Source organism: Schistocerca americana, chromosome 2 (assembly GCF_021461395.2).
Source record: "Schistocerca americana isolate TAMUIC-IGC-003095 chromosome 2, iqSchAmer2.1, whole genome shotgun sequence".
NCBI classification, from domain to species: domain Eukaryota; kingdom Metazoa; phylum Arthropoda; class Insecta; order Orthoptera; family Acrididae; genus Schistocerca; species Schistocerca americana.
This window is the reverse complement of record NC_060120.1, coordinates 412,825,601-412,946,134: the sequence shown is the minus strand read 5'-3', so window position 1 is coordinate 412,946,134 and position 120,534 is coordinate 412,825,601. Positions and strand designations below refer to the sequence as shown.

The 120,534-nt window shown below is 42.4% G+C and overlaps 1 protein-coding gene across 1 annotated transcript; it reads right to left on the bottom strand.

Moving 5' to 3' along the window:
- Positions 1–16,980: 16,980 nt before the first annotated feature.
- On the bottom strand, positions 16,981–84,028 carry LOC124595525 (macrophage mannose receptor 1-like). The gene is made up of 6 exons (XM_047134294.1): positions 83,963–84,028; positions 58,430–58,588; positions 48,029–48,059; positions 39,967–40,218; positions 31,381–31,773; positions 16,981–17,268 (listed from the first exon to the last, which is right to left on the bottom strand). The coding sequence occupies exons 2-6, from the start codon at positions 58,565–58,567 to the stop codon at positions 17,102–17,104; spliced, it is 981 nt and encodes a 326-aa protein (XP_046990250.1). The 5' UTR covers positions 58,568–58,588; positions 83,963–84,028; the 3' UTR covers positions 16,981–17,101.
- Between the last annotated feature and the right edge of the window lie 36,506 nt (positions 84,029–120,534).

Sequence of the window (120,534 nt, the reverse complement as noted above, 5' to 3'; positions counted from 1 at the left end):
ATGTTATGGAAGGTTGTTTTGTCTTTCCTATGTGCTGAGTCAATCCTTTCGACAATCATTTCTTCGATTTCTTCACTTTTTCCTGCACCCATTTCGTCTTAGCTTGCCTGGACTTCCTATTTATTTCATTCCCCAGCGACTTGTATTTCTGTATTCCTGAATTTCCCTGAACATCTTTGTACTTCTTTGTTTCATCGATCAACTGGAGTATATCTTTGGTTACCCATGGTTTCTTCAGTTACCTTCTCTGTACCTGCTTTTCCTTCCAACTTCTGTGACTGCCCGTTTTAGAGATGTCCTTTCCTCTTCAACTGTACCGCCTACTTCGTTTTTTTCTTAGCAGAACAATGGGCTAAGTTCATGAATAAATCTAATTTGTCTCTGAATGTATGTTGGTTCCTGTTGTATGCAACCTGCACTAACAAACTCCCCCTCTCACCCCCCCCCCCCCCCCCCCTACTGGCGCTAACCCCTACTTATTGACAAAGACCGCTGGGTTTCGTGAGCTTCCATCAGTGGCGACTTGACACGCACAAGCTAGCACAAAGCTTTGAATGCCCATGACACACCCACCGCTTTCAGAACAGTCTGCAGGCTTTGCATTTCTCACATATTCACAGATTGTAACTATTAGTCCCTTTACAGAAGACCATAGAAATCTTATAAAATACATTTCTCTGTAATAAATCTAAATAATGAGACTTTAAGTGGGCGTGTCGTTCCTCTCGCCAGTCGTGACAGGGGCAGATAAATTTAGCACCAATAGAGGGAGACAAGGCAGATAGCTTGTAATCTTCAAATGTGTGTGTGATGTTTACTGAAGTAATACAGCCGGCCGGAGTGGCCGTGCGTTTCTAGGCGCTGCAGTCTGGAAACGAGCGACCGCTACGGTCGCAGGTTCGTATCCTGCCTCGGGCATGGATGTTTTTGATGTGCTTAGGTTAGTTAGGTTTAATTAGTTCATAGTTCTAGTTGTCTGATGACCTCAGAAGTTAAGTCGCATAGTGCTCAGAGCCATTTGAACAATTTTTGAAGTAATACAATGAGCAATATCTCTCATTCAAACTGCTAAACGTTGAAACTTTATATCTGTGATCCTTAAGATACGTAAATACCGGAAAGTCAGACTTCGTCCTGAACATGATTGTGCTTGCAGATTTTTAGCGGCGTCTTCCACGGATTTCTTGGAAGAATCTGGGACTTAAATATCACTCAGGACAACCGGAATCGCTAGCCTCAGTAATTGACCTGACCCCAAAAATCTTTGGACATGGTCAGTATTTCCCCGTACTTGACGTTTAAAGCCATATTTAAACTCCGCTTGCACATCTGTAATTGCCACTTCTTTTTACAGCTACACCGTATATGCTAGTTCACATTTCATTAGTTCTATGTCATGTAGCTTTAGTTTTCTTTTTCACGCACGTAGCACCTCAACTGTACAGGAGGAATTTCTTTATAAGAGAGTGGTTTAAGTCTGTTCGACACATTGGTTCCTCTCGTTAATACTTGCAGGAACAAACACTGTTTGCTCTAATTCGGTGATATCTATAGTGGAGAACATTGTCCTGGGTTTGGCGGAAATATATATCACCTGTTTTAATATACACTTGTATATTGTTGTAGTCGGTGTTATGAATCCCAACGTCGTCTACAGTTGGAGAATTAAAACTGAATACAGACAGAGCATAATTTATAATCTTTTCTCGGTCTTGAGTGTCTGGAAGGTTGAAGTTGTATCAAAAAGCTACCAAATCGCATGAATATGTCTATAAAAATACATCCAAACTGCAGTAAACTGTTTCAGTCATCACAACTCTCAGCTCTTCCACCACTACAAGAAACCGCCATACTGAATTGGTTTTTCTCCAGTACAGGTAACAAAACTTAACTCAGCTCTTCGATACATTTACGAAAACGACTTCTGTCACAGACCCATACATGCAGCATGTTAGGTAAAATCCCAAGCAGTTATTCTGTGAGCTGACATGTTCCCTCCCACCACACAGCACCGTTGGGCTACTTTGTGAGTTGGATCCCCAAGCAGGGACCTGCTACACCCTCTCCCTCACTCCACTGACACCTGAGGTGTCTTCATCCTCGTCATCTGCGATGCATGCAGCTCGCAGATGAGTACCGAGATGGATCCACCAGTGTTATGCATGACTCTGGAAATATTTTACCTGGTGGATCCGTGGATCCACTCGGGTGTACTCTAGGGTATCAGTTGAGGTAGGTACATCTGTTCAATGATTCGCAGATAATGTTTAGTATTGGCCCATTCCACATATGATCCGCGGCATTGCCAGAGAAGTGGCTCCACCAGTGTTACGTGTTCGGAAATATATAGCGAGGAAGATCCATCTGCATATACCCCGGGGTGATGATTGGGATGAATCCATCTGCACGATAATTTGCGGATATTGTTTAGTCTGAATCCACCCCATGTATGATTCAAGGTATTGAACGAAAGGTATATGCCTTTACATTTGCTCTGATGACTCAAGAACCATCACCGACAGCCCCAATGATGTCTACACAACAGTAATATGTGCATGTAGTTCTATATTCATCGAATGTGGGATGTTATCAGGTAATCTAATTATTTCTTTGAGCTGCGTAAGTTTTTTAATCTTCTAAACTTTTCGTTTTTATTATGCCCGCTCATGTCATACCTTTACCACTTTTATACCCAGTATTTAATGTACGAGGGTCACTCCAAAATAAATACACACAATTTTCTTTAAAATCCATCTTTTATTCCACATATTTGAAAGTTTTACAATGTGTAGATACATCCTTTAGGAACAATATTTTCATTTCTCTACACAATTTCCATCTGTCTCAACTGCCTTACGCCATCTGGGAACCAGCTCCTGTATACCCGCACGGTAAAATTCTGGACCAACATGTTGGAGCCACTGTTTGGCAGCGTGCACAAGGGAGTCATCATCTACAAACCTTGTGGCACGAAGAGAGTCTTTCAGTTTCCCAAAGAGATGATAGTCACATGGAGCCAGGTCAGTACTGTAAGGCGAGTGTTTCAGTGTTGTCCATCCGAGTTTTGTGATCGCTTCCACGGTTTTTTGACTGACATGTGGCAGTGCATTGTCGTGAACAGAAAAACATCCTGCTTTTGCCGATGTGGTCGAACACGACTCAGTCGAGTTTGAAGTTTCTTCAGTATAAGCACATATCCATCAGAATTTATGGTGGTTACACTTGGCATGTTGTCGACAAGCAAGAGTCCTTCGGAATCGAAAAACACCGTAGCCGTAACTTTTGCAGCAGAAGGAGTGGTTTTGAATTTTGTTTTCCTTGGGTGAATTTGCATGATGCCACTCCATTGATTGCCTCTTGGTCTCTGGTGAAAAATGATGGAGCCATGTTTCATCACCTGTCACAATTCTTCCACCTCCACCATTCTCGTACTATTCCAAAAGGTCGCTGCATGCCATTTTTCTTCTTTCTTTGTGAGCCACTGTGAACATCCTGGGAACCCACCTGGCACAAACCTTTTTTAATGCCAACACTTTCAGTATTCTGCAGACACTTCCTTCCCCTAGTGTAGCGTGACAATACGTTCACTGTGATGCGTCTATCAGCAGCCACCAATTCGTTAACTCTCTGCACATCCCTTAGTGTAGCGTGACAATACGTTCACTGTGATGCGTCTGTCAGCAGTCACCAATTCGTTAACTCTCTGCACATTGTCTGGAGTGTGTGCAGTATGAGGTCTGCCGCTGAGAGGACAATCCACAATATTGCCGTGCCCGCTTTCATCACGTAACCTGCTTGCCCACCGACTAACTGTACTGCGATCGACAGCAGAATCTCCATACACCTTTTTCAACCTCTTGTGGATGTTTCCCACTGTCTCGTTTTCACAGCACAGGAATTCTATGACAGCACGTTGCTTCTGACGAACGTCAAGTGTAGCAGCCATCTTGAAGACATTCTGTGACACCACCACTCACGGGAACAGGTTGAACTAAGTTTTAAAACAAGCGGTAAGGATGTATCTACACACTGTAAAACTTTCACACATGCAGAATGAAAACTTTATTTCTACAAAAATTGTGAGCATTTCTTTTGGAGTGACCCTCGTATGTATTTTCTTACTTACTGTAATATAACATGACATTCGAACTTCCATCAGGCAAATTAATATAAAGGCAAAATAAAAACAAAAAACAAGTTGAAATTGTTGTATTAGAGAACCAGGAAACGCATAAATAATAAATGAATCTTAATAAGGAACATCAATTAGGTACAATTTAAGGAACACAATTTACAAAAACATAGAATCATAAGTGCATTTACATAATATAGAAATAGTTTTCGCTGAGAAAAGGGATTAAGTATGAATTTTCTTTACAGCAGATTCTTTTTCTTTATTTTTTTTATTTTTAATTTTTTTTGTACGCTACAATACACTAAATTTCGTAATATTAAAACAGTGTAGGTCTGAAGAACGGTGTAATGTAACGTAAGACACTATATAAACACAGACACCATAAGAATCAGTGATATTAAAAATTACATTCAATGTATCTTATAAACGTAAAGTTTCACAACACAGAATATGCCACTCGTCTTGAACGACACACCTGACAGTTGCAACGCTGAAGTGTCCCTGTTCTTGAAGCAGCCCTACAGTGAAACTTACACATCTGTCCTGAACTGGACAAACTGCGACACAAAGACGTGGTTTTTCTTGCGCGTTGAGCCACTTAACATTCATTTTTCATGACAAAAATTAAAAACTGCTTGTATTTTCTTGTGTCACTTTTGTTGCAGTGATGCGGTGTCTAAACGTGAATCTTTGTAAGATCGTCTGAATACTTTGCTTTGGACACCTTTTATAAATTGTACCACTCACACTTCTGATTTCAATATGATCGACGAACACAATGAGACACTTGACTGCAGTCCACTCTCCACAACAGCTTAAGCAACTACCTGATCATAGATAGAAAATAGGCGACACAACGCAATTATTCTGAAATGGTTAAGTCCATATTGTGAATTCAAACGAAATAGGGGAAGAAGGTATATATTTTTCATTTTCTAAGAAGGGAAATGGGTGCACAATACTGAGAAGTGTAACGTGGAAGGAAGAGTTCGCAACAGAAATTTATTTTACTTCTTGCAAGAGTGAAAATCTAACCGATATTACTCACTAAAATGCTATCTGTCAGAGAGAAATTCCCATATCTGCGTAAATAATTTAACACATGGCAATTAATATTATTTTTCGTAACAATAATTTATATCTATTTAAGGAAAACCGAATGCACTATCATAAAAATCGTAGTCGTAGTAATGAGAGTGTCAGTGATGTTTGTTGCTGGGTTCTGCCGCTTGTGCCATTCAACCTGCATAGTTGCTAGGTGCGATGTTACGTTTCCTTACAGTGTGCTTGACTGTTACTTGAGTGCATTAGGTCGTGAGTGGACGATGGGACTTAACCAATGCAGAAAAAGCTGACATGCTCAGGGTGCATAGGGAGTGTAGGAAGAATGCAGTTGATTCTCGTACTGTGTATGCCGCGAGATATACCAACAGATTTCAACCATCTAGTGAATGTTATATATCAACCTCTTCAACCACTTACGTTAAAATCGTAATGTAACACCTAGACAAAGTAACAGATGAAAACAAATAACGACGGAAGAGGGGGAAATTCTTACTGTTGTTGCAGTTGATCTGCAGGTTAGCTCCCGCGCGGTCGCACGGTACGAGTCAGGCAAGTGTCTCGCTCATTCTCCATCGACTTAGGTTCCATCCCTATCACGCCGCTGGCCAGAGTGGCCGAGCGGTTCTAGGCACTACAGTCTGGAACCGCGCGACCTCTACGGTCGCAGGTTCGAACCCTGCCTCGGGCATGGATGTGATTGATGTCTTTAGGTTAGTTAGGTTTAACTAGTTCTAAGTTCTAGGGGACTGATGACCTGAGAAGTTGAGTGCCATAGTGCTCAGAGCCATTTGAACGTATCACGCCTCTCTCCATCGACTGCTGCTTGGAAACTATTATGTGGTAAATGCTGTACATCCCCATCAAAGTAGAACACTCCAGACGTATCACGTATCTTGTTTAGTGATGAAGGAGATTTGCCAATCATGGCCAAGTAAACCGCCGAAACATGCACTTTTGGCCTGTTGACATTCCCCTTGGCTTCTTCAGGTGGAACGTCAGCGTCCATAGAGTGTAAGCCTGTGGTATGGGATAGTGAACTATTAGCTCTTGGGCTCCTGCTTCATAGACGGAACACCGTGCGTGCAGAAATACTGCAGCCTCTTAACATACCGACTTCCAAGGATGATAGAAAATGTTCCTACGCAGGCGAGGAGGAACCTACGCTTTCAACGTGATGGCAGCCCAGCCAATACAGCACTAAGTACTACAGCATATCTTCAAGAATTGAAAGAAGAAGACCTTTTCCTTGGCCGGCCCTTTCCCTGATTTGACACCAGTAGACATTTTTGTGGGTCAAGTTGAAGGATGCTTTCTACAAGGACATATTAACTACACGCGATGATACGCAACGTCATATTACTGCAGCCTGCTCGGACATCTCCGTAGAAATGGTAGCACGTGTGCAGCAGTCTTCCTATGCTGGACTAGTAGTCTTTATTGCCGTTGCCGGTGGATAATTTGAACACAAACTGTGATAGCCGATTGTCTCGTTACCAGGGTGTATATTTGTGTTGTACTTTAGTGTGTGCTATCACTGTTCCTGTTAGACCTCGGACCTTAAGTTTCTAAAAATCTTAAATTAGCTGCCTAAAATAGGTTCTATCACTTACAAATATGGGTTATAAAAATCATAAAATATGTGACCAAAATCTGACATCTTATTGCCTATAAAGATAAACAGATTGACAAAAATCCACATTATATTATTGTCCATGTCCATAGTCACAGTAAATAACTACCACTTTCTCCAGTTTTTCCGTTGAGAAATAGCGTCTCTTGTCTGTTAATAGCACCTTATATGCCCAGAATGAGCGTTCCGCGTCAACAGAAGTCACCGTAGCGTATTTAAATGACGATATTAGGCAATATTAGACCGCACATTCCTGTTCTGTTGATTTACCTGATAAGATGTCAGCCACTGTGCAGAGGGTGGTCAGTCCAAATATTTTTTTGTGGCACTGTCTTTAGTTTATCATTAACTTTAATACCAAGTTGATTTTTTTCAGCCGCGCGGGATTAGCCGAGCGGTCTTGGGCGCTGCACTCATGGATTGTGCGGCTGGTCCCGGCGGAGGTTCGCGTCCTCCCTCGGGCATAGGTGTGTATGTTTGTCCTTAGGATAGTTTAGGTTAAGTAGTGTGTAAGCTTAGGGACTGATGACCTTAGCAGTTAAGCCCCATAAGATTTCACACACATTTGAACATTTATTTCTTCTGTCAATATCATTAGCTTGTAGAATGGTTTCCCTGAACACTCTAGAGCTTTAACATTAGGGACTTAAAATGCATAATGAGATTTTATGTATGCAATGTTGCTGGAAATTATTGGGCCCTTTAGAAGATCTTTAGCTGAATTAATGCTCCCTGCTTCCTCCCGCAATTGAAGTACAATGTTCTTAATGTCTTCCAAATCCTTCCTGTAATATTCCACGGCCTCTAGCCACGTTCCCCAGCGATAAGTATGGCTTGTGGCGGAAGTGGTACGTAGGAAGTTCCTCTCGAAATAACTGGATTCTTGTAGGTGCTTTAATAAAAACCTTTCTGATGTTTGAAAGTAGCTTATATACATGCGGAAATTCGAGACGTGTCGTGTCAGCTACACGATTCATGGCACGGGAAAGACATGTGGTATGGAGCAAGGCTGGGTAAAAGACTTTCAACAATTTAACAGCGGCAATCATGTATGCAGCTGCATCAGTGTAGACTGCAAGTACTTTATTTTCATCTAGACTGATGGGGCAAGTAATTTCAGGGCTCTATTAGCAAACTGAGCAATTGTGGAAACAATTAGTCTTTAACTCCTAGCTGCAAATCAGATGAGGCACAAAGCGAGTGTCAGGATCTAACTCTCCAACAAGCAAATCAGCCACATATCGACCTTGTCTCTCAGTTCTCTCATCGACAGAGATCCACATGTATGATTCACCTATATCTTCCCTTATCCTGCTCAATGTATTTTCATATAATGTATCCAAATAGTTCTTTCTCAGTGTGGTTTCTGATGAAATGGCTGGCTCAAATGGCTCTGAGCACTATGGGACTTAACTTCTGAGGTCATCAGTCCCCTAGAACTTAGAACTACTTAAACCTAACTAACCTAAGGACATCACATACATCCATGCCCGAGGCAGGATTCGAACCTGCGACCGTAGCGGTCGCGCGGTTCCAGACTGTAGCGCCTAGAACCGCTCGGCCACCACTGATGGAATGCTGCGGTGAAAGTATTTCTCTAGAAAACTTTTGAACTGACTGTTTTCAACTGCATTGAGTGGCATGTTTGCTGCAACAATGGCTAGACACAGGTCAGGATGAAATTCGTTTTTGTTTGTGGCATTTGGTTCAGTTACAAACTTTTGTTTCAAGTCTGACTTATTAAATTTGCCTGCAACATGCTGACTTAAATGCGACCTCTGTACACAACCTACCTAAAAACAAAAAGAAATGAGAAATACTTTGTGGAAGAACTTACGTACGAGATCTACTTAGCAAAACTAATCTATATTAAATGTTTAGAAACATTTTTAAATTCGCATGCGTCTGGTCCAAGTTAACCCGGGAAAATCAGTGGCATCACTGTTCTCTGAGTGGGCGTAGCAGATAAAAGGTTAACACTTTAGTTACGTCTTTGTTCCACACAGTGCAGTGAATAACTCTTCCTTCTGTAGAGAAATCATAAAATTCTTGTAAACACTGGCGAATCAGAGAATATTCAGAGTTGGCTACCTTCGGCATGCTTGAATTTCCACAAATATACTGTCACCGCGAAATATTTCACCACATCTAAGCAGCACGTTGCCACTGAATAGAGACAGTGCATGTGTTTTAAATAGGCTGTTCCGACAGGAGGGGAAGGCGCCGGAGACAGATCACAAGGCTCGTCAGTGGCCTGCCGGCCCATTTGGCGGTGCACAGTGAGCGACGAGGCTCTGCGCAGCAGGGCGGGCTGGAACAGCCTGGCTTATGCTGTCGTCGTCTGACGCACTATTGGCGTTCAAGCATGCAAACAAACCAGTTACCATTTCATTACTGTTTTCTTAAGTAGCTGGGCCGGCCGGTGTGGCCGAGCGGTTCTAGGCGCTTCAGTCTGGAACCGCACGACCGCTACGGCCGTAGGTTCCAATCCTGCCTCGGGCATGGATGTGTGTGATGTCCTTAGGTTAGTTAGGTTTTCGTTGTTCTAAGTTCTAGGGGACTGATGATCTCAGATGTTAAGTCCCATAGTGCGCAGAGCCATTTGAACCAATCTTAAGTAGCTGGGAAGACCAGAAGAGTAGTTTTAGTCATACAAAATTTTGAAACATCCTGGCAGATTAAAACTGTGTGCCGGACCGAGACTCGAACTCGGGACCTTTGCCTTTCGTGGGCAAGTGCTCTGCCAACTGAGCTACCCAAGCACGATTCAACTTAAGCTAGAAAGACAAGATAACACCACTATGTTCATTATTTGTAATAATCCGCTTAGAAGGTAAATGTTAAGCAATAAAAAAAAACAGTCCTTAGTACAACTTGGGATTCAAGCACCACGAAATGATGCTATCAGTGCGCTAAACTTCGAAATTACAAAGAAGAAAAAGCTACAATGTCAACGAACTACTTCAATACATTGCTCACAACAAACCACTCCTCAATGACAATCAAAGGAAATTTACGTTATCTCGGACGGGATCGACAAGAACATTGGCGGAATTATTTAATTGGACGCACCAAGCGGCACCTGGAAAACGTTTCTACTATTGCTGCCGCAAATATGTGCTAAACATCAAATCACACATGCACTGGGATAATCCGGCACTGTAGCCACACCTATGGAAAGAGGACGAACTGCCCATTCGGCCCTAAAACTACCATTGAATATGTACCAATCCTCGGTATGTAAAATCTCAAGAGCATCTGGGCGGGTTGAATTTGTAAAGCAAGCTAAAATTACTTCTGGGACCAATAGACTACGAACTTTAAAAATCACTCGAAACCATGGACAGAACATTACAAAACTTTGCAGGAAGTGATGGGAGGAGTTCTACTCTTACTGTCAACGGATTTTCGACGCACATTTCCAGTTATCCCTGAGTCAACACCGGCAGACGAGATTAATGCATGCTTTAAAAAATCACATCTCTGGCCACACATAGAAATACTGTGACCAATAAAAAATGTTGGACTACCGAAAGACGAAACATTTACAAACAGGCGAAGGCACTTACCCTACTGACTATATCACCGTCCTCATTAAACTCGAAAGTGATTTCTGCCACTGCTGAAAATGAATTCATCGACCAAATTTATCCAAACATCGCTCATAACTACAGCAATCCCGATAGGCTATTTGAAAGGGAAATTTTTGCAACTAATGATAATGTTGTCGATTATATCATCTTTAATGCTCAAAACAAAATTCCTGTTGTATAGGGAACGTATAAGTCGATCGACACGGTAGCAAATGTTGAAGAAAGTGTGAACTTCCCTATACAATTTCTATACTCTTTGCAAGTACTAGGAATGCCATTATACTGCCTTAGACTTAAAATTGGGTCCACAAATCTAAACTTGCCAAAACTATGTAGTGGGGCAAGGATGATCGTCAAACAGCTATCGGATAACAACATCCAAGCCGAACTGATAATTCGACAGTACAAAGACACACCCTGTTTATCCCCAGAATACCACTGATCTCTACTGAACTTCCATCTCAATTTAAAACCTGTAATTTCCAATTAGAGTAGCCTACAATTAACAAAGCACAAGGACAGACTTTAAAGTATTGCGGCATCAATCCCAGACACTCTCCCTTCTCTCAGGGTCACTATAAGTAGCTTGCTCTCAATTATGAAATAACAATAATTGTAAATAGCTAGAATACGTTTAAAAAAATTTACCTTTCATACTTTAACAAGTATTGTAAGTAGTTGGATTATGTTTTCGGTTAAAATTTTTTACTTTTCACACTTCAAAATTTATCCTTTTATTCCAGCATGAGCGATCTCCATATATATATATATTGTCTGTGCGAAAAAACAGACACCCCGTATACACGTAAGACAAAGACGGCCAATGATCTATTCAGCGTGGATGCAAACCAGGCTCGAACCCTTACGGGAATCGGTGAAACGCCACAACTAATGAGGATAATGCACAAGGGTCACAACATTAGTAGTATATGGATAAGTTGGATAATTTTTGTCTGACGGGAGGTGTGCTTGGGTAGTTCGTGCAGTAGTAATGACCACTGTGCCCGGATGTTCAAATGTGTGTGTGAAATCCTATGCGACTGAACTGCTAAGGTCATCAGTCCCTAAGCTTACACACTACATAACCTAAATTATCCTAAGGACAAACACACACACCCATGCCCGAGGGAGGACTCGAACCTCCGCCGGGACCAGCCGCACAGTCCATGACTGCAGCGCCCTGGACCGCTCGGCTAATCCCGCGAGGCTGTGCCCGGATGGGTTAGTGGTCAATGCATCTGCCTAGTAAGCAGAAGAGCCAAGTTTAAATCGTGGTCCGGCACAAATATTTAACTTTCCCCATCCATTTATATCAACGCCCTCTCGCAGCCACTGTCTGTAGTTTCTTTATGTCTTAATTCAAAGTCGGCACAAAGGGTAATTATGTCAGATGATAATTTGATATGTGAATATATTTAGAAATCAATCTGTAGTACATGCTCCAGTCACATTAATGAGACCACCGCCTACGTTCGACGTGACCATGCAGTAAATTCACACAGCACTAGCAGTAGAGGGTACAATCATATAAAACGTGTCAGAGAACACGGAAAATATAGCAGTCGTTGACGTAATGCAGAAACTGAGAAATTCACCTGACGTCCAAAAGGGCACGGCCAGGGGAAGAAGCATTTCTGATATGGACAAGTTTGTAAACCGTTCGCGTGCTGCGGTGGCTAAAGGTTACCGTCCGTAGGAAAATGGCGCTGTCCAAAAGTGGCGCTTCGTCAACTGTGGTGCACCACGAGCACAGTGCCAGAGATGAACCACGGGTACGGAGATGTGTACGGGCGAAGAGACGTTCAACTGACCGCCAAGATGAACCAACGGGCTATCAAGTGTGTCTCCTCAACGTTCGTTCAGCGAAAGTTGCTGTGTATGAGCTTCATACAGCAAGCGCCTGATTTCTGCGCCAGTGCTGTTTTTCATTAGTGAAGAAGAGTCGAATTTGCACGTCAATACCGCAACTGGACGTCCATCGAGTTGCCACGGCGGCCTTTTCAGATTAACCACGTTTTATGTTCGAACGGCGTGAAACTGTTGAAAGAAAACGCCCTGCAACAGTCGCCGGAAGAGTCCAGGAGAAGGAGAGAGGGTTGTGGTCTGGGGGCTGATTTTGTGGCAATCCCTGTGTGAGCTCGTCACCCAGAAAGGCACAATGGATTAACACAAATAGGGTGCATCTGAACTTAAGGGCCCTCGTCCACCGCCCCCACATGCAGACTGTTATTGATCAGCACGATGACGCCTACCAGCAAAATGTCACACTGCTCGCGGTGTACTCGCGGTTTCTAAGAGCATCAGGATGAGTTTAATTTACTGTGCTGGCGACAAAAAAAATGGCTCTGAGCACTATGGGACTCAACTGCTGTAGTCATAAGTCCCCTAGAACTTAGAACTACTTAAACCTAACTAACCTAAGGACATCACACACATCCATGCCCGAGGCAGGATTCGAACCTGCGACCGTACCGGTCGTGCGGTTCCAGACTGTAGCGCCTTTAACTGCTCGGTCACTCCGGCCGGCTGCTGGCGACAAAACTGCCCGGATTCATACCCAGTCGATAATCTACATGACTACCTCGATCGGGCTGTTCGGGGCAGTGGATCCTCTACAAAGAAGCCTAGCGTATGTGGCCACGGCTCTAGAATCGGCGTGGCTCCACATCGCTATTGGCACCGCTGGAAAGGTGGTTCCTCAGGCTTCCGACAGGTAGTCACACTAACGTGACTGGACGGTGTATTATGTACAGTGTGTATGTGATACGGCCACCCTGGCCACTTCTCCCGACGAGTAGTGTAGCCAATTTTTCCGATCGGACGTCATGTCGGCGTTAATCGTTCACAGATGCAGCTATAAGGCTGAAATAAACAACAACAAACTTAAGTTGTAAGCCAAAATATGTGGTTTAAATACTGATATTGTAGAAAAGTATTACTCTGCGTTTCAATGAAGTAATATGAAAACGCATATGACGTATGATAAGGAGAATTCCAGTGACAGCTGGTAAAATTCTTGTATTGTTGATACACAACAGATTTTGCGGCCAAAGTCCTCATCATGTGCAACAATGTTAGGTCATATGAGTATCCATCGCTCCTGATTGAGTTATATTATTCAGTGAGTATTGTCTACCTTATATTGGCGGACGAATGATGAGATCGTCTTAATCGCTTGTGCAGGCCGTTCCTATCCTCAGCAACGCCAGTTTCTTCGTGACGTTTCTCCGACGCAGGCAAATTTTAAAACAAGGGTCTAAACTCCATGATCCACCCACTAGCAGTTCTTACGAAATTAATGTATTGTGTGTTTGTCAGCCTTCGTTCGCCATTATAAAATAATTGAGCGATAGGAACACCTATCATCTTATAACATTGTTGCACCTGATGATGCGGCTTTACACCGCGAAACCTTGTATATCAATATAACAAAAATTTTGCCAGCTGTCTATGGAATTCTTCTTAATATCAAGCCTTTCAACAGCTACGGATGCCCTGACCTACCTTCCATCAGACAAGTGAACATCAGGAAATCTTTTACTAAAAGATACACGGATCAAGCTTCATGTGTCAGACTCACTCACAACAATGATGTGTATGTTAGTACTAGTTTAACCACTTCTCGGCATGCAGTAGCACTATCCAAGACAAAAAAGTTTCATTGTCATTTTTCCCGTCCTGGGCATTTTGTCACACCTTCCGTTACTTGTCGAGTCTCAAATACTGCAGATAATACAAAGAAGGAGAAAAAATATATATTTAGGTAAAAGTGACCAACTGGTTGTCAGGAGACTGGTAATTTCCATGCTACTTGTTCCTTATTTTGGACTGACAGAATCGTGGAAACTAACGTTGTCCACTATACTACGTTTTTCAGCCATGTTTGTATTGTGATATTCCTTCTGGCAGCACTAGGTCGGATATGAGATGGTTTTGTTGATTCTTTGATTATGTGATTATTATATTTAGACTTCTCTAGTGGAAAACAACGGTTGGCTTCAAAAGTCTGTATTTGTGGCATCCTTTGTTGTACTGGCATAGCCTGTTAATGCGATAATTTACGGAATCGATAGCTGTAGCTTATAATGCGCGGCCCTCAGCTGTGGCCGTTGGCAACAGGGCGCCCGCCACCATTGTTGTCCCCTCTTCTGCTGCGCGTTCTAGCAGTAGAGTGGGGTGCTGAGGAAGCGGGAGATTGGAGAGCGGTATAGTATGGGGGTCCCACTGGGGATCTGAAACATTTCTGGTCAAAGTCAGTAACAAAATCTTTGTTGTAAAGAATGAATAACAGTTACTGTTACCTACATCATAAACAGCGTAAAAGTAGCAACTGAGAAAGAATGAGTGAAAATAATAACAAAGTAACTAAATCTTTCACTTCTTTTAATGTGATTACTCCAGTACTTATGAAGGCAGGTTATACACGTTGCTTAATGCCGAATTGGAAGTTATTGTTCCTATTAAAATTAGCCGCGCTGGATTAGCCGAGCGGTCTTAGGCGTTGCAGTCGTGGACTGTGCGGCTGGTCCCGACGGTAGTTCGAGTCCTCCCTCGGACAGGGGTGTGTGTGTTTGTCCTCAGGATAATTTAGGTTAAGTAGTGTGTAAGCTTAGGGACTGATGACCTTAGCAGTTAAGTCCCATAATATTTCACACAAATTTTAACATTTTTATTAAAATTTAAGTTTTACAGATTTTGTGCAATTTCAGGGCACACCGGAAAGCACTTCGTACAAAAATTTCACAGCAACTAAAGATATCGGGTCCCTGCAGCTAAAGTGTTTGTGCTAAATAGGGAGATACCTGCGATTTGATAGCTCGGTAAAGGTCTCTTGAAGTCTATTCTAGTCAATCGGTATTGTCCTTGTTGTATAGTTTCTTTGTGTTTCTGATGATATGGTGATATGGGCTGTCGATTTCTTGGTTGTTAGGAAGGTTGTGTAATTGGTCGTATTCTAATTACAGTTTCACGCTTGCCTGCTCTGTGCAGCCACCTTGTAACCTGCGGTAGCCCACCGTTAATGTTCGTTCTTCCTGCACTCAGAGAAAGTCGTAGTCCTTGAATCTATCTTAGCCTTCTGTGGTTAAGGGATAATCCTTTTCGCCGTTGTTACCTGGTGAAACTGCTATCTTCCAGTCGGGCTGGACTGGAATATCTCGATTTGTGCACGATAATATCCAAAAGACTTTCTTGACTGGGGAAATCCTTTATCTTAGGTGCGGAGAATTGGTTATTTAGAAATTGAATAATAAGGATTGGAGAAGTGAATGTCTTCTTACAAGAGTTTTCTGAATTGTTTTTAATTATATACATCGATGGTTCCAAGAACCGGTTATTAAATGTTTTCTCAATGTTGAGCGCCGTTGCCGGCTACGAATTACGATTTGTAGCCCTCCCCTATACAGAATTTGTGCATTTAAAGTAAATATTTTCCATTTTGTCACTTATTAAACATTATCAGAAATCGCTGTAGTGCATAACTAAATTTTCAGATTCCCTTATGATAAATGCAGCTCACCAAAATGATGAAATCGACTGAAATAACTAAATAATGGTACTCCCGCACATGCCTTTGTAGGAACAATAAATACACTCTCAGGAATTAATAGTTTGGTAGCACCTCGCACTTTTTTATTATTAAAAAAAAGAGAGAGAAAGCGTCGAGGACTCGTCACATTACCTCAACAACTATCGCCACTGCTGAACAGCGACAAGTGTGGCTCTTAAATGGATAATCTAAATGTCTAAGTAAGTACTTCATCTAATACTTAAGCACTTTTAATTGACACTCAACACAACTGTTAGGCAGCAACGAACAATTGGTTTGGATATGGTCCGGCAAAAAAGTGATAGTAATTTTATGAGATGAGATTAGTAGATCTTCAGAGATGATTAAGACAAGGCTATGATAATTTACGTATCTCCACGTAGTAAATGTTAACATCATTGACAGAAATATGTTTAACATAACATCGGTGGTGACACGCAAGTTTTATAAGGAGGAAACTTAATAATGAAAAGGAAGCTGAAAGTGAATTTATTTAGTAGCCATTGTTTGTGGTAAGCAGAGACTGTATATGGTTCAAACTGCTCTGAGCACTATGGGACTTAACTTCTGAGATCATCAGTCCCCTAGAACGTAGAACTACTTAAACCTAACTAACCTAAAGACATCACACACATCCATGCCCGAGGCAGGATTCGAACCTGCGACCGTAGCGGTCGCGCTGTTCCAGACTGTAACGCCGGCCGGCAGACTGTATGTAAATACGTAAATCATAACTGATATGAGACAGAAAAGTCTGGATAATAGAACGTAGGTTGCATCTGACAGTTTAACATTCGATTTATTCTACGAATTTGTTAAATAAAGGAAAGGAAACAGAAATTAATAACGAAGTTCCATTGCTCATTCAATGAAAAACACTGATGACAATCATCTTGTCAGATGGAAAAAATGAAGGTCAGAAACACTAGGTTAAGAGGAAAATGACAACTACTGCTGTTTACAGCGAAATCTTTATTCACATGTCACATATACGAGTTCCTCTGTGCATCAACCAGTTTAGTTATATCGGAGATTAGGCCCGTGCCTTCCGAGTAACTTTCCTTTATTCGTTGTTTGGAGGGAGGGCGACGCTTGCGCCCTCAGACCTGTGTTCTGGGAACCTGAGCGCATCATATAGGCACTATCTCGCAGATGAAGGGCAGTTCCGAATCACAGCGCACGTCATTTAATGCGCCTATACCTTGCAGAGACAGGCAGTTCTCTGGCCTCCCTTGGTCGTTGTTGTCCGGCTGGTTAACTCCCCACGGCTGGAATTCCATGTCTTTTATGTGCCTGCCTGTAAAAAGTAAACACTACATCACTCTCAGTAGAAACAATTATTAATGCATTGTTAAAGTAAAAACGGGGTAACAACATATGAAGGGGCGGGGGGGGGGGGGGGGGGGGAAATATGTAACGTAAGAATAGAAAACTTATTTGTAGTAGTAGTAAACTCCATGTTGACTTGTATGCGCTTAAGATGTTCTGTGGCCATAATTCGAGCTCATCACTGGCGCTCTTCAAACTGACACTCTTCTCAACGATATCTGCAATAGTGGCAGTCTAGTGTCAACAATGCAGGTACTAAGGTAGTGGCTGGAAATGACTGGACGTGTGATTAAGGAGACTTGGAACGTAAAAATACGAACTCGCCGCCGTGATTATGCTCGAAAGTGGATTTTCATATCCGAAAAGAACATATGGAAGTAGTTATCCCATAACTACATTTAACTTCAGTCACTGAAAAAATTATTTTTTATAATTCTATCTCAATTCATATTCCTAAATAGATTTATGTGTAATAGCAATTTCCTTGCCAATATAGCTCTAGATTTTAATACAGGTGCTAAGTGATGGCATAGAACGTGTGAAGTATTGTGACCACGTACTATTGGGAAAGTTTGTATGCGTAGGTACAAATGCATCCGCTACAAGCAAACATTTGGAATATGTTATATACGTGTTCATAGATCACTTTATATTTGGCTCGCACTTCTACGGATAGTAAGAACTCAAACCGTCATCATGTAACGACGTAGTTAGCTCAAATTAAGCATTTGTACGAAACAGAAAACACTGGAGCAAGTAAAAAACAATATTGCGGACACGGCCGAATTTAAAAGGTAAAATCAACGGCGTCGCAAGAGAATTTCAATGTTAGACGAAATTACATACATATTTAAGGGAAATGATACGCTCCAACCTGAAGTACATCCTCGGTTGTTCATCTTTGGCTGTATTCTAAATAAGAACACAGATGTTGCAGGAGGTTGCAGCGAAAGTCTGTTATGAGAATTAATTCGACATTGTTCGAGAGTAGACAAAATAAAAATTTCAATATGCGTCTGAAAATATATGGGGTATAAATTCAGCATCCCCCCCCTCCCCATGAACCATGGACCTTGCCGTTGGTGGGGAAGCGTGGGTGCCTCAGCGATACAGATGGCCGTACCGTAGGTAAAACCACAACGGAGGGGTATCTGCTGAGAGACCAGACAAACGTGTGGTTCCTGAAGAGGGGCAGCTGCCTTTTCAGTAGTTGCTGGGGCAAGAGTCTGGATGATTGGCTGACCTGGCCATGTAACACTAACCAAAACGGCCTTGCTGTGCTGGTACTGCGAACGGCTGAAAGCAAGGGGAAACTACAGCCGTAATTTTGCCCTAGGGCATGCAGCTTTACTGTATGGTTAAATGATGATGGCGTCCTCTTGGGTAAAATATTCCGGAGGTAAAATAGTCCCCCATTCGGATCTCCGGGCGGGGACTACTCAGGAGGACGTCGTTAACAGGAGAAAGAAAAATGGCGTTCTACGGATCGGAGCATGGAATGTCAGATTCCTTAATCGGGGAGGTAGGTTAGAATATTTAAAATGGAAATGGATAGGTTAAAGTTAGTTATAGAGGGACTAAGTGAAGTTCGGTGGCAGGAGGAACAAGACTTTTGGTCAGGTGATTACAGGGTTATAAATACAAAATCGAATAGGGGTAATGCAGGAGTAGGTATAATAATGAATAAAAAATAGGAGTGCGGGTAAGCTACTACAAACAGCATAGTGAACGCATTGTTGTGGCTAAGATAGACACGAAGCCCATGTCTACCACAGTAGTACAAGTTTATATGCCAACTATCTCTGCAGATGATGAAGAAATTGATGAAATGTATGATGAGATAAAAGAAATTATTCAGGTAGTGAAGGGAGACGAAAGTTTAGTAGTCATGGGTGACTGGAATTCGAAAGTAGGAAAAGGGAGAGAAGGAAACATAGTGGGTGAATATGGATTGGGGGAGAGAAACGAAAGAGGAAGCCGTCTGGTAGAATTTTGCACAGAGCATAACTTAATCATAGCTAGCACTTGGTTCAAGAATCATAAAAGAAGGTTGTATACATGGAAGAATCCTGGAGATACTAAAAGGTATCAGATAGATTATATAATGGTAAGACAGAGATTTAGGAACAAGGTTTTAAGTTGTAAGACATTTCCAGGGGCAGATGTGGACTCTGGCAACAATCTATTGGTTGTGAACTGTAGATTAAAACTGAAGAAACTGCAAAAAGGTGGGAATTTAAGGAGATGGGACCCGGATAAACTGACTAAACCAGAGGGTGTACAGAGTTTCAGGGAGAGCATAAGGGGACAATTGACAGAAATGGGGGAAGGAAACACAGTAGCTCTGAGGGTTGAAGTAGTGAAACCAGCAGAGGATCAAGTAGGTAAAAAGTTAATTGATGAAAGGAGAAAATAAGAAAACGCAGTAAATGAAGCAGGCAAAAAGGAATACAAACATCTCAAAAATGAGGTCGACAGAAAGTGCAAAATGGCTAAGTAGGGATGCCTAGAGGACAAATGTAAGGATGTAGAGGCTTATCTCACTAGGGGTAAGATAGGCACTGCCTACAGAAAAATTAAAGAGATCTTTGGAGAAAAGTCACTTGTATGAATATCAAGAGCTCAGTTGGAAACCCAGTTCTAAGCAAAGAAGGGAAAGCAGAAAGGTGGAAGGAGTATATAGTGGGTCTATACAAGGGCGATGTACTTTAGGACAATATTATGGAAATGGAAGGGGATGTAGATGAAGATGAAATGGGAGATACGATACTGCGTGAAGAGTTTGACGGAGCACTGAAAGACCTGAGTCGAAACAAGGCCCCGGGAGTAGACAACGTTCCACTGGAACTACTGACGGTCTTGGAAGAGCCTGTCCTGACCAAACTCTACCATCTGGTGAGCAAGATATAAGAGACTGGCGAAATACCTTCAGACTTCAAGAAGAATATAATAATTCCAATTCCAAATAAAGCAGGTGTTGACTATGTGAAAATTACCGAACTATCAGTTTGATAAGTCACATCTACAAAATATTAACGCGAATTCTTTACAGACGAATGGAAAAACTAGTAGAAGCCGACCTCGGGGAAGATCAGTTTGGATTCCGTTGAAATATCGGAACACTTGAGGCAATACTGACCCTACGACTTTTCTGAGAAGATAGATTAAGGAAGGGCAAACCTACGTTTCTAGCACTTGTAGACTTAGAGAAATCTTTTGACAATGTTGACTGGAATACTCTCTTTTAAATTCTGAAGGTGGCAGTGGTAAAATACAGGGAGCGAAAGGCTATTAACAGTTTGTACAGAAACCAGATGGCAGTTTTAAGAGTCGAGGGGCATGAAAGGGAAGCAGTGGTTGGGAAAGGAGTGAGACTGGGTTGTAGCCTCTCCCCGATGTTATTCAATCTGTATATTGAGCAAGCAGTAAAGGAAACAAAAGAAAAATTCGGAGTAGGTATTAAAATCCATGGAGAAGAAATAAACACTTTGAGGTTCTGCCGATGACATTGTAATTCTGTCAGAGACAGGAAAGGACTTGGAAGAGCAGTTGAACGGAGTGGACAGTGTCTTGAAAGGAGGATATAAGATGAACATCAACAAAACGAGGATAATGGAATGTAGTCGAATTAAGTCGGGTGATGTTGCGGGAATTAGATTAGGAAATGAGACACTTAAAGTAGTAAAGGAGTTTTGCTATTTGGGGAGCAAAATAACTGATGATGGTCGAATCAGCGAGGATATAAAAAGTAGACTGGCAATGACAAGGAAAGCGTTTCTGAAGAAGAGAAATATGTTAACATCGAGTATAGTTTTAAGTGATAGGAAGTCGTTTCTGAAAGTATTTGTATGGAGTGTATCCATGCATGGAAGTGAAACTTGGACGATAAATAGTTTGGACAAGAAGAGAATAGAAGCTTTCGATATGTGGTGCTACAGAAGAATGCTGAAGATTAGATGGGTAGATCACATAAGCAATGAGGAGGTATTGAACAGAATTGGGGAGAAGAGAAATTTATGGCGCAACTTGACAAGAAGAAGGGACCGGTTGGTAGGACATGTTCTGTGGCATCAAGGGATCACAAATTTGGCATTGGAGGGCAGCGTGGAGGGTAAAAATCGTAGAGGGAGACCAAGAGATGAATACACTAAGCAGATTCAGAAGGATGTAGGTTGCAGTAAGTACTAGGAGATGAAGAAGCTTGCACAGGATAGAGTAGCATGGAGAGCTGCATCAAACCAGTCTCACGACTGAAGACCAGCATGTGACAGTTTTCCAAGACAGAACCAATGTGCTACGATTAAAATTGTCTAACACATTATAACGTAAAACAGGGTATGACTCGAAATACGACTCTGCAAAATGCAGACATTGGATCACACATAATTGGGTGTCAGGAGTTGTCACTAAAACAAATGGCGAATCAACCCGCTCAAAAATTCTGGTTACTCCAGAACGGGAAAGTGCTTACCCCAAGACAGCAATATTTAGCTTGGTAATGCAAAACAAACCACGGGACCACAAAAAATAGCAGCTAACCCTAACTAGTCCACTATAGACCATGGCAAGTTAAAAGAAGACCAGGGACTATACAGACTAGAAAATAAGGACACCTTCCAGACTGTTTAGAGGTTAGTGATTAACACATCCACAAGGGAATAAAATTTGTTGCCCTACATCTGAGCCAGCAGGATGTTACTATGGGCAGTATAACTACATCACATGAGCAGAACTATGTAACTTAATGGGGAACACCTGTAAGAGTCGCTCTGAAGAGCCAGAACTCGACAAAGTGTATAAAGATCTTGTACGTGCACTTGAAAGTTCATTTCTCCCATACCAAGACAACGCCTGACTGCGATGTCTTTACAAAATGACCGTCACGATAAAGAACACTTTATAAAAATCTGAAGAAGTAGGATAATAAGCGTAGAATTAACGGAAGTAGCGGCGGAACTTAATGTGGACGTAATTTCTCTCCAAGAACCGTGACCTTATTCCGGAAATGGTCGATTCCCATGGATTCCTCCAAGAACAATATCAGTTACCGGTGACCAAATCCGAATGACTGCCGTTATACGTATAGTCTAAAAATGTTGTAGTAAGTAAAATGAGACAACACTGTAACAAGCAAATAGTAACAAAATAAAATAGTAACAATGGAACTCTTATGGGGACATACATTTGAGTCATAGCATTATATGTAGAAACGCGGGCACATTACATTAGGAAAGTTTGCACAATCGGTGAGACACAGAAGATTTTAGAGTGCGCGTACATTAACGCAAAAACCGGTGTAATGGCTCTCCCAACACAACCGACGATAGAGGATGAATAGTAAACGATACACTACCTGAACAGAATCTACATACCCTGAAGAATCTACATATTCTGAACAGGGAGGGACGGACAGCCACTAACTTTTCGAGGGAACGCTTGACGGAGACTTAATAGATATCTCTGTCGTAAATAATGAAGCCCTGACACCAATAGGAGATTTAGACCTCCCACAAAGTTTGCACATAAATTGACCACAATTGGATCACAATAAAATCACAGACAGACAACTTAATAGAAGATGTATGCAACGAGAGACTCTTACTCCACGGACCGAGATAGCGAGAAATCGTATCAAATTGTCCTCTGCAAGTCCGCCCCTGGCAGCTGAGAGGTCAGCGCGACGGAATGTCAAACCTAACGGCCCGGGTTCGATTCCCGGCTGGTTCGGAGATTTTCTCCGCTCAGGGACTGGGTGTTGTGTTATCCTTATCGCCGAAGTGGTGCCAACTCGAAAGACTTGCACCATATGAACAGTCTACCCGACGGGGGCAGCGCGGGATTAGCCGAGCGGTCTGAAATGCAACGGTCATGGACTGTGCGGCTGGTCCCGGCAGAGGTTCGAGTCCTCACTCTGGCATGGGTGTGTGTGTTTGTCCTTAGGATAATTTAGGTTAAGTATTGTGTAAGGATAGGGGCTGTTGACCTTACCAGTTAAGTCCCATAAGATTTCACACACTTTTTTTTTTAATCCGACGGGAGGCCCTAGCCAAACGGCATTTCCATGTATCCTCTGCAAAACTTACAGGAAGCGTGGACTACACAATCCGTAAACTGACCGAAATGATACAGCCAGCACAAAGGACAGCAATACCATGAACAATAAATCAAAACTCTCAAAAATCCCGTGGTCACACGAACACTCAAACCTAAGAAAAACAAGAAAAGCTGAAAAATACTACCAACTAGCAAACAATGCCAGAGAATAAGAAGGCAGACTGTATGAAGACAGAGGAATATATGTATAAACAAGTGGAGAGGCACTGTAGAATATTTACTACAAAAACACCTGATGACGCTGAATAAATAGACCATCAGATACATTTCAACCGTGAGCCGGCCGGTGTGGCCGTGCGGTTCTGGGCGCTTCAGTCTAGAACCGCGTGACCGCTACGGTCGCAGGTTCGAATCCTGCCTCGGGCATGGATGTGTGTGATGTCCTTAGGTTAGTTAGGTTTAAGTAGTTCTAAGTTCTAGGGGACTGATGACCACAGATGTTAAGTCCCAGAGTGCTCAGAGCCATTTGAACCATTTTGAAGATTTCAACCTAAGCGCAGTACACTACAGCTTGACTAGTGAATTGAAATAGTCACTTGCGCATTTACGTGAGAGGAGGTCACGCAAGCTATACCAAGACTAAAGAGAAACCGATGGCATCCACGTGGAGTTCCTACAACATCGTAGTGTTGGAACCAGCAAATACAATAATCGTCAAGAAAGTCACGGATTAAGAACCACACTTACTGAATACACTTCCGAAAGTCAAGGAACGCTTTCTTTACGACGGACCACAGTCATCTGTGAGCTAATGGGGCTTAGCCCGCGTCAGACTCAGTTTAGGAAGAAAACAAATCGATTGACGGCGCGACAGAAAAACGTCTCCGCCTAAGGGAAAACAAAGATCAGAAATATGTAACTTATAACGACAGACATCGCAGCAGCATTTGACAACCTCTGACGGCTTCAGAAATTTGCGCTTCTTAGGGAGCTGCTGATAGCGGCCACACTGTACCACAGCCCCCGGGATTACTGTAGGGACGAGATTGCTGAGTGGGCAAAAGAGAAACGGGATGGGGTCAAAAGAATTACAAAGGCACACCCACACCTCAAGTCCATCTTCTGGGGTCTAGCAACGGAACCTCTAGTACATCTCGTGGGGAGCATTGACAGCGGTGACGGAATCCTGGCATATGCCGACCACCTGCTGGCGGAAGTGTTGGCCAACTTCGGAGTACAACTTGTGAAGAAAGCCAGTGACGAACTTCAACGCAAATTAAACTGACGACTGTCCCGGAGAAAACACTTCACACGTTACTTAAAGCTAGACTTGTGACACGGTTCCAGAGAATTGCGATCAACAAAGGTCTTTCCTTCAAGACCCACAATACCAACAGTAGAAGACCAGGCTGAAAAATACTACAGAAACTGGCAACTGCAGGTTACAGACTTTCACTAACACACTACAATAATATACCTCCATGCAACTTCTGATTCCCTTATATGCTTCGCGGTACGCAAATTGACACAGAAATTGCTGCTGGCGACAATCATGACTGCTGTGAGGTGCAGGCCGAGAGGTGTGCTTCTGCAGCTATGAGGAGCCATTGTAACTATCTCTCTTGAGTCCTCTGCGTAGTCTTTGGCGTCTTTCCAGTGGACATCGCCATATTGAATGGTGATTCGTTTCAGGGACAAAATAAGAGCGTTCGCAGAAGAAAGTATCACCGATAAACCATATCTTAAGACAGGGCGGTTTAATATATAGCAAAGGTAGTGTGACACATGCGAAAAGCGCCGGAGAGTGCAGGATTTCGATCCGAACACCAGGGAAAGATAAGGAATAAAACACGCCACCTGAAGCCGTAGAATGATACATTTCTTAACCGCACATGGTACACTTCCGATGCACTAAGGACGGATGAACAACCGCCAGAACTTAGAACGCGCTTGTAGGAAAATTGGCTCCCTGATCATGTAGGAGTACAGAGCACTGCGCATACAAATGCCAGACGACAAAGTATGATACACAACAACTTGTACAACTCTCTCAGGAATCCAGACCAATGGGCAGACCTAGTCAGAACAATGGACTCTATTTCAGTAATAATACAAGAAGAATACGCAATAGACAGGATGTATAGACTGGCACCCAGACCAAACGTAACAATAACACTAAGTGGCAGCGTGATAATAGAGAAAATGGAACATAATATAGTAATACGAAAAGAAAAGATAAACCAGACATGCGCACTAAGACAAGATAATACACAACACAAATGTAGCTAACAAGCTATATAAACACATGAAATAATATTAGGGACTGAAATACATACAATAACAGCTCCAAAGACACTTGAAGATGGAGAAAATTCCGGTCAGATACACATAGCTCCATGACCCCATTCCATAATCTGCGTTCCTGACGTGCTCCACGGAGTACTGACAGTAATAATTTCTATAATAAACTACCACAATAACTGTCTTTGAAGTGTATTTGATGCAGTGACCGGCTACTGTTGTATGAGGAAAAGTGTAATTGTAAGAGATAAACTAAACAAAGACATGATAATTCATTGACCAAGATATAAAGGAATCGTATAAGGGTCACTTCTTTCCATCTTGAAGCCAAACTGCAAGATCTAAAAGAATCTTTGGTGAGTTATTTGTGGATACACATTTATGTGCTCACGCTTTTGAAACGTCTACATCTACTCGCACATCGATACTGCGCAAACCAGCATACTGCGCGTGGTGGACGGTACCGCGTACGGTACTAGTTATTTCCTTTCCTGTTCCACTAGCATATAAAACGAGGGAAAAAGACTGTCTCTGTACCTTCGGATGAAACGGAAATGAACGTTTGGCGTCATTGGCCACGAGGCATATTGCGGGCAAGTCCGGCCGCCTTGGTGCAGGTCTTATTACATTTAACGCCACATTGGGCGACCTGCGCGCCGGGTTGGGATGAAATGATGATGAAGACAACACAACACCCACTCCCTAATCGGAGAAAATTCCCGACCCAGCCGGGAATCGAACCCGGGCACGTAGGACGGCAATCCGTCACGCTGACCACTCAGCTATAGGGGCAGACTATGCCTTCGGGTGAGCTCTAAATACTCGTATGTTATCTTCTTGGTCTTTACGTGCAATGTATGTTGGAGACAGCAGAATCGTTCTGCAGTCAGGTTCGAATGTCGTTTCTCTAAATCTTCTCAGCAGAATCCCTCAAAAAGAATATCGCCTTTTCTCCAGAGATTCCCATTTGAGTTCCCGAAGCCTCTCAGTAACACTTGCTTGATGTTAGAACTTACCAGTAACAAATATATCAACCCATCTCTGAGCTGCTTCGACGTCTTCCTTTGATCCGACCTAGTACGCATCCCAAACACTTGAGCAGAACTTAAGATAGGTTCGCAGTGGCGTCCTACATGCGCTCTGCTTTACAGATAAACCACTATTTCCTAAAATTCTTCCAGTAGAACAAAGTCGACCATTCGCCTTTTCTACCACAGTCCTCACATGCTCGTTCCATTTCATATCGCTTCGCAACGTTACGCCGAGATATTGCAACGAAGTGACTGTACCAAGCAAGACACTAGTAATGCTGTATCCGAACATTACGGGTTTCATTTCCCTACTCACCCGCATTAACTTACATTCTTTTACATTTAGAGCTAGCTGTCATGCATCACACCAACGAGAAACTGCGACACCTTGCCGTGCGCCGCAGCATCATCAGCATACAGCCACAGATTACTGCCCAAGCTGTTCTCCACATTATTTATGTCTGTGATGAACACTCACCATCGAGACCAACATACTGGGCTCTATTATTTAAGAAATCTCTGAGCCACTGTGAAGCTATTCCATAAGTCCGTGCCTTCTTTAACGGCCTGCAATGGGGCACCGTGTCAAACACTTCCCAAAAATCTAGAAATACGGAATCTATCGGTTGCCCTTCATCGACAGTTTGCAGTGTATCATGTGAGAAAAGGGCAAACTGAGTTTAGAAGCAGCGATGCTTTCTAAACCCATGCTAATTCATGGACATAAGCTTCTCTGTCTCAACAAAATGTATTGTATTCGAACTGAAAGGACTCTGCAGCAGACCGATGTTAGAGATGTTGGTCTGTAATTTTGCGGCTCGGTTCTTTTGCCCTTCTTATACACAAGAGTCAATTGCTCTCTTTACCAATCGCTTGGGATATTGCCCTGGGCGACAGATTCCCGATAAATGCAAGCTAAATAAAGAGTCAGTGCCGTAGAGTACTCTTTGAAAATTGATTTGGGATTCCATCCGTATTTGGTTACTTATTTGCTTTCAACTCCTACAGTTGTTTCTCTACGCCAGGGACGCTTATTACCATATCGTCCGCAGCTGAGTCCGTTCGATGGTCGAACGACGGTATATTTTACGATTCTCTTGCATGAACGATTGCTTGAACGTGAAATTTAAAACTTCGGCTTTCGATTTGCTATCTTCAACTGCCACACCAGACTGGTCAACAAGTCACACTTAGCCATTTTGCATAGGACCAGAATTTTCTCGGGCTCTCTGTCACGTCGTTTGCTAAGGTATGATGTATGCTTCACGCATAGATCTGTTCACAGATGCACGAATCTCTACTAACCTTTGCTTGTCGTCATTTGAGCGTTCTCTTTTGAGGCAAGAGTGCAACGGACTCATGTTTCCTCAGCATTTTCCGAAACCCGTAATTAAACCAGGGTGGGAGTTTCTGTCCTTAACCCACTTACTAGGCCCATTATTCTCAAGACCACAATATACAGTCTTCTTAAAATTTTACCTATAATTCTCCTACGTCCATTTTTCTCGAACTAAGTGAACTCATTTCACTGTCCAATTGAGATGACAACAACTGCTTACCTACTTTTTCTAGCAGAAACACTCTCATAGCCTTCTTAACTGATTCATTAACTTCCGCAACAATAGTTGCTATAATGACACATTATCGCTAACCCCCGTTTCTACACTGACGTTGTCGATAAAGTCCGGCCTATTTGTAGCTACAAGGTATGAGATATATACTTACCCGCTGAAAAGCACATAATTGTATTGAAATCAGCAAATATTAAGCAAGTCAGAATTTCTACAGAATCATATACTTTGATTTCATTTCCTGCACAAGTGGGAGAGCGAGACTTTGTAGAGCTCTCAGTTCCATTTAGCCACCCACAGCGTTTCGTAAGTGCGACAGCTATGACTACGTTTGGGAACCTCTTAGAGTTGCAAAAATATCCTGGCAATCAAAGAAAGTACTCTGATTGGCCTTAAGCATTTTTCATTCCAATGCGAAGGATCAGGACGAGCCGCTCCACATCTACCTGTCTTTTTTTTCCAGACCTCAATGAGTTGAGGGTTACGCTACGGGGAAGAGAATGATTATCATGGAACTTGAAATTCCTGCCTTTTGCCTTCAATCAGGAACAAACTCCAAAATAGGTTTTTCTACACCCTATAAAGGAACAGTAACGCAGTTCAACAGCATCCACTATGGATGAAATTCATTTGACCTCCAAAATCCTTGGTAAAATGTCATGTTTGTTCGGCTATATGAAATACAATATTTCGCTACTACTGTACAGAGTTAAAATTTTACACAAATGGTGCTTTTTGTCAGAAAACAAAAAAGGGGAAAAACCGGTTGGACATTTTCTAGTAAAACCACCAAATTAATTTTTCAGATGACACGTAATCTCAAAAATATGAGGATAGCGACGACATTGTAATCAGAAGTGTTCAGCCCGTTAATGGGGTATTATTAAACAGAAAAAGGATAAATCACTGAGGTTGACCATCCACTGCGTATGCGCGTTATCTGACAACAATTAAAAATACTATTAATTATGTATTACAGTGTCAGAAATTCGTATTTCTGTTCAGAAAGTGCGAAATCAACTCGTTAACTATTAACTTACATTGTGTTCATGAAGCCAAGTTTCACCCCATTTTGTTTACTCGAAGATGGATGAAACATTGCTTATCATTAATATTAAGTACTTTTCCTGTTTTAGCTCATTCCATTGACAAGAGAGCATCGTCTTCTGGATAATAAACACAATGTGTAGCTAGATTACTACTTCGATAGTTGTTTAACATTATCGTCTAGTTAATACGGCTTAAAATTAATGACAAGCAGTATTTAGACACCCGATAAGAAAATATTTCAGTTCTTTCCAGAAACAGTATTATCAGTACAGCAAGACTAACAGTGTGCTGTTGAATTAATTGACTTTTCACAAATTCAGCCAGAAATAGGCTTTCTTTATAGTTCCTTCCTGAGCTATGCTGTGATGATTATAGATTTATTTGGTGTCACGTTAATATATATTTCATAATTTTTCTTTCTCAAACTAGTTTATTCCTGTTTACGTCCTGTCAATAAATCAATGTTCCTAAGTTTTCAGAAGTGTACTTACAGCGTACACTGATCAGCCAGAACGTTATGTCCACCTAGCAGTATGTTCACCTTTGGCACGGATAACAGCAGTGAGGCGTCGTGGCGCTGATGCAACGAGGCGTTGGTAGGTCGCTGGAAAGAGATGGCATCGTATCTGCACACACAAGTCACCTAATTTCCGTAAATTCCAGAGAGGGGGTCGTGAGCTCTGACGCCACGTTCCATCACATCCAAGATGTGTTCAATCGAGGTCAAATCTGGCGAGCTGGAAGACCAGCAGATCAATTGTAATTCGCCACTGAATTACTGGAACCATTCCACCACACTCCCGGTCTTGTGATGCTGCGCATTATTTTGTTAAAAAAAGCCACTGTCGCCGGGAAACAAAATTGTCATGAAGGACTGTACCTGGTGTGCAGCCAGTGTACCATACTCCTTGTCCTCCCATGGTGCCACTTGCCCGTTCTCCACAGTATAACGAAGCCGCCGCCAGCTTGTCTCCGCCTCGCAGTACAGGTGTCAAGGAATAGTTCCCCTGGAAGACGACGGATTCGCGCCCTCCCATTGGCGTGATGAAGAGAGTGTCGGGATTCATCAGATCATGCAACGCTCTGCAACTGCGCCAACGTCCAGTGCCGATGGTGGCGTGCCCGTAACAGTCGTAGTTGGCGATGTCGTGGTGTATGCAATGGCATATGCATAGGCCGTCATCTGTGGACGTCCACCGTTACGAATGTTTGACACGCTGTGTGTTCAGACACACTTGTACTCCGCCCAGTATGAAAAATCTGATGTTAGTTTCACCACAGTTCACCGCCTGTCCTGTTTTACCAGTTTCAAATGTTCAAATGTGTGTGAAATCTTATGGGTCTTAACTGCTAAGGTCATCAGTCCCTAAGCTTACACACTACTTAACCTAAATTATCCTAAGGACAAACACACACCCATGCCCGAGGGAGGACTCGAACGTCCGCCGGGATTTTACCAGTTTTGTTGAGCCTACGACGCCCAACATCTGTAATGAGGGGTGGCTGCCCAACACGACGACGCCTGGACGTGGTTTCACATTGGTTTCGCCACGTGTTGAAAATACTCATCACAGCACTCCTCGAACACACGATGAGTGGTGCAGTTTCGGACCATCGCAGTCTGCCTTCCGTCAAATTCAGATCACGCGCCTTCCCGATTCTACAGCACTCCCATTGATACTACGTGCACCGTGCGTGTTTCTGACTGACAGTCACACCTTTCCAGGTGACGCTGCTATCTCCTAGACAGGTTTATATCGATAGCGGAGCGGTAGTCATAATGTACTGACTGGTTTAGTATTTTCGCTTCAATTTGCAACTGGTTGTTAATCATGCAGTTAGAGGACAACCAGGGAAGATAATCCTAATATTGCATTCTCCAGACCCAAGAACAAAGGTAGTAGTGAGTTTTACTACTTCTCAGTGCAATGTCTAAAGTTGTCGGGCGCAAGAAATAACTAGTGCATTACTTTTGTAGTATTTACTCTGATCCGACAGTATTACGCCCATTGTGGATGTTATGTTTTGCGGAGTAGTCAGGAGAAATACAAAAAAAAAAATACCTGTACCAACCTGTTTCAGTAACGAAGTCGCCTTCAACAGCCTCATCCTTGAAGCCCAAGAGGTAGCCATTGTAGGTCGGCTCCAAGAGACGCAACACTGTCAGACCTCGGCTCCAAGTGTCAGGTACAGCCAGCGTCGCGTTCTCGGAACGGCAAACTTGGGCTGCCGCCGCATACTCTTTTTTCTCCTCGTGGACCTTGTAGAAGCGCCCTGCTTCCTCGGACCACGTGTAGGAACTGGGTACGCCCACCGTAAGACGGCGCTCGCAGAGGAATGGCTCTACACCACCGCATTTTCCGTCGTTCAGCAGTCCGTCATTGCGGACGTCGACGCAGTCCTCACCATCGCCGTTACCGTTGCTGGGCTCATTGGGCATCCATGGCAGGTACGACACTGGGCGACCTGATGCAGAGTAAGTGAGTCAATAAGAAACGGGATTTGGTTAACTACATACTTACGTCACGCTGGGAGTCCTGCGGCAGGTATTACAGTGGAACAAGACAAAAGAAACTTCTCGACTGACTGGCCGTGGTCTGTGAAACATTCTTGTTCCTCACGTTTCGAACAAAGCTGCCTGAAAAAAAGTTTTCCATGGACCATGGCCTTACATACCGGAAGACGAACCGGCAACCAAATCATTCGGTTGTGGAAGTCTTCATTTTATGATAGACAAATGAACTTAACCATATTCTAGGAAAAAAGTACAATAGGGCGTAAATAAAACTTCCTGGCAGATTAAAACTGTGTGCCCGACCGAGACTCGAACTCTACCATCTGAGCTACCGAAGCACGACTCACGCCCGGTCCTCACAACTTTACTTCTGCCAGTACCTCGTCTCCTACCTTCCAAACTTAACAGAAGCTCTCCTGCGAACCTAGCAGAACTTGCACTCCTGAAAGAAAGGATACTGCGGAGACATGGCTTAGCCACAGCCTGGGGGATGTTTAAAGAATGAGATTTTCACTCTGCAGCGGAGTGTGCGCTGATATGAAACTTCCTGGCAGATTAAAACTGTCTGCCCGACCAATACTCGAACTCGGGACCGTGGCCTTTCGCTGGCAAGTGCTCTACCATCTGAGCTACCGAAGCACAACTCACGCCCGGTCCTCACAGCTTTATATCAGTGCACACTCCGCTGCAGAGTGAAAATCTCATTCTGGAAACATCCCTCAGGCTGTGGCTAAGCCATGTCTCCGCAGTATCCTTTCTTTCAGGAGTGCTAGTTCTGCTAGGTTCGCAGGACAGCTTCTGTAAAGTTTGGAAGGTAGATGACGAGATACTGCCAGAAGTAAAGCTGTGAGGACCGGGCGTGAGTCGTGCTTTGGTAGCTCAGATGGCAGAGCACTTGTCCGCGAAAGGCAAAGGTCCCGAGCTCGAGTCTTGGTCGGGCACACAGTTTTAATCTGCCAGGAAGTTTCATATCAGCGCACACTCCGCTGCAGAGTGAAAATCTCAATCTAGAGCGTAAATAGTCTGAATACTTTTGAAACTAAATATTTGTTGACCGATTACGCTCTTGTCGTCATGTTCAGATTTATAGGAGTTCCATGCATAAGCTCTGCTGGCGCTGAGCTCGTCGGCTCTGCAGTTTCCCCCTCAGTACAAATCGCCGTTATGTGTATTCTGCGCTGACGTCTGGACCTATGTTTCTGGCCGGTAATGCTATTTTTGTGCAGTTAGCAATGGTAACGAAAACTGAATTCTTCGTTCTTAGTTTTTTCTATAAACTTAAAGGGTTAGGCCTGGTAAACAAGTGTTAGTGGATCAAGTCAGCTCGGAATATGGAGTTGGAAATGTATCAACGTCGGACATCAAAAAGAACATTGATCCCATTACCAAATTTGTGAGTCTACTTGTCAACGGAGATGGAAGTTTGCACATAAAAATAATGAAAATATCAAAAAATCGTAATTAAGATACCACAGTTTACACATGGATTATACAGGTATGTACTCAAGGACAAGAAATAAATCGATAATTTCTCTCAATCGTCAGCGCATGGCTTGAAGGGAACAAAATACCGCATCGCTGCCGTGGTATGGGGAAATGTTATTGGAACACACAGGCCACATTTGCTCATCAGAGAAGTTCTCCGTGCAATAATGGAATAAAAATGTTGGTTTGTTACAGATAAAATCTAAAGGAATTCATGAATAGAGACAAGATTTTCCATAGAATGGTATGGCACTGTACCTGTTCTCGAACTAAAAAAAGCATCATCTTGCAATCTCGAAATAATTCAAGACAGTCTGGAACAAGATGATGACTGGCAATCAAGTATTTACGGGCGATGAAATAAGTTAGTGTCGTCGGCGACATAGACCAGTGCGAATGTCCGTGATAAAAAGGGATCATCCTGCAAGGAAGCACTTCATTGGGGTGAGAAGGCTACGAAGTGCTCATAACAACATGATTAATGTGAGTCACACCGTCTTTAAAACGCTTTGCTACATTTAGCGCAAAAAGAGACTATTCTCAAGCAAAAACATATTTTCGAATTATTTTCCTAAATTGTACTGTAACAGCAGCTTTGAACTTTGCAATCTATGTTACGCATTCAGTTGTGTTAATTGTATTATGTTTCACTCAACTGTATATTCATTCTTTTGTGCTTAACGTAGTATATCTGTTTCATAGCACTAGTACAACATGTTTTAGTAAACGATCGGTTACCCAAAATATCGGTTATCAGATAACCCCCGTCCCAAACTGTTTCTGATAACTGATGCTTTAATCTAATAAAAGCAAACTGGATACACACGAAAATAGTTCAGTAAATGTGTTACTTAAATAAAATATTTCATGATGTTTATTGAACAATTAAAAATACAGCGTCCAAAATACCGACCCATATGCCTGACGGAAATTTAAAAGGCACGTTCAAAAGAACTTGATATCTTCAGATCGTAATGAAAGGGAAACAGGGGGTCCCACGTCGTTGTTAGTGCTATAATGGTGCCCAGATAAATTTTACTTGAAGTCGGAAATACGTCAGTGAAACAGAATTTATTTTCAAGTTTTCTTTCGTGGTGGGATTTGTCCAACAGCTACAAAATTTTCCAACAGAATAAACTCACGTAGCGGTAGTCTACGATAGAGGCTCAAGCTCACTAAGAAGTCTCAGCAATGCTTGTAACAATGTCATCCGAGGAAGACGCTTTGTAGAACTGCCAACTATGAGTAACTGCACAGCCTGACAAACCGAAGCAATCAGATGGGGAGCAGGAAATGAAACGAAACTTTGCAGGTTGAAATGAAATGAACTTTCGGCGTCATAAGCCGGGAGGCCCCTGACGGAGCAGGTCCGGCCGTCTTGGTGCAGGTCCTACTACATTCGACGCCACATAGGGCGACCTGCGCGCCGGAGCGGGATGAAATGATGATGAAGACAACACAACACCCAGTCCCTGAGCGGAGAAAATCCACGATCCAAACGGGAATCGAATCCGGGCGCCTTAGTACGTCAGTCCGTCACGATGACCATTCAACTATCGGTGCGGATACTTTGCAGGTTGAGAGGATATGTGATCACAGCGTGTCAAAACACATGCTGTCGCATGAGAGGCAACACAGGGACCTCTCCACCATTTGACAGCATACTAGCCGACGAGTGTCGTTCGGGATAGTTAGAACCGAGATTCGTCACTGAACACAGGCGAGAGCATACATCAGCAGTCACTATTCCCAAGTTACGACACCACTCCCAACGCAGCCGTTTGTTTGATGGTGTTAACGCCAGGCTACGCATGGGACTTTATTTTTTTATATATACCCCGATGTTGCCAGTCTCCAACCAATGCTGCGGTATGATGCAGAATTTTACAGGTAGTTCACTGCGTGTTCCTGGTTCGTAGGCGCAAGTGTGATGGTGCACAATACAGCGATACTGCCTTCCGGTGGTGGAACACGATCGACCAGAATCTTGTCGAGGAGTATGGCTGCCGTCACCTCTCGATGCGGTTCAACATTAAATCACTCACACACCTCAAGTTCCCACAAATCCGGATACTGCGCTTTTCGACTGGAGGGCCAAACAGAGACCCACACTGACGCTACCTTCAGACTGTCTTCCGGTGCTGATAATGCTGTCTCCGACGCCTATGTGGAATCTCAGCGAGATTAAAAGTGATCGCTGGACATCTTTAGCTGTTCATACTCCTCATATACCCTGTCGGCCTAGTAACAGCATTAAAGAGAAACAACATTAATGCACTCAGGTAGCTGCACACCTTTCAGAGAGAACTGCAAATCTACTTATTTACACACTGGCCGATGGTGAGTAGTGGACGAAGTTACACTGGTCATGTCTTCTAGATGCTTCATTTTTTTTCAGGTAGAATTGTTAAGCTCAACACGTCAGACTTAAGACCACTGTAGAACACAAGGTGAGGCCCAAGTAATGTCAGAGTCTGTGCAGAAGTACAGCCAGTGCTTCTTTCTCCACGTCGTCGGATTTGGAGGCCGCTATTGGTGAAGCAGTGAAGTACTGAGTGAGACAGAAAGTTTACACGCCGAAGCTCCTTGATCAGTATAATTATGTGTGGATTTAAGTGAACTTTGTAGAGTCTTCAAGAAATTATATTCCTCCGATATTCTCGAACCAGTGGGAAGAAAGTTCCCAACAGACTGACCATGCCACATAATTTCTGAAGAATATCCTAGAAGGTATCGAGACGGTGGCTACATTAGTAAACAATGCGATGCATATGAATTGAGTAAGATGTTAGGAGTACATAATTTTCAGTTGTTATTGGGAAACGAATATCCTAAACTTAACAAAGCACCTTTTTTCAGCCATATTTTCAGAACTGACGTTTCTACTACGGACAGATTTGCGAATTCAGAAATTAATTCGTTGGCCTATGTTCAGTCAGTTTTTGAGAATCGTACGTACATGGAGAAATATTTCACAATATTCATTCTGTGGTAGGAATTATTTGTATTGTTGGTTCTAGAGCGTGTTCAATAAACTCTACAGAAAGCTTAACAACGGTGCCGGGATTAACACCTGTCACAGTATATCTATTATGTCCATTGTCGTTATCAGTACCGCTCGGCTTTCAAAAAAGAATCTGGAGCGATGGAATATTAGTTGTTGTCGCTAGCCAACAACGCTTTCAATAGAGCTGGGGACATTTATTACACATAGAAGGGTTTGAAATTCAGCCATGTCTATTTCAGTGGTACCAGCCAAGCATTTCTCTCGCATGATTATTAGAAAAACTGGAGCCTACATCTGGGAAGTCTTACTAGAATTTGAACCCAACTCCTCCCAAATGCGAAATGTTCAAATGTGGGGGAATTCTTAAGGGACAAACTGCTGAGGTCATCGGTCCCTACATGTACAAACTACTTAAACTAACTTATGCTAAAAACAACACACACACCCGCACCCGAGGGAAGGCTCGAACCTCTGGCAGGAGGGTCCGCGTAGTCCGTGACAAGCCGCCTCAAACCACGCGGCCACTCCGCGCTGCTCCCAAATACGAGTCCAATGACTTAACCACAACACTACCCCACACACGCAAGGAGAAGATGAAAGGACTATGTCTGTTAAAAAGAAAACATTGGCTACTGCCGGAAGTCGTGATAATCGAACCATGATATTATGACATGCAAAACGTGTGCGTCTAATGCCCCAGAGGAACAATTTGGAAACGCTATCTGATTCGTAACTTTACAGAAACAGTCTCTCTCTCTCTCTCTCTCTCTCTCTCACTCTCTCCACCCCACCCACCCACCCACCCACCCACACACACACACACACACACACACACACACTTTCATAAATTCAACGCGGAGGAAGAAACTGGTCTGCTCATATAGTACTTGCATACTCCACAGAGTGTATTGGTAAGTGAAGGCAATGGACTAGATTGAACGTGTGTCGGCATTCTTTTCACAGCATCCATCGGTGGCGAGGTGGCGGCAGGGCGTCCACTAAATGGTTCAAATGGCTCTGATCACTATGGGAATTAACTTCTGAGGTCATCAGTTCCCTAGAACTTAAAACTACTTAAACCTAACTAACCTAAGGACATCACACACATCCATGCCCGAGGTAGGATTCGAACCTGCGACCGTAGCGGTCGCGCGATTCCAGACTGTAGCGCCTAGAACCGCTCGGCCACACCGGCCGGAGGCGTCTACTAAAACTTGTAATCCTAGGTCTGGTACAGAAAAACGGTTGAATCATTCGGGTGTGCATCTAAATCCTAACTGACATTCACACGTATCATCGCAGTACTAACAGAGGCTACATAGGATAGCGTTTGGCAAACAGCAGTCAGCATAACAGCATGCGTCCACGTAGCTGCATCAGCGTTTGAAAATTAATTGCAAAGATACAGCGCTCATTATCATTGAATTATTCGATTGGAGTTCATTAACTGATTCTGACCGACTCCGCACTGCGTAGCGATCGTACAAGTTTCAACAAGATGGAGCCCTAGCCACACGACACCCACAAGAGGCTCAATACAAATAATGGTGACATAATTTCTAGTAACTCTGACAGACTTGGGATGATAAGCAATTATATTGTAACAACATAAGGAATCGACATTACAACCTCGCAGGGCGACTTAAACCAGCAGGTACATGATTTAGGTACACAACCATCAACAATAAAATCGTATTGCCATCCCAAAGTTCTTTAGTGGATGAAAACGATGCTGTACTTAAGGAGAGGACAATATCTTCGATTTTACTGTATGGTTCAAATGGTTCAAATGGCTCTGAGCACTATGGGACTTAACAGCTACGGTCATCAGTCCCCTAGAACTTAGAACTACTTAAACCTAACTAACCTAAGGACATCACACACATCCATGCCCAAGGCAGGATTCGAACCTGCGACCGTAGCAGTCGCACGGTTCCGGACTGCGCGCCTAGAACCGCGAGACCACCGCGGCCGGCCTTTACTGTATGACGTTATGAAAAAGCTTCATACCAGACTATAACCAGCTTCTATTCAATGAAGTATTTGCAACCTATGAGCTCCCATTTTATCTCGCGGAAGCACACAATTTGATTCCCACATGCGGAGTGACTGCGACTTAGCAATACTAATCTAACCTTGGTACTGAGTAACTACAGAGGTAAAATGAATGCTGCGTATTTATTTCTTGTCAATACTGGACCTAACAGGAAGCAACACTTGTTTTTTTCTGTCAAATACAGTCATAAGAGAACGAGAATAAAGAAAATAAGCACATACCCACTTGATAAACACACACAAAAAGAATAAAACCCTAAAAAAGATTCCACTGCAAAGACTACAGTTTCGTCTCATTGTCATCTTGCATAACACACTGTTTATGAAGCAACTGGCTCTCCCCTTAATTGGATACACTTCTGAATGCTTGCAGGCATAATCCTTACGAAATTGTCCAGGTAAGTCTGTAGGATATTGTCTCATTACTCCACAGCATCCTTTATAAAGCCCTTGGGTTGTACAAGATGACTGCAAACCGATTATTTTAGTATGACCCATGCATTCTCAGTAAAGTTGAGCTCTGGAGAATACGGAGTCCACTCCATCCGAATGATTTTGTGCTCCACTAGGAGACTGTTCAAAAGATTGTGACGATGGGGACATGCATTGAACTCAGTTAGGATGAACCCCTCTATTCACGCCAGTCATCATCTCGTGTATCCTGCGGCCATGCATGATTCCACAGAAAACATATCTGAACTATCTTCATAAGGATGGCGATCTACGACACAGGGTGTAAATGTTGTCCTCGTTGCCTCCATACATGAATATCAGTATTTTCAGGGTGGAGACTGATACGGGTCTCATCAGAAAAGAGAGTTGTATATCATTGCTGCCAATTCTACAGACCGTGGTTTCGTGCCCATGCGACAAGAGCTTGTCTCCAAGCCAGATTTAGAGGGGGAGCCTTGAGAAATGTTCCGGCATTCAATTCTTGCTCATGGAGCCTAGTTCGCACCCCTGTAGCTGTTTGGAACTGCTGCTGTTGACGTGTAGGATTGTGTTGTGTGGGGGGGGGGGGGGGGGATTCTGCTTGCTCATATACACAGATATCTGTCCAGCTTGCCCGTTCCTTTGGCTTCCGCGGTCACTGTTCCTGCCTCAAGGGAGGCAAATTGCAGACCTCCACGAAAGATGGCAAAGATCTGCTACTTGGTCGTAATGAAAATGTGGAGTTAACAACCATCATTCAAAGTTCAAAATGGTGCAAATGGCTCTGAGCACTATGGGACTTAACTTCTGAGGTCATCAGTCCCCTAGAACTTAGAACTACTTAAGCCTAACTAACCTAAGGACATCACACACAACCATGCGCGAGGCAGGATTCGAACATGCGACCGTAGCGGTCTCGCGGTTCCAGACTGTAGCGCCTAGAACCGCTCGGCCACACCGGCCAGCTCATTCAAAGTGTGGGATATTATTTTCACTTGTGTTATTAAGAACTAATATACGAATAATTTAAGGGTTCAATTTCAGATATGTATGTATACAAATAATCAGCAATCTGCACATTTCTTTCCACATTTGATGTAAATAGCGTTTGTTAACTCCACAGAAACAAAAATATACCGACTAAAATCGTATCCATGTTACTTACCATCCAGCCCAACGAATACTCCTTCGCTGGCTTGATCGGTGATTCCGAGGAAGGCGTACCATATGCCCTTCTCTTTGGGGAAGATCTGCTTCAGGCCGTCATAGGCGTAGCGGTCTGGTGGTACTGCCAGCTGAGCTCCCTCTTCCTCGCAGGTCATCTTGGCTTCCAGCCACTTCTTGTAAGTGCGGTGAAGTTTGATTAGAGCGTAGCCTGGTACATAATGGTAGCCTCGTGGTATGTCCGGCACCTCGGCTGCAACAACATAGGTCAAAAACACTGTGGATCTTATGTATTACAGCAAAAAGACGTTAAAAGATGGCCGAATTATTGTTCTACTGCATAGACAAACACGTGATTCTTGAGAACGTGTATTTAAGGTTTGAACGATTCAGCAACTCCTCTCGGTTTCCTTCTCATCTGCTAGAAAGGACTTCACAAACCCACATATGCTCTGTAATCTAGTTCTGAGACAGACTGGGCTTCTATTAAGAACTTTAAATTTTAAATGTGACTTTGTTATTGACGCTCCTACCTTATTTCTTTTAAAAGAGGGCCACAGAGGTGGGTTAATTAGAGTGATCTGATACTGCTTTTTGCCCTGCGGAAAATGAGTTTGTCATTAGACTCCACGTTCAGATAGACAAATGTATTAAACATTTTTTAATTGCGCAAACTGACGCTTCTGCACCGATTTGTAAAGAACCAGTCAATCGTCTTCAGAAACTCAAAGGCCGGAAAATTTTGCAGACACTATTTAATGTACCATGTGTCAACTAAGAACTTATCCCACTACCCTACTAGAAGGAAAAATATCACTATTTCGCCATCCCGGTGACATCAAGGTCATCAGAGCCTGATATTAAAATCTCTCGAACAGTAATGAGGACACAACACTACGGAAGTCACCTTATAGTCTGAGATACAGGGTACTTCGTGTACCACTTTCACTGCCCTCCTTCCCTGTTCCAGTCGCGTATAGTCTGCGAAAAGAAGGACGGCTGGTGAGCCACCCTGTGGGCTGTAATCTCTCTAATTATATATTCTTGGCCTTTTTGCTAGATATACGGAGAAGGAAGCAACATATTGGATGACTTCTAGGAACTTACGCTCTGGGAATTTTAACAGTACAGCTTATTGTGATGCAGAATTACTCTCTTGCAGAGCATGCCATTGCAGCTGACAGCATCTCCATGATGTTACTGCGCTTACCAAATGAACCTGTAACAAAATAGCTACTCTTCTTTGGACATTTTCTACTTCCTCTATCAGTCCTATCTAGCAAGGATCCCTGACTGTATTAATCGTTATACTTTACATTTGCTTTTTGTTGAGAGTGAATTGCTACTCCCTGCACCAAGCATCGACTCTCTGCAGTTCTTCCATCACTTCGCTACAGTTTTCTAGCGTCGCAATTTCTCTGTATGTAGCATCATCAGCGAGAAGCTTCATGGAACTACAAGGTCTTACATATAACGTGAAAAGTGATGGTCTTATTTCACTTACTTACGTCAGAAGACTTTTCTCTGTTGAGAATGACACACTGTCTTGGTATTATATTACGTACGCTTGATTTTGTTCATCAGGTGACAGTGCGGAACTTTATGGAACATCTTCCGTAAGCCAAGGAACACGGCATCTAGCATGGTGCCCGTATCTTCTACTTTCTGAGTGTCGTGGACGAACGAACAGAGTTGGGTTTCGGACGATCTGTTACGAATATCAATTCTGCTAGACATATTCACTAGAACACTTCAGAATTGTTCCGACAGAGCAGCGCCGAAGCCGGTTACGGTCAGGAGGCCATGCCTCAATGTTTGGCAGTGATAACAACCAACAGACTTACAGACAAGGCTACGTAACCGACAGCGTGCAAAACGTTGGGCAGATCCAGGGAGGAGGTTTCCAGATCCAGTCTAATACGATAATGAAAACGTACTGCATACGTGACTAGCCCGAGCTAGTCAGTCACAGATTGTTCTGGCAACATTCCTGTGGTTGTCTACGAGCTATATAAATAAGGGCACTTCACTGTGCAGGACAGAGTAGGGAAGAGCAGTATCCAGACGACAGTGTGTCTGTGTCACACGTCGCCGGATGTCGAACTTTGGCAGATTTGCTAGCTTCGAAACCCACGGTCGCTACCGGGGTACACTCAGAGCAGTTAATGAAAATCTGATGGGAAGTCAAGCTTAGTGGTAGTGTCGGAGGAGCCTTCCATGTTGGTCAACAAGGTACTTAGAAATTCTATCTAGCTTCCTCAAAATATCCTCACCGTGTTCCGTACTCTGCACCACTTGTAGCTTATCTCCAGCAGCCCCTCGGTGTTCTAAATGGGACCCACAGCTATTTCCAGTAATCATGAGATTCGGCTCATCATTCACAGTTTGATGGTGTGCTGCGACGATTATTGTCTTTGCTTCTCCTATAAAGGGACTGGGAGATCTTAACGCACGAATCCACTCTGCGACTGAAACACTGAACGTGCAGCCGTCTTAGTTAAACATCTTTATCATTCCTGCATTACCTCTTAACACTCTCCAGTCAAGTTGGAGATCACAAATCTTTGACATAGTTTGTAAAGTGTTGCACAGTATGACATTCTAATTTGGTTTCTCAGCAATATGTGGAACAAGCCGAAACAGTGTTTCCCCGGACGTGGATTCAGTCTTGGAAAATGACGATGTTATCTTGCTGCACAAAGTAGTAAGCATTCCGCTGGCGATTCTCTGCATCCACTTCACTCTGTTGGCTGATACACTGCGAGACTGATTAGAACACCGAAAAAATCCGAAGAAGATCTGCCGCCACAGTTCTCAAACTTCGACGCCCAGTGCGATGAGACTTATTTCGCGAACATAGGGCCTTTCAGGGAAAATATGTTGCATTACTTAATCAACGACTCTCGTGTGTCCTCCATAATGGAGGTCTGTGCCTCTGTCGTATGACAATGTGTTTCTACATCCCTTCTGCTCAAGTGATTTCTTAAACGCGAAATATAAAAAATCAACTCTCTTTTCATCGGCTTCTGTTGCCATACCAGACTGGTCAACTAGTGACTGGATAGAAGCTTTAGAACCAGTTAGCGATTTTACGTAGGACCAGAATTTTCTCCGTTTCTCAGAAAAGATCTTTTGCTATGATATGCAGGTGGAAGTATCAACCTGTAACAGACGCCCATATTTGTATCTTTCTCCTGTCATCATTGGTGCTTTTTTCATCTTTTTTATTTTTAATTTTTAATCGGGAATGCAACAGCCTCTGCTTCCTCATCTTTTACGGAAGTTTGCTAATTCACTTGCTCGGCACATACACTGTGCCTGGACGCTCAATTGCCGCAGGCAGAGCCTCCTTCACATCTCTGATGAGGCCTCCCAACAGACTTTCCGAATGCACTTTTGATTTATCTCCATCTCTGGACGCTATTCCCCTAAGGGACACCAGAATACCCCAAAGGTGGAGCACCCGGTAGCTAGTAAACAGCTTATCCCTGAGTGCTTGCTCGGACCACCCTCGGGAGCGTCCACCTGTCCACTCACTTGGTAAACGGGTGAGGCCAGACAGCCAACTACCACACTGACTCTCCACCTCAAATGGTTGAAATGGCTCTGAGCACTATGCGACTTAACTGCTGAAGTCATCAGTCCCCTAGAACTTAGAACTACTTAAACCTAACTAACCTAAGGACATCACACACATCCATGCCCGAGGCAGGATTCGAACCAGCGACTGTAGCAGTCGCTCGGCTCCAGACTGTAGCGCCAGAACCGCACGGCCACTTCGGCCGGCTCTCCACCTCAAGCCACGCGTTACCACCCTGCGGTGAGGGCGGATCCCCGCTTCGGTTACGATACAAAGTGCCAGACAGACGAGCCCGTAGTGAAACAAGCGACACCTGAAGAATCCCTTGGGTTGCGCCAGATTTTCATCCAACGCTACACTTCGTGACAGCAGCCTGCTGACAGCTGACTGCATCTGCAGCTTTTCTCGAACTGAGGCCAGATCCTCCAGTTTCCGCACAGAGCATACACACGTCCTTCCTATCTTACTATTGATAACTGGAGGTGGGCGCCCTACGGAGGCACCTGCGGATTACAGTCTATGTGTACGAAATGTTGGATGTAAAGATGAGAATTATACACTCCTGGAAATGGAAAAAAGAACACATTGACATCGGTGTGTCAGACTCACCATATTTGCTCCGGACACAGCGAGAGGGCTGTACAAGCAATGATCACACGCACGGCACAGCGGACACACCAGGAACCGCGGTGTTGGCCGTCGAATGGCGCTAGCTGCGCAGCATTTGTGCACCGCCGCCGTCAGTGTCAGCCAGTTTGCCGTGGCATACGGAGCTCCAACGCAGTCTTTAACACTGGTAGCATGCCGCGACAGCGTGGACGTGAACCGTATGTGCAGTTGACGGACTTTGAACGAGGGCGTATAGTGGGCATGCGGGAGGCCGGGTGGACGTACCGCCGAATTGCTCAACACGTGGGGCGTGAGGTCTCCACAGTACATCGATGTTGTCGCCAGTGGTCGGCGGAAGGTGCACGTGCCCGTCGACGTGGGACCGGACCGCAGCGACGCACGGATGCACGCCAAGACCGTAGGATCCTACGCAGTGCCGTAGGGGACCGCACCGCCACTTCCCAGCAAATTAGGGACACTGTTGCTCCTGGGGTATCGGCGAGGACCATTCGGAACCGTCTCCATGAAGCTGGGCTACGGTCCCGCACACCGTTAGGCCGTCTTCCGCTCACGCCCCAACATCGTGCAGCCCGCCTCCAGTGGTGTCGCGACAGGCGTGAATGGAGGGACGAATGGAGACGTGTCGTCTTCAGCGATGAGAGTCGCTTCTGCCTTGGTGCCAATGATGGTCATATGCGTGTTTGGCGCCGTGTAGGTGAGCGCCACAATCAGGACTGCATACGACCGAGGCACACAGGGCCAACACCCAGCATCATGGTGTGGGGAGCGATCTCCTACACTGGCCGTACACCACTGGTGATCGTCGAGGGGACACTGAATAGTGCACGGTACATCCAAACCGTCATCGAACCCATCGTTCTACCATTCCTAGACCGGCAAGGGAACTTGCTGTTCCAACAGGACAATGCACGTCCGCATGTATCCCGTGCCACCCAACGTGCTCTAGAAGGTGTAAGTCAACTACCCTGGCCAGCAAGATCTCCGGATCTGTCCCCCATTGAGCATGTTTGGGACTGGATGAAGCGTCGTCTCACGCGGTCTGCACGTCCAGCACGAACGCTGGTCCAACTGAGGCGCCAGGTGGAAATGGCATGGCAAGCCGTTCCACAGGACTACATCCAGCATCTCTAAGATCGTCTCCATGGGAGAATAGCAGCCTGCATTGCTGCGAAAGGTGGATATACACTGTACTAGTGCCGACATTGTGCATGCTCTGTTGCCTGTGTCTATGTGCCTGTGGTTCTGTCAGTGTGATCATGTGATGTATCTGACCCCAGGAATGTGTCAATAAAGTTTCCCCTTCCTGGGACAATGAATTCACGGTGTTCTTATTTCAATTTCCAGGAGTGTATTTAAGAGCTCAAGAGTTCGCAGTTTACTAAATATTATTGGGGCTGAAACATTTCGATTCGTATACTTGTCCTACACTGTCGTTAAGCATGAGGTCTCTCTTAGAATAAAGTTCCGAGAGTTTCGACGTACAGTGCAGTTTTCCTGCTGCGTGAAAACTCAGTATTTCAGAGAGATGGTGTTAGTAACAGAAAGCTTCATGTATAATTGTTATCAGCACTCTGATGTCCCAGTGCTAAAGGGCGCTGTAAATTTCGCAAAACAACGGAAAATGATACCGTACATTAGAAATGCAATGTTCTGAAACAACGTATGAGAAAATATTTTGCCTATTACACACAGTGATAGACGCAGATTCGCGTTACATTATGTTAGTCGATAATCTGTAGTTATTTTCTTTACCTTGGTATTATTAAAGTTAGCTGGCAGGATGTTTTATGACAAAATGTTTTAGTCTCAGACTGTGCTGAAAAAGGTTAAGAATAATACTCACGTGACCACTCACATAAATATTGCAGTGCCCCGAAAATGATGCGGTATACAGGGTGGTCCATTGATCGTAACCGGGCCATATATCTCTGGAAATAAGCGTCAAACGAAAAAACTACAAAGAACGAAACTTGTCTAGCTTGAAGGGGGAAACCAGGTGGCGCTATGGTTGGCCCGCTACATGGCGCTGCCATAGGTCAAACGGATATCAACTGCGTTTTTTTTTTAAATAGGAACCCCCATTTTTATTACATATTTGTGTAGTAGGTAAAGAAATATGGATGTTTTATTTGGACCACTTTTTTCGATTTTTGTGATAGATGGCTCTGTAATAGTCACTAACATATGGATCAAAATTATAGAGGAACAGTTGGTAACAGGTAGATTTTTTAAATTAAATTACAGAACGTAAGTACGTTTGATCATTTTATTTCGGTTGTTTCAATGTGATACATGTACAATTATGAACTTATCATTTTTGAGAACGCATGCTGTTACAGCGTGATTACCTGTAAATACCACATTAATGCAATAAATGCACAAAATGATGCCCGTCAACCTCAATGCGTTTGGAAAAATGTGTAACGACATTCCTCTCAACAGCGAGTAGTTCGCCTTCCGTAATATTCGCACATGCATTGACAAACAATGCGCTGACGCATGTTGTTAGGCGTTGTTGGTGGATCACGATAGCAAATATCCTTCAACTTACCCCACAGAAAGAAATCCGGGGACATCAGATCCGGTGAACGTGCGGGCCATGGTATGGAGTTTCGACGACCAATCCACCTGTGACGAAATATGCTATTCAATACTGCTTCAACCGCACGCGATCTATGTGCCGGACATCCATCATGTTGGAAATACACCGTCATTCTCTCATGCAGTGAAACATCTTGTAGCAACATCGGTAGAACATTACGTAGGAAATCAGCATGCATTGCACCATTTAGAATGCCATCGATAAAGTGGGGGCCAATTATCCTTCCTCCCATAATGCTGCACCATACATTAACCCGCCAAGGTCGCTGATGTTCCACTTGTCGCAGCCATCGTGGATTTTCCGTTGCCCAGTAGTGCATATTATGACGGGTACGTTACCACTGTTGGTGAATGAGCTTCGTCGCTAAATAGAACGCGTGCAAAAATCTGTCATCGTCCCGTAATTTCTCTTGTGCACAGTGGCAGTTTTGTACACGACGTTCAAAGTTGCCGCCATCTAATTCCTGGTGCATAGAAATATGGTACGGTTGCAATCGATGTTGATGTAGCATTCTCAACACCGACGTTTTTGAGATTCCCGATTTTCGCACGATTTGTCTGCTACTGATGTGCGGATTAGCCGCGGCAGCAGCTAAAACACCTACTTGGTCATCGTCATTTGTTGCAGGTCGTGGTTGACGTTTCACATGTGGCTGAACACTTCCTGTTTCTTTAAATTTCGTAACTATCTGGCGAACAGTCCGGACACTTGGATGATGTCGTCCAGGATACCGAGCAGTGTGCATAGTACACGCCCATTGGTTATTTTAATTACAGTAGCCATACATCAACACGATATCGACCTTTTCCACAGTTGATAAAGGGTTCATCTTAACACGGGTAATGTATCACGAAGCAAATACCGTCCGCTCTGGCGGAATGTTACGTGATGCCACGTACTTACACGTTTGTGACTATTACAGCGCCATCTATCACAAAGCGAAAAAAGTGGTCCAAGTAAATCATTCATATTTCTTTACGTACTACACGAATATGTAATAGAAATAGGGTTTCCTATTTTTTAAAAAGACAGTTGATATCCGTTTGACCTATGGCAGCGCCATCTAGCGGGCCAACCATAGTGCCATCTGGTTTCCCCTTAAAGCTAGACGAGTTTCGTTGTTTGTAGTTTTTTCGTTTGATGCTTATTTCGTGAGCTATTTGGCCTGGTCAATGTCAATGGACCACCCTCTATAGTAGCTATAGTCGTGCGTAACACTTATTATACTTATTGGTTCTATGAAGTACTCACCTTTCTCGCAAGAAATCCCAGCGCCACCACCCTGCAAAATTACAAATAGACATTGACACAGTTCATTTTAAACTAAATAGGTTTATATAGCGATGTCCAGTAAACATTGGATGTTTTAAATCTATATCATTCTACATTACTATCTATGGATCAAAATAAACTGAAGAACCTCAAGAACAAAATTACTCAAAATAACATATCCACGAAAGCAGATGGAAGTAGTACTTTGTTTATCATGGACAAAAGTGATTATGCTGAGAAAGTGAATCAACTCATCACACTGAATTTCTGCCATAGCCTCACCAAAGATTCCACCAAACCTTTAACGGAGAAAGTATAAACTTAACCAAGACCAGGTCCTGATTCTAAGTAGGCCTCTTTGATCTACATGAACCCAGTAACTCCTAAATATTGTGGACTCCCTAAACTGCACAATAAAGGCCAATGTTTACGACCTCTTGTGCCAAACTACGCCTCACCAAACCACAAAATTAAGAAATAATTACATTTCCTTATCAAATCCAAGACAAAATTTGTATCTAAGCTTGGAGTTGTAAATTCAATGGACCTCGTTAAGAAAATTAAAGGCAAAAAGTTACTACATGATGAAGCTCTCAGTGATATCGAATAATGGTACTGATATATGACGTACTGTGTCTGTGGACTGGCGCCAAAAGACAACTGAACACGTTCCTAGAACATCAAAGCGCAAAACACAACAACCATGGAAATTGGTGAAAAATCCGTCAACTTCTTAGACCTCAACATAAATAGAACAACAGTCACACAAATTTTCAAAATTTACAGAAAATCTACCACAGTAGGCACAGTAATACTCTCCTGTTTACAATATATGTTTACAATTGTTGGACGCTTGGTAAAACTTCCATTCTCTCCTGTAATTAACGGAAATTTGTGATTCATCTGCTCCAAGGCAAAAATAAAATTTTATTCCACTATTAGAAAAGGTATCTGGGTATAAACTGTACAGAAAAAAGTGTGGTTTATTCAAGTGAAGGAATTAAGATTCAGAGATGAAGTTGTTATATGTGGGTGGAGGGAAATGAATTCGGCTGCATCGTGTCGAGCAGGAACCAACACGACATCTGCCTTAAGCGATTCAGGGTAACCACAGAAAACCTAAACGTGGATGGAGACTCTGGAATTTTAACGCCTTTCCTCCAGAATGCGAGTGCAGTGACAACGGTGATGCCATCAGACTCATTGGATGGAAGTGGTTTTCTACAATGGAGCTCTGCAACATCCATGTACTAATTTATATTTATTTGACAATCCCTATTTCTAGCGCTATATTTTAATTTTGACAAATGGACTTATGCCGACATTTGTAAAAACGGCGATGATACATCTGTCCATACTAATGTAAAATTGCCACCTTCTGAAGAAGACAAATTTAAATTTGTTGAAACCTAGGTAAAGAATTCTTTATCCATTGCAACTGGTCGGCTGTTAATAATTTTTAATACGTGGAACCGTTGCTGTTGTGCAGCTATGTTTAAAATACAATGGAATAAAGTAAAAACATGATAGTCATTTATTTCAGATACAGTGGTGTATGAAGTAGTTAGCTTTAGCATATTAAATGAATTAAATTTAATCCCGCCATTTTTAAGTATAAATTTACATGTGAGCAAATTTTGAATCCTTCAGTGGCACTAGAAATAACAGCAGAACTAATCGGTCTGATGATAGATGCTGGGAGACAGTGCAGAGGTATTTTGAAACGAGAATACGGTTGGCTGAATCAAAGATTCAAACATGTAATAGATACTTCACTTACGATTCTGTCCAAATCTGGTAAAACTGCTTGTAATATTATAGACATGGTACCAACAGATTCATCAAAATTCTCTAATCTAGTTTTACAATCTCAAGTGGATATAGATCTTGCCACTTAATCTGTTCATAAAATACATGGCATTTGAAAAAGAACTCCCTAGTCTTAAGTAAAAATATAATGGGGAAATAAATGAAAAATTACATCAACGAGTACATATTATGAAAGATAATTCCGTCAAGTTTTGTTTAATGTTAGTAGACGTCAACGTGGGATCTATTTGTTGCCCCTAACATGTCGAGAGGATATTCCACTTTTCGCCATATATTCACCAACATATCAAGTGTAGCTGCCCCAACCGCCACGACGATTCTTTCCCGTAAATGACTGATGTCTCTGATATTTTCACTGAACACAATATTTTTTATGTGTCCCCAAACGAAAAAGTCCAGTGGGGTTAAGTCTGGGCTTCGTGGTGGCCAGCCCTGCCTATCCACTTTCCTGGAAAGCCTGTGTCAAGAGCCGCACGCGCATAGTTTAATGAGGTGGAAAAACACAAGCCCCTTTCTCCGCCTCAATATCGTCCATTTGAGGAAAGACGTACTCCGTCAACATGTCACAGTAAGCTTCCCCGTTTGTTGTTTTTCCTACAAAAATGAAAGGACCAATCACACGTTCTTCCATCAAATTGTACGAGACATTAACCTCGGAAGAGTCACGTTGATATTGAATAACTTCACGTGGATGCTTTGCCCTCCAATTCTGCAGTTATGACTATTAACTGTTCCACTGACATGAAATGTAGCCTCATCAGAAAAGAGAATCTTTTTTAAAAAAATTGACACCATCATCAATTCTGTGTAGAAAGTCAACAGCAAACTCATACCCTTCGATTTTACCATTAGGTTTTATTTCATTTAACAGTTGTAGTTTGTAGGCACAGAACTTATGTCTTTTACGCTCAACATCATACACAGTACCCTTAGGCATTCATAATTGTAGACTACGTCTGGCAATGAATTCTTCGGGGTCCGAACATACGAAACACGAATCTGTTCAACAGTATCTTCAGACGTTCTCGGTCTGTCTGGTAATTTTGCTTTTAAAACGCTACCAGTTTCCTCGAAAGGCTTTAGCCAATGACGGATAGTTTTTGCTGTAGGTGGTTCACCACCATACTACTACTACTACTACTACAAATGTCCGACTGAACAGGCCTTGGAAGACCCAACGGTACCGACCGGCCGCCGTTCCATCCTCACCGCACTGGATGCGGATATGGAGGTGCATGTGGTCAGCACACCGCTCTCCTGGCCATTTGTCAGTTTACGAAACGTGTATATGAACATGACAAACTGCAGGTACAAATGAACCTTTAACTATTAATACTTAAGCTATCGACTGCGTTTCTGAATAAGAATTTAAAAGTGGTACAGAATCTGCCTTGTGCAACGGAATTTACTGGATTAGAGTCATGACATGTTGTCGTGTGTCAGTGTCTTCTAAGGTCATCAGTCCCCTAGAACTTAGAACTACTTAAACCTAACTAACCTAAGGACATCACACACATCCATGCCCGAGACAGGATTCGAACCTGCGACCGTAGCGGTCGCGCGGTTCCAGACTGTAGCGCCTAGAGCCGCTCGGCCACTCCGGCCGGCCAATGATAATGACAATGACATAGGAACCAACAATGGCTGAGTGCCAGATTAACAAATGATTTCAATTTCAAAGTTACACTAACATTTAATAACCACAGCATATTGATTAATTAGATGTGGAGATTTATTATTATTATTTGGAGGATAAAGAGGCATCTTTAACTGACAAGCAAAACATGGGACTAACAATCACGAGCCTAGTCTTGCACAATTGTGCTTTACGCTATGCTAGCGAATTTTACCTTGAATTTCATCTTCATGCGTAGTTAGTTCTTCTAAATCTCTCCTTAAATCAGGCCTTGAGTGTGGTAAGATCTGCCATCACCGACGTGAGGACAGCGTAACACGTCCTTTGTCTCCGAGCTCTCGACCGACACTACACCTTCCACTCTCGCAGACAGACCTCGTCTCACAACAATGCTTAGAATCGCACTCCCATGTTTCACCCTCGGATTGTTACTATCGATATCTGTGTGCTTATTTATTTCGAATTTTACACAATGCGAAGAATATCGTTAAGTTGGCTATATTATTTTCAATATAATGGAGAGTTCTGACACACTCCTTACGCCTTTCAGAAGGATCATGACGGTGTGTCCTGCAAAAGTGCACTGAACCATATTCATCTAACAGTCACAGACACGTGAATGAGGCTCAAATTAGCTCAGAGAGGTAGGATAGACATCAAATGTCAACAGTCGAATTCAACCACCCCCGCCGTGACTACCCTGTTGTATATCTACCTACCAAACATGTTTTCAAACGGCTGTAGCAGGGAAACGGTACGTTTACAAACACACTTTCCTATCAAAATACACAGCTGGCCATTAAAATTGCTACACCACGAAGACGACGTGCTACAGACGCGAAATTTAATCGACTGGAAGAAGATGCTGTGATACGCCAATGATCAGCTTTTCAGAGCATTCGCCCGCATCTCGTGGTCGTGCGGTAGCGTTCTCGCTTCCCACGCCCGGGTTCCCGGGTTCGATTCCCGGCGGGGTCAGGGATTTTCTCTGCCTCGTGATGGCTGGGTGTTGTGTGTTGTCCTTAGGTTAGTTAGGTTTAAGTAGTTCTAAGTTCTAGGGGACTGATGACCGTAGCAGTTAAGTCCCATAGTGCTCAGAGCCATTTGAACCATTTTTTTTCAGAGCATTCACACAAGGTTGGCGTCGGTGGCGACACATACACAAACAGCAGTTGACCGGCGTTGCCTGGTGAAACGTTGTGATGCCTCGTGTAAGGAGGAGAAATGCGTACCATCACGTTTCCAACATTGATAAAGATCGGATTGTAGCCTATCGCGATTGCGGTTTATCGTATCGCGACATTGCTGCTCGCTTTGGTCGAGATACAATGACTGTTAGCAGAATATGGAATCTGTGGAATCGGGAGGGTAATACGGTACGCCGTGCTGGATCCCAACGGCATCGTGTCACTAGCAGTCGAGAAGACAGGCATCTTATCCGCATGGCTGTAACGGATCGTGCAGCCACGTCTCTATCCCTGAGTTGACAGATGGCGACGTTTGCAAGACAACAACCATCTGCACGAACAGTTCGACGACGTTTGCAGCAGCATGGGCTATCAGCTCGGAGACCATGGCTGCGGTTACCCTTGACGCAGCATCACAGACAGGAGCGCCTGTGATTGTGTACTCGACGACGAACCTGGGTGCACGAATGGCAAAAAGTCATTTTTTCGGATGAATACACGTTCTGTTTACAGCATCATGATGGTCGCATCCGTGTTTGGCGACATCTCGGTGAACGCACAATGGAAGCGTTTATTCGTCATCGCCTTACTGGCGTATCACCCGGCGTGATGGGATGGGGTGCCAAAGGTAACACGTCTCGGTCACCTCCTGTTCGCATTGACGGCACTTTGAACAGTGGACGCTACATCTCCGATATGTTACGACCCGTGGCTCTACCCTTCATTCGATTCCTGCAAAACCTACATTTCAGCAGAATAATGCACGACCGCATGTTGCAGGTCCTGTACGGGCCTTTCTGGATATAGAAAATGTTCGACTGCTGCCCTGGCCAGCACATTTTCCAAATCTCTCACCAATTGAAAACGTCTGGTCGATGGTGGCCGAGCAACTGGCTCGTCACAATACGCCAGTCACTGCTCTTGATGAACTGTGGTATCGTGTTGAAGCTGCATTGACAGCTGTTCCTGTACACGCCATCCAAGCTCTGTTTGGCTCAATGCCCAGGCGTATCAAGGCCGTTATTACGGCAAGAGGTGGTTGTTCTGGGAACTGATTTCTCAGGATCTATGCACCCAAATTGCGTGAAATTGTAATCAAACGACAGTTCTAGTATATTATATTTGTCCATTGAATACCCGTTTATCATCTGTATTTCTTCTTGGTGTAGCAATTTTAATGGCCAGTAGTGTATTATGTATTCACTCCCCTATAAAAGTCCTAGACGTTTATAGCAGAAATTTCCGCACGTCGTTAACGCAAAATGAGATGTGAAAAACTGCATCCAAACATATTTGATTCAACAACCTTCTTTTCCAAATTTATTATTCGCGATGCTCAACAAAGAACTTAATCTGACTTATCTCAGCCGTGGCGCTCGGTTGGAGGTATCGCTCGCCTGCTTCTTCGCGATTTTTGGCAGAATTCAGCTGGGAAGGAGTGAGCTGTAGCTCGGGAGGATCGAAAGGTACGAGAAGTGGCGAAGCAAGTGAGCCAGCTTGCAGACAGAGGGAGCTCCGCGCTGTGGGTGGAAGTCCTCTCTGGAGCGTCAAGCACGGAAGGAGGCCGCGTGCGCCGAGCCGGGCGGACGCGCTGTGCTGCTGTCGGTCAGGTGCGACCTCTGGGTTGGCATGTGTTGCGTTTGTAAGCCGATATCACCGCTGTACAGGAGGGAAGACCGGCAGCCTACACGTTCTGCCTTTCCATCGTAGACTTCCCCGGATCACAAGTGGCCAATTCCGGCTTCTGAATCAGGAGAGGTGCTTGTCTGATAAGGGCCTGTTTTGTGTTTGTAAAAGAGGACTTCCGGATACTCCTTTTGAAGTCCTAGTTGAAATCGAGGACATTGATTTACTTACTGACGTCGTAAGCCTGCCCTTGATACGGGAAATCTTTTCGAGGCCGGACTCCATTTTTATGGTGGAAACGCTATATGATCGTACTGTTAGGGTGCTTCCAATCTCTGTATAACGCTGTTATTCTATCGCTTATCCTTGTGACTTAATTAAAGACTGTGTGTCCAATCACAGTGTTACCGGAAAACCGTGCTCCACACGTGTCCATCTCTCATTTGTCTGTACATCTGTGGCCACTACAACCACGCCTCTGAGACTACCATGCGTTTCGTCATTGTGCAACGAGGCTTACTATCAACCACGTCGATGCAAGAATGATTCACATGCTTCCTTGAACCGGTGAGCACTCAGGGAAGCCAGAAAACATCAATTTACACTGATATATAGCCATATTTACAGAACTGCATGTATCTCGCTGTGACAGTGTTTGGTGAACACCTGCCCTTTGCAGGCAGTACTCTTTTTACAGTTGGTGTTTGATCAGTGATTTATTTATCGTTTTCACACAAGAACGTAAGTAAAGGAAGCTTTTAAGATACTGCTTGTAGTAGAAAAAATCATGATTAGTTTTCTGCAGAGTACTCAATATTATTGCTCGTTAGTTACAAAGCTCCTAAGGTACCTGAAAGATGAGAGTTACAGTAATTGTTCTAAAGCTATGATAAGAAGTACGATACCATTTCTAGGAGAATCTTAAATTTATACACATAGGAATTCAGTACGAATGCCTCGCCGATATGGTTGCACTATCGCTCGGAGGATGGCACTCACGTATCGTACAGCCGTTACGGCGCCTTCCATGACCACCAGCGGCGTTCGTCGGGCCCACATAATGCCACCCTTAAACAGCAGGGAACCTCCAACTTGCTATACTCGCTGAACAGTGTGTCTAAGGCGTTCAGCCTGACCGGTTAGCCTCCAAACACGTCTACGACGATTTTCTGGTTGAAGGCATATGCGACACTCATCGGTGAAGAGAACGTGATACCTATCCTGAGCGGTCCATTCGGCATGTTGTTGGGCCCATCTGTACCGGGCTGCATGGTGTCGTGGTAGCAAAGATGCACCTCGCCATGGACGTTGGGTGTGAAGTTGCGCATCATGCAGCATACTGAGCACAGTTTGAGTCGTAACACGACGTCCCGTGGCTGCATGATAAGCATCATCCAACATGGTGGCTTTGCTGTCAGGGTTCCTCCTAGACATAATCCGTAGGTAGCGGTCATCCACTGTAGTAGTAGCCCTTGGGCGGCCTGAAAGAGGCATGTCATCGACAGTTCCTGCATCTCTGTATCTCCTCCATGTCCGAACGACATCGCTTTGGTTCACTCATAGACGCCTGGCCCCTTCCTTTGTTGAGAGCCCTTCCTGGCACAAAGTAACAATGTGGACGCTATCGAACAGCGGTATTGACCATCTAGGCGTGGCTGAAGTACAGACAACACGAGCCGTGTACCTCCTTCCTGGTGCAGTGAGTGAAAGTGATCGGTTGTCGGTCCCCCTTCATCTAATAAGCGCTGCTCATGCATGGTTGTTTATATCTTTGATGGGTCGACAGTGACAGAAATATAATCTCCGAGGAATAGCTGACTGACTGTGATACTCCACAGTGTCTTCAACCCATAGGAGGCTCCAGTTAGAGCGACAAAGAAGAAACGTCTGCAGTTCACGTCTTTTTAGGTGATGCTTCAGAACCCTTGAACACTTGTGAAATTCTTTGAGAGAGCCAACAATACAACGCCTCTTAAGTTATGAGTCTGTACACTAAAGAAAATAATTTGTGTCAAAAAATAGCTCAGTCCAGAACAGAATTTAGTAGTCCTGCAACTTGTAGACAGCGCAGAAGAAAGTATCATTAAACCATCAGTGACGGATACCAGCCCGACATTTTCAACCCTCGACAGCGTTAGATATCTGTTTCACTCCTAAAGGCAAGGGTTCCAATTAAACTGCACCAAATTCATGCTAACGGTTTTTAATGATTAGTTTTTTCTTAAGATTCGCAACTCAGTGCTGGTTATTTTACTTCGTAACTGGCGTTTAAAAAAATTAGTTATATATATTAATCTTTTCTAAAACTTTGACCCTTCAACTAATTTGACAGAGTAGTACCGTACCCGACTTTTAATTAAATTTCGTTTTTACAGGAAAGTAATACAGAGTGTAAGTCACGTAACACCCATTTTATTTCCCGAACGGTGGTAATTTGGTGAGGAGTGCGTAATTTTTTGTATGGACAATGCTCTGAACTCTGGTATCAACCTAAATATTACAATAAGTATGCTTTTTTAAAATGGAACCTGGGACCGTAGCGGGCACTTGGCTCCAGACTGTAGGGCCTAGAACCGCACGGCACTCCGACCGGCAGTTCTGCAGTGCAAACAGGTAAACAGTCAAAAGGCTTCATACAACAACGTACACTCCCATGAGCGTTTTAACATCACAATAGCCGATTTCGCGCTATTAGATTTTCAGCTTCAGAATATTTCTCGGATTCTTCTACGAAAAGTTCCAACTTCAAAACTAATACGCATTATACCACCGTACACGCTATTTCAAGCGCTTTTGGATGCCGTTAAAATTATATGATTCTATTTAAAACTTTGTTCTTACTTTAATATACTTATCGATACTAAAGATAAGATCCTTTCTTGCATATCAAAATATGTTCCTCCTAGCGTACTATTATTTGCCTAAAACCTCGCTGCAATATCTGGAGCCGTTCACGATATAAAACGGGTGACTCACACTGCATACTTCTAATTTTTTTATACTGTTTTCTCTACTATTCTGATTAATAACCAACAATTACTTGCTTTGGAGGTTAAAACTATACGCTTTGCTTATATTCCTTTTAATAAAATCAGGTTTTTAAAAATGAATTTGATAATCCTGCATGTATGATAATCCTTCGTTGACAATCTCCGAGCGTCACGATTTTAGTTAGGAGTAGAAACTATAAATCCCCCTAGCCGAATATAGATGTATGACCCGATATGTATATCCCTGAACATGTGAGATTGTCAGTTTTTGATATCTATGGACATACTTTGAAAGGTGGCTACACTGAGTCACAGCGCTAGAGATCGCGCCAAAGGGTTTTATTCCGCCGCCTCCACTGGCAGTGCAGTGGTGGTTAGTGCTTTGCTGAGAGGATGTCGATAGCTGTACTAGTTGAGGCCATGTCGCGTGCAGTTGTTTTGATGGGCTAGACAGCAGATGTTGTTCGAATGGAGATGTTGTAATGAACAGAGTGTATTTTTAGTCAATATATATGAAGGTAAAAAACATTTTTTTATTTTATTTTAAATTTCCTAACTAACAATCCCTCTTGGTCACAGGTTCAGTCAACAAAGCATCTGGCTTGTGTTCATGTATTAGACTGTAATTCGGGTTTCTATGTGCAATTATAGTATTTCAGTTTTATTTAATTAATTCAGTGTAAATGGTATTTAAAATATCTTGTCTAATTGAGGAAGAACCGTGCCAGATGTGTACGTTGAATCACACTTCCACACACAGAACAGTTACACTTGTGCTTTGTTGTTCCGTAGTTTTTGTTTCGTAGCTTTTATAGTTGCTGGGGACTTAATTAATTTTGGTAACGGAAATTTCCTTTCATTCTTTGTTGTTATTCTATGGAGTCAGATTGCGTACTAATACTAGTCAGGGCCAACCGGTTACGAGACTTCGTTGCCGGACATACAGCGACTAAAATTAAAAATTATTTGCATTCTAAATAATTAAGCCCCCATGCAACTTGTAATATTTCAAACGATAAACGTGAGCGCGTGCAGTACATAATTGATGCATGAGCTCTTCACCTACTTACTGTTATCTATGAGGAAATAGCTGTACTGTACGGTACAGTACCTGCTCCCTGGTGCAGTGGAGGACGTACTTCCAGTCCTGGTGGTGGTTCACTCGGCAGCCGCAGAACAGGTCCACGGCGGCCAGGTCACCCGTCACTGCAGCTGCCGCCAGCAACACATAAAGCGCCACCAGCTGCATCTCACCCACTAATTCCTGCCGCTGCAACAGCACACGTACTCTTTATCATCTCATCTGTAATTTTACTAAACTAACAGCCAAAACCATCAACGAGTGCAAAACGCTTATTTTATTTACCTATTTAAGTTACAGCACACGGTACAGGACGAACTCATGTCGTATTTGTTTATATTTATAATGGGATCTAGTACCAGGAGGAAGGGAAGAGGAGCAGCCAAAGGCGCTATTGTATTGATTCGTAGACTACATACATCAAATTCTCCTCAAGATTAGGATCGTTTTATTTTTTTTATTCTTATAGATCCAAGTCGCTTGCGTATCAGTTGCAATCAGAGTGTGAAGAGTGCCAAAGATGTTGCTGCCATAGGGGCAAGGCAAATATCAGTGGAAGTAAACCTGCAGTCAGGAAACCGAGCGTCCTATTTCCCATTTGCCTTAAAAGCAAACAATTCTGTTGGGAATTTTTCTACATTTGTGGACTCAAACCTTTCTATTACGTCTGATATGACATCAAGTGCTCGTTACCATGTCAACTTGATCCACTTGCACTTCAAAAATACATCACGAACGCTGATAAAAATAGTTCTCCTGCTCTCTTAGGGCAATAATCTGTCGGTGTTCATTATACTTGGTTCCATATGAAATACAATATGATGCCTTATAATCCATCTTCATTCACTGTCAACCACTGGGTGGTATGTGCTACCCGCATTTTACTCTCTGAACTGTCGTTTAATATTATGTTCACCTCTAGCCACGTTGGATACATTTTTCAGGTTCTGTGCTCTTCCCGACATATGTCTCTAACAGGGCTTCATCTCTCAGCACGTAAGTGCAGTACGTTTCTTAGTCCCCAAAGGTAATTGCAATAATTTTCCCTATCTTAAAATATGGTGTGCACTTGGAAAGCCACTTAATGATTGCTGTAATAGATGTTGCGTATTTCTTTGGATTCAACATTTTGATACTATGGCATTTTATTGTCTGGAAGTTTCTTCAGATACAGACTGATTACTTACGAATCCTTAACAACGTGTAGTTTTAAGAGAAATCCAATGTAATCAGTGACTAATTACACAGCATTTACCTTTTTACCCATTACTTAGAATTAACTCACAACATGTAATAATATTTCTTGCAAGTGAAAGAGTACTTCTGTATTCCTCTGCTTACAGGTGAGTCAGTTGCTATTACTCGTAAATTCACCTCCGGAAGCATTTCTTCTTGGATACATTGTAGCTTTCGCCATTCCATTAGTAAATTTTAACTCTATCCACTACTACTTTCGTATCATTTCCAGATATTAGACTAATGTCTGGAAGGTATAATAGAAAAAATATTTCGTAAATTACAGTAGTCGGATAGTGGGGTCCTCGATTCAATTTTGATATCAAATTGATATGCAAATTAATTAAATTGATCAATTCATCACCCCCGCCCCGGCCACTCCTGCCCCTGTCCCTGGATGACATCACTTGTTTTCTCAGCTGCACCTGTGCCCCAGCCCCCTCATCCCTTCTTCCCCCTCCCCAACCTACCTAACTGTTGGGAATTTCGAATTTTGGCGGGAATTTCTTTGTCCGAGGGCTGTGCTGACACCCCACCCCACCCCTAACCCAGGAATTGATGGAAAATTAAAAATGGCGATGCCCTTCCAGGACTCGAACCCTGGCCCTCCTGGGCAGAAATCCCATGTGCACCCCCTTACCACAAGTATACCGCCAGAGGTGCTTGGAATGGATGGGAAATTAATAATTGACGGTGCCCTTTCTGGGACACGAAGCCTGGTGCTCCAGATGAGGGAGCGGAAGGTTGGTCCGGAAACTGACGCAAAGATCGATCCTAATTACATAATTAATCACAAAGATTGGGCCTAATTACACAACTATATGCATAGCGCTACTCAAGGACGGCATAAAAGCGCAGTACACCACAAAAACCTACAATACCATACAACTGGTGTTATCCTGCTGGGAAAAAAATTTCGCAATGCCACCTGAAACTAACGACAGACACACTCAAACTCTACCACACCTACAAGCCGGTGGGAAAACGGTGGGGTGTATGGTACTATCTTATACTTGGGGGTGGGAAATACATTCAACTGACGAGATACTGATGTTGGAGAGAGAGGAGTTTAAAAAGGGTATTACCTGTAAGCATACAGTATCTATTGCTTTTTGATGTCAGAGTTCGGTACAGATGGCTGCCCAAAAACCATCCAGCAGCCCAAGTAATCGAAGCCAATACACGCTACCACAACTGATGGAAAAAAATTGTGTCAAAGTTCTAATTACAATTCGAAATTGTCATGAAAAAACTGGCACTCGTAATGAACGGGTAATAATGCAGCACATATACTAGGGAAAATTGTCGTCTTAAAAGACTGCACAGGAGGTGATAGTTGAATGTGCATTCTCCCCGATAGACGTCCACAAACTGCCGAAAATCGAGGCCCCCTTCCTCTCTCCCTCCACCCTTCCCTCCCTCCATCCACCTATGGTGGGGGAACACATGCTCCTTCAAACGGCCAGCTGCTCCGCCGACCGCCTTATGGTGGGGGCAGGCCACAACAATCTACCGTTTGCTGCCAGCCTCTGCGCTCGCTGGCCACACTTGGCTTTCCACCACCCTGGACAATACAAGAGGGAAATTAAGTAGCATAACTGCGCCCATCCGGAGGACGCTCCAGATGGCTATTTCAAAAGTTGGCTGTTTGCGAAACAGAAAGCCGCTCCCGCAGTGCCTTCAGTACAAAGCGCGACGCCGGCATCACTCAGAAGCGTGATAAATGACCGCTGTCCCGACCAAGGGAGAGCCACGGCCTCGTACAGAAGTCACCCGCGGTTCTGCACTGGACCATTTAAGATCATCTCGACTCTTATAATAAAGCAACTACGAGGCCTGTTCAGAAAGTAAGCTCCGATTGATTGCCAAATTGAAACCACAGTGAACATCAGAAATGTTTTACTTGTAACAATTAGCTACACCTTTCAGCCACTTCTCTACGTAGTCGCCGTTCTGACTTAGACTTTTGTCATAGCGTTGTACCAACTTTTCAATAGCCTCATCATAGAAGGCTGCCGCCAGTGCTTTCCGCCAATTCTCCACGCTGGCCTACACCTCGTTGTCTGTGTCAAAATGTTGTCTTCAAAGACAGCGGTTCATGTGACCAGAGATGAAACTCAGGGGGAGACAATTGCGTACTGTATTGTGGGTAATCTCACATTTCCATTTGAAAACGATGCAGGAGCATCTTCATTGCCCCTGCAGAATGCGGCTGAGAATTGTCTTGAAGAAGAAACAGCACGACAGTTATGTAATGTTAGCTGCATAGCTTCAGGCGAAATTTCTCACCAGGCCCTCGTACTTGGCGGCAGACACTATTTTCTAGACATCTTTACGCACTCACTGCGAGCTCAGAAATGAGAAGAGCGACGTGATGCTAACTGGGGTTATACTAGAGACACTACCCAACACATCTGTGCAAAGCTTTATCGGATTTTCATAGTCGTTTCCATTTCGCGACCGATCGGAGCTTACTTTCTGAACGCCCCTCGTATTAAGAAAGGGAAAAACATTTGCGTCGATAGTAAACGTCCTCTTTCCACGAAAATAGGCCAAGTCCATTTTCTTTCAGTTTCGTGATAGCAAAATAGGTATAGTTTTAGCCTTCGACTGCAGTTGCATCTCATTATTTTCTGACGTCTAGTGAAGTGTACCACCACCGATCACAATGATCAGCAGGGACATGCCTATCCTGCGTAAAATCATGAAAATAAAACTACAACTATTTTGATGCGACAACTACCGGTCACTGCAGAATGTCCTCCTTATTTCGAAACCGTCATCAGAGCAAATAAAAAACTGGAATTTAAACTCCAACGAAAAAAAATCGATATTAAACAATTTCTTCCAGTTCGTTGAACAAATTACACGATCTGAGAGCGTCTCTCACAGTAAGTGTCTGGAAATAAACTCTCGTGCACATGTGTATTAAAACATTTGAGACAATCATATACATCATTGGCACACATATTGAAAAAAAAAAAACACATTCATTTAGCGTTTGACAACAAGAAGCTATAATTCGAGAGCACATGCCTGTTTTGTACACTACGACAGTTACACTTCTACCAATGCGATGCTATATCATACTAGCATTTAAGAAACAAATCTTGAGAGCCTATATCGCGCTGTGTATAAGTGCGAGATTGAAATTTCATTAAAAGATACCTCCACAACGAAAAAAAAAGAAACACTTGGCAGGAATCATTCCATGGTGCCCTAGCCATCTCGTCCACCCACCAGGCGGCCGTCATTGATATCAATTTGATAGACTAATTAATTAAATTGGTCATGAGAATCACTTTGCATGGCGAGTAATTCTTTTTCAGCAGTCGTATTATACTCGCCATGTAGGACAACTGGGAATCCATGGAGGGAAAACGATGTTCTTTTCGAGGAACACCATTGAGAAATCACATCTGAAGCTGACCACAGAGGAATTCTACAACCCACAACATACATTTCAAATAATAACCACGCTATTAAAAAACACGATTGTCACGTCTATGTTACCATCACCCTGCAAAAAAAGCGGTCTTCAGTTTACAGGTACATACGGTCGCTGATAGTGTTACACTTTCAGTCAGAAATGCGGTCCGCAATTTGGAATCAAGTCTATCCAGTCAATCACATATTTGCATTGGATCCTGTAGAGATTTCTTTTAATGATTACAGGCACTGGTGAATCATATTCGTGCCACTCTCGTATCTCGAAGCGGGTCACCTTTTCTTTTTTTGAACCTGTCTGCGAAGGATTCCATACACCAAGAACTCCAGCGCTGTTTTTAGACAGTCCCCCTGCATCTTGCAACTGCTCGTAAGTCTCTGCCCCGCCGCCCCTGCAGCTTAGACCATGTGATCGTCCCAATTTATATCTGATCTGTGCGGAAGTTGGAGAGCGCTATATCTAACAGCTTCTGCATCCTGTGGGGAAACAGGACGAGCTGAGTTAATCCGACAGGAGCGCGTTTCGACCACTCGGTGGAAATGGGAACGTGGTGTCACAGCTGCGCCAACCGTGTACAGTGTGTAAGGCCAACGTCAAACGAAGCTTTCCCCTGCAACATGAGGTAGTAGAAGAGATAGTATGAGCAGTTCGGTGGGGTTTCTTGTTGGGAAAATTAGGAAGACTACACATAATACTTGGTGTGAAGGAAGGACAAAGATTTTGCAACACACCTCCAAACTACGTACAGGTAGTCCAAAGGAGGTCTGTGTCTATCAGGGTGCATTCATGTCTATCACCCAAACACATATGGCGATCCTATTAAATACACAGGTACTGGGTTCATTGGAGCAGGTGATTTGTGACTGAAGTCGCTTCCACAGACTGGTGTAAGGTTTCATCACCTGTACTGTAGGATGACCATATCCAACAGACTATCAACCACACGAGAGGGTTCCCGTATTGCTCCTTCATAAGCAGTTTTTTCAGTTGTAACACACCCAATTAGTGTACACCACCATACACTTTATTTTTGCTACCATGAGCATTGTCAGCTTCTGCTAGATCGACATTAACACGTTTCGACCCTCTGGCTGTCACAGAAAACTGAACACGCATGGCATAAACTATACAGCAACCACACCACAGGATGGTAGAAATAAAATACAGACGCATTGTTTCTCATCGACAAAAATGTGGAAGACATCTCAACATTTGGAAACTGGAAGAGATTGTGGTATTGTAGAGCGCTTCCAACAACTATTCGAAGGTGATTACCTGTACAGTTAATCTCATCTTCCCATCGAAAGGGTGGTGGATGTCTCGGTGCTCCGTTTCGAAAAGCATTGTTCCTTCATTTTGCAGTCATGTACATGACTTCTGTTACAGTGTTGACCATTGCCAAAAGGTGCTATTCACAACACGAGAGATGTAGCACAAATAGGAAGGGGTACTGTTATCTTATTGGTGAAAAACAAAATACACTCCTGGAAATTGAAATAAGAACACCGTGAATTCATTGTCCCAGGAAGGGGAAACTTTATTGACACATTCCTGGGGTCAGATACATCACATGATCACACTGACAGAACCACAGGCACATAGGCACATGCAACAGAGCATGCACAATGTCGGCACTAGTACAGTGTATATCCACCTTTCGCAGCAATGCAGGCTGCTATTCTCCCATGGAGACGATCGTAGAGATGCTGGATGTAGTCCTGTGGAACGGCTTGCCATGCCATTTCCACCTGGCGCCTCAGTTGGACCAGCGTTCGTGCTGGACGTGCAGACCGCGTGAGACGACGCTTCATCCAGTCCCAAACATGCTCAATGGGGGACAGATCCGGAGATCTTGCTGGCCAGGGTAGTTGACTTACACCTTCTAGAGCACGTTGGGTGGCACGGGATACATGCGGACGTGCATTGTCCTGTTGGAACAGCAAGTTCCCTTGCCGGTCTAGGAATGGTAGAACGATGGGTTCGATGACGGTTTGGATGTACCGTGCACTATTGAGTGTCCCCTCGACGATCACCAGTGGTGTACGGCCAGTGTAGGAGATCGCTCCCCACACCATGATGCCGGGTGTTGGCCCTGTGTGCCTCGGTCGTATGCAGTCCTGATTGTGGCGCTCACCTGCACGGCGCCAAACACGAATACGACCATCATTGGCACCAAGGCAGAAGCGACTCTCATCGCTGAAGACGACACGTCTCCATTCGTCCCTCCATTCACGCCTGTCGCGACACCACTGGAGGTGGGCTGCACGATGTTGGGGCGTGAGCGGAAGACGGCCTAACGGTGTGCGGGACCGTAGCCCAGCTTCATGGAGACGGTTGCGAATGGTCCTCGCCGATACCCCAGGAGCAACAGTGTCCCTAATTTGCTGGGAAGTGGCGGTGCGGTCCCCTACGGCACTGCGTAGGATCCTACGGTCTTGGCGTGCATCCGTGCGTCGCTGCGGTCCGGTCCCAGGTCGACGGGCACGTGCACCTTCCGCCGACCACTGGCGACAACATCGATGTACTGTGGAGACCTCACGCCCCACGTGTTGAGCAATTCGGCGGTACGTCCACCCGGCCTCCCGCATGCCCACTATATGCCCTCGCTCAAAGTCCGTCAACTGCACATACGGTTCACGTCCACGCTGTCGCGGCATGCTACCAGTGTTAAAGACTGCGATGGAGCTCCGTATGCCACGGCAAACTGGCTGACACTGACGGCGGCGGTGCACAAATGCTGCGCAGCTAGCGCCATTCGACGGCCAACACCGCGGTTCCTGGTGTGTCCGCTGTGCCGTGCGTGTGATCATTGCTTGTACAGCCCTCTCGCAGTGTCCGGAGCAAGTATGGTGGGTCTGACACACCGGTGTCAATGTGTTCTTTTTTCCATTTCCAGGAGTGTACAAACATGTGTAGGGTATCACAGCATATGGAAATAGGATGACTCGGTAGCAATGAGGAACACTTACAAACAACTGTAATCCCATGTTCATCAGCGACAAGTAGCAGATATCCAGTGTTCCGTCAAGGTTGCCTCCATCTCAACGGAGTAGTGTCAGTCAATCATTATGTGGTAATCAACAGCGTACCCAGTGGATAGCCAGGACTAGAAATACACCATTGATATGGAGCGATGTACATTAATACACACCGCAGTTGATAGGGAGATCAATTTTACGCGGAAGTCGGAGAGAGCAATATCCACCACATTCTGCAACCTGTGTAGAAACAGAGTGAGCTGAGCTAATGCTGTAGGAGCATGTTTTGACCACTCGGTGGAAGTGGGAACATGTCGTAGCTGTATCACCAATGTAAGATGGGGAAGGTCAGCGTCAAATGAAGCCTGCTCCTGCAACACGACGACAGTACGAACAGTTACGATGGTGGTTTTTGCTAGGAAAATTAGGAAGACTCAACATCGAAGCAGATCCGTGTCCCTCAGGATGCATTCTCGTCTATCGCCCAATCATTTTATCATCGTTATTCTGTACTATCCAGCAGAGAAAAATTACGAACTATAAAAACTTCGTTAATTTCATCCAATAGATCTTTTACGGCATCTCTCTCGTCCGATATATCGAAAATGAATACCGTCTTCATGCCGGCATCGAGCATATGCGGTGATCCTATTGAATATACAGGAATTTATCCATTGGAGCAGGTGGCCAGTGAATGATATCGCATTCACACACCGGTGTAAAGCTTTACCCCTGTACTGTGCGAGAACCTTCTCCCATACGTTATCAGTCACAGGAAAGGGACCCTGTTTCATTGTTTGATACACCGCTTTTTCTGCTGTAACACGCCTTGTACACTGCCATTAATTTTTTTCCTAAACGACTTCGATGGCTGTACCAGATTCTTTACTGACATTAACACGTTTGGTCCATTGACTCCCCCAGGAAACTAGGCATAGCACAATGTAAATCACATTATGTGGTAATTAACATTGTACCAGTGGACTGTTGGGATGGGAAAAACACTGTCGCTGTACTGTAATAAACAGCCCCCCACTACTTTGCGAGTACCATCGCGATTGTAAGTAGATGACTGTGCAGTATGTTGATTCATTATTAATTCTCGAACATATACACCAAAGTATACCAGACAGCGACCTACATACCTCTAGTACTTCGATCATAGTGCGTGACTTACGATGGAGTCACAGGGCATTCTCGCATTCTTAGAATAAAGTTAGAGACCGAAAGAGCTCTTCGAATTGTCTTTGACCAACGCTCCCTGCAGCTGACCAGAAGCATATAGCTACATTCCACGTTTCGTGTACGAACAGGGCGAACCGAGGATGTAATTGCTGTCCCATGCCCATCCAAGAGCACAAGATTTCTCCAGATGCGCGAATGTCGAGGAGGTTAGCGCCCCTTACCGGTGTACAGTAGATATGAAACTGTTTTGATGATAAGCAGACGGTTAAGAACAAGAAACGGGTGTCTTTTATGCGTGGTGGAACTCCAGATGGACGGAGTTTGCTGTGTTTTACGTAAATCAACTTCGCTAGCAATTTTGAAGTATTGTTCTAGTATCTGGGGCCATTACCAAGAAGGTATTGGTAAGAGAGAACATAAACACATGCACTCCTAAGGCTTCAATGTTGTACACTTAAAATACGCTATAATGTTAGATCTTTGCGGTTTCCGAACTATTAGTGGTGTGTAACGCAACAGTGTTACTATCCCAATGTAAGGAACATATTTCTAGCGCATGACAAACTTTAAAATGAAAATCTACCTCCTCAAAACATCGATTCCTAGTGATACGCGTACAATATAGCTTTACAGAGGTGTATAGCCCCCACTATTCACACGCGATCACGGTTCAGAAATTATACTATGCTCGCATCAGTCCTATATAAAATGATCGTTAGTAACGGGGAATGCCTCTTACGAAGAAAGGGACAAAAGCATAGCAGCGGTGTCTGAAATGAGAAGTAACACGTCATTCCGCCACTAACTCCGTAAACAGGACATCTGTCAAGCAGACTGTAGTACCTCGCAGACACCTATCGCTTAGAATCACCGTACTTATGAAACTTAAGACTCGAGTTTATGCCCAAGATGCGGCAGGGGAATGGAGTACGCCGCATAAATCTTCGTTCGTCTTGAGGAATGTGTCGAAACAGGTTGGAAGTCCTCTGATGACGGAGAGGTTCGCTGTTAACGATCGCAAGTAGACAGTGCTCCACGTCACACACAAAACACGCAGTTCTATGCGAGTCGAACGCAGGTTATGTCACACAACAGATGCATCCCGACAGAGCAATGGAAGAAAATGGTCAAATGACCTGTAGCGACATTTCCCTCTCTCTGGAAGGCATCATCATTCTAGCATTAAATCCTACCTCGTTACAGCTCAATCTCACCCTATCACTCCATCCACTCTCTGTCATCCTTTAACGCATATGCAAGCAAGTTTAGAGGCAGATGGATCTCTTTTCTCCAGGAAAGCATCGAAGACAGCATTTAAATTGCGCGTTCCACTATTACCTCAATAGGCATATAATAGAATGCGGCCTCGACGAAAAATAAGAGATTGTATCCCCGGTTTCTGGTGCTTCCATCTCCCCGTTTTCCCGCATTCCTCTTGCTGTCGTATACTCGTTCCTACGTACAAGAATTGTTCTGCAATCCGAAGACATGCAAGTACTCCTTCAATTTCCCGGCATTTCGACGTATTTTCGCTCAATTTATACGTACTTTCCGGAAGTTTATCGATTTTTTTATGTCACTTCTACTCATGCGATCATGACATAACCTCTCATTCTGTGTTCTGAAATTGCTTGTAAATGTAGTACATCTGCCAACACCCAGCGCAAACGCACTATTTTTCTGGTCGGGCGGCGTAGTATAGCACTGTATTCGAATGCATTCAGTCACCTCCAACCGCATATTCTACAGTTGCAGGACGTTTGCACTGTTTTCTGTATGTCTGGGAGCCATCCGGGACACTAGCACATACACAGACATACAGAAAACAGAGCAAATGCACTGAAAATGTGGAATATGTGGGTTAATATTTACATTTACAATCATTACATTTTGATACTTGTTACTAAAAAATGGAATTTCATCTTTAATATAATAATGCTAAACCACAGAGAACTGCACAGCATATGAAGCAAACTTGCCACGGTAGTTAAATTCTACGTTTATCGTCTCAACAAACTGTGTACGCCACAGACACATTTTCCCTAAGTCATACACGGCCGGCTACGATTCCATAGTCTCCTCCTGCGAAAAAGACGACACTTCATCTGACGAGACCTCCCACACTGGCGCTCCGGACTACACGGGGACAGTGAGGTATCCATCTCCTCTTTCACAGCCAAACAACGACCGATGTGACAATTAGCGTGAACAACGTTCAATCGTGACAAAAGAGCCTCGTCACCAATAGCCATTTCATTCGACACAAGTATTACATGTCCGATATGTATAATTGATAGGTCCGGTATATTTTTAACGTTTACGGTTACAGGCCTACCTTCAACAATTCTTTTTAATGTACCAGCGTTTTAGCTACCAAGAATTTGATTCTACTGGTGTACCTTGGAGGAGGTATGCTGGTAAAAATTCGTATCGCTTTGTCACGTATGGTAGGCATGAGAGGTCAGTGCCTTTGGATAAAGTAACAGATTGGACTAGTACTGTACATTGGAGTAGTACTTGTACAATGTGGTGCTCGTAATACTGTATTTCAGAGTAACTCATTTTATGTTGGAGTACTTGTTAGTGTTAGTGACTCATGAACTGCATACACTCCTTGACAATTCATGCACGAGCAGGTTTCGGCTTGCATTACCGGACGGCTTGTTTTCCTGGTATCTGACCCGAAAGCACGTACTGATACCCTCTCAAGTACCTTTTATCGAAACAAAATAAATGCGTCGGCTGCAGTTATTGTATTAGAAGAACTGTGGTTCTACAACCCTAATTTAGAACAGTTGTTTAAGACAGTTCAGGGACGCCTACAGAGAATATGTATTTATGCCTAATAATATAAGCCAGTTCTTGAAACTTTGTTAATAGACTTTCTCGGGATACTTCACGTCTATCTTCAAGAGTTTGCCAGTTCAGTTTTTTCAGCATTTCGTGACACTCTCCCACGGATCAAGCAAACGTGTATCAGGATAGTGTCTGATGTGTTCCCAGTTTTCATAAAAAAATAATGACACAGACATCACCTGCAACAATATACTTTTATTTAGAAAGATACATTACCTCTCCTTTTACAAAATGTTAGTGTAACAATATTTTTAACCTGGTACCTGACACGGAAGCACGTATTGATATACACGCAAGGACCTTTCATCGAGACAAAATAAAAGCGTCGGCTGCAGTTACCGTATTAGAAGAAATGTGTTACTACAAGTCTGATTCAGAACAATTGTTAAGACAGTTTAGGGACACCTCAGAGAATATGTATTTATGCCTAATGGTATAAGATGTGCTAATAGTTATTATGATTTTAGACGGGGTCGTTATCGACCTCTGTGGTATCCATATTAGAACCTCAATAAGTTAAAACCTCACAAGTCATATCTCAGACGCACAGCCGTAGGCCATCCTAGAAAACTGCCTCGTGGTTAAGGATGTATCCTGTATTATAGGACCTCAGTAAGTAAAAAGCTCTGAGGGCAGGGGTGGGAGTGGTCGGAGGCGAGGGTGGGCGGGAGAGGGGGTCAATAATTAATCAATTTAATTAATTTGCACATCAGTTTGATATCAAAATTTCACCGAGTACCATACTACGCTACTACTAATTATATACATAACACATACAAAAGGAGTAAGATTCTTACGGCGTGTATGACGTCAAAAGGTGACCGCTACTATTGTCCCACATGGGAGAGGGTAACAGCTTTCACAGCAATGAGTGCCACTACTGTCTCTGTAACGTTCCCTGTCACGCAATAATAGAAGCAGCAACCTGTGGCAGAGCACTAACGAACTGTTCACTTACGCTCGTTCACCCACATTCGATTCCTTTTCTTCTGGTACACTCCACAATTTCAAAACACATCATATAGTACCTGTTCAGATAGAGCAAATCATACCTTATATCAAAGTCTACGGCACATAAAATTTAGACTCGATCGGGTGCTTATGGCCCTTGATTAGCACTTATTCGTCAATGATGTATTGACACATTCGAATGCAAAATACACTTTCGTTACCTTATTTCACCCGCGAGGGATACCGGAACATATTTAGTTCAGTGCTATTGGTCTATTATGAAGGGCGATTTCTATAACAAAGATACATCCCTGTACGGAATATTACAGAGAAAACTGAAGACCATCTATGCAGTGAAATTTGAAAAACTGTAAAATATTTTGCCACTTAAAGTTATCTAAAAGTAACAAATCCTCTTTTTAGAAACGAATTACGCATAAGTATACTTTGTACACTAGGGATCAGTAACTGACTACATCTTAGTAATTGATAAGCTACCAGGGTAAAAGGAACACAGTATACAGAGGACAGAATAAAGGATTATTTAATTTTTAGTTATTTCCAGAATAGATATTTTTTCGAAATGAAAGAAAATGATAAATAAATAAGCAACAAAATCAAAGGGTTTATACAATGTATATGCCTAAAGAGAACAGTATCAAACGTTTTTTACCAAAGCAGAATAAATAAAAAGCTAACAGATTTTCAATCTAAAGCGTCCGAAGACGAAAGGCAAAATCTAAAATCTGTGGTATAGAGAAGCAGGACAAGGTCTCAGAAGCAAAAATTAAAAGGAAAGTCATAAAATTTGAAAGGAGTATATACTGAAAGCTGTTAAAGAAAAACAGGATGCTTACAAGGAAACGTGCTGAAAACTAAGGCTTCGGAATTTTATTATTCTGTTCTTCGCATCGGTTGATGCATTACACGTCGTGGATATTACACAGTCGCATTTGCCGATTCGCTGGAGCAAGTTGCTGCCCTCTGTCGCTAGAGGGCTCCGAGGTTTAGCATGCAACATGGTGGTGTGTAACCGTAACTACGTCGTGGCTTCAGAAACAGCGAGATGTAACTGAGTTTCAGTAGTTAGCAATTCAAGCTAAGGAAGGCGTTTTAAAAATAGTCGCCGAAACGTCAGTATTTTATAGTTGACAATGCGGCCCCAAACCCAGAAGAATTTTATGGACTGAGTTTCTTACCGTCCACAAGTGGAACACCTCTTTCAGCATTATAATGCCACACCACACACGAGTGCTGCGACATCCGCAACAATTTAACGCCTTGGGTTCACTCTCATCGATCATCCTCTATACAGTCCCGACATGGCCCCATCCGATTTTCGCCTGTTTCCAAAACTTAAAGAACACCTACGAGTACTTCACGAGGACTTCACTTTGATAGCGATGAAGCGGTACAAGCAGATGTGAGGTTGTAGCTCCGTCAACAAACAGCCGACAGTGAAAGTGTCAACAAACTGGTCTTTCGTTGGCAGAAATGTGTTCGTCGCCAGGGTGACTATTGAGAAAAAAATACGTATACATGAAGAATAAAGATGTACAATGTTAATAAAAAATTGTTTTATTAAAAAAATCTTAAGAGTTTATACGTGTAAAAATGTGAGGCATTATTTTCCCACATGCCCTCGTATAAATATAAATCGGTTTTCCTTCGATATACTTTCTACGATTGGTCGTAAGTTCATTATTAACTCGTGAGTCCCAGTATTTCTCCGGAAACCAGGTTTCCTGTTGAATATCAATTGGGCAAACCGTTTTGTATCTAGTTGAAGTATAAATTGGAGCAGTACTAAGTTCCGCACAGCATCTTAACAGGTTACTTGCACCGGTAGCGCCTTTCATTGAGTCTGTGCAGTTTTCCTTACGTCATCTAATTTCGAGGAGAAAGGAAGGGATGCAGGTGATATGTCGACAAATCCTTGAATACCTCAGCGCCGGTGAGAGATAATTTGGTGATGACTCACTGCACGATCGTTCCTTCATAATGGAACATGGTGGAACCTTACCACGTACCATGGTTCCAGAGATCCGATCTGCACTCCTCGACACTCTCTCTCTCTCTCTCTCTCTCTCTCTGTTTTTCTATCCATCTAGTCAGCATTAGCTGCTTTAAATACAAAATCTCATTGCTTGGTTGTACGCATTATTAGTTTGTATTAGTTTCCTTTAGCCTTATTTGTAGTTGATTTTCGTACAAAAAAATTTTCCTAACAATGGTCTTACATTGCTTGACGAATTCTCCAATAGACATTAAAAGTAACATGAAATTTGGAAAACTGATGTGGTCATACGCGCCCAATTAACGAAATTTCGGTCTTCGTTCCTGCAGAAATAAAAACGCAGACATGAAAGGTGTAGAATCTTAACAAAATTACTTTCAGTTAAAAAGCTTTTAACAGTTTTAACATTAAAAAAATTCCGGAGCATCACTTTTCAGCACGCTCTCGTATAAAAACTTATAGAACCCCACAGATGAGATGATCTGGACTCGCATTCGGGAGGACGACGGTTCAATCCCGCGTCCGGCCATCCTGATTTAGGTTTTCCGTGATTTCCCTAAATCACTCCAGGTAAATGCCGGGATGGTTCCTCTGAAAGGGCACGGCCGACTTCCTTCCCCATCCTTCCTTAATCCGATGAGACCGATGACCTCGCTGTCTGGTCTCCTTCCCCAAACAGCCCAACCCAACCCAACCCAACCCACAGATGAGATGAAGTAATACTGTAAGTAGAGAAGAAATATCGCTAAATATACAGTAAAAAAGGCACACCAGACTTACTAGGATAGATTTCTTTCTAATATCGAGAATGATATTCACGGGAGACGAAAAGATATGAAGCTATCAGTGGCGAAGCGTGGCATTTTTTGTAGGGTATGTTGCAAATTACGAATTTCGGAAGAAGAAAAAAATCTTAAAGCAAAAACTTGTAAAACAGAAACACTGCAAAAGTAACTTAGTGACATATTTCTACTAAGAATGGAACTACTACAGAATTTTTTGTAAATAAATGCGTAAAATATTAAACAGCTACACGTTAATGCAGATATAACACATAGTAACTCAGTGTTAAATCTTTTTGTAGATTGTTCTATCCTCCTCTTCTTTTCTGCGCTTAAACATCCACAACACGAGATATGAACTCCTGCCCTCTGGTTGCAGATTTCATAGTTACCTCCTCTATAGTCAAAAGCGTCACGTTTGTCAACCTGTCATTTGTCTTGTGTTGCGAAGATGGGTTTTAATGCTTTTTAATGCACTCAGGCTTCTTTCACAATATGCAGTGGTTGCTGGAATTGCAAGAATCGACGACATTAATTTCACACATTCAGAGAACACGTTTTTCAATCCGTTGTTTATAATGGGTTGAAGGAGTTCCAGAGGCAATAGACGTTTATCCTCACTGCCATACATAAACTTGACTTCTCATTTCAGATTTTCACTGTCAAAAACGGATAGATTTTAAATAGTTTTCCAACTTCACATATCGGGAAATTGTTTGGACAACTGTAACCTGAGAAATTTTCTCATTTACAAGTTCTGTAAAATCTGTTTCGTGAATGTCCTAGAATCTAGTTTCCGTGTTTACTACTACTGTGTCAATTATTTCTAATGTTAGTTTTCTCACTTTCTGAATACTTGCTTCTGTTTCTTTAAAATTAATTTCAGATACTACTGCTTAATTTTTAAGACTCTTAGCTTCCACTATGCGTTTCAGAATAATTTCTTCACACCTTAGTCTTTCAGCAGCCTTAATGCAGTTTTCAATTTGAAGCTTACAGCGTCTTATTCCCACAGTTTTACTTTGCAAGATGTGGAACAAAATGTTTGTATTCTGAAAAATCGAACTGTGTATCTGCAGCAGCACAAGAAAAGTTTGATCATCCACTATACTTAAGGCAGTTGTAAACAATGGCTTTATGTAAATAATTGTCACCCACTCTTCATAGTCCATCACATCATTAACTGCTGCTCTCAGGTATGTATAGTGAACAATAACGGTTTGTACAGCGCATGAATGAAAATTCCACCTCGTTTCACAAGGCCTCTGTAGTTCCCTTTCCCTCAGAAGTTCACTTCTTATACAGGAACCGCTAAAAATGTGTGAAATCGTTATAGATTGGACACAAAAATTTTCACCTACGTAATTCTTAAATAAGCACAGATCAAGGCTAGATTCAATTGACGTGCATGGCAGTGGAGAAAGAGAGCCTGCGGATATGCTTATTTCATAATAGAATGAACACTGTAATTTTTCCCTTCCATTGCACTTCAGACGCCGTATGTTCACGATAGCAATTTGTTTTTATCAATATTCCACCTGCTTAGCACTTGCAACAAAACTGTGGCTATGCCATGTGCACACTGGTCTTCGGATATATCTTAAAACCCTACGAATCTCTCTTGTAATCCTCCTGATTCCTTGTTTGAAAAACGGAAAATTACACTGATTTGACTTCGAGTTGAGGCATCAGTTGTTTCGTGGGCTTGTACTTAAATAAATGGACTATTATTAGCGTCACTTGAAATTTGTTGATTAATAACATTCGTAATACGAGCTACCAATTCATTCAGCGTGTCAGATATGGTGTCTAAATACTCCACCGGATGCTAAATGACTTTTTCATGTATGGTTCTTCTTCTGCCAAGAAATCCAAAAATACTAAATCATTTTCTTTGTTTACTGACTCCTCAAACTCGTCATGAACTCCAACTCTTGCCGTGCTAACACGCAGATAGTCGAAATAAGTCTCTTCATTACACTTCTGTGTCGATCAACCTTTCCGTTCTGTTTCAAAGCTTCCAGGTGAGTTTGCCCCTGAAATATCATGATTAATTCTTGTTATACTTAGTTGGTTGCATTTAACAGCTGCTGTAGTATGTGAAATGGAAAATTCTTGTTTTTTAGTTTTCGAAAGGAGATTTCGAAGACTCTCTTTGCCTTCTCCCCGCTTACAGCGTTCAAAACCGTCATTACCCATTCCTAATAGTACACAGTAAACATAAAAAAGTTTGTTCGTACAACGCTGTCAATTAACCACCGTTCTGCATTTCTATGTTGTGTTTGGAAATATATTACAAATTTTCCTAAATATTTCGTTCTTTCACCAGGAGTTTATCCCCCAAAAAAAGACGAGAGAAGCCGGCCGCGGTGGTCTAGCGGTTCTAGGCGCTCAGTCCGGAACCGCGCGACTGCTGCGGTCGCAGGTTCGAATCCTGCCTAGGGCATGGATGTTTGTGATGTCCTTAGGTTAGTTAGGTTTAAGTAGTTCTAAGTTCTAGGGGACTGATGACCGCAGAAGTTAAGTCCCATAGTGCTCAGAGCCATTTTTGAAAGACGAGAGAAGAACGTACGGTTTTCAATCAAAAAATTCAGTCGATCTTTTGATGAAATAAACGCGTCCGTGGCAGTTAGTGGTAGTCAGAAATCCAAAGCGCTAAAAGATGATTTAATTACACAGCTTATAGTTTTCCTTTCGATAACGCAATCACAAGACAAATTGATGATGACACCTCACACGTGACAGGGCACACTGAAATATACTTCACTTATCATTTAATCGCTATCACTGCTTACTACATTTTAAATACGAAATTCTTCTTGCAGGTTTCACCATAAGTACGTCTAGCACTGTTCATACGTAAATGTACAGACACGTTGCTGAACTACAAACCTTTGAAATAAGCAAGTCTACTATACTTTAATCTGAGGAACAATGAAAATACATAAGGTATTTACTATCACCCTGCAACAACATCCAGAGATGTATTCACATTTAATTTCTATCAATTATCAATGACTTCTTGCTCTTTGTGTTTTAAATAAACACTAAAATTATGACTTAATGGTTTCACATGCTATCCTGGTTGCTGTTGGCGTGTTAGACGATGCGAAGTAGGGATATATTTTAGGGAACTGATGAATAACTTTTCATTTTACTTATGCGGAGAGAAGTAGAAAGAAATTAAACTCCAGCTTTTAAAAACCGTATCCACGCTGTAGAAACCCCAGTTCGCCAAATGAAACAAAAGAGGCTTACAGGCCATGCTCGCAACAAGCACGGAATTCCGAGCTGCTATTGGTCTCAAAGCTAGAGATGAGATGCATTACATGGGCGGGTGCATATACCAATTTTTTGGGTAGACTCAACCTTAGAGCCCTAATAGACGCTTCTCCACTGGGTTTTGTAAACTAAAATACAACAGAAAAAGAGAAGATAGAACTAAATAATGTTTAGAACAATGGGAAAGTAATTAGGATTATGGTATAATAATATAGGGCAAGATACGGAAATTGAAGCAATAAATGCGAAGGGATCAAAAGAAATGTGTCCCACGAAATAACATCTCCTTAACAGCACTTAAGAACATTAAAGCGACAGGAAGAGATTGTACAACTGCTGAATTGTTAAACTATGGAAGAATGGCGCTGCACCAATGACTGGAGGCTTTTAAACGAATTTTGGAAGAACAAGAATACGCCCAAATATTTAAGGCTTTCCAGAGTAACTTGAATTTAAAAAATGAAGATAAAAACCTATGTAGCAACTACGGAGGAATAAAGTCTGATGTACTCGGCATACAAGATATGCTATGATTTTAAACACAAGACTTGAAAACATAACGGAAGAAATACTGCATGAAGAAGAAATAGGTTTTAGGAAAGGACACTCTACGATAGATGCCGTTTTTATGTTACAGTAAATAATACAAGAAGAGTATAATGAAGAAACACACACTGCCTTTAACGACATTAGAATCATTTTTGACAGTGCCAATAAACGAATTTTGAAGATAATGACAAATCGCAGATATCCGAAACGTCTAATAAATGCAATAAAACGTTTATATCTGAAGACAGTCACTATAAATCTGAACGGAAAAATGAGACACAAACAAAGAAGTACGTCAAGGCTGCTGTAACTCCCCAAATTTGTTCACCATTTCAATACGCGAAATAACGCTTAATTGAGAAACATAATTCGGAAAAGGTATGTACCTAGACAGGAAAATCTTAAATAACCTACTGTATGTTGACGACGCAGTGAGGCTAGCACATACAAGGACCTTCAGAAAGTAATTTACTTCCTGAAACAAATAAATGCAAAATTTGACTTGGACGTCTCTACAGAAAAACATACGAAGAGATAACACAGTAGAACCAAAACAGTGACAGATACGAATATTTCAGAACAAGTATACCAATGCATTTACCTGTGATGTATGGCGACATGTGGGCACACCAAAGATACACACCAGAAACTGAGTAAATTCTGACGGGTATGTGTAAATATTAGCAGAAACCTTAAAAACAAAACGAGGAAAGGTACTAAAATTAAGTTCTACAAAACCGTGTCAGCCACCAAACTGTTTTATGGAAGCGAGACCTAGGTGATTACTAAGAAACTAGAAGGCCGTCTTCATGCACAAGACATGGAATTCCTGAGACGTGTTAAAGGTTGCACAATATAACACAGCCAAAAGAGACAAAATACTAGAAAATAACTAAAAATTATAGTTACACGATAAAATTCTAGATTCCACTTAAAGGCTAGAAACTGTGTGTCAAAGAAGGAACGGTAGTAGGGGAAGACCCCAGCAAATATGGCTACCATAAAAGATAATTTAGCTAATACCTGAAGAGAAGAGCAAGACTTGTCCGTTTTCTCCTTCTGCAGCTGACATACTAGCGGGCACTCGGCATCTCAGAAGCAACTGTTCTTCTCAGACGTCAAACAGTGGAAAGCCATTTGGTGCTGATTGCGCACGGGCGAGGTTGCCACAGCTTTCACCGTATGGTGAAGCGTGTGGTGGCGTCAGCATTAGGAGAAAGTTCCGTGACGATGTTGGCCTGCCACTGCCTAACGGTCGGTCGGTCTGGTTATGTGGTTTGTGGTATCACTATGTTTGCATTACCACAACAATTGTCAACATCTTCACAAGTGTATGAGGTTTTTTTCTTCTTTGTGATCGTAGATATCCTTCTCATATAAACTGCTTGGTCGTAGCCGAGTCAAGTCAACATTAATACTCAAACTTCTAATCCCATAGCAAACAATACGCACACTGTCAAGTTTAGTCTTTGAGGGTATCTATTGGTGAACTATAGTGTTACCAGTCTTCATGATTACGTGAATGAAGTTAGAAAGTTCGTATCATGTTTTAAAGAAACATAAAATATGCTATATCGTAGGAAATAATGCCATCTGTATAGAATTTAATACTTCGATATCGAAAAACTTGAGTCGTAAACTGGTGTTTTTAAGACAGTGTTACACACGGAACGTAATATTACCATCTCTCTGTCGTTTCTCCCTGTAACCACCGCTCACTGAAGAAACTGCAATACAGAAAAATATGTTTTCCCATAATCCGCCTGCAGCTGGTACCTGTGAACCAGATAATCGTGATGTTGGTTCCCGAGTAATGACTTTGTATGCTGTCTCTCTCTCTCTGTTATATTCTAAGTATTTCTTGTTGCCGCCATCTTCGACAGCCGCACAGATAAGTTAGTTTCACTGCTTTGGCCTCTATAGTTTTGTTTATTTTTAACTGATTTTTTACCTGTTTTTTGATCTTTACTATTTTTTGTCGCTAGTTTAACTCTCACCTATAAGAAACACATGAAGACGGCCGCTAGGTGTTCGCGACTTGCATACAGAATGGCAATGTCAGGTACTAATGAGTGAGAAGCCCAATGAAACTACGCAGTTTGTTCGTCTAGAGAACATAATTACGGACTAAAGCTTAGCCTATAACATTGTTTTGTATGACTCTATCTGACTTTCAGTTCTACATTTTTTTCCTCGTATGCGTGTTTTTCGACCGTAGATTCAATTGTAGTGGAGAAGAAGGAACACGAAACGAAATACATTTATGAAAACATGCAGTATTTTCTCCTGGAATTTCATAATCTGTTGGGAATATCAGGCCATTATAAGAGCTTTGGAGGATTTAAGATCAAATAAGGCAGAAGGTATAGATAACATTCCATCGGAATTTCTAAAACCACAGGGAGAAGTGGCAACAAAATGGCTATTCACGTTGGCATATAGAATGTATGAATCTAGCGACATACCATCTGACTTTCGGAAAAACTTCATCCACACAATTATAAACACTGCAAGAGCTGGCAAGTGCGACAATCATCGCACGATTAGCTTAACAGCTCACGCATCCAAGTTGCTGACAATAATTACATACATAGAAATGGAAAAGAAAATTGAGGATGTGTTAGATGACGATCAGTTTGGCTTTAGGAAGGGTAAAGGCACCAGAGAGGCAATTCTGAGTTTGTGGTTGAAAATAGAAGTAAGACTAAAGAAAAATCAAAACAAGTTCATAGGATTTGTCGACCTGGAAAAACCGTTCGACAATGTAAAATGGTGCAAGATATTCGAAATTCTGAGAAAAATAGGGATAAGCTATAGGGAGAGGTGGATAATACGTACAAGAGCCAAGACATAATAATCTAGCAAGAACGAAATGCTCGGATTAAGGAGGGTGTACGAAAGAGACATAGTCTTTCACCCCTACTGTTCAATCTGTATATCGAAGAAGCAATGATGGAAATATAAGAAAGATTCAGTAGTGGAATTAAAATTGAAGGTGAAAGGATATTAACGATACGATTCGCTGATGACATTGTTATCTTCTGTGAAAGTAAAGAAGAATTTCAGGATCTGCTGACTGGAACGAACAGTCTAATGAGTACAGAATATGGATTGAGAGTAAATCGAAGAAAGACGAAAGTAAAGAGAAGTAGCAGAGATGAGAACAGCGAAAAACTCAACATTAGGATTGATGGTCATGAAGTAGATGAAGTTATGGAATTCTGTTACATGGGCAACAAAATAACCAATGACGAACGGAGCAAGGAGGACATCAAAAGCAGTCTCACACTGTCAAAAAGAGCATTCCTGACCCAGTGAAGTCTACTAGTTTCAAACATAGGCCTTAGTTTGAAGAATAAATTCTGAAACGTACGTTTGGAGCACTACATTGTATGTTAGTGAAACATGGGCTGTAGGAAAACAGGAACAGAAGAGAATCGATGCATTTGAGATGTGGTGCTACAGACGAATGTCGAAAATTAGGTGGACAGGTAAGGTATGGAATGAGGAGGTTCTGCGTGGAATCGGAGAGGGCATGAATATGTGCAAATACACTGACAAGAAGGGACAAGATGATAGGGCATATGTTAAGACATCAGGGAATGGCTCCCATGTATTAGAGAGATCTGTAGAGGGCAAAAGCTGTAGAAGAAGACAGAGATTAGAATACATCCAGCAAATAATTGAGGACGTAGGTTGCAAGTGCTACTCTGAGATGAAGAGGTTGGCACAGGAGTGGAATTGTTGGCGGGCCACATGAAACTGATGACCCAAGATTGGTGACTCAAGAAAAAAATAAGATTGGAATTCAGGATTTTGTTATCATCAAAATAAGCTAACGGAGAATTTGGGGTAGCTTCCTAGATCGCACTTCCTTACTGAGTGAAGAAGTTTTTCTTCATTCTTTTAAATTTTACAAATCCACACTCCGTAACTGCGTTACAACGAGCACTGCGCTGACGCACACTGAGGTTTCGAGTGAGGATACATTTTAATAATGCGTCTACAAGCTTAGCATCCTTCGTTATTCATTGAAAAATATTGTAAGAAAAATAACAGCGTAGCCACTCTTGCTGCAAATTATACATATCTTGAAATAACAACTGCGAAAAAACTACATAAAACAATTCATATGCTTCTGTAATTCAACATTCCTTGAACCCATTGTTCATGAATGAAATAAGATTCACTGAAATACGCATCGCTTCTATCTTGTTAAAAGACGAAGAAGAATTTGGGGCGGTTGTGTGAAAACTTCCGCTGGTATACAACTATATTTGTAGACTGCGCAATAATTGTTACAAATATTGGTAATGCGCGAAAATTTCATTTTGGTTATGTCCCTCTACCGACGTGTGTTGAGCAAAAAGACTAGACAGCCGAGTTGGGCATGTAATGCTTCGTTCGTACGTTTCATTGCTCGGGTCGAGAGCCGTGCATCTCTTAAAGGAGAACCGCTTACAAAGCAATACGTCGACATTAACTCGCAACGTTTATTTGCGTGTTCGTCTCTATTATACGGTTATCTCTCTGTCTGAAGAAAGGCACTGATCGTTGGCGGAGGTAGACCAAGGCCGTAACACAAACCTCTTCTTCTGCCGCTGACATAGCCATTCACAAAACTCATGGTACGTAAATGATTTACGAAAAGTCAGTAGCCCTTTCTTGTTGTATTCGACTTCAGTAAGGTGTGACAACATTCCAGCTTTAGTCTGTGAATGCTGGCAACCAGCGACAAAACTATAAGGGGATACACGTGCCTCTATGTTGATGAACCAAAATGCGTACTCCAGCTTCCACTACCAATCTCAACCCAGTTATTGTCATTCAGCATAACAAGAACTGAAGCATATCCCATTATGAAATGTTCAGATGACGGGCTCAAACTGTTAGCTGGACCGGAAGCGAAAACCGAGTTCCAGAGTTCCTGTCTAACTTTATCTGTTAGGCGAGTTGTGAGCCGAAACTGGATAGCTGAGATATTAGCGATAGTGATCTCGTATAGGTCTGGTACGCGGTCAGGGAGCTTCACTGCAGCACACGTTCCATTACGGAACGAAGGCTTTATTACAGAAATAAGTCTTTGTTACTTGGACGAAGAAGAAAAAATGCGTTGAATGTTATAATTATCGTGCAGTAATATCGGATACTGTGGTTCTGCCAGCACAGTTCCACTGTGGTAACATGTGAATCCCCGACTCATCAAAATAAACAGTGAGCCAGTCTTATCCTGACTCTCAGTTCTGCTGTGGACACCAAATTTGGAACTACGTTGTGCCGTTCCCAACAGGCCACTAGTCGGTTCTAGATTCCAGTTGTTTATGACCGAAATTGTTTTAGTTTTTCTAAAGATTAGTTTTAATATTGATAATGATGCGTTTCTCTATATATGATAAGAAAAACTGAGTTCATATGATAACATATTTCTTAAGCACGTATTTCACGTTACGAAGCCACCCGCAATTAGTACAGAAACAATTTTTGGGTAAAAAGAACCACATAAACGTTAATTATTCATCGTGGTACATTAAAGCATGTTCCATCTTCTCATCATAGAGTCAACACTCAACATTACACAACGACATAGTCATGTAACCCTCTGTGCATCACCTGAAGAAAACCGGTTAATGGAATGAACAAATATTTCAAAATAGTGGCTGGGTCCAGTTTCCCCTACTTATATTGAAAAAAACAGTTCTTAAATATCCATAATGGATATGCTTAATATATAGCACGTATTTTGTTTCCAAGTGCTTCCGGTATCTATAAACTTGTGATCGATTTGAGTCTCGCTCACACAATCATCTGAGTAACGTGAACGAATAGCGCGATTTCTCCCTGAAGATGACAGTGCTACAGGAGGTAGCAACGTTGATTACTTCTATGTCAGTAAATGAGACGCAGTGGCTGTGCTTCGTGTGATTTGGTTGGGATAGTGTTCTTTTTCCCCGTTGCAAGACATAGGTTCTCAGATGCATCTCTCTGAATAATCCTTAAATGTGTGTTATTAATGTCTTCAAGTCCAGCAATCGATTACGGTACCAGTCATCTGAAAAAAAAAAAAAACTATTTACTACTTTTGTCCGATTCTAGCAGACGTAGCATCTCCTACATACACAATCTGTACGAATACACGCAAGAGATTTAAGTGGGGAGACCATAAATACCCTGCAGCCGCTACGTGCTACCTGTAAGCGACGGCAGCATAAGATCAGTAGCACAGTATGGAGGCCACAAGGCATTCCGACTGCTAATGTACGCTACAGCGGCTGTACTCACGTGCCAATACGGACTGCAGGCATCTCGTTGTCACCTTCGTCGGATACAATTCCTCGATGCTGAGCCGTTCTAGGGCACTGAGTTTTTCCCCGCCGTTTCGAAAGCGCTATCTTTATCTCGCACTACGTACGTCTGGACTGTGGTCAGACAGCTTCCTCCACGTGTCAGAGAAATGGCGTTATTGGGAATTCGCAGTTGTGAACATTTCTTTAAGCAGCCAAAGCTTTTCGCAATGTTCTTACTCATGTTATTTCTATTTAGTAGACTGGTCACCTGTAGCGCTAGTCGCCAATACCAAATATATTTTTCCATCATGTCGGATTCCAGCGTTCCAGAGCTAAAAACCCGTATTTGGCAATTTTCATAGGACTGTTTGCGTACTAAGAAAATGCCATATGTGTATACATTGACCACCTAAGGGCCCATCGAAAGATCTTTTTTAATTCCTGTTTAATTTGACAGAGTTAAAGTTTGGAAACGCGACGTCGATATATATCTTCAATCTATCGTTTCTTTTTTTTTATTTTTTTGTAGTTCGACTCAAACTATATTCTCCTTTAATCTTGTACACCACGAATCCTTCTCTGTCTCTTACATGACAATCATAAAACACCTTCAGGAACCACTTCCAGTACAATATGTAGAACAAGTATTCTGTTCAAGCGGAGCGGAACGATGTTCCTTCTTATTGTTTTTCTTTTAGTTGTCCAAATCTTTTTCGGAGCAGCTATGCATATCCAGGTGTTCTATGATATGAGAGAAGTGACAGATGGCACTCGCTTAATGTGTTACAGATAGTATGTCTTCAGTTGACTGAAAATTAATGCTAACAGAAACAGTCACAAATATGGGCGGTGATATCAGGCAATAATAGGTTCCAATTTTACGTTCCTTATCCCTCCCTCACGTTTTCACCCCTTCCCCCTCCACATCTTCCACCACTGTGTCACCCTCACTCACTTTCGAAGGTTTTACTTTTTGCTTATTTCTCTTACTCTAACATTGTTGACGACTTATGTAATTGATCTAATATGTAAAAAAAAAGCACTTACGTAACAAAACACCTTTCAAATTCTCGCTAAGCAAGGAAAACACTGTATTTTATACTATCAAATTTTATAATGTAATTCCTTGGCAAAAAAGGTTATTTTCTGTAAAGGAAGGTTTTTGTTACAAGAACGTAGGGATTCATTTTATGTATTGTACATCGAGAGTGAGCATTCTTTTTTTTTGCTGTCACTTCCATCAAATGGTTCAAATGGCTCTGAGCACTGTGGCAATTAACTTCTGAGGTCATCAGTCCCCTAGAACTTAGAGCCACTTAAACATAACTAACCTAAGGACATCACACACATCCATGCACGAGGCAGGTTTCGAACATGCGACCGTAGTGGTCTCACGGTTCCAGACTGTAGTGCCTAGAACCGCTCGGCCACCCTGGCCGGCTACTTACAACAGACATGATTGTTCTCAGTACTCGTAGACATGGTCAGTATTTGAAATAGGAGAATATTAGTAGTGATGTCTTCTACATGTGTCTGTTGACAATATACTGTTCATTGCGCTATCCAGAGTGAGAACAGCATCTGAGCTAGATGGAGAGAGCATTCGTAACATAAATTATGGTGTTAAACCAGACATAGTACAGTGTCAATTGTCTCCGATGACGTGCTGTGTTTGTGCACTGTATTACTCTTAATGCTTGTTCTAAGATATTAAAGTTGAGGAAATTGCTTCTACATACTTTCAAATTGAAATTAATCTGCTGCCTGATTAAATTTTCAGCATCCCAGTACAATGTCAGTCGATTATGCAGAACAGCAGCAGCAGCGAAACAACTCTTAGTGTGTGTGGTCCTTGCAAACGGTTCAGGCACGGCAGGTGAAATGACAGAGAAGCATACCTTGCTGAGGTTAATACTGCATCTTAATGGTCGTCGGTCGGCTACTGCGACAGAGCTTAAGATCAAAGCCTATTTCTTACTGGCCTCATGAAAATCGTCAAGGTTGCCGTTAAACTACTGCAGTAAGAAAGTAGTTTACTCATTACACTTTTAATGAGCAGAATACAATTCATCAAACAGGCACAGTCGATAAATGGGAAACATTAGGTTATCCTCCTTTCACAACATCCCGCAGTGGAAAACTGTGCAGTATACGAGACCCGGTCCAGAAGACACATGGTGAATGAAGACTTCTCCGTTCATTTAAAGAAGACCTCATATAACAAAAGTCACCAAGTGTGTTCTACCTGTATATGCTTTACATACATTAAACATATGTTTCTGAGTGGCCTGGTGTTGGCGATTACTGAAGGGAAATTGCTAGTTTACTTTCTAATTCAGGGGTAGTCAAACATTTTTTACCTACCACCCACTTTTCTACCATTGGTAACAGTTAATCGTTCTAACCGTCCATCGGTTCCACTGTTATGGTGACTTAAAAAATAAGATAGACGCTATAATTTATAAAGTATGTATAACAGAGTTGCATCAAGTTAAAGGACATACTTCTTTAACATATACTTTACGTCAAAATTTTATGAAAACCGAATGAAAATATTTTTAAAACCTTTGCTTTATTATGATTCCAATCTTGGATCACAATGTTAATTTGTGACCGTGTTATTTATTTTGGTTGGTAATTACTATCTTCAGACGAAGAAAATTTAGGTATGTAGAGGTAGTGCAATTAACAAAACACGCCTAACTGTACGAATGTAAAGCAGAAAACAACTATAAACAACTATATAACATGCCATAACTAAGTAAAAACGTGTTACGTTACACATATTACGCTATTAAATGTAATGGTCTATTCAAAAGCATTAGCCATTTGGGCTTCGTCAAACAAATAAGATTGTGTAAAGAGCACCACTGAAGCGCACATACCTCTCATGAAGAGAAAATAAGTTACACGGACGTGCAGTTGCAAGAAACCTTGCCTTTTTCCAAAGCTGTTTCACAAAGGAAGACCGCACTGCAGTTCCTTCTCTAAATCTTCGCACAAACGAAAAAATGGCTGACATCGAAAAAAGTGTCCAAGGAATAGAAAAGCATCTGGAATCACTCAACAGAGGAAAGTCCGCTGGACCTGACGGGATACCAATTCGATTCTACACAGAGTACGCGAAAGAACTTGCCCCCCTTCTAACAGCCGTGTACCTCAAGTCTCTAGAGGAACGGAAGGGTCCAAATGATTGGAAAAGAGCACAGGTAGTCCCAGTCTTCAAGAAGGGTCGTCGAGCAGATGCGCAAAACTATAGACCTATATCTCTGACGTCGATCTGTTGTAGAATTTTAGAACATGTTTTTTGCTCGAGTATCATGTCGTTTTTGGAAACCCAGAATCTACTATGTAGGAATCAACATGGATTCCGGAAACAGCGATCGTGTGAGATCCAACTCGCTTTATTTGTTCATGAGACCCAGAAAATATTAGATACAGGCTCCCAGGTAGATGCTATTTTTCTTGACTTCCGGAAGGCATTCGATACAGTTCCGCACTGTCGCCTGATAAACAAAGTAAGAGCCTACGGAATATCAGACCAGCTGTGTGGCTGAAGAGTTTTTAGCAAACAGAACACAACATGTTGTTGTCAATGGAGAGACGTCTACAGACGTTAAAGTAACCTCTGGCGTGCCACAGGGGAGTGTTATGGGACCATTGCTTTTCACAATATATATAAATGACCTAGTAGATAGTGTTGGAAGTCCCATGCGGCTTTTCGCGGATGATGCTGTAGTATACAGAGAAATTGCAGCATTAGAAAATTGTAGCGAAATGCAGGAAGATCTGCAGCGGATAGGCACTTAGTGCAGGGAGTGGCAACTGACCCTTAACATAGACAAATGTATTGAATTACGAATACATAGAAAGAAGGATCCTTTATTGTATGAGTATATGATAGCGGAGCAAACACTGGTAGCAGTAACTTCTGTAAAATATCTGGGAGTATGCGTGCGGAACGATTTGAAGTGGAATGATCATATAAAATTAATTGTTGGTAAGGCGGGTACCAGGTTGAGATTCATTGGGAGAGTCCTTAGAAAATGTAGTCCATCAACAAAGGAGGTGGCTTACAAAACACTCGTTCGACCTATACTTGAGTATTGCTCATCAGTGTGGGATCCGTACCAGAGCGGGTTGACGGAGAAGATAGAGAAGATCCAAAGAAGATCGGCGCGTTTCGTCACAGGGTTATTTGGTAACCGTGATAGCGTTACGGAGATGTTTAACAAACTCAATTGGCAGACTCTACAAGAGAGGCGCTCTGCATCGCGGTGTAGCTTGCACGCCAGGTTTCGAGAGGGTGCGTTTCTGGATGAGGTATCGAATATATTGCTTCCCCCTACTTATACCTCCCGAGGAGATCACGAATGTAAAATTAGAGAGATTAGAGCGCGCACGGAGGCTTTCAGACAGTCGTTCTTCCCGCGAACCATACGCGACTGGAACAGGAAAGGGAGGTAATGACAGTGGCACGTAAAGTGCCCTCCGCCACACACCGTTGGGTGGCTTGCGGAGAATAAATGTAGCTGTAGATTTTAGAATTAGTAGGATCTGTTTGCGCTGTAACTGTTCGTTGCTCGTTTTTACATGGCTTTGACATCTTCGGAAATGCCATTTTCGACTATGTTGCGATGATTTCAAAATGGATCTCGGCTCAAAACTAGTCACCGAGGGAACAATGATCCGGATGATGATGCTCTTACTTGCGATCTTGTAAAGTCATCAAATGATCAAAACCAACTGTAAAGTGCGAACTTCCAGCATGCTCGAGTAGATGTGGGTCAGCAACTTGTGTTAATCAGTAGAACGAAACACCAGTCCAAATTTGCTAATTTTAGTTTTTCTTTTTGTTCCCTCGATGACTAGTTTTGAGCCGAGATCCATTTTGAAATCATCGTAACATAGTCGAAAATGGCATTTCCGAAGATGTCAAAGCCACGTAAAAACGAGCAACGAACAATTACAGCGCAAACAGATCCTACTAATTCTAAAATTATTTTGACCAGATATCTCCATGGTGCGAAGAGTGGCAATTAACTCTACATAACGAAAAATGAGTGCCGATAGGTATCCACTAAATCTAAAATCTGGCATTCAACTACTCGTAAATACTTCCGTATTACAATTACGAATATTCTGCAAACAGTCTAACAGTTCAGATTGTTCGCTAAATCTACTAAAGAGATTAGGAACAGCAGGGCCTTTTAAAACTCCCTTGGGGAACTCCAGATATTACATATGTTTTAGTCGTTGACTTTCCGTCAATTACCACGAAATGTGACCTGACAGGAAATCACGAATCCAGTAGTACAGCTGACACGACACTCAGTACGCACGCAATTTGATAACAACTCGCTTGTGACGAACGATGTTAAAAGCCCTCTGAATATCTAAAAATAGGGAATCAGTTTCACATCCCCTGTATTAATGATAGGAAGATATTTTAGAGAATGTTCGTTTGGAGCACAGCGTTGTATAGCAGTGAATGACGGAAGGTGGGAAAAGGAGTTCAGAAGAGAATCGAAACGTTTGAGATAAGGTACTACAGTAGACTGTTGAAAATAAGGTGGACTGTTAAGGAATATGTAGGCTCTTCAAGGAATCGGTGAAGAAAGGCACATGTTTTTGGCAAGGAGAAATGACATGACGTAGGACACACGTGAAGGCATCTGCGATTAACCTCTGTCGTACTAATGTGAACCGCACAGGGTAAAAAGCGTAGGAGAAGACAGAGATTGAAATACATTCAGCAAATAATTGAGAACATATTTGTGAAAGCGCTACTCTGAAATGAAGTGAATGAAGTGACTGGAGCAGGAGACGAATTTGTGGCGGGCCGCACCAAACCAGTCACCTTCTGACAAAAAATAAATAAATAAAAAAAATAAAAAATAAAAAAATTAAAAATTAATAAATAAAAATCTAAATCTGCCACTTGCTTCCAAACTGTACAGCTATACTTAGATATCTCACACTGGTTCCCACAGCATTACTTTCTCATTCAACTCTCCTATAAAATCTCTCTCTCTCTCTCTCTCTCTCTCTCTTCCTCTCTCTCTCTCTCTCTCTCTCTCTCTCTCTCTCTCTCTCTGTGTGTGTGTGTGTGTGTGTGTGTGTGTGTGTGTGTATGGGGAGAGAGAGAGAGAGATTTTGCAGGAGAGTTGAATGAGAAAGTAGTGCTGTGGGAACCACAGCACCGGATCGTTTTGTTGAGTACTTGACATTGAGGTGAAGGTATTATTTAAGCAGGATGTGCAGATGCAGTCTCATAAAATTCCGGTACACAGAACAGTAATTGGGACCGCCCCGTCTTCCGAAAATATATTACAGTTTACAGACTCGATAATGTCTCATGCAAAGGCAAAATACACTGCCTGACAAAAAAAAACTGAAGCACGCAGGAGAGCAGGAGAAACGGGAGTCAAACTTCCGTTTTTGAGAGTGTACCTGATATTATTTCATTGATTACAATTTATAGCCAAAATTACAAATAACTTGGCATACGAGCCCAATATTACCAGCATGACATCGCACCCTTTGTGGTCTGGATGCAAGCACTAGTTCGGTAGGTAGTCATAAAGTCGTTGAATCCTGTCCTGAGGCAAGCCACTCCACAACTGCGTAACTGGTGCTTCATATTCTGGATACTGGTACTTGGACGGAGTTGACGTCCGAGGAGGTTCCACGCATGCTCTATAGGGGACAGATCTGTTGATCGCGCTGGCCACGGGAGTACCTAAGACAATTCACAGACAAGCAATTCATGTGTGGACAACCACTGAAAAATTACTGCCCGACACTATCAAATGAGAGGTAATCCATGACGAGGCAGGATGTCCACGAAGTACCATTGTGCCCTCAGTCATTGCAGCCATGACATTTATAAATCTCCATCACAACTAATCAGCATCAAAAGAACAGGTACTTCTACTCATGGGGTGGCGTGTTTTCATATCCAACATTCAATCTCATGAACATGGATCCCTGTATACTCTTTTGAAGTTCAGCCGTTCTGTTGGGGCTGTACTACTTAAATTATCTTACTGATACGACATCACATTATACGTAGGCAATATATGAACTTCTATACCATGATGATGGCTATGAAACTAAACTGGTAGTAGGTCAAGAGGTACATTACTGGCATTCGAATTCAACCGATGGCGGTACCCTCATCAGGGCCTTTTCCGACAGTCTTCTTAAATTATACATGTACTATAGTTATATGCAAACGACTTGCTACGTAAAAATATCCGAATTTCTTTTTGTCGAGAATTTTTCTCAAGCCCATTTACAGACGTTAAAAAGGTATTGGCGTTCATATGGAGTCCTCGTAATCAAGCTAGAAGGCACGATGAAATCAACGACAGGGCCTGTTCTGGGTCTCAACGGGCTGTGCAATTGGCTACATAAAGCATCAAAAACGACTACTTATGCTCCTGAAAAATCGAGAATCTTCTGTAAGTTGGAATGAAAAATTTACAGCACTTTTTATACGGCAGTTTTTTGTGAAAACCTAGAAAATTGAAGATTTTGTACAAAATCGACAATGCCGGGCAAACTATGGAGTATTAGTTGCATACGAACGTCATACGTCTAAGTGATGGCGATTTTGCGACTGAAAGAATCACACCTGCTAATGGTTCAAATGGCTCTGAGCACTATGGGACTTAACTTCTGTAGTCATCAGTCTCCTAGAACTTAGAACTACTTAAACCCAACTAACCTAAGGACATCACACACATCCATGCCCGAGGCAGGATTCGAACCTGCGACCGTAGCGGCAACGCGGTTCCAGACTGAAGCGCCTAGAACCGCACGGCCACACCGGCCGGCCTCACACCTGCTGTACAACATAAGCACGTGCAGAACTGAGTTGTCTCCAGGCGTCTTATCGGTGCCTAACAATGGCGGTTACGTGAAATTGTGAGAAAATAAATTGAGGTTTCTGTTTCAGCACAGTTCGGGCAATGTCTGCATTTCCTTTTAGTGTAGGGCACAGCAAGGAAGCGTCTGCGAAGAAGAAAGCTGCGTAATTTCCACTGAACGGCGTAACAATTAAACAAACGTTAAGTTATGCAGTGGTTGTTGTAGCCTTCTCATTGAGGGTGGCCACGTTATACTAGATCTTCCTAAACCTGCGAATCATGCACTGTTACACTAACAAACGTATAAATAATAACTTTGTTCACCAGTTTCCAGTGGGTGCATAGAAAGGGGCGGGGGGCACAAAAGCCTTCTCTTCCCCATCCTCTTTTCGAACGTCCATGTCTCCAAACACTGCGACTATGTTTAGTAACAGACAAGAAAGACTTTGATTGCAATGCATATTGTACGCTGTCTACTATGTGAATTGATAATAGTTTTACAAAAACTAAGGTGAAATGCATCAACACCAGTGGTGCGTAAGCGGAGATCTCAGTACCGCGTCATTGTAACCCTATGGAGTATTCGATGTCCTTACATGGCCCCACAAGTGACGGAGTAGGGAGCGAGTTTCAGCAGGAAAAGATTCGGCTCCTATGTCCCAGCATCTACTACGGCAGCGACGGCAATAGTGCCTCCGCCGACTGGGTATCGCAGAGTGGCGACTCTTCCCATCAACTTAGCATATCTCTAATTTAAGTTTTAGACATACAGCCGTGACACCAGAGTGACATACATTACTAGCCACATTTCATGAGGCCACACTCAAACTGTTTCTGGAGTAGGAACTCTACAATTGCACAGTCAGTTAAGCTGGTTGGCACCGGGAAAAGGCGAGAATGTTTATCCACGCTCACCCCGCAATCCTCTCTTCTCCCGATGACACTAGTTGCCTTTTCTTGGGCGCTTGTTGAGACATTTAAAAACAAACCTAAATCTAGTGGTCATGGAAATGGGTTGTCTTTCTCCTTAAATAAATCACAGAAATAAATTTCTGAATCTTATCCTAGCTTGTCTGTAAGAAAAAGCAGTTCATTTCCATCTCATGTAGTTCGTGAGATCTTTAAAAGCTTTCAGTAAAATCAGAAAGAATTAGACCTCTTACGACGCTTGTTCAAAAAATTCCGGAACATTGTTAATTTCACGACAATAGTGTGTTGGAGCGAAATGCGGTTGGCATCCCTGCAGGCGCCTAAGTTTAATGTGTAATTGTCGGGAGTTTCATTGGTGTATGTCTGGTTCAAAATGGTTCTAAGCACTACGGGACTTAACATCTGAGGATGTCAGTCCCCTAGAACTTAAAACTACCTAAACCTAACTGACCTAAAGACATCACACACATCCATGCCCGAGGCAGGATTCGAACCTGCGACCGTAGCAGGTGCGTGGTTCCGGACTGAAGCTCCTAGAACCGCTCGACCGCAGCGGCCGGCTAGTGTATGTCTGTTAGATATTGTTCAGTGCTGTGTTGAGTACAACGATGTTCCGCGCTGTTTGCGAATTTTGAGATGGCAGAGTTAGAGGAGCAACGCGTCTGTGTTAAATTTTGCATGAAACTCAAGAAAACCTTCACAGAAACACACCAAACGAAGCAGGAAGCCTACAGTGATGAGTGATTAAGCCGTACTTGCTGTTACGAATCGTTCACCCGCGTTAAAAATGGCCAACCGGAAGTTAAAAAAGACCCTTGTTCAGGACGCCCTTCGACATCCACCGAACACACTGATGTCAGAAACGGCAGCGAAACTGTGCGTCCCAATCGAAGACTGACTGTCCGAGACATTGAAATAGAGCGCAACATTTCAGTTGTATCATGTCACGAAATTCTGACCCAGCATCCTGAAATACATCGTGTTGCCGCCAAGACCGTCCCACGGCTCGCAGGTCAACACTAGAGAGACCTTCGCCTCGCAACCTGTGAAGAGCTTTTGCATCGCACAAAAGCGAACGAGATGTTCCTTAACAGAAACATGACTGGTGATGAGACTTCGGTGTACGCTTATTATGCTGAAACTAAGATTCAGTTTTCGCAATGCGTCGGAAAAGGTTTCCCGAGACCAAAAAACGCTCATCAGGTCAGGTCAAGTGTCAGAGCCACGTTGGTTCATTTCTTTGACTTTGAAGGATTAGTTCATCACGTATTCGTGCAACAGGGACAAACTGTTAACCAGTGGTACAATCGCGACGTGTTGGGACGCCTGCGTGGAAATGTGAGAAGAAAACGGCCTGAATGTAGCGAGACAATTCATGGCTCTTGCAGCACGCACCCGCGCATTCATCCCTGTTGGTGGGTGACCATTGCACAAAAAACGAAATCACTGTGCTGCCTCATCCTCTGTATTCTCCAGACCGGCCCCCTGAGGACTCTGTTTTTATTTCTAAAGTTGAAAAAACCATTGAAAGGACGAAGATTTGCAACGATTGACGAGATAAAAGAAATTTCGCAGATGGCGCTTCACGCGATTCAGCAAGAGGAGTACAAGGACTGCTTCCGGAGCGAATGTTTAGCCTCGATTGAATGAGATTGTTTTGGAAATTAAAGCTTAGCCGTAAATTCATTTTTAGCCGTAAAAATAATTTTCTAGAGGAATCAGTTCAGCCGATTGTTAATCTAGGGCTTATCAGCGAAGTGCAAAGGAGGACAGCTGCCCGCACACTCAAGCCAGGAAAAATTATGTTCTTCATAAACCGAAATCGCACCATCCGCCGCCCCACAGTTCAGTAAGAGTCTAAAGTATCTCACGCTGTCAGAACACGTAATGAATGAGGTCTGGTAGCACGTGTGTCCAGAGTAGGATTGTCATCCGTCCAGACATATGGGACCGTCACCGTTATGGACCTTCTTGTCCCGCCATTCCGACAACAAGCAATTTTTTCCCGAATTTGCAAAATACTGTTGCGAACTTGCTCAAGTACTGAAGTAAAGCCATCAGTTAGCACAATACGTAAATACAGCCTCAATTTTATTTAAGTCAATAAGTTTATGTTGACAAGGCCGTCTCACAGATGACGTTGCATGTTGCGTATCCTGTACTGACGATGCAGTCATCTTCTAGATACAACGCCATTCTTCGACCAAATACCAGACCTCTTCAGCTGTACGGGACTGGACTATTTAAGGAACGAGGCGTGGAAGACTCGGGCAGTTATGTTAAGTCGATTCCTCCTAAAAGTAATACGAACAACGTGTACAAGTTAGTAAGGTTTGAAGTGTTTCCTGCTGGTATATAGGGCGTGATATGTACAGTGACGTGTAATGCGGTGACTAAGTGATATTGTCAACTGTTTATCATAGCTTACGAAAATGTCTAATTGAAAGAGAAACTGTCACTTTTCGAATAATACGCAAAACAGTGGTCTTTTGTCAAGAGAGGACGTACGGATCAGGAAGTGTCGTGTGTGATTTATAGTAGTTTCATCCAAGTAACTCACGGAGGTAAGGCAGATGTGAGGCATCACATTTCTGCGAAGAATACTAAAAATAGATTACTGTAGATCTACATCAAAGGCTATTTACACAATCATGATTAAAGAAGATCCCCAGGAAGCACTGCTCCTTGCTGCAGCAGAACTAGCAACTTATAAATTTGTTAAGCATCATCAGTCTTTCAGTTCTCTTGACTGTACCGTAAAACTGAATGCCGCAATGTATTATGACTCCGAAGTAGTTTACTGAAGCAGACGGAATCCAACAGAAGCTGATGAAGTTTGATTCACTGAATAACGAAACATCGGAGACAACTGCAAAGTTTTCCCTAGACGCTTTAAGATAACTGCAGTTTCCATTAGATGAACAGTTAAACGCTTTTCGTGGAGACAATACCAACTTCGGAGTGCTTCACCAAATTAAAGGAGAACTAGGAAAAAATGTTGAAGGAATTGGATACTCTGCCCACATTCTCCACAATGGTATATCAAGCGGAGCGGGAGGATTAACTGCCGACATTATAATAATAGTCATGAAAATATTTTTCAATATACTCGAAAAGAACAGAGAAGCTGAAAGCTGCTTAAGCGTTGCTATCAGTCATCTGACGCTTCCATCTGACTCAAAAGCAAGATGGCTGCCGTTAGTGCCCGCAGTTTACGGGTTTCTTTAGCTCTGGATTCCATTTTAAAAAATTTTGACGTCGAAGACAGGCCAGCTAAATTAATTTCAGATTTTTTCAGTAGTCTGATCAGTGAAATTTACTTCATGTTCCTGCAGTTGGTCCTGTTTGAACAAAATATAAAGTGTGGAAAAGAATAAAGTCTCGATAACTTAAATAAGAAATATATTAATATACAATCAAACATGTCTGAATGAAAAGAAGGCACCCAATTTATTGGCATGCGAACCAAGATCAATTTGAAGAAATTAAAGAATGAGAACCTTAATCAAGAAATAATCAATTTGATTTCGAAATATGAGGGTGAGACAATGGCTTTCTGTACCACAGAAGTTGATTACTTAGCAAAATGGGCTATTTCTGTCTACAAATATCAAGTATTTGATTGGATGATGCTATCTAAACCCCAGACTGGGTGATGACTGAAAACACTGTTACGCAACTGACTAAAAATGGTGTGAATATTTCAGACTACAACTGTTTACAGCAGTATATGTATCTGAAGAGATGTGACTCGATAGAAGAGAAGTCTAAACACTCCGTGGAAGGATGGTGGATGTACTTCCTTAAGGAAACCGAAAACCCTGAACATAAATCCCAACTACTAAAATTGTCCGAGCACTTGTTTTCTATTCCCGCACACAACGCCGCTGTGGAAAGAGTACTTTCGCAGATGTCAGACCAGTGGAATTATGAAAAAAATCGACTCTGCCAGAGACTGAGGAATCAATCTTACAGTGCAGTTTAACTACAAGCTGACTTGCATTGAGTCTTATAAATATGTAAAAGCGAAAAAAGATTTGCTAAGAAACGTTAAATCTTTCGAAAAATGTGATGTACCAACTATTTCTGCCGCAACAGGTTCTATGTAATTGTATTCTAAATAAAAAGTAAGCACCTTAAATAAATACTTTACTTCATTTCTGCACCCCCATCTCAGTGCCTCGACGGGGCCCCAGCTAGATATGGCAACCCTGCTTGCAGATGTTGCTGACTAACATCAATTGATCACGTCCAGTGTCAAAGGTAACTACGACCGTTACAGCGTGCATTGAAAGCAAATTTTATTTGCATCCTCATAGTGGTGCTAATAGCGCCACTCTTACGCGACTGGCGCAAATCTGAATAAATATCATGTTTCAGATGTAGAAATACGACGACCAACATTAGTTTATGTCGCACAGCTCCTTCTTGGTGTTGACGTTTTTCTCGTGTGTGTAAAACAAAAAGCGAGTTAGGCTCAACGGTTTGGTCTATTGTGTACTGAAACGAATTCGTAAATTGGCATGTTTACTGGAGATGGAAGAAAGTTTTGAAGCTATTGTTATACTCACGGCCCACCACTTGCGTGTTAGTTTTTCCAGGTTTCTTGAAGAATGTGACTCGAATAACGAGCTTATTACCAAGGTATTTAATGTTAAGAGGGCCATTGGTACAAGGAGAAATGTGTATAGTCATACCATTTCTGAAAGTATATTATTCTTGTCACCAACTTGAATGCATAAGCAGTTAAGCTAATTGTGCGATAATTCTCGCACTTGTCAGCTCTTGCAGTCTTCGGAATTGTGTGGACGATAATTTTTTGAAAGTCGGATGGTATGTCACCAGAATCATACATTCTACACACCAACATGAATAGTCGTTTTGTTATCATTTCCCAGAATGTTTTTAGAACTTCTGACGGAATGGTAATTACCCATTCTGCCTTATTTGATCTTAATTCCTCCAAAGCTCTCTTAAATTCTGATTCTGATTCCCTTGTCTCTTCTAAATCGACTCCCGCTTCTTCTCCTATCATGAGTCTTCCCCGTCATTGAGGCCTTCAGTGTATCCTTTCCAGCCTTCAATGTACTCTTTTCACCTTTCTGTTCTCTCCTCAGCACTTGCCAGTGGAATTCCCGTTGCACTCTTAATGTTACAATCCTTCCTTTTAATGTTACCGAAGGTTGTTTTGTCTTTCCTACGTGCTGAGTCAATCCTTTTGACAATCATTTCTCCTTCGATTTCTTCACTTTTTCCTGCACCCATTTCGTCTTTGTACTTCTTTGTTTCATCGATCAACTGGAGTATTTCTTTGGTTACCCATGGTTTCTTCAGTTACCTTCTCTGTACCTGCTTTTCCTTGCAACTTCTGTGACTGCCCTTTTTAGAGATGTCCATTCCTCTTCAACTGTACCGCCTACTTCGTTTTTTTCTTAGCAGAACAATGGGCTAAGGTCATGAATAAATCTAATTTGTCTCTGAATGTATGTTGGTTCCTGTTGTATGCAACCTGCACTAACAAACTGTGCTGGAATTGGCTTTGCCCCCCTACCCCCCCCCCCCCCCCACCCCACCCCACCCCCCTACTGGCGCTAACCCAGACTAAGTGACAAGGACCACTCGGTTTCGTGAGCTTCCATCAGTGGCGACTTAACACGCGCAAGCTAGCACAAAGCTTTGAATGCCCATGACACACCCACCGCATTCAGAACAGTCTGCAGGCTTTGCATTTCTCACATATTCGCAGATTGTAGCTATTAGTCCCTTTACAGATGACCATCGAAATCTTATGAAATACATTTCTCTGTAATAAATCTAAATAATGAGACTTTAAGTGGGCGTGTCCTTCCTATCGCCAGTCGTGACAGGGGCATATAAATTTAGTACGAATACAGGGAGACAAGCCAGATGGCTTGTAATCTTCAAATGTGTGTGTGTTATTTACTGAAGTAATAAAATGGTTCAAATGACTCTGAGCACTATGGGACTTAACATCTGTGGTTATCAGTCCCCTAGAACTTAGAACTACTTAAACCTAACTAACCTAAGGACATCACACACATTGATGCCCGAGGCAGGATTCGAACCTGCGACCGTAGCTGTCGCGCGGTTCCGGACTGAGCGCCAAGAACCGCTAGACCACCGCGGCCGGCACTGAAGTAATACAGCCGGCCGATGTGGCCGCGCGGTTCTAGGCGCTACAGTCTGGAACCGAGCGACCGCTACGGTCGCAGGTTCGAATCCGGCCTGTGGCATGGATGTGTGTGATGTGCTTAGGTTAGTTAGGTTTAATTAGTTCTAAGTTGTAGGCGACTGATGACCTCAGAAGTTAAGTCGCATAGTGCTCAGAGCCATTTGAAACATTTTTGAAGTAATACAATGAGCAATATCTCTCATGCAATCTGCTAAACGTTGAAACTTTATATCTGTGATCCTAAAGATATGTAAGTATCGGAGTCAGAATTCGTCCTGAACATGCTTGTGCTTGCAGATTTTTAGCGGCGTCTTCCACGGATTTCTTGGAAGAATCTGGGACTTAAATGTCACTCAGGACAACCGGAAACGGTAGCCTCATTAATTGACCTGACCCCCAAAAATCTTTGGAAATGGTCAGTATTTCCCCGTACTCGACGTTTAAAGCCATATTTAAACCCCGCTTGCACATCTGTAATTGCCACTTCTTTTTACAGCTACACCGTATATGCTAGTTCGCGTGTCATTAGTTCTATGTCATGTAGCTTTAGTTTTCTTTTTCACGCACGTAGCACCTCAACTGTACTTAGAGGAGGAATTTCTTTATTAGAGAGTGGTTTAAGTCTGTTCGACACATTGGTTCCTCTCGTTAATACTTGCAGGAACAAACACTGTTTGCTCTAATTCGGTGATATCTACATTCGATGATATAGTGGAGAACATTGTCCTGGGTTTGGCAGAAATTTATATCACCTGTTTTAATATACACTTGTATATTGTTGTAGTCGGTGTTATGAATCCCAACATCGTCTGCAGGTGGAGAATTAAAACTGAATACAGACAGAGCATAATTTATAATCTTTTCTCGGTCTTGAGTGTCTGGAATGATGACGTTGTATCAAAAAGCTACCAAATCGCATGAATATGTCTTTAAAAATACATCCAAACTGCAGTAAACTGTTTCAATCATCACAACTATCAGCTCTTCCACCACTACAAGAAACCGCCATACTGAATTGGTTTTTCTCCAGTACAGGTGACAAAACTTAACACAGTTCTTCGACACATCTACGGAAACGACTTCTGTCACAGACCCATACATGCAGCATGTTAGGTAAAATCCCAAGCGGTTATTCTGTGAGCTGACGTGTTCCCTCCCACTACACAGCACCGTTGGGCTATTTTGTGTGTTGGATCCCCAAGCAGGGACCTGCTACACCCCTCTCCCTCACTCCACTGACACCTGAGGTATCTTCATCCTCTGCGATGCATGCAGCTCGCAGATGAGTACCGAGATGGATCCTCCAGAGTTATGCATGACTTTGGAAATATTTTATCTGATGTATCCGTGGATCCACTCGGGTGAACTCTAGGGTAACAGTTGGAGTAGGTACATCTGTTCAATGATTCACAGATAATGTTTGCTATTGGCCCATTCCACATATGATCCGCGGCATTGCCAGAGAAGTGGCTCCATGAGTGTTACGTGTTCGGAAATATTTAGCGAGGAAGATCCGTCTGCGTATACCCTGGGGTGATGATTGGTATGAATCCATCCGCACGATAATTTGCGGATAATGTTTAGTCCTAATCCACCCCACGAATGATTCAAGGTATTGAACGAAAGTTATATGCCTTTACATTTGCTCTGATGACTCAATAACCACCACCGACAGCCCCAATGATGTCTACACAACAGTAATATGTGCATGTAGTTCTATATTCATCGAATGTGGGATGTTACCAGGTAATCTAATTATTTCTTTGAGCTGTGTAAGTTTTTTTAATCTTCTAAACTTTTCGTTTTTATTATGCCCGCTCATGTCATACTTTTACCACTTTTATACCAAGTATATAATGTACGAGAGTCACTCCAAAAGAAATGCACACAATTTTCTTTAAGATCCATCTTTCCATCTTTTATTTTACATGTTTGAAAGTTTTACAGTGTGTAGATACATCCTTTAGGAACAATATTTTCAGTTCTCCACATAATTTACATGTGTCTCAACTGCCTTACGCCATCTTCGAACCAGCGCCTGTATACCCGCACGGTAAAATTCTGGACCAACCTGTTGGAGCCACTTCTTGGCAGCTTGCACAAGGGAGTCATCATCTACAAACCCTGTTCCACGAAGAGAGTCTTTCAGTTTCCCAATGAGATGATAGTCACATGGAGCCAGGTCAGGACTGTAAGGCGAGTGTTTCAGTGTTGTCCATCCGAGTTTTGTGACCGCTTCCACGGTATTTTGTCTGACATGTGGCAGTGCATTGTCGTGAACAGCAAAACATCCTGCTTTTGCCGATGTGGTCGAACACGACTCAGTCGAGTTTGAAGTTTCTTCAGTATAGGCACATATCCATCAGAATTTATGGTGGTCCCACTTGGCATGATGTCGACAAACAAGAGTCCTTCGGAATCGAAAAACACCGTAGCCATAACTTTTCCAGCAGAAGGTGTGGTTTTGAATTTTCTTTTTCCTTGGGTGAATTTGCATGATGCCACTCCATTGATTGCCTCTTAGTCTCTGGTGAAAAATGGTGGAGCCATTTTTCATCACTATTCTTCCGTCTCCACCATTCTCGTACTATTCCAAAAGTTCGCTGCATGCCATTTTTCTTCTTTCTTTGTGAGCCACAGTGAATATCCTGGGAACCCACCTGGCACAAACAATTTTTAACGCCAACACTTTCAGTATTCTGCAGACACTTCCTTCCCCAAGCGTATCGTGACAATACGCTCACTGTGATGCGTCTCTCAGCAGTCACCAAATCGTTAACTCTCTGCACATTGTCTGGAGCAGGGCTTCCCAACCTTTTCAGCTGGAGGACCCCTTCTTCAGTCGAAAATCCATGGCGAACCCCTAGTCAGTCAAGAGCACAGTAACTTTGAATTTCAGAGCGAAACCCATGCAAACTGAAAGCTTCCCAATGACGCCCCCCCCCCCCCCCCCCCCAAAGTATCAATAGTCTTTGGTTTAGAGAAGAACGAAAACAAATGAAAATTAACGATCCAATTTGAATTCCCACTGTATCCAGACACGTACTAGTGGATTTACTCTCTTTGTTCAACATACTATATTAAAATTACTTGGTAATTGACATTTCACACCTTGGAGCTTCCTCCCTCCAACAGCAATCAACGTCACGTCCAAACTGTTCGCTGTTGACAAGCTGCCGCTTGGGGCCTGTTCACTTCCACTGTTTGGTTACTGTTGTGTAAGGAGCATTCACATTTAGTAACAGTCGTGTGTGTGTGTATGTGTGTGTGTGTGTGTGTGTGTGTGTGTGTGTGTGAGTGGTTTTTCGTGAAATCCGAAGAAACATGTTCAACTGTATGTAAAGTCTATGGGACTTAACTGCTGAGGTCATCAGTCCCTAGTCTTACACACTATTAACCGAAGTCTAACTTCCGCTAAGGACAACACACACACACACACACACATACACACACACACACACACACACATGCCGGAGGAACGACTCGAACCTCCGACGGGAGCGACATCGCAATCCACGACGACATTGCACCTTAGACTGCGCGGCCATTCAGCACTGCTGTGAAGAAAAGAGGCAGACCCATGTTTCGGGATACAAACACATCACGAAAGAAAGGAGGCCAAGGAATTGCCTTCAAAGGACTATTGTGACATCTGTTGTGCAATGTGGGGAGTACATTCACCCAGTTTACATGCGTTTCCAAAACCAGATTTCGTAAGCCGATGTCCCAGTTCTGCTTTTGGTTGGTCAGGTAAACACTTGAAAATCGATTCTGGAATTTTGCTTTTATAAAGCCGTTTTCCAGTTCCACAATCGACTTTCGAGCCCATGTAAACAGCTCGGAAAGTCTAGTTATTTTTACGTCTTTGCGCATCTACTGAACGGCAGCTGTCAGTCCGTAGCCGGCAGCTAGAAGGTGGCTTTGCAACAGTGTGCTGTCAGTTGGTAGCTGGCAACTGGCAGGCGGAGTGACAACAGTTTAGCCACAGCTGACGACTTCAACTACTACTTGGACACTATATCGTAGCAGTCAGCCTCGACTGTAAACAAATTAGGAAAACAAACAAACAGACTCTCTTATTTCTATATAAGAAGACAAAGCATTTCACAGAACTTAAGACTTTTTTTAAGGAAACAATTCTGGAAGAGGAGGTTTACCTTTTACAAAGTGGCACGTGAAAAGTTCTCATTTGTTCACGCTCGCAGCCAGTTGCCACAATATAGTGTCAGAGTAATAGCAAGTAATTGTAATTAACTGAGAGGTCGGAATATATTGTAAAGAAAAGAAATTAGCTTAATTTTCGTATCAAAAATTTCAATGCCAACAGAATTCAATTAATAATTATTTTGTAAATGATAGAAGACAGAAACAAAATTCCTGCAGATTTATAGTTCAGGTACGTTCATAGAGCATCTACGAAGAAAAATGCTTTCTTCTTTACTATAGATGAGTCTGTAGGAATAATAATGGAATCCTAATGTGATGGTTGTGGGTGCTTCTGCTGACACAATTTTGAAAAGTTGGATTCAGTTCTTGACACCTGGAGACGGATGCCTGGTTCCGCATCTCGACAGCTTCGGTACTTAGTTTTGTCGGCAGCATAGATCGAGAATCCAGATTCACACATGTTTGTTGTGGCAAACGGAAGAAGTACACGTTTTGCCTTTTCAACAAGGGATAGTATTTCTTGTTATCCAAACGGATCCAATAGTGTGAGAAACCGTCAATGTCAAAACTTGATTTCAAGGCAGGGTCTTTGGAAATTTCTGTGAACAACTCATATTCATTTGATGATAGAATGTTCGGATTTTTGGATACAGTGAATGGGTGGTCAATGGGATGGATTTCTGCAGCTTCTCATCTTCATCTGTTGGAAAATAATGCTCCAACAATGACATCAGGCTTCGGAGATGATCCAGGATTTGATGAAACAAATTCTTCCCTAGTGCCAATGTTTTGTTTTTGAAAAACTCCTTGAGAAGAGGAAAACACTCGACCTCCCCCTCCTCGACACTCTCTGCCCCAAAAATTTATTTTCCTCTTGAATGCTCGAACTTTGTCGATAGCAGTGACCTTTGTTTCACTTTGCCCTTGGAGTGAAATATTCATTTCGTTCATTTTGGAGAAAATATCTGACAAATAGGCAAGTATACACTGCCAATTTTCGTCATTAATAAGGTCTCCTAGTTTGGTGTTATGCTACAAAAGGAAAGCTAAGACTTCCAATCTTAATTCGTACAACCGAGAGAGTGCATTCCCACGTGAGAGCCACCTCATTTCTGCGTGGAGAAGCAGGGAACGATGTAGGCTTCCCACATCTTCACACTGTAAAGGATGAGACAGACAGTAGATTTTACTTTATTATATGTGCTTCCAAAAGGTAACTTCATCTTTCCATTGCGGCCAAGCTACGGCCGGCAGTGTTAGCTGCCTGTAAATTCTTTCGTCCCACGGTCTAGTAACAGGAAGTCAGCACCGAGGAAGGGCACCTTTATCACGCGCCTCTTTCATGTGCTTACGAGGTAACGCCGCCCCAGGCGTCGCTTAGCAGACACGCTCTGGAAAGTTCCATGCCGCCCTCACGGTTTGCTCGGTCCTGACCAATCAGGGTGGAGAAAGCCGCGTGGTGCGTCGAATATACCCGGCCGCCCGTCGCCGGGCTCGCTCTCTTGTATTCTTGCTCACCCGCGAGTCGGATGCGTGCCCTGTAGCATTGAACATCTCCCGCTTCTCCCGGTGCTGCGGCACTGTGGACTTAGTTTTGGCAGACAACTTTCGGTAGCTTCGCGAACAATGTTTCGCCAAACTCTAAGCTCTGGCTCACCCTCATCTCCCTAGGCCTATGTAGCCCCTTTCAACATGTTTTCGCCAATAAATGGCCTTTCTCTAAAAATAATCCTAATCATTCCATAACGTCCACCGCCTGCCCATTCGCCCATCCTGTACAACACAGTACTGTGGAAAGTCTTGACTTCAACGGCCTTGATTTTATGTAGTTAATGATTTGAATGGTTTCGTCTAAAACTTTCTTGAACGAAACAGGCACTTGTTTCGTAGCTAAAGCGTATCTGTGGAGAGCACAATGACTACTGCTGCAATTCTTGGCGTTTTCTTTTATTTTCGTTATTGCCCCAACTGTAGGACCGGTCATTGCTTTTGCACCATCTGTGCACACATTTATGCAATTAGACCATGAAACTTCGTTAGTCCTAAAAAAAATCATCCAATAAGCTGAATATTTCAGCACCTGTTGTATTGGCAGGTAGTGGTCTGCACAATAAGAGGTCTTCCTCAAAACATCCAGAACATTTATAACGGACAAAAGCCAATAAAATCGCTAATCCTGCAACATCAGTGGATTCATCTATCTGCAGAGAAAATTAATTGTGTGGGAGGCGAGAAACAAGAGTGTCTTTCACATAATATGACATGTCAACAATGCGTCTATTGACAGTATTGTTTGATAATGGCACCGAAGATACAAGCTTTACTGCCTTTTCGTCTAGCATGCAAGGAACAATATCACTAACACACGGCTTTACGAGATTTTCTGCAATGGTATGAGCTTTGCCTGTATTTGCCACTCGATAACTAACCAAGAAAGAAGGTTTCAATGAATTTTCATTAATTGTTTTTACATGAGTTTTCATGTAATGCTGAGAAGCAGCTAGTTCAGCACTCTTTCTTTTGAAAAAAATCGATGTCTTTAGCCTGGAAATCCACGCGAGTACCTTCAAAATGAAGGCACAATTTAACTGGAACCATTGAACTGTTCAGAAGGACTCGCTCACAAATTAGACACTGAGCTTTACCGTCTTTTGTTTCCATAAAGCCCATTTCTAAATAGCTTTCGTTGTACTTACGCTTCTTGGTTATTCCACTTCCACAGGGTATTGCAACCAATGGAGTACTTGCAGCATTTTCACATAATAAATGCGGCTGCGGAGCTTCTTGCGATTGTTCTACCTTTGGTCGTCCTCCCTCATTATTCATTTCAACTGGAAACTTCCCTTGTTGTGAAGGCGGTGGAGAAACTGCACCCTTCTTCAGTGATCCTGACTTCAGCCACCGATGCATGTTAGAAGTAATAAACTGGTCAAAAATCGACTAATGAAATAGGTAGTGCACTGACAAAGCAAGTTTAACATTTAATGATGCCTGGGGCCGCATACGTGCCAGCGAGCGCTGTGATTGGTCGACAAAGCTGGCTCCGCGCATGCGTAAGAGGTTTCAGCGCATCTATCGCCGTGATCCGGCGCACAAACGACCCCCGTATTATTGCGAAACAGTCGATCAGAGAAGCCGCATTCTCCGGGACTAAACCGTGTATGCGTTCTCACTTAGGAACCGCAAAGGCTACTTGGGAATACGACCTGAAGTAAAAGTACACATGTTTTCCACACGAAAAAAATAGTGATTTTTATTCAATAATTTTACTCATTATTTTTCACGATTGGTGAAAGGTGGCCGCGGCCCCCTAGAAACAGCAGGCGGACCCCTTAGGGGTCCGCGGACCACACGTTGGGAAGCCTTGGTCTGGAGTGTGTGCGATATGAGGCCTGCCGCTGAGAGGACAATCCTCAATATTGCTCGCTTTCAACACGTAACCTGCTTGCCCACCGACTAACTGTACTGCGATCGACAGTAGCATCTCCATACACCTTTCTCAACCTCTTGTGGATGTTTCCCACTGTCTCGTTTTCACAGCACAGGAATTCTATGACAGTACGTTGCTTCTGACGAACGTCAAGTGTAGCAGCCATCTTGAAGACATGCTGTGACAGCACCACTCACGGGAACAGGTTGAACTAAGTTTGAAAACAAGCGGGAAGGATGTATCTACACACTGTAAAAATTTCACACATGCAGAATGAAAACTTTATTTTTACAAAAATAGTGTGAATTTATTTTGGAGTGACCCTCGTATGTATTTTCTTATTTACTGTAATATAACATGAGATTCGAACATCCATCATGCAAATTAATATAAAGGTAAAATAAAAACAAAAAACAAGTTAAAATTGTTGTATTAGAGAAACAGGAAATGCATAACAGTTATTTTGAAAACAAATGTATCTTCATAAGGAACATCAATCAGGTACAATTTAAGGAACACAATTTACAAAAACAGAATCATAAGTGGACTTACATAATATAGAATTAGTTTGCGCTCAGAAAAGGGATTCAGTATGAATTTTCTTTACAGTAGGTTCTTTTTTTTATTTTTTATTATTATTATTTTTTTTTTAACACTGCAATGCACTAAATTTCGTAATATTAAAACAGTGTAGGTCTGAAGAACGGTGTTATGTAACGTAAGACACTGTATAAACACAGACACCATAAGAATCAGTGATATTAAAAATTACATTCAATGTATTTTATAAACGTAAAGTTTCACAACTCATAATATGCCACTCTTCTTGAACCACCGATGCACACCTGACGGTTGAAACGCTGAAGTGTCCCTGTTCTTGAAGCAGCCCTACAGTGAAACTGACACATCTGTCCTGAACTGGGCAAACTGCGACACGAAGACGTGGTTTTCCTTGCACGTTGAGCCACTTATCATTCATTTTTCATGACAAAAATTAAATACTGCCTGTATTTTCTTGTGTCACTTTTGTTGTAGTGATGCGTTGTCGAAACATAAATCTTTGTAAGATTGTCTGAATACTTTGCTTTGGAAACCTTTCAGAAATTGTGCTACTCACACTTCTGACTTCAATAAGATCGACTAACACAATGAGACACTTGACTGCAGTCCACTCGCCACAACAGTTTAAGCAACTACCTGCTCATAGAGAGAAATTAGGCGACACAACGTAATTATTCTGAAATGGTTAAGTCCATATTGCGAATTCAAACCAAATAGGGGAAGAAGGTAGATATTTCTCATTTTCGAAGAAGGGAAATGGGATGCACAATACTGAGAAGTGTAACGTGGAAGGAAGAGTTCGCAACAGAAAATTATTTTACTTCTTGCAAGAGTGAAAATCCAACGGATATTACTCACTAAAATGTTATCGGTCAGAGAGAAATTCCCATATCTGCGTAAATAACTTAACAAATGGCAATTAATATTATTTTTCGTAAGAATAATTTATATGTATTTAAGGAAAACCGTATGCACTATCATAAAAATCGTAGCCGTAGTAATGAGAGTGTCTGTGATGTTTGTTGCTGGGCTCTGCCGCTTGTGCCATTCAACCTGCATAGTTGCTAGGTGCGATGTTACGTTTGCTTACAGTGTGCTTGACTGTTACTTGAGTGCATTAGGTCGTGAGTGTACGATGGGACTTACCAATGCAGAAAAAGCTGACATGCTCAGGGTGCATAGAGAGTGTAGGAAGAATGCAGTTGATTCTCGTACTGTGTATGCCGCGAGATATCCCAACAGATTTCAACCATCTAGTGAATGTTATATATCAACCTCTTCAACCACTTACGTTAACGTGGCAATGTAACACCTAGATAAAGTAACAGATGAAAACAAATAACGACGGAAGAGGGGGAAATTCTTACTGTTGTTGCAGTTGATCTGCAGGTTAGCTCCCGCGCGGTCGCACGGTACGAGTCAGGCAAGTGTCTCACTCATTCTCCATCGACTTAGGTTCCATCCCTATCACGCCGCCGGCCAGAGTGGCCGAGCGGTTCTAGGCACTACAGTTTGGAACCGCGCGACCGCTACGGTCGCAGGTTCGAACCCTGCCTCGGGCATGGATGTGAGTGATGTCCTTAGGTTAGTTAGGTTTAAGTCGTTCTAGGGGACTGATGACCTGAGAAGTTGAGTCCCATAGTGCTCAGAGCCATTTGAACCTATCACGCCTCTCTCCATCGAGTGCTGCTTGGAAACTATTATGTGGTAAATGCTGTACATCCCCATCAAAATAGAACACTCCAGACGTATCACGTGTCTTGTTTAGTTGTGAAGGAGATTTACCAATCATGGCCAAGTAAACCGCCGAAACATGCACTATTGGTCTGTTGACATTCCCCCTTGGCTTTTCAGGTGTAACGTCAGTGTCCATAGAGTGTAAGCCTGTGGTATGGGATAGTGAACTATCAGCTCTTGGGCTCCTGTTTCATAGACGGATCACCGTGCGTGCACAAATATTGCAGCCTCTTAACATACCGACTTCCAAGGATGATAGAAAACGTTCCTGTGCAGGCGAGGAGGACCTGCGCTGTCAACGTGATGGCAGCCCAGCCAATACTGCACTAAGTACTACAGCATGTCTTCACGAATGGGAAGGAGAAGACCTGTTCCTTGTGCGGCCCTTTCCCTGATTTGACACCTGTAGACAAGTTGAAGGACGCTTTCTACAAAGACATATTAACTACACGCGATGATACGCAACGTCGTATTACTGCAGCCTGCTCGGACATCTCCGTAGAAATGGTAGCACGTGTGCAGCAGTCTTCCTATGCTGGACTAGTAGTCTCTATTGCCGCTGCCGTGGTTAATTTGAACACAATCTGTGATGGCCGATTGTCTCGTTAGCAGGGTGTATATTTGTGTTGTTCTTTAGTGTGTGCTATCACTGTTCTTATTAGATCTCGGACTTTAAGGTTCTAAAAATCTTAAATTAGGTGCCTAAAATAGGTTCTATCACTTACAAAAATGGGTTATAAAAATCATAAATTATGTGACCATAATCTTATTGTCTAGAAAGATAAACATATAGACAAAAATCCACATTATATTATTGTCCATGTCCATAGTCACTGTAAATAACTACCACTTTCTCCTGTTTTTCCGTTGAGAAACAGCATCTCTTGTCTGTTAATAGCACCTTATATGCCCAGAATGAGCGTTCCACGTCAACAGATGTAACTGGAGCGTATTTAAATGACAGTATTAGGCACAATTAGACCGCACATTCATGTTCTGTTGATTTACCTGATAAGATGTCAGCCACTGTGCAGAGGGTGGTCAGTCCTGGATTTTTTTGTAGCACTGTCTTTAGTTTCTCAATAACATTCAAACCAAGTTGATTTTTTTTCTGCCGCGCGGGATTAGCCGAGCGGTCTTGGGCGCTGCACTCATGGACTTTGCGGCTGGTCCCGGCGGAGGTTCAAGTCCTCCCTCGGGTATGGGTGTGTATGTTTGTCCTTAGGATAATTTAGGTTAAGTAGTGTGTAAGCTTAGAGACTGATGACCTTAGCAATTAAGTCCCATAAGATTTCACACACATTTGAACATTTGATTTCTTTTGTCACCTCTTCTGTCAATATCATTAGCTTGTAGACTGGTTTCCCTGAACACTCTAGAGCTTTAACAGTAGGGACTAAAAATGCATAATTAGATTTTATGTATGCAATGTCGCTGGAAATTGTTGGCCCCTTTAGAAGATCTTTAGCTGAATTAATGCTCACTGCCTCCTCCCGCAATTGAAGTACAATGTTCTTAATATCTTCCAAATCCTTCCTGTAATATTCCACGGCCTCTAGCCACGTTCCCCAGCGAGTAAGTATGGCTTGTGGCGGAAGTGGTACGCTTGGAAGTTCCTCTCGAAATAACTGGATTCTTGCAGGTGCTTTGATAAAAACCTTTTTGATGGTGGAAACTAGCTTATACACATGTGGAAATTCGAGACGCATCGTGTCAGCTACACGATTCATGGCATGGGCAAGACATGTGGTATGGAGCAAGCCTGGGTAAAATACTTTCAACAATTTAACAGCGGCAATCATGTATGCAGCTGCATCAGTGTAGACTGCAAGTACTTTATTTTCACCTTGACTGATGGGGCAAGTATTTTCAGGGATTTATTAGCAAACTGAGCAATTGTGGAAACAATTAGTCTTTAACTCCTAGCTGCAGATCAGATGAGGCACAAAGCGAGTGTCAGGATCTGACTCTCCAACAAGCAAATCAGCCACATATCGACCTTGTCTTTCAGTTCTCTCATCGACAGAGATCCACATGTATGATTCACCTATATCGTCCCTAATCCTGCTCAATGAATTTCCGTGTAAAGTAACCAAATAGTTCTTTCTCAGTGTGGATTCTGATGAAATGGCTGGTTCAAATGGCTCTGAGCACTATGGGACTTAATTTCTGAGGTATCAGTCCCCTAGAACTTAGAACTACTTAAACCTAACTAACCTAAGGACATCACACACATCCATGCCCGAGGCAGGATTCGAACCTGTGACCGTAGCGGTCGCGCGGTTCCAGACTGTAGCGCCTAGAACCGCTCGACCACCACGGCCGGCATGATGGAATGCTGCGGTGACAGTATTTCTCTAGAAAACTTTTGAACTGACTTTTTTCAACTGCATTGAATGGCATGTTTGCTGCAACAATGGCTAGACACAGGTCAGGATGAAATTCGTTTTGGTTTGTTGCATTTGGTTTAGTCACAAACTTTTGTTTCAAGTCTGATTTATTAAATTTGCCTGCAACATGCTGACGTATGTGCGAACGCTGTACACAACATACCTAAAAACAAAAAGGAATGAGCAATACTTTGTGGAAGAATTAACGTACGAGATCTACTTAGCAAAATTAACCTATATTAAGTGTTTAGAAACATTATTTTGGCATTCGCATGTGTCTGGTCCCAGTTAATCCGGGAAAATCAGTGGCATCACTGTTCTATGAGTGGGCGTAGCAGATAAAATGTTAACACTTTAGTTACGTCTTTGTTGCACACAGTGCAGTGAATAACTCTTCCTTCTGTAGAGAAATCATAAAATTCTTGTAAACACTGGCGAATCAGAGATTATTCAGAGTTGGCTACCTTCGGCATGCTTGACTTTCCACAAATATACTGTCACCGTGAAATATTCCACCACATCTAAGCAGCACGTTGCCACTGAATGGAGACAGTGCATGTGTTTTAAATAGGCTGTTCCGACAGGAGGGGATGGCGCCGGAGACAGGTTCACAAGGCTCGTCAGTGGCCTGCCGGCCCATTTGGCGGTGCACAGCGAGCGACGAGGCTCTGCCGAGCAGGGCGGGCTGGAACAACTTGGCTTATGGTGTCGTCGTCTGGCGCACTATTGGCGTTCAAGCATGCAAACAAAACAGTTATCATTCCATTACTGTTTTCTTAAGTAGCTTGGCCGGCCGGTGTGGCCGGGCGGTTCTAGACGCTTCAGTCTGGAACCGCACGACCACTACGGTCGCAGGTTCGAATCCTGCCTCGGGCATGGATGTGTGTGATGTCCTTAGGTCAGTTAGATTTAAGGTGTTCTAAGTTCTAGAGGACTGATTACCTCAGATGTTAAGTCCCATAGTGCTCAGAGCCATTTGAATCAATCTTAAGTAGCTGGGAAGACCAAAAGAGTAGTTTTAGTCGTACAAAATTTTATTTGTCTGTATTTTTAAAAATCAGATACAGTGAGATTTTAACATGAAATTAAGTATTTTTAGGACTTTTAAAAATGAGGTACAATCAGGTTCTAACACGAAATTACATATTTTAGGTACCACAAAATTACAACCTTCGATGAAATATTTGCGTACTTCTTAATTGCGAAGACGACGAGAGAATGTTAGCCATAAAAAAATTTATTTAATTGGATTTTTAAAATTTAGGTACTATCAGGCATTAACGTTATATTAGGTGTTTTTACGTGCTTTAAAACTATAGTCTTCGATATTAAACTGCCGTATGTACAATTTCATTGCCTTTACTTAATAAGGAACAAAATAGGTTTTTACCTTAAATCCGATGTCTAGTTATTATTGAAGTGGCGGTGTGAAATCTTTCGAAATATGGTATCTCGTAAACGACTCGCAAGTGAACCCTGCAGCAGACACTGATATTACAATTCACCCCACTTTTAGTTTGTCAACATCAGTAGACATTGTCCCATTTAGAATAGTGTATGTTTACACAAGAAATACACTTTCTAATTATTATTAAAGCCTGGTGATTGGCTAACAATAAGAGCCCCTGACTACCAGTCATTCTGTGTAAACTACCTGTGCAGTAAGTTTTAGGTGATTTACCCTGTGGTGTCTGTTTTTTCAGACTTTTCCATGCTCGAACTCTTACGAGAATCGGCGAGATTTCGCTAATAACAAGGCTAATGAATAGGGGCTGTACATCAATAGTGTGCCGTATAATCTGAGAATTTGGGTTTGATTTGAGGCGTGCTAGGGTAGTCCGTGCACTTGTGTAGACCACTGTGTCCGGATGGTATAGTGGTCAGAACACTTGTCTAGTAAGTAGGAGAACCAGGTTCGCATCGTGGTCCGTCACAAATTTTCAACTCTCCCCTTTGTTATAAACCAATTCCCATTTGCCGCTGGCCGCTGATGTCTTTAATTCCCTTGCATCTTTATGTTTTTCATTCCTGTTTTGATTCAAACTTTTTTTCGTAGCTCTGATTGCAAATAATTTGCAAAAACTGATCCTTAAATGTAATCAGTAGATAAATATTCCAATTAGAGTAATGGTTTGTAAATGCTACGAATCTAGAAAGGTACTTCTGTTGGGTCCGTTTCATTTAAATAAGACTTTCCTTTAACGGCAAATTTTAATGCTTTTATTCATGTTAACATTCGTGCCATAATATAGGCAGATATACCGTAAATTCTCCTTTATAATAACGTGTATATCGATGTCTTTTAATATCAGATATTTTCCAATAGTTGATAAATTGAACTCATTGTTTTAATTTTTTGTATTCTGTTTCTCGTCTACCTGTCGTTATCTTCATAAACACGCGACCATCTGTAACAAGTGTTGCACTATCATCTCCCAATTTCCCCTAACTGATTTCACATATTCGTGCCCACCATGTGTTCCAGACGCATCTCTAAGCACATTACCATTGACAGTTCCAGATTGCATCGGAGATATGACTAATCATTATGTCAGCTGTCCAGGTATACAGCGCGTTTCCCTGTGACGACGTTTCTCACTGGAACATGCTACCACAGCCAGCATCAATCAACGACGTTCAGATCACGTTACAATGCGAAGGAGAATAAGGTCGCCTTCCACAGTTGAAAGTAACAAGTGTTCTGCCAGGCCGCGCGGGATTAGCCGAGCAGTCCAAGGCGCTCCAGTCATGGACTATGCCGCTGGTCCCGGCGGAGGTTCGAGTCCTCCCTCGGGCATGGGTGTGTGTGTTTGTCCTTAGGATAATTTAGGTTAAGTAGTGTGTAAGCTTAGGGACTGATGACCTTAGCAGTTAAGTCACATAAGATTTCACACACATTTAAATTTTTTTGTTATATCAGGCATAATCGTAGGTGATGAAAGATGTACAACGTGTAGGGAAGGTGCGGTACGTTTCCTACTACAGAATAAAGGCTTCAAATGGCTCTGAGCACTAAGGGACTTAACATTTGAGGTCATCAGTCCCCTAGAACATAGAACTACTTAAAACCTAACTAATCTAAGGACATCACACACATCCATGCCCTAGGCAGGATTCGAACCTCCGCCGGGACCAGCCGCACAGTCCATGACTGGATCGCCTCTATTCCAAGAATAGAGGGACACGAAGTTTGACAGTGCTGCAGGCTTATATATTGCCTCCTGTACCATTTTTATCACAAGCGTCAGGCTGAGCCCTTGGAAGTATATTTTTGTATTTATTTATTTTTTATTTCGCAACCCACTTCTTTGGACCACGCCACACAGTAACAAGTCGACACCGGCAGAGGAGCAGAACATTTGCGTTAAACAATACATTACTGATGAAAACGCTGAACAAGTGCATTGAAATATAGCAGACAAACATACTATAAAGGCACTTTGTGTCTTCACACGAAATTCGCAAAATAAACGTGAAACAGGACCACAAAAATAACTCTTAGTGAACAAGATTACCACTAACCTTAATTAAAACGCTTAGCGGTTAACGTCCTTTGATTCAATGGAACATCACTAAACAATTTTAGGTGAACATTGTTGGAATGTGAACCCTATTATTGCGCTTGTTCTTAACGTATCTAAATTCTTTCTTGTACAAATAAAAAACGATTTTTCGGAAATACTGGTGGAAATTATTAATTATATTTGGGACATATATCAATTACAAAAATTGTTATTTTTACAGAATAGCATTAGTGTCTTAAAATAATAATTATCTATCATAATGCTCACATTGTCAAAAATAAGAGACATGACAAGTACACATATAGTGTTTTAATTTTAGTTGTAATGTATAGTGTGCTTATATGCTGTTAGACAATGTCCATTCGAAGCCTTCTTCGTTACCGAAGCACATTTTACGAAATGGAACAACGTATTCTAAACACAAGAATTTACTGCACGTCAGGCACCGAGTTTAGTTTTTCTATCTACGGGTCTAGGAAATGTGACAAACATGCTTTCTGCTGTTCGTTAGAGGAAGTTACATTGGAATGTGGGAAATTAAAACATGAATTTGTAAAATTATGGGAAACAAATTTAGATGAAAATTCCATTAACTATATAAATTTTCTCTGTCAACTTTTTTGAGAAGTTAGCCTCAAAACTACTTACTGAACGACGCACTTATAAATAAACAACACAGTTTATATTACAATTTCAACTCATCATATTTGTGAAAAGAGAGAGATAAACCCCAGGCAATAACACGCACTTTCTTCGTCCGCTAACTAAGCTAACTGGCGTTAACTACAATAACGCAATCTAGAAGCTGTTAAAGTAAGCTACCGAACTGTGCAAGTACGAAAAATTGCCTTTCGCATGACAACGTTGAGAAATACATCGACTGGGACTGGGACCATGTCTAGGCCAGCAAAGTGACGAAGGGTTCACAATGATCAGCAGACCACAAGCAGACCACATTCCAGCAATTTTGGTATGTGAAATATTGACTGAGGAAGTAGCATTACAACGAATTTATTCTTCGAGCTTTCGTAAACATCAACTTCAGTGCAAGGATGGCGGTTATCGCTGAAACATCGGGTTTTCATTATATAGGTTTCTCTCCACGCCAATTTAACGCGACAGCTCAAAATAACCGGTTTCTGAAATAAATGATTTTCGCTTTTTTATGCCGGCTTCGGTGGCCGAGCGGTTCTAGGCGTTTCAGTCCGGAACCGGGTGACTGCTACGGTCGCAGGTTCGAATCCTGCCTCCGGCATGGATGTGTGTGATGTCCTTAGGTTAGTTAGGTTTAAGTAGTTCTAAGTTCTAGGGGACTGATGACCCATGTTAAGTCCCATACTGCTCAGAGCCAACTGAACCAATTTTTCACTTTTTTATTGCTACAATTTGTCGTAGTAAACACAGAAAGTGAACAAGCGTTGAAAAATTTTGACTCTGTTTCACGATACATAGAATTAAAATGCTAAATGAAATAGGCAAATGAAAGAAAACTTAGTGCGTCCTGTTCGCTGCTGCTTTTCTCGAAAAGTGATAAGTGGTTGATTACTATAAAAAAAAATCACCGTTGTTCTCCTATCGACTCTAATGTCTTGGAACTCCGGTCAAAAATAATGATGTAATCGACACTCATAACACTATCGGGGCATTACCTACATTGAGTGTTAAGGAGTGAAAACTGAGTTTGAAGAACTCTGCTTTTATTGTTACTTCGTTCTCCTTTTTCAAGGGTAACAAACAGCTAAAGGCATATTATGTAGACACAAGTAGCAAGTCACCTGCTTTCTATTTTTATTGTGTACTATGAATGAATTGTTGTTAAGTTTTTGATTTATTAATGTCACGATAATTTCCTCTCTCTTTTAATATTTCCTAGAATTTGCAGACAAATCTTTAAGCTTCTAAAGCAACTGAAGCATAGCACTTTATTGCAACACTACTTCGCGAAGTATTTCCAGGCTAGCGTTGGTCTCATCCTGCAATACAACTGATGTGCAGCAACGACAGCGATGAAGTACCGTACAGACAGGGCGAGGCGAGTCTTGCACACTGCAAGTAGACGCGTGTCGTAACACTAGAATGCCCATTCACTAGAATGCCCAATGGAGGTCAATTGACTGCTGAGGTTTTTGTCACATTTTAAAAAGCTTCGTTTTACAAAATGTAACAGAATTTGGTATTTCTTGTTCTTAATAATGAATTTACTATTTTTCAGATAAAATTATAATGTGGGCACATTCTTATCTGAACCTAGTACATTTTATTTTTATGTTACACAATACAAAAATAAGTCACACCAAATTAGTGTTAGGTAAAATTACTTAAATTTTCAATGCTTGTGTGTTACTCGGTATAATGATAGTGACAAACGTTATTATCTTAGGATAGCTTAGCTATTCACTGATTATACTTGTATTCTGTAACAGTGTTAGACAACTCAAGTGCACTTTTTGCTTATCCTTTCACTTGGACATGAACCACAACTATCTCCAGTTTTCTTATTGTCGCACAATCCAGGCTGGTAAGTTTTGCATGTAGTTCTCTTAGATGTTCCTTCCTGTCAGCAGTGGAGTCTGGGGTTGCTGAGGGCGACAATTTCTGACATATCACTAATTCCTCTACGACGTTCATTACAAAATACTATCGAGAGATGATACAACCAGTTATCAACTCGTACAGCGTGTGCGCGTTGGTCACAGTCAGGTCCAGAATGTTACAGAAGACATGTACTGGTCAGCGCCTTGTTATGGTTTTGCACTATATTTGCGTGACATTTGATCTACCGCGTCTCTGTCGAATTTGTCATTCCAAAAACCGACTGTTTCTGGAGTGTTCGTTTCTGCAGCCTCATTGGCTGCTGCATTGGAGTGCATGGAACTAAGAACAAGCAGATTTTTCTTACTCTTCCCTGGGTAAGATGTTATGGCAATGCCGTCACATTTATAAGCAACACCTGAGTGAAGTACATCTTGTCCCTTCCTCACACTTGGTGTCATTTCCCTTCAGATCCTGTTCAAGGCGCCAAAAATGCTCGTATACCTCTTTTTCAGCTCTTTTGCCCGCTTGACAGAAAAGTTCTCCCCTTTTGCACAAAAGGTTCCTTGAGACGTAACGTTATATGTTCATCCAGGCTAGTACCCGCAAGTATCGTTTCATTTTTCCGCAAATAAGGAAAAACCTTTAGAATATATCTAACCTTAGCGTTATGGGCAACAATACTTAATGCCGTTATTATCAGGCTTGTCACTCATGTAGTGAGAAAATGAACATCGGCGTTTCGTCGTATATAACTTCTCATTCACAGTAAGGAATTCGGCTGGTTTGTAACATGCAATAAGGTCATCTATAAACGTGTACCAAACTTCAGATGCTGAACAAAATTTGTCTGCTTCTTTACGTTGTTTACGGGTAGCTATGATGTCACATGATTCCTAAAAACCTATTTCTTGCCATGTTTGAGCAAAACAAGTAGTACCCACTCACGACTCCACAAAACTCTTAAGACTCGAGCAGCATTTGCCCCTCCAGCAAACAATACAGCTACAAATGCTTCCACCTCCTCCAAATTCAAGCCGGCCTCTGTGGCCGAGCGGTTCTAGGCACTTCAGTCCGGAACTGCGCGACTGCTACGGTCGCAGGTTCGAATCCTGCCTCGGGCATTGGTGTGTGTCATGTCCTTAGGCTAGCTAGTTTTAAGTACTAAGTTCTAGCGGACTGATAACCTCAGATGTTACGTCCCATAGTGCTCATAGCCATTTGAACCATCCAAATTCATGTACCACAAACTGTCGTTGAATACAATGCGTTCTTTTGTTTCAGTGCACTTTTTCAACAGACGCAACGTATTTTTGCTAATGAAGAGACGAAGTGCACTGGCTGGGGACGTTTCCGTAACAGTGCGTTTTGCATACCCTGAAGGTCCAGCAGTCTCTCGAATAACATTTGGCAGACTCTTCCAGAGTTTGAAGAAGTAACTCGTGTCCGTGACGTTCCATCAGTCCCAAACTTTCGTTGACCAATGTAAGCTCTCATTCGAATATTCTTTTTTACTGTAGCACCTGCAAAAATTTGGATGCTATGAGATAAAATCAACGTAAATACAATAAAAATAGTTTATAATTATAGCTAAGACAAAGAATAAACGCGTGTAATATTAATAAACCTTTATATTTGACAATTATTCTTACTGAAAAATTTTACTAGCCTCTTTTTCTCCCCCTGCGACGAGTCGCTGTACTTACATTTCGAAAAGCAAAGCCACATCTATCTACAGGAGTTGCAGCATCGTTGTGGTCATAAGAAACTCTGGGTTGGTCGTTATCATCACTGCTTTGTATTGAGACACTGGTGAATGCACATGGGGACCATATTCATCGTCCGTTGTGCCGCTTTCATTGTAATTAACCTCAAACTCTACTACTTTGGACTGTGTTGGTAATATCTGAAGAGTTTCTATAATTCCAGCTTCAGAAACTTCGCGACTACGATAGCAAGCCATTATAGCTGCCAGTCCGTACACCATTGACAAGTAGCAGACGTGTAATACCCGTTATACGCAAACTGATCAGTGTTGGCTAGAAAAGGAGCCAAATAAATTGCAAATTGCATAGTCGTGAGAAGTGGTCAATTGACCGCCACTGGGAACTAAAAGATATCTGAATAAATTGTTGTTCCAAAGCAAAATTATTATGGAAAATTAAACAGTGTCTAAAACTATTAAAAGTCAGAAAATAACAGGAACGGAGTATTTTTAACACCGTTGACATTTACATCTCAAAATTAAAAAATGGTCGACTGACCTCTGTGCGGCATTGTGGAGTTAAGCCATGACACACGGCAACAGGGACAACAATGCTGTACCAGTTCTTACGCCGTGTGTTCGTTGCTCGTTTCTGTCATCGTTATCATCAAAACAGCACCGATCACTTTTCCCATTTTTTTATAATGACACCATATTTCAAGTTACTGCAAATTTTATGAACAAAACTTTCTCCTTTTTTCAAAAATAAGGCTTTTTAGAATGAAAATTGAAGCACCACTGCTATGGCTAATTGATATTTCGTTTCTTTACTCGGTTATTACTAAAAACTGCCTGTTATAAACAAATACTGAAAAACACCGCTTATTCAGAATTAAAATATGGGTTCGGTTTTAACTGGTCGGTCTTTCTCATTCCTACGTCAATGTCGATAGTGTATTACTTCCAGTGCCTTAAAAGTAGCTCATACGCGTACAGTCGTTAACAATATTATTATCGGCCACAGAGACCTAATTATTGTTTCTATCGAATAGCATCCGTGACCTGTACAGTATTAGTTTTTTCCCCTGTTTTTCATGATCAGAAATGGCCCGAACGATTTCAGAACTGTTATAAAGCAGAAGTTATTTTTCACAGTTTATTTTGGTTGATAGAGGTCCCCATAATGTAACCAAGAAGGAAACATTTAAAAAGATAAAATCAAACATTGACTGAGATACCTTTCTAGAAAAAATAAAGATATGTTCAGGCATTAAACTTATCTTAATTCCTCGCGTTGGATTCACGGTAGTTTAACAACTATTTTCTGTGCTATAGTGCAAACATTTGATCATCCGTAGAATTCTCTTAAGAGCTAAAGATACGTTTCATCGACCCGCGCAAGTGCACTTATTTGACGTACACCACGCAACTATACACCTCGCAACTGCTAAACAATAATGAGGTATCTCTTTGTTGATACTGCCGTTGGAGAAAATTTACAATAATATCACGAGATCGTATCAA

Coding starts and splice junctions, on each gene's coding strand:
- LOC124595525 (XM_047134294.1), bottom strand. CDS start 58,567: ATGCAGCTGGTGGCGCTTTATGTGTTGCTGGCGGCAGCTGCAGTGACG. Junction 40,219..48,028: donor TGGGATTTCTTGCGAGAAAG/GTGAGTACTTCA, acceptor ATGTTGTTGCAG/CCGAGGTGCCGGACATACCA. Junction 17,269..31,380: donor CGACTTCGTTACTGAAACAG/GTTGGTACAGGT, acceptor TACTTTTTACAG/GCAGGCACATAAAAGACATG.